Consider the following 134,733-nt stretch of genomic DNA (forward strand, 5'->3'; position numbering starts at 1 on the left):
CAAAAATATAAGGTAAATATTAACATTCTCCTCTTGCTATTTCTAGCAGCAGTATGTATGAGAAAGAATCATCAAGAAGACAGGATTCTAGAATAATATAGTCAAAAGGGACTCTAGAGATCAATACCAAATTCTAGTTTAGTTTGCCGGTGGGTGTGGTGGTTAATTTTATGTGTCAACGTGGCTGGGCTGTGATGCCCAGTAGTTTGGTCAAACACTAGTCTAGATGTTGCTGTGAAGGTATTTGTGGATAGGATTAGCACACACAATCCTTTGGCTTTGAGTCAAGCAGATTCCTTTCTTTAATGCAGGCGGGCCTCGTCCAATCAGTTGAAGGCCTTAGAGCAAAGCCTGAGGTTCCTGAAGAAGTTTGCTTCAAGACTGCAACATAGAAATCCTACCTATGGCACCAACCTGCTGGCCTGCCTTTCAGATTAGCCAGCTCTCACAATCTCACAAATCAATTCTGTAAAATCTCTCCTCACTCTCTCATATGTACATATCCCTTTGTATATAAAACTGGTTCTGTTTCTCTGAAAAACCCTGATCAATACAGTGGGTCCACTAAAGCCCAGAGAAATCACATGCTTTTCCTAATATCATTTAATAAGTAGTGGCAGCGCTGATAATAGAAAGATTGGGAAACTGGGCCGTAAAATTGTCTAAAATATTGATTATAAGGCCAGGAAAGAAACTCAAAACTATCAACTTTCAGCCCTTTATTTCCAGTGAATTGCATGCAGAGAAATGTAAGGTTTTACGCAAGATCCAATGCATTAAAAATTCTGACATTCAAAAAAGATGAAACAGGAGGAATTATTTGCTTCATGAAAAGATACAGTGTACGGTTCTTTACAGAGGCAACTTTCCTCAACAGTTAAGGTGGTTTCACTTTTGTAAAATGCTTTGTAACCTTTCAGAAACTCCTAAGTTCAACACACTCGAACAAGGCATGATTTTCAAGTGTCTCTTATTAAAAATATCCCCAAGACTCAATAATTATTTCATCCCCTTGAAAATGAATATTGTATAAAGATAGAAAAGGCAAAGAGAGGAAAAATACACACCCTGTTGTCTTAATAAACATAAGTCTCACATTTTGTATGACGCTTCGCCGATAACAAGCTCTTTCATATACTTTCTTTCCCGGGAGCTTCACTGTGAATCTCTGAGTTACTATTGTCATTTTCTGCTGGAGACAACTAGGACTGGCAGAGGCCAGAGGACCTGCCCAAGCTTCTCAGAGACAGAGCGCTGGATCCCAGGCCTGAGCTGCCCTCCCTGCCCTCCGCCCTGCCCGCAGAGCACCGGCATTAGCCAGAAGGGTGGTGTCCGTCGGCCTCTCGACCAAGAATCCCACGTGAACTAAATTCTCACTCTCATTGAAGGATATGTGGTTGCTAGCAAGAATATTTAATTTTATCTTGGGAAAAAAAAAATCCCAGTGCATCCCTCTTTCATTCTTAAAGATAATCCTACCATGTCTTCTCGAAGCTATAAGTCGATTCTATGGGACAATGGAAATTTTGATCACAAGGATAAGCCATTCTCTCTCCTCTCTCCATGTTTCCAAAGTGCTCCCCATCTGAAATATTCTTTGGGCTCTACATGCTTGTATTATAGGCGAGCTGTGTTGTTGATTTTCATGTTATATGGTTCACAGACATGAAATGATGGCCCCCATGTTTTACAGCAGCTCTCTCTCCTGCCGTGGTTTCCATTTCCCCATCTCGTTTTCTAAGACTTGATTTCTGTCCTTTCCTCGCCGGAGAGCAGGTGGACCAAGACAGTGCTTTGGAGGCTCAATGAGTGATTTCTCTTGAGAGAGGCATATCCCTCTGGTCTGCCAGGGAATGAAAATGTAGACAGTCACACAGATCGTTCTGAAGGTGCCAAATAAATTTCACCAAATGCTGCTGGCAATCATTCCAGCCTGTCGCTGGGAAGCGCGGTCATTTTCTTCCAGCATCAGGCTCTGGTCTTGTCCGGAGACAGGACACAGGCAGCTTTCCCCGTAGAAATAACACAGGTTTCTCATGACTGGAGAGATGAAGGGGCTGAAGGGCTTCTTTCTCTTGAAAAGTGTGAGACAGGATGCCAGGGATTAAGTGGGAACCACCTAGAACTGAACCTCCTGCCCTTTGCTGACAACACACGAGTCAACTCTCCAAAAATTGGGCAAAGTGGTGGTTACAGGCCACCCTTCTGTCATAAACAGGCCCGTGGGCTCCGTCTGGCTGGGAAAAGCATCACCTGTTGTAGCTACAAAGAGGAAAGCTCTCCGGCAAGAATGCGAAGCCCGAAAGCCAGCGTTTGTTAGTCTCCTCTTGGCCACACGATAGCCTCCCAGAGTCGACCAAGATTTTAGCTTCAGCCACAAGACTGTCTTCCATACAAACAGGGCCAGGGAGTCACATCAACGGGCCGAGCAAGACCGTGGGCAGAGCGGCCGGGTGAACCGAGTTTTAAAAAAATAATGATAATGGTAAATCAAGAAGAGCTGGGGGGGGGCCCCGAGAAAGGCCGGGGCGCAGAGGAGGGAGGGGAGGGCGGGCTGGAGGAGGGAGGGGGAGGGAGGGAGGGGGAGGGAGGGAGGGAGGCAGGGGGAGGAGGGGGAGGGGGGAGGGAGGGGGAGGGGGGAGGGGGGAGGGAGGGGGAGGGAGGGGGGAGGGGGGGGAGGGAGGGGGAGGGAGGGAGGGAGCCGGCGGACGTCAGGCACCCAGGCTCCCGGAGCCTGGCGGCCGCCCTGGGGAGCATGGGGCGCTCGGAATAATTACTGGAGCCCGCGTGCGTCTGCGCCATCCTGTGGGTGTGGCGCGCGGCGGAGTGGAAACTCCAGCGGGGCCGGAGCACACCCCGGGTTAGCGGCCGCAGCCCGCCTGCCTGCCCGGGAGCGACGCGGGGACCGGCCGCCGCCACCGCCAGCGCCACCGCCACCCGCACGGCGCGATGGCCGCGTCCCAGGGGAAGGAGGAGCTGAAATTCGCCGACTGGATGGCAACTCTACCCGAGAGCATCCACAGCGTGCCCCTCACCAATTTAGCCATCCCAGGTAGGGCGCAGGGCGCTCGCCGCCCGCCCCGCCCCGCTGGGTCTGCCACTAGGTGCCAACTTGCGCGGGTGCCCGCGGGAGGGAAACTCGTCCCCGGGGGTCCCCAGGCGCGGGGCTCGGGCCGGGCTGGCTGTGCCTGGGAGCCTCCGGCCTCCTGGCCTTTGGCAAACCTCTGGGGACCGCGGCGCGCGGGGTCAAGGTGACTGCTTTTCCGCCGGGCGTTTGAAGCAGCTGTCAGAGGGCTGGGCACGGGAAAGGTTTGGCTCCAGGTTGGCAACTGGTGCCCCCTCCATCCCCCCCCCCGCAGACTGGGTGGGGGGCGGCCGCCGGGGTCTGCGGGGTGCCGTGCGCCGCGCGCGAGCGGGTGTCCGCAGGGCTGGGCTCCAGCGCCCGGACCTCCGACTCCATCCCTGGCGCAGCTTCAGGGCACCTGGCAGATTTCGCGGTTAGCACCCACCTGCGCCGTCTCCCTCCGCGCCCAGTCCCCTGCAGAGAGACAAAGCGCTTCCCCGAGAGTGATGAAAGTTGAGGGCCCGGCGGCGGGATCCGACCGCTGCCCGCCGGGCGCGGGGCAGGGGCGGGGGCGCCGGGCGGGGTCTGCGTGGACCCGAGGGCCGGGCCGGGCCGGGCCGGGCCGGGCGGCCGCCGTCTGCGCTGTGATCCCAGCGCGGCCGGCGACCCACGAACGGACGGACGGAGCCCCGGCCGGGCCGCGAGCCCGTGCGCACCGCGCGTCGGCGCCGGGAGGGAGCCGGGCAGGGGCGCGGGCGCGAGCGGCGGGAGGGCTGGGGGGCGGGGGTGAGCGGGCAAACCGGGAGGGGCGACCCGCCGGCTGCCCGCACCGGGGGCAGGACGCCTGCAGAGCGGGGGAGAGGCGGGAGGCGCCCGGTTTCGGGGCGAGCGTCCCGGACCCCAGGCCCGGCGGGTTTCGGGGCGGGCGCGCGGCGGGAGGGCGTCGCAGGACCGTGCGCGCGGCCACCGCCGGGGACGCGGCCGCCCTTCCCTGCCGCCTGACTTTTCACTCGGGCTGCGGGCGTGGACGCCGCATCCTTCCAGGACCGGCCGCGGGACGCGTGCGGACAGGGAGCGCGCCCCGGCTCCGGCTGCGCCCCACGGTCGGGTTCAGCCTCCCCTCCGCCTCCTCTGCGGCGCCCCGCACAGCGCCCCCTCTCAGCCGCGGGAGGGAAACTTAATTTAAAACAAACAAACAAACAAACAAACAATCAAACGTAAGGAAGGTTCCCTTGAAAACTCCGGGGGCTGCAGCCAGCGGGGCCGGGCCGGTCAGCACCGCGCATCGGGGCCGTCGGGGAAGCGCGCGGCGGCGGCTCCGAGCGCCTCCGGGGAGGGAAGCTTTGCCTCCTGGCTCTCCTCTAAGGGGCAGCTTCCCAGGAGGCCCGGTGTCTCCCAGGAAAAGAGCCACCCAGCCCCGCTCTGCAGCTGCCCGGCCCGGGGTTCTCCTCGGAAGGAGATGGTGGGAAGCGCACGACTTGGTTGGCGAAATTCCATGGTCCCCTCCGCAGGCCTTCCTCTCCTCTTGTTTTCCCTTCCCCTTTCCTTTGGTTTTACAGGTACTTTCCCCTGGTCCCACCTGAGCGTTTCTTACCCATAGAGGAGAGGAAGGGCGAGGACTCTGAGGCTTGTCCTGGGATATGTGACTCCCCAAAGGCCTAAAGGCACATTGCTAGTTCTGAGGGACGCTAGGGCACCCTGCCCGAGCCTCTTCCATGTCTGTAGTACTTCACTTTTCAGAGCCCTGCCAAGGCACCAGGTCACAGCCCCCCCCCCCCCCCCCTGGAAGCAGGCCCTGCTGCAGCTGACCACTCCACTCCACAGCCCTGGACGCTGCAGCCCAGGGAAGGCAGAGGACCTGATACCAGTTCGGGGGTGTGACCCCTAAAGAGCTTCTAGGAGTTTTGGAGCAAAATGCTTTGGCATCCGTACCTGGGGAATTCAGCAGCAACAAGTACTGCCCAGGATGAAGGGACAAGGAAATATGCATGAACAGGAACAGGGCTGTTTCCCTTTCCTCCCCGTGGGACAAGTTGAAAGCAAAGTCTCCGACCTGGATACTGGGGTACACTCAGAGCCACCAGGTTGCTGGCATTGGGTGCAGGGGCAACTTCCACCATTTCCCAGAGCCTGTTAGTATTATACTCCAAGTCCTTTTTTCACCCCCAATCCTCCGAGAAGTAAAACCTATTTATCCCAATCTACATCCCCCGGTTCCCCCGTGAGCCTGTGATGTAGATTTGGTAGCTCCATACGTATAAATCCAGGCCCAAAAATGGGTTACGGCACTTTTCCGCATTACTCAACGGTGAGAATTTTTGGAGGAAAAAAAGATATTCAAACTTTGATAGTCAGAAAAGACTAATTGGAGACTATTAAACACTAATGGAATAATTGCCTTAAAATCATGCTAATAGCTTCCTGGCTGCTGCATGTTTACTTGGCCGGTCGCTAGAACTTGAATTAAGTAATCATCGCCACCATTTAAAGCCACTCCACCTGCACACACAAGTGTTCCCTTGGAAGGAACTGCTGCTCCACATCCTCAGAGCTTTAAGTTTTCATAGGTGACAGAACTGGAGAGAGAAGAGCTGCCTAATTAGGAGGCCACCCACGTGGGGCAGCTAAACCAGATGACCTGGGCTCAGCTAAAACCAATCTTCAGGTGTGAGATCCTCCCCAGCAGGAGCACCCTTCTGGCATCTCCCAACGTTTCTCAGCATCTGCATCTGGGAGATTTTCAGAACCAAATCTCTCAGTGTCTGCTTTGTATCTAAATGGCCTCATGATTTGGTATTGACTGACCTAAGGAATCAAGTTAATAATTGGTGGTAGTAGTTTTACTTTCATTTATCTTTTGAAGGAATGAGACTGTCAGGAGCCACTGACGGGTCCTCAGATTTCAGTCTCATTTATCACTTCTTCTTTTCTCTGGTGACGCTGCATGTGTTTTGAACAATCCCCGGCAGTCTGGGTTATGAGTGATGCTTCCTCCCACCACAGCAGGTGAGAGGGGGTAAACGGGATGGAAGCAAGAAGACAGTGTGCGCAATGCAGGCAAAGAGGAGACTGATGCATTTCTGGGGAGTCTGATGGATTTCTGGCACCTCCTTGGTGGAGTTTTTAATTCCATAATCATGGTGGCTCCAGAACCATTATAAGGAGACCCATGATGGGGGCAAGCAAGCTGTTGCTTACTCTGGGTAAGGCGCTGGTGATCTGGGTCTGTAACAGGGAGTCATTCTGTCCAAAACCTAGTGATCAGGAAGGGAAGGGTTTCTGTTCCATGGGAGGGATCTGCTGTGACTTCTCTGATGTGTGAGGCAAGTCTTCTTCACGTAGTATACAGTAAGGTGACCATGTGATAATAAAAGATTGGCCAGAATCGTGTGGGACTGAAACCTCAGTGAGTGTGTGTTTTCTTGATGTTGGAGGAGCTCACATAGAGGATGTGACTGCCAGTTGACCCAGGAGCAGGACTCAGGCAATTGGAAACGCCTCACACCCTCCCCTGTCCTTGGAATGTTCGTTCTGCCCACCTTCTCCCAGCCAGAGCCAAATTCAAGGTCATAGCCTTGCGGGAGCAATGTGTTGTTGAGGCCTTCTAGACGGTATAAGTGGCTGAACCCAGTTACAAACTTTTAAGAGTTTGTAGCAGGCTAGTGTGGAGACCTCACCTTGTGGCTGCCCAAGACCAGCCTTGTCTTTAAGTTCCCTTGCTCGTTAAAGCTGCCACCTACCCACCCGGAGTGTCCTGCCTCTTTCTTTCATCTCTCCTTGCCCTCTGGGTCCCCCGGCCACTTTGTGAACCAACATCTGAACAGGAATCGTCAATTATACGTCACATAGGAACACAGAAATGCTTTGGAAGTAAAATAATTGTACCTGTCAACTTTGTGCATTTCTTACAAAAAATGCCAACACCGATGAAAAGAATAGTTTTCCTTAGGGAAGGAAATGAGACGTTCCTACAGCTCTGATTTCGGTGTTCTTGTGTTTGCTTTTATTAGTTTTTAATTTCTTCCCTCACAGCAATCTTTTCTTGTTGCCGGTGCTCCTGGAGCCAGCTGTCTTCTCCCTTTTCCTTGCAATTCACTACGTCTGCTTTGAAGGGGGTGAGACAATCGGCAGACAAATCTGGGACTGGGTCTGATTGTACAAATTTCTTTTAAAAAGCCGTTCTTTTAAAAAATTTTCATCTTTTTAGTTAAGGTGGTTGTGTGGAAGTTAATCTTTCAAAGCAGTCAATACACAAGAACGTTATTTCAGATGAATATCTTCCCTGTGTGGTCTATCCAATTCCCAGTTTTGTTTTTGATTTTGCTAAAGAGGAAAAATTGAAGGGTATCTGGAACATAATTTATTCTACTAGGACTTTTTCTTGAACAGTTGAACTGAATCTCCAACTATTCTTAATGTGAGGTGATGCTTATGTCATTTTGCAGTTCATGAAGAGTTTTCTTGTGTACATATGTGCTTTGACCATGTTCCGTCAGTAATCCAAGGCCTTGCTACTTAGAACTGGTAGAAATGCAGCCCCTCAAGCCCCCTGTCCTCAGGGTGATTTAATCATAATCTGCATTTTAACAAGACCGACAGCTGATTCATATGCACATTTAACATTTGAGAAATATTGCTTTAGGGTATCTCTCAGGGGATCCTTTTTGTAAGTAGCAGAACCAAACTTAAACGTACATCTTTGATGAAGCTCTTTCTCTCGGGCCTTGCAGTCTACCTCTGAGTGTCCAAACTCTTTGTCAGGCTTAGAGCCAGAACCCCTGTTTGCTCAAGGCTAATGGTCCCGATTGGGAACATTTCTGATTCCTGACAGTACAGTTCATCTTGCACCTTGGACAACAGACATGATTTAGTTGCACTTAAGTGTTCAAATTTGCTAAAGTCATCCCTAATAGCTCCATTGTTTTAAAGCACATTAGTAGAGCAATTGCTCTGACCCTTCAAGAAAAGGTTACATTTTACACACACATTTTAATTATTACTGGTTAAAGGTGGCAGCTCTGTTAATCTGGAAATTTTACCAGTTACCACCAATGAGGCTGGCCTCTTACCCACAGCATTAGTTTTGGAAACCAGAGAACATGTCACCTTGATGGGCACTCAAGGAACTCCTAGAACTGGAATCATGGCATTGGCATCCTCAAGAGTCCGTGTATTCTCTTATCTCTCCTTGTCTGAGTAAGAGGAGGATCAGCCTCAGAAGACTGGAGACCAGAAAAGTACCTAAACCATATATTCCAGAAGGCAGGGGAGAGTGAGAGAGAAATTTGCCATGGTTCAGATGGAATTCTGCCACCAGGAGCTTTCCATTGCACCGTATGCCTTTATCATGCTCCAGTAAGAGAGGAAGCTGGGTCGGGAAGGGGGCAGGAGACCACGGTTAAACGTTCTTGAGAAGCAGGCAGGATTAGTCACCCCCGGATCAGGTGCTGAAACAGATGGGCAGTGACTTGTTAGCTGCGTAGTTGTGCTCCTGTGTTCCACTGCAGGTCCTGGGAGTGGACAGCCTTACACCACTCTGTCCCAAGCTCCAGCTAATAATTAGGTTTCACACAGAAGAATTCTTCCTATGAATTAGTTTTTAGGAAGCAGTCATGTTTGTCCTTAGTCAACATTATAAAGGACAAGCATGGCTGCTTCAAATATATGTTAATATTACCACTCTTTCCTAAAGCCCCCTTTGACTGCACACCTGCCTCTCCATCCATTGTGCTATTTCTCTGATTTTTTTAGGTCCGTCTCCTCTGTCTTCAGGGTATTTCCCTTTCTATCCCTAGACTATGCTAACTACATTATTTCCTCACTACTGCACTAAAATTGTTTTGATCGGGATTACCAGCAATCTATATTTTTCCAAAGCTAATGGCTAATTCTCTATTATTTTATTTGACTTTTCAGCATCATTTGATGTGGCTGACCACACTTCTCTTCTTTTGCCTCCTTAATGCACTTATTATTTATTGTGGTAAAAAATACTTAACATGAGATTAACCCTCCTAACAATTTTTGGAGTGTATAGTATTGTCAGCTGCAAGCACAATGGTGTCAGCAGATCTCTAGAACTTTTCACCTTGGATGATTTAAACTTCATACCCATTAAATAGCAACTCATCATTTTTCCTTCCCACCAGTTCCTGGCAGCCACCCTTCTACTTTCTGGTTTGATAAGTTGACTACTTTGGATGCCTCATAGAAGTGAAATAATGCAAAATTTGTCCTTCTGTGACTGGCTCAATGTCCTCAAGCTTCATCCATGTTATAGCATAGGGCAATTTCCTTCTTTTTTCGTGGATGAATAATATTCCATAAAAGCTTAAAACGATAAAATAGGAATAAGTTTATCCTAAAAGATGAAAGATCTGTACATTAAAAACTATAAGGCTGTGATGAAAGACATTGAAGAAGACACAAATAAATGGGAATATATCTAATGTTTATATATCAGAAGAATTAGTATTATTAAAATATTCATACTACCCAAAGCCATTTATAGATTTAGTGTAATCCCTATCAAAATTTTAATGACATTTTACACAGAAATAGAAAAACAACAATCCTAAATTTTGTATGAAACCACAAAAGACACTGAACAGCCAAAGCAATTTTGAGAAAGAAGTATGAAGCTGAGGCATCACAACTCCTGATTTCAAACTACATTACAAATCTACAGTAATCAACACAGTGTGGTGCTAGCATAAAAACAGGCACATTCACCAGTGGAACAGGACCAAGAACCCAGAAATGAACCCATGCGTACATGGTCAAGTAGTATTTGAGAAGGGAGCTAAGAATACTCAGTGGGGGTGAGATAGTCTTTTCAATAAATGGAGTTGGGAAAACTGGACATTCACATACAAAAGAGTGAAATTGGATCCCTAGCTTATACCATACACAAAAATCAGCTCAAAACGGATTTACTTAAATAAAGACCCGAAACTATAAAACTCCTGAGAGAAAACATAGGGAAGAAACTTCTTGATATTGGTTTTGGCAATGGCTTTTTGGATATGATACCAAAAGCACAAGCAACAAAGCATAAATAAGTGGGACTACACTGGACTAAAATATTTCTGCACAGCAAAAGAAACAGTCAACAAAATGAGGAAGCAACTTAAAGAATGGTAGAAAATATCTGCTATCCATATATCTGATAAGGGGTCAATTTCCAAAATACAGGAAGAACTCCTACAACCGAATAACAAAAAATAAATAATAAACTGATTTTAAAACTGGCAGAGAGGACCTGAAAAGGCATTTTCCGAAGAATACATACAAATGACCAATAAGTACATGAGACAATGCACAAAATCACTAATCAGGGAAGTGCAAATTAAGACCACAGTGAGATATCTCCTCACACGTATTAGAATGGTTATTACAGAAAGGACATGGTCAGCCTGGCTACAGATTCAGGGGGCCTCTCAACCCCCTGCTGGACTTGTGCTCATGGACTCGGAGAGGGAGTTGCCAGGCCTCTCTTCAGGATCTCATGGCCTCTCTCTCCCTCTGGTGTCATTTACATTTTGTTCTCAGCAGCTTCCAGGCATCTGATGCCAGGTCTCATCAGGCCCCAAGACAGCAAGACGGCAGCCAGTTCCTCGGGCAGCCCCTGAAAAGCCAGAATGTTAGACACACGCGGACGGACAGGCTGCCGAGCCCTTTCGGCCTCTGCCTGGGGCATTGCAGGTCCTCTGGAGGAGCTACAAGCCCCCGCTGGCTCCCGGTGGCCCCAGCCGTCTAGGGGATGCTGCTTCGTGTGTGCTCTGAGCCAGCTCCGCAGGCAGTGCGCCCCGGCCCGAGGCACAGCATTGGGAATATGGTCCAGTCTTTCCTTTTCACCCCAAAAGAAGCTGGGAGCTGGGAGGCCCCTCTCAGCCGTGTGGTGCTGCGAGGGGGAGGAACTCTGGTGAGATGGCGCCGGGGTTTCCCTCCCAGCTGCAGGGGGGCTGGTTGCCCACGAGTGTGCCTTTCTGGAGTCCTCATAAAGGGCGTGGTCCAGGTAGTGATGAGCCAGTGTCCCCATGGGAGGAAGAAGGGTTTTCTATTCTGGCTTCTCGCTCACGTCACTCCTTACTGAACTCTTGTTTTCCCCACGTCACTGGTGGTTTCCTTTAGGTCGCCTTTGCTAGAAATGTCTCCTTTTATTTACATCTAAAGGAATGTTGGGGTACCCAGGGCTCAGGCCTCAGTCCCTTTTTTCCTATAAACTATACTTTTCCCTGAAGCGACAACACCTAAACCAGTGGCTTGACATAAAATCTCTATGCCAGTGACTCCCAAGTTCATATTGTTGGTCGGACCTCTCTGCTGAGCTCTACTCAGATCCCACCGCCTCCCCATCATTTGCTTTTGAATGCCCTAGAGAAATATCAGATTTAAAAGGACCCAAAAAGAACTACTGAGCTCACCGTCCATTGCCAAGCTTGTCCCTCGCCACCTTTCCTCACCTAAGTATCTCGCATCACCATGCCTCAGTTTCCCAGTCCCAAGTCCTTGGAGCAATTCTTCATTTCTTCGATCCCCCTCAACCCTAAAACCACCCTATCAGTAAGTCCTGTTGGACCCTTTCCCAAACTGTGTCCCAGACCCTCTCATTTCTCAGCACTTCTCCATGACGACCCTAATCTAGGTGCCGCCATCCCCGCATGAATTACTCCCGAGGCCTCCTCGCCAGTTTCCCGCCCTCGTTTTGCCCCTCTGTCCAGCGCACCTTTCTAAAGCATCCATCAGGTGCATCGCTCACCTTCTGCATTTACTTACCAAGACTGCCGGTCCCTGATAGCTCTCTGACCACAACCCCTTTCCCCCTTTCCTTACTCGCTGGTCCCAGCCCTGCCTTCTGGCTCTCATACCCTCCAGATTCCTCATCTTACAGATTTGCTTGGACTCTTGCTCCAGAGCATCGCCAACCTGCCCCCTCCTCTGGCCTCCAGTCGGGTGCCTTCTCCTTGGGAGACATCCCCTGACTCTGCTGACCTCGCGGTTTACCTCCAACCCCATCACTCCTGCTAACAATCGCTTTGTTTCTCTTCCTCAGAGTGCTTGAGTAGTAGCCACAACCGGCTGCTTTAGTTACTTATATATTTATTGTCTGTCAACTAAGAAGAATATAAGCTCTTTGAGCACAGGACCTTGTCTGAGTCTTTTCTAGGGCCAGAATATGTCTCCTACAGTCACTGTGTGAAATGTATTTGTTGGCTAACAGATGACAAGGCCAACATAGAGGACCCTGGTCTTGCTCAAAGGCCTTCCTTCTGTTGACTTGAAAACAAGGCAACCCAAAGAAAGTATCCTAGTCAGCTCCATTATTGGAGTTTTTAAAACAAGCCCTGACCAAAACCAGATTAATTTCAGCACAGGGATGATCTCAAGGAACTTTGATAAAGAGTAAACTGGGCCCAGTGTTTTTTGAGCGAGACGCATGACAATTGAACAAAGTGAAGCAGGAGTTTGTTTCACATAGCGATTTCCAGTCAGTAGGGCCCCATGTGTTCAACCAGTTTTCTTATAATTTCCTTGTTTATATGCTTAATGATTATTGATCATAGTAAAAACTTTGAAGAACTATCAGATTGAACCATGTCTTCAGGAACAAATAATGATGCTATGTTTAACATGCTTTGGTTTTTAGTTGTGCATTCTGGTTATTTGTAAGCTGGTAGTTCAAGTGTGATCTGTAGAGTGACTTATTTAACCAAAATATAGTAATAATACTCAACCCAACGATTATATTGAATAACATTTTATGATTTTGTTAACCTCTGTAAAGGGATATGGGAAATTCTATTAAAATACAACAAAACTGTACATGATAGCCAAAGGGAAAAAAAGGGTTTGTATAAGAAACCAATATAATAGATTTAAAATGCCATTTACAAAAGATGTGAGAACTGGCATTTAACTTCAGAAATGTGTCGGCATGGCTGAAGTCATGAAAGGGCTGAGGCTACGACAGGAAGAGGGCAAATACCAAGGTCTCTCTTCGCTCTGCTGGGAGCCAGTGCAAGGAAGGGCTGGAGCATCACCTGGGGCAGACAGTGTGATAATAGAGGAGGAAAGAAATAAGCCCTAATTCAGGCAGAGGAGACACAGTTTAAATGCGGGCTTTGGCCTGGCCAGTGTGGCTCAGTTGTTTGTCATCCAGAGCACCAAAGGGTTGCTGCTGGTTCCATTCCTGGCTGAGGCACCTGCCCAGGTTGTGAGTTCAGGCCCCGATTGGGTTGGGCACAGGAGGCGCTGGATGGGTTCCTGTCTCACATCGATGTTGCTTTTTCTCTCTCTCCCTCTCCCTTCCTCTCTCTCTAAAATCAATAGAAATATATATTTTTAAATGCAGGCTCTGGTTTCAGATGCCTGGACTTGAAGCCCGTCTTTGCCGTTTGTTAGCTCTGAGACTCGGGAGAATTACCGAAACCTCTGCCCTCCAGTTTCCCAGCTGAAACGTGGGAATAATAATAGCTCTTCCTGGGCTGTTGTGAGGATTCGATGGGGTACACGTGGTGTGCCGAGCAGTGCCTGGTGGCACGACACTCCCCAGTCCTATTTTATTTGAGATTTTCCATCAGGATGAATAATCTTCAGTAGAAAAGTGAGACTAAATTAAGCAAAAATGTTTTCAAAGTGTTGAAGCTTTTGTGCCAAGGCAATATATACCTCCAGGTACTAAGGGGAGAAAACTGATAAAATGTCACAGAACCAAACAGCCATTTCTAGAGATTGTGAAAACTGAGACGTAAAGATACGTAAATATCACAAGGTCCGAAACAGGACAAGTGGATGCCAGCGACTTTATAAGGGGACCCGTGAGTGGTTGTAATTATAAAAGGAAGGGAAGGTAATCTACATCTGCTAAGGGATCACCTGATATTGTGCAAAGGACAGAGGATATTCTTGGAAGATACAAGACCCCAGATGCAGTCCTGGATCTGCAGCGAAGTCTTGGGCAAGTTACTTAGCTCCACTCAGCCCAGACTATACCCACACCCCAGGGTGAGGAGAGCTCTGTGTGGTTCCTCCTGCCCAGTCCCAGAATGCGCTGCACCTGACTGAATTCTCTCTCACTGTGACCCTTTTTGTTACATTACTGACTGATTGTGCTAACTACTGAAAACTTTATACTTGCTACCCAGGTTCTGTTTTAGTGGCCAGTATCTGAGATTCCAGTTTGCTGTTTTCCTTGATGGGATCATATCAGGCTCCCTTTAACTGAGATCCTTTATACTTTGAATGACATATGTAGAAATCGATCTTAAAAGGAACTTGTCTAGTGGAGGAACCTTGAGAACATTATGCTAAGTGAAATAAACCAGTCACAGACGGACAAATACTGCAGTAATCAAACTCATAGAATCAGAGTTTGGAAATGATGATTGCCTGGGGCTGGTTGGAGGGAGGGGAAACTGGGGAGTTGTTGACTGTGAATATAGTTTCAGTTTTGCAAGATGAAAAAGTTCTGGAGATCTGTTGCACAGCAGAACATGTGAGTATAGTTAACACATTGAACTGGACACTTAAACGTGGTTAAGGTGGAACTTTTTTGTTATGTGTTTGGTTGTGTGTGTGTTTTTCACCACAAATGGAAAAAAAAACTTGCCCAGTTGTATCAAGATCTACGGGTTTAGGGTTGTTGTTTATCTTTTACAAACTATTTATTTATTTTTATTTATTTATTTATTTATTTATTTATTTATTTTAGAGAGTGAGAGAGAAAGGAGGGGAGAGAGCGAGAGACATTGAATTGTCGCTCCACTCATTCATGCAGCATTGGTGGATTCTTGTATGTGTCCTGGCCTTGGGATCGAGCCCTGCAACCTTGGCATTTTGGGACAACACTCTAACCAACTGAGCTACCCAGCCAGGGCCTTTTTGCAGTTTTTGACACAAGCACGTGGACGCTTGCTCACAGTTTTCTGTAGTGTTTGTAATTCCTTGAGGCTCTAACACTAAGAAAGGGCTGCTTCTTTAGCTTTGCTCCCGACTATGAGGCTAGTAGCCTTGCTTTTCCCTCTTTTTGTTTCATTCATGACCTTCTTCACTGAAGATGGTGAAATCACGTTACCTTCGTAGGCCTCTTTCTTTAGTGTGATGTCACTAATGTACTTTGTCCCCTTAAGTATCCTGCTGGTAAGGGTTAATGAAATAACATGTGGGAAGGTTTCAATTGCCTTATATTGTAAACATCATCTGGGTTTATACACATTTAAGATTCACATTGCCCACAGTTTCCTCCCGAGAACAATTTCTTTTCTTGGGTGGAGTTGGTGGCACCATATTGCAACTTGGACAAGATCAGAATTCACTCATTCAGAAATTACATCCTAAACACTAAAAATATTTGAGGCTGTCCTCAAGGTTGGAATGGGGATTAAAAAAAAAAGCTAGATTAGGAAATTTCAAGCAGTAGTAGGAAGGAAGCTATAAACAACTACAAAAAAGAAAAAAAAATCGTTGGAAGAACTCACCTAGATCAGAGGATCGTGTGGATTTTTATTGAAATATCTGAGCTTCAAAACAAGTCCTTTTGCATGACTTCATTTTTCATTTCACATTCACATTTAAGATATGGGCCCAGAGGTTGGGCCTTGTCACGTGTTCCCATAAGCATTCTTAAGTCATTATCCATGTGGCTTAGGACCTGAAGAGACAATGAAATAGTGAAAATTGTGGTCTTTATTTTATTTTATTTTTAAAATTTATCTTTATTGTTGAAAGTATTACAGGTGTCCCATTTCCCCCCCCCCAATTGACCCCCTCCACCTTGCTTCTACCCGCTCCCCAGGCCTTCACCTCATTATTGACTGTGTCCATGGGTTATGCTTATATGCATATAACTTCTTTGGTTAATCTCTTCCCACCCTCTACTCTCCTTCCTCTGAAATATGATCGTCTGTTGCATGCACCAATGTCTCTGGATCTATTTAGTTCGTTAGATTCTTTCGTTCATTAGCTTCTTCTTAAAGAAGACCCTTCAACTTTTCCTGTAGTGCTGGTCTGGTGGTGATGAACTCCTTTAGTTTTTCTTATCTGTGAAGCTCTTTATCTGACCTTCAATTCTAAATGATAACTTTGCTGGGTAGAGCAATCTTGGTTGTAGTTCCATGTTTCTTATCACTGAATATTTCTTGCCACTCCCTTCTGGCCTGCAAGGTTTCTGTTGAGAAATCAGCTGACAGTCGTATGGGGGCTCCCTTGTAGGTAACTAACTGCTTTTCTCTTGCTGCTTTTAAGATTCTCTCTGTGTTTTTAACCTTTGGCATTTTAATTATGATGTGTCTTGCTGTGGGGCTCTTTGGGTTCCTCTTGTTTGGGACTCTCTGTGCTTCCTGGACTTATAAGTCTATTTCTTTCCCCAGGTAGGGGAAGTTTCCTGTCATTTTTTCAAATAGGTTTTCAATTTCTTGGTCTCTTTCTTCCCCTTCTGGCACCCCAATAATATGAATGTTGGGCCTCTAGAAGTTATCCCAGAGGCTCCTTACACCATCTTCATATTTCTGGATTCTTTTTTCTTTTTGCTCTTCTGGTTGGGTGTTTTTGTTTCTTCATGTTCCAAATTGCTGATTTGATTCTCAGCATCCTCTACTCTACTGTTGATTCCCTGTCAATTATTCTTCATTTCAGTTCATGTAGCCTTCATTTCAAATTGGTACTTTATTATGTCATCGATGCTCTCACTTGTTTTCATAATAGTCTTACTAATATCCTTGAGCATCCTTATAGCCCAAATCCTGAACTCTGTATCTGTTAGCTTGCTTGGATCTATTTCATTTAGTTCCTTTTCTGGAGATTTCTTCTGTTCTTTCCTATGTGACATGTTTCTTTGCCTCCGCATTTTGGCTGCTTCCAGGTGTTTGTTTCTGTGTATTAGGTAGAGCTGCTATGTCTCCTGGAATTGGTAGAGTGGCTTTGTGTAGTAGGTGTCCTGTAGGGTCCAGTGGCTCAGCCTCCCCAGTCCCCTGAGCTGGGCCTTCTAGGTGCTCCCTGTGTGGACTGTGTGCACTGTCCTGTTGTAGCTCAGCCTTGGTTGCTGTTGGCGTCACTGGGAGGAATTGACCCCCAGGCCAGTCTGCTGTGAGGATCAGCTGCCACTACAGCCAGAGAGCTGCTGTGCTGGAGACACCCCTATGGAGCAGGATTTACTTCAGTGGGGCTTTGGTGTTCACCAAGTGAGCCCCTTGAGTGTGTCACTCGTGGATGTGGTAGGGTTGTAATCCAGCGTGGTCAAGTCTGACCACTGGGTGCACTGTCTCTGGGGCCTCCTGGGAGGTGCAAAGTCAGCCTGTGCCAGTGCCTTGCCCAGGGCCACCCAGCATGAGCTACTCAGCAAACCGTAGTTGGCTGCTCCTTGTGCTGGGCTTGGAGGTGCCCAGGAGAGGCCCAGCTATGAGCCAGTGCAGCTGCCGCTAGTGCCAGGCCTGGGGCTGCTTATCAAGCCGTATGGGGCAGCTGCTGCTTGTTTGACAGATTTTAGGAAAGTCCTAAGCATGAGGCTGGAGAGGCCACTTGCACAGAAAAGCCCCTGGAAATGGCCCGGATGAGCTGCAGGTGGGGAGGGGCGGGGCCTCCAGGAATCACGGGGCGGGGCCAATGGTGCCAGTCAGGTGCTGGCGACTCAAACATGGCGCCTGCCTGCCGGCTGTGCGGGGAGGACTCGCCACAGGAGCCACGGCCTCCGCCAGCCCTTCTGCCTGGAGGAAGCCGCCCTCCGCCTCTCGCCCGGATCTCAGGCAGGTTAGTTCCTCCCCGAGTGTCCCGGGTCCTTTCAGGCTGCTCCCGGCGCTGGGCTCCGAGGGAGCGTCCGAGTGAGTCCGCGCCGGGCCCTTTAGAGGAGCTGCTGGGGCTCCCGCAGCCTCCGTGACCCTCAGGGACAGTCCCCGCTGGTTTCACAGCCCGAAGCTGTGGGGACGTCTCTTCCCGGCCTGGAGCCCTGGGCTGGGGGCCTCTGTGGGGCTGGGCCCCTCCCTCCTCCGGGAACCCTCCGCTGCTGAGATGGCCTCCCGGGTTATCCCGCGGCACCGGGTGTGGGCCCGCGGCCGTGTCTCTGCTTCAGCCCCGATCCCCCCGCGTCCCCGCCCCTCCTGCCGGTCTGGGGGCTGCTTCAGCTCCCTGGCTGTGGGGCTTCTGTGCAGCCAGGTTTCAGGAGGCCCTGAGTGCTGGTGGTTCCGCGTTGCAGTTGTGATTGTGATGTGGCTGCGGGAGGCGCGGTGCAGCCTCTGCCTCGGCCGCCGTCTTGCTGGCTCTCCTGGTCTTTGTTTCAGACTGTCCCCGGCATCGAGATGGAGGCCCTGCTTTCCTTTTTCCCAGGGCCGTCTCCGTGGCCTCGCTTCCTGTTCTCCTGCAGGAAGCTGGGAGAAGGGAGCGGGGCTGTGGCTGAGGTGCCCACCCCAGAGGCCTCCCGACCTTCCTCTGACCTTGTCCCACAGGCGTCCTCGCCTCGCTTTTTTTACGGTCTCCTCCTGGCTGGTGACAGCTGCATGCAGTCAGAGTGTGCTGGTCACTGACCTGAGTCGTCCACGGCAGACCTGAGCCAGGGCAGTAAGGAAAGCGAGTGTCTCTTCTTTGCCCTTTTTGGAAGCTGTCGCTCTAGCTGGAGAGCACTGGCTGAGCTTTAGGGTCACCCTGCACTCTGAAATTTGAAGAGAGTTGTTGCAGAGGTGTCAAGAAGGTAATTTTGCTCCACATGAGTGATCCCCCCCAAAAAATCTGACTCATTTTCATTAAGCTGGAAGCTCACACCAGGCAAATGCCTTTTCAGGATTTAGCTAAAACTACCACAGTCCTGTGTTCATAGGAAGAGATCGGAGCAGTATCAGCTCTAACACCATGATCAAGGGACTGCTTCTGAGAGCCACTTACATATATTCACTCTAATCCGTATAACAACCCTGTGCAGTTGATATGATTTCCATTTTACAGATGTGCATTTTACAGATTAAATGCTTGGGCTTACAGAAGGATTAAGAGATGGAGACAGATAGCTGTTAATTCGTAGTCCAAGGCTTTTTTATTTTTAATTAGCTATTATATCCTGAAAAAAATCCTAGGTCTTGAGTAGCAGTTTCATGATTTTTCTAGGATTCTCATCATTGACCATTATAAATTTATTTTTCTCTGTTTGGATTTAAGTAAAGTGCATATTTATTTGAGCTCCTTCAGAAGTAACCAGCATTCATGTATTTTAACATTCTAACTTACTTTCCCATGATGCTGTCACTTTAAAAATGGACCTACGTATTCTCATAAATTCTTAAACAAGTAAAGCATCAAACCTAATGGTACTTAAATTTAGCAAGAGTGAGATTAAAAGTTTGCTTTATGCCTTAGACCTCAAATTGTGTTTTTTCCTTTGCACCACACCCCTGACTGCAAAATGCCTTTTTCCACCAGACTGGAAAAAGCAAATGTTATAAATGAGACAAATGTTCCTCGTAGCTCCACCCGCCTCCCAGGTGCCTACGTAGAACTTTAGATCCCAGTGTTATGTTCAAAAGGGTGTGGCTGCGTGGCGAAGCTCAGAGGGCCTGTCAATAGGTGACAAGTGGGTCCTTGACCTGGGAGGTGGCATTTTGATTTCCATTGCGTTTTATTAAGAGTTTAAAATCTTTCCCAGAATATTGCTTTCAGGGAATTTTTCCCGGCTAATGTTTGGGCAAAAATCATTTTTATTCCTGCTGAAATTAACCCTTTTCACCAGAATTCAGAATATGATACAATGAAACTTTAGCTTCTATCTCTCTAGATGGTTTCATTTCATTGTGATATTTGCTGACAATCATAACAAATGCATTTCCTCAAACTTTAAGACAATACTTTCATAGAAAGGAATAAATTTTGCTAGAATTTTTTCTCCATTTAAAGAAAGTACCACATGGGACCAGCATTCAAGATTGCTTTCTATATTCTAGGTGGTATGTTAGATGCTGTGGCAAATATTGGCTAACATTTATATGTAATGAACTGGGGGGGGGGGTGTCATTTTTTTACATTATAGAATTTGCTCCTTTATAACCAGGATTAATTTCAACTATTTTGAACAAAAAACAGTTTTTAAGGACTTCCGTCTCTCTGTCTCTCAGTAGAATATTGAGGACCAATATAATTCAATGATTTTGTGATGCAGTATTGTTGTCATTAGCATCAGTTATTGAACTTTATGTCATACAGAGGTATTTGGAAGAAGCTATTGGTATGCACACAGTTATTTGTGCATAGATTCACTGGACCAGACATCTGTGTTTCTAAGTTTTTGTATTTGATTGTTACAGGTTTTTTGCAATTAAATATTTTAAATTTAAGTGTTGTTGGCATACAATACCTACAAGTTGATTACAATTGTGCTTAGAAGTAAATGCACTCTGAGGGACATTTAATTAAGTGAAGTTCATCAGCTTTAATATATGTTTCATCACATTTGTTTCAAAACTGAATGGGCTTTTTATTTTGTATACTTTTAATATATAATTGAAAGTGTTATTGGTGGTGTTTTAGATAATTAAGATCATAGGAGTGGTATTTCTAGATAAGTAGGATATTATAGTTATTTGAATTAAGATTCTTAAGCTAGATATTAACTGTGTTGGTTATATGTTCTGGTAATGGACCAAACATTGGATGATATCCATGGCAGAGATTTTTTTGAAAATTCGTGAGTTATTATGAGTTATAGTTGCTTATTATGTATCTGTGTCAGTCCCTCAGCATGGTTTTAGGTTAGCATGTGGAAGTACTGAGTCTAGATGTTGGGTATAAACTGCAAATGTAAGGCGTTGTGCACCTGTCAAAAAACAGAACAAAGCATGATTTACTGGCGGTACAAATGGCTTAATAGCAGCCAACAATTTCACTCAAAATAAATAAACAATGGTCACATGGAAAGGGGATATAATAACCAGTTTGATATGATGATTACATACTAGATCTTTAGCCATGAGATATGCACTTCATCCTCAGTGGCCCTGGTCCTTACCCTCAGACTCCTGAGGGATTGCATCACTACTGCCGCGTTTTAGCAGATTGTCTTCCCTGACTCCTTGCCTTTTCCGGGCACGCCAAACTCTCCAGCCAACACTGGGCACCTCACACTCTAACCCTGATCCGGACATTTGTCTCGGACCCTGCTTCTTTCTCTCCACTCCCACTTGGGCTGTGGGTCCGTGTTTCCATCCAGTATCTATTTGGATTCTGACCCATCTGGCTTTGTCGCTCGTGTCCACTTGCCTCTCACATCTGATGGCAGACAGAAAAGTAGACCTCTGCCAAAGAGAACAGGAAGACTAATCTAAATTAGAAACTTCGTAAAAACCGAAACTGAGATGCAAAAGACTTCCTTCTCTGAAGTGGAGACGCTGCTTTATTGGGGGTTAGTAGGAGGAAATCAGTATACCCTCCCCCTCATTCATTCAATCAGCATTTACCTTATGGGACTTCTTAGACACTGGTAGGTTCTATGCCAACAAAAAATGAATGAGAGAGCCTCTACCCTTAAGTAGTTCATAGTTTTCTGGAATAAGCACAGATGTTAAAAAATAATGATGATACAGTATGGACAAAACCAAAGTAGAGATCTGCCTAGCTCCTCTGCCATACCCAGGCAGCAGGGGGAGTGGATGGGCAAGATTTACCGCAAGAGGTAATCCTAAGGTTGCATCTCAAGGAACTCATTTCCTTGGCAGAAGAGAAGGCCCAGGGTGATTCCAGGCAGAAGGGGCCAAGATGTTCAAAAAGCACCAAGGTGTCAAGTGATATGGCACATTCAAGGAATCATGAGTTGCCTGCCATAGGGCGGCACATCTGGAGGTGAACAGAACCGTGGATAAGGGCTCGAGGAGAGAGAGAGACCGTCTGGGCTGCAGCTGGGAAAGAAGCGGCCTGCACCTGCTCCAAGGGAGCAGTTCTAAGGGGGGGGGGGGTGTCAACCATCACGCGGTGAGAAGACCTGCCAAGTAAGACTGCACCCTAGAGCAGCAATAGGCCTGGAGAACCCCGTGTCGCTGCATCCCTTAATTTTTGGCACGGTGACTACTCAGACTTCACTGCATAGGTTTTCTAGCTCCAGTTTTGGATGAGGTGCCTGGGTGGCGAGAACCTCTCTCCCAATGGCCTAGTTACTTGACATTAATTTAGCTTCATTTCTATGTGCATTGATTTTTCGACGTGAAAGAGGTTTGGGATTCGCTTCGCAATCCAACTGGTGATCTCACTCTAATATTTTATACAAGGCGCAGCATTTGCCCTGAGCCTAGGCTCCAAGCTCTATGCTGTAATTTTATTATTTTTTAAATTAAAAAAATTTTTTTAAACATATCTTTATTGATTTCAGAGAGAGGAAAGGAGGGGGAGAGAGAGAGATAGAAACATCAATGATGAGAGAGTCATTGATCGGCTGCCTAGCCTGCAACCCAGGCATGTGCCCTGACTGGGAATCAAACCCGGATTGCCTGGATCCCAGGTCGACGCTCAACTGCTGAGCCACGCCCAGCCGGGCTATGCTGTAATTTTAAAAAGAGGAGGAGAGCTAAAAATAGCACTCTATTTCTATATAATTTGTGTTACTTTTGGAAAAAGTGGTCTATATTCATAAGCAAATGGGCTTCTTAATATAGGATCCAGAGTTCAACTGTCTTACCCTTAGGGACTCTAATTGTCACACCTGCTTGAGAGGAAAGCAAACATAACACATTCCCTGGTAGGGCAGGATGTCTGTGAAGAGAGGGGTGTGATAGATGCAGTGAAGTCATTCCTGCCCCCTTAGTGGGAAGAGCTGAGGAAGCAGGCAGGGAGAGGCTGGGGACAGGAGCAGTGAGGAAGAACTGTTCTCCCCTCAGACACTCTCTGCTCAAGTTTCTTGAGGACTTGAGCTTTGTCTTTCCCCATAATTCTCTAGAGGACTTAAGTTTTGCCTTGAGTCATAGTTCCCATGATTGACCCTGCAATCCAGTTGGGCACAAGGATACTGCCTCGACCTCTGCTTTCTTTTCTTGCCTCCTACTTCAACTTTCCCTAATTGCCTTCTGGGTTTGTCTCAGCCCCATAACCTGCCAACCACACCTCACAGTCAGGTATTGTTCATGATGGGTGATGTCACTCAATATTTCTACGCTCCCATTCATTTACAGGGCCCATCATAGTATACGTAGCTCATCATGGTGCGAAAAATGGTTTTCTCTAGCTAGTTGTCATTTAGCTTTTCTGGTATCAGAGTTCTTTTCTTTAAAATTGAGAGGTTAGACTAGAGGATCCCTAGGTTCCTACCTTAGCCTATGACTGTGTAGTAAATTGAAATATTGGCCTCAATTCTTTACTTCTTCATATATCCACTTGGCATCCACTTGGCTGGTATAGGTGCCCACATATACTAGCCTCATGATCACCAGAGGACACTTCTCTGCCCCTGGACTTTGGAATTGGCTATGTGACTTGCTGAGAATGGGACCGAAGGTACAGAGTGCCAGTCCTGAGCCTAAGCCTTAAAGAGGCCCCCCTCTTACACTTCTGCCATTACTACTTGAGCAGTATTCCCTGGATAGCCTGCCAGTCTCAAGAGGTGGATGAGAGATACGTGGAGCAGAGCCGTGCAAGTCACCGCTGCTTGCAGTCGGCCCTTCTCAGTCTCTTCAGATCCATAAATGCTTCTGGTTGTGTGCCACTGAGATTGTGAGGTGGTTTGTTCTACAGCATCATTATGGGAACACCTAACTGATACAGCCTCCATGGCTGGGGTGTTCTGCGCATTGTAACACTTGATAAATGTTGATTGAATGGTTTTATTATTGAGAATTATTCAATTGTACTGTTTGTGCATGAAGCTCAATGGTCAAAATAAAATAACCCCCTGAATTTCTTTTATTATTAACCTAAAGTGCAGTGACTTAAAAAAGCATATTTCAGGGAAAGGGGAGTCGCAACTACCCAGTGCTGACTTTGCAGACCTTTCTTAGAGTGCTTTCACCCCTGCAGCTGCACCTAAGCCCACTCCTAGCCAGGAAAGCCTACCACCAACCCTATAGACTCTGCTCCCTGTGAGCTCCCTTCAGGAGGTTCCAGAGTGACTTTGTCATTTTTCCAGCTGGTTGTTTGGGGCCATTCTGACCTAGATCATTTGAGGGGGAAAAGAGAAGCTGCTAAAGGGATGAAGGCTTTTAATGAGACTCTTTTCACTGGATTCTTTACAAATTAGGTCAGTTATAATCTGGGAAAAGCAGCAGACAGCTGCAGTCGGTAAGTAGAAAATTGCGCTGAGATATAGAACAGCCTTTTCAAAACAACTTCTAATACCTAGATGAGTTTTTCTGGAGTATGCTGCAGTGCTGAGGAATCCAGACTTTGGAAGTGAATTATGGTCCGAGGGGGTTGGATCTTAGGGGTCATGGAAGAGGCATCTTGAGCCTGAGGAGTGTTTTAGACCAGGGGTCTGAGAAAAGATGGGCCTGAGCCTTTGACGTGCTTTGCAAAGAGAAGCAGGCAGTGCCACGGGCCTATTAGCAACAAAGATGCTGAAGCTCACAGAAGGTAAGAAATTAGCCCAAATTCCCTAAACCACCCAGTGACATCCTGGTTAGTTTCTGTAATACCATGCCAATAAAATTTGTTGTTTTTTATTGATCATGTGCCGTAAGCATGTCACTGTGCTAAGAGATTAAAAACAGGGTTATCAGATATTCTAGGAACAACAACTACTAGTAGTACAAGTACCATTTCCTGAGTTCTTACCTTGAACAAAGTGATTTTTATCTACATAATTTAATTTAATTTTCATAATTATACTATAAAGATAATATTATTTTCATTTTTCAGATGAGGCAACTGAGGCCCAGAGAAAAGAGGTGATTATTTTCCTCTAAGTAGGCAGAATCAGATATATAAGCATGGGCTCTGGCTTTCGGGAGATTGAGGGAGTTTGCTCAGGATGACAGGGATAGAAGAATGATGTGTCGGAGGTGAGAACAGTACAAGGGACATGAGACTGGCTAGGAGAGAAAGGCCTTGGACATGAAGGATCTAGAGAAGGGGTCTCCAGCTTCTCTGTAGAGGGCTTTGAGGTCCGTACGGTCTTCCCACCTATTCAACTCTGCCATGTTCCACGAAAGCAGCCGTGGAAATTGGTAACTGATGAACATGGACGTGTTCCAATAAGGCATCATATAAGGACACTCAAATTTGAATTTCTCAAACTTTTAAAGTCACAGAATATCAATCCCCTTTTGCCTCTTATTCGGCTATCTAAGAATATAAAATCATTCTTAGCATGTAGGCTGCACAAAGACTGGGGTAGACTCAACTTGGATCTGTAGTTACTGACCCCTGGTCTAGTGTCCAGCAGGACATTTTTGTAGCAGATGGAAAGAACATTGCCACCAGATACTGGTGCAACAGGGAAATCTATGGACACTATTGTATAAGCATCTCAAAAACAGTGGCGGACGGAGAGTTAAGTATGGTTATGTCCCCTAGAATGATGTGTTACCCTCTCTAAAAGCCTGGATGAAAACGTTGGCATCTTTCTGCTCTTTGGTTTCCTCCTTGGTAAAATATGGGTAATAAACACTTCCTCTCTTTGTCAGGTCTCCCAAGTTCACAATTCACTAGGAGGGGGCACAGGATCCAGTGTGTGGTCAGACTCACAGCTATGACTTCCTACAGTGGAGGGATACAAACCTAAATCAGCAAAGGGAAAGGCACAAGGGCACAGTGTAGGAAAACCAGGCACAAGCTTCCAGGGTCCTCTCCCAGTGGGGTCACACAGAACGTGCTTAATTCCCTCAGCAATGAGTGGTGACAGCGCATTAGAGATGTTGCAACTAGGGACGCGCATCACAGATTCAACACCTAGGCTTTGTATTGGGGGCAGATCACACGAGCATCCTCTGCCTGGCACATATCAAATTCCAGACACCCAGGAGAGCAGGCATTCAACGTAAACCACGTTTGTACAAATAGTTGAGGCACAGGGAGCCACTCATCAGCTGAATTCTAGAAATGGCACAAACCCTCCTGAGACCCAAGTTCCTAGACTCCAGCCACGAGTGAGACTTGTAAGAAGGCCTTTCCAAGGGTAGCAGCTAACTCCTTCCTGCACACTCTCCCAAAGTGGTGGGTATTAAATGAGATAATGTATTGTGTTTAAATAATGCCAGATAGAGAACAAACCCACAACACTGTGCATTTCACTGTCAGCAGACTGACCGAGAGGCAAGGAGACATCAAGAGAAAAATCTCACAGGGCTGCAGATACGGCACTTTATTTGGTGGGTATGTTTGTGTGTTATGAGTCATCACACATCCATAACCTCATGGTAAAATGTGATAACTTCACCTGGCAAGCTTGGCGATTCAGAATACGGTCTCTCCAGTAAATCTCCCGAGTGTTCTGCCTTATTGGCCAAACCCATACTTAGAAAGGGCCACACACACAAGACACTGTCATCCTGATGGTCAGGATGGACGCGATAGCAGAAGGATGCTTGTGGTTATGGACTCCTGAAGATTCTCAGATTTCTTTGAGATTAACAAAGAAGGGGCCGTTTGCTCTAAGTTTCCACTGAAGGACTGGAGGGGACATCCAAGTCACTGTATAGTAGTAACTGACAAGGTCACCTCTGTGGGCATCTTTCTACTGAGGAAGCCTGAACATGGGGTGGTTCTCCCAGTGCAGTCATCGTAGTGCTCCCCACTGGCGCCAAGGCAGGAGAGTGACCGCACCATCATTTTATGTGAGGGAGCAAGTCATCTCTGTGCTCTGTGCTGTAGAAATCCCAGGGATCGTAAATTGATTCATTAAAGGCCGGAGATGTCAGAGCTCCTCTTTTATTCTGTTGAGATATTGATAATCCTCAATTACCCATTAATGCATTTTCTGCTTCATGGCTAATTTAGATGCTAATTTTTAATGCCAGGCAGAGTTTCCCCTGCCCTCTAGAATATTTTTCTCCATGTGCGGATGTTTTTAGACAATGAAAATGCCTTAAAAAGTACAGTATTTCAAAAAGAAATATTCTGCATAAAGTATCATGTGAAATATTAAGGAGATAGGAGAAGCTTATAGTTGTATTTATTATTTTGGATTATCCACAGTCTTGATGCTGACTTTTGAGTCAACCATTAGTTTTTTTGTAAAACCCTGTGTTCTTAAAAGGAAGCCAAAAATATTTTATTCTTTATGCATAAAACAACGTTTTATAATGGAGATGTATTTTAAGGTTTATATTAGTATCTACAATGAGCATTTTTTCCTTTTTTTTGGTCAGCTAACGAATCTCCTGAGTATTAAGAAATTAATACCAAGCTAAAGATCATCCATTCTCTAATAATTCTGTGCTTTTTCGACAAAACTATGACCTTCAAACCATCATCACTTGTCTAGCCCTTAGGCCATTACAGTGTCATCTCTGAAATAGAGCGTGTCCTGACTAGTCAGAGTTTCATATTATTTTATTATATAGAAATTATGGTCTAGAATATTTAGTTATTTTCTTTTAATTTATTGGGGTGACATTGGTTAAGAAAAGTATACAGGTTTCAGGGGTACAATTCTATAATACACTATATATTGTATTGTGTGTTCATCACCCCAAATCAAGTCTCCTTCTATCACCATTTATCCCACCTTGACCCTTTAATTATTTTCTTTTAAGAGCCTGCTTTAATTACTCAAGGATTTTAACAGAAACCCACTTGGTTGAAAAATAAATTTACAGCCATCTTCAATTCTATCATGTATAACTTTATATAGTTTATACGCTTCTTCATCACCTTAAATCTCTTACTGAGTTTTGTACCAGGAAATCTTAAGTCATAAGAAAAATGGTATTGAGTTAAACAATGGAGAGAAAGAGTGGTTTACCAATTCTTGGTCCACAGTCTACTTACCAAATGGTCCAGAAATCAGTGGGGTAGATTGGATGCAACTACTGAAGTTTACAGAATAAATTGCCTGTCCTGACAGGCATGGAATGGGAGAAGCATTGCAGTTTGAAAAATTAAGAAAGAAACGGCCTCAACAAAAAGTATTCTGTAACCAGATAAGGTTACAGTAGTAAAACATTGAAAACAGCCTAACTATCTATCAGTAGGGGCCTGTTTAAATAATTTATGGTGCAATGTAATACTTCGTCAATTTGAAACTTTAAATTGTGAACTCATTACATTTAGCAACTTCCATTTTAGGTAGGAAATAGATCTAGATTTTAATTCTGTGGCATTGTTCTGGGCCTGAAGCAGGGGCTTGGAGTCTTCATTGTGCGAAGGAAATATGATCATTAAAACCCAGCTACCTAGGGAGGGCAACAGGGAGTAAAGCGGTGTGCAAAGGGAGGTGTCCTTGGGTGTAAGCAAATAAACTACAGTCACTCCACATCATGTTTTTCTAAGTGATGCCTTGGCTAGTGAAAGCATTGGGCAGAGCTGCTGGTCTGGACCACACCCACGAGGGCTTTGTTGAGTTCTTGCTGAACTGGCTCTTGTCAGCCCATTATCACCTCTGGTCCCTCCATTCTCATTCTCATTCTTACCAAGAGATGCTTAAGAAGATAGGCACTGTGGATAAGCTCTGTTGGTACCTAAAACCTTTTGTTAGGGTGAAAAAATACAGCAGATGGATTTATGACTCATACCACTAAGAAAAGTAGTGAAAACAGCATATGTTATGATACAGAAAGAACATTTTCCTACCAAAATGACACGTAAGTGTGACACAGATGAAAATACATCCTAACTTTTTTCTCACTCATCATTTCATTGATGATAAGTTTTTTAAAAAAACAAAAACAAAACTGCTGTCTTACCCTGGCTGGGTGGCTCGGTTGGTTGGAGCATCATCCTGTACACCTAAAGGTTGCGGGTTCGATTTCTGGTCAGGGCACATACCTGGGCTGCAGGTTAGATCCCCAGTCAGGGCACAAAAGTGGGAGGCAACCGATTGATCTTTCTCTCTCACATCTATGTTTCTCTCTTCCTCTCTCTCTCAAATCAATAAAAACATATCATCAAGTGAGGATTAAAAATAATACAATAAATAAATAAGTTACTGCTGTCTTATAAAAATGTTACTATGATACAATTTTTATAGTACCTGTGATTTCTCTCCCCGCGTCCCTAGATTCAGTTGTTGCCTTGGTAAGCATTTTTAGATGTGCTTTTTCTGTCCAGTGCTCAAATTTCTTACACATTTGAAAATACTTTTCAATGAAATCTTAAAACAATTTTTTGACCTTTTAAATGTTTGCTTTTTTCTTAAACACTTACATAGTGTTTTAAGGTCAAATTCTTATAGGAATTCTATTCGGGGACTACAAAACTTTTAGAGATTAGACAATGAGGTGATGAAATAGAGCAATACTGTTTTTTTAAGTGTTGGTTGATGAGATCTAAGGAGAAAGATGGAAGAAATGGGTTTCCTTTTGTGCCTGCATAAGAATTTGGGGGAACAGGAAGAAAAGACTTAATTGGGTGATTTTTATTTTCTTATTCGAGATCTTGTTTTTGTGGGTTAGGAAAATTTGGGACTTAAAAACTCTCAGCCAACTTCATAGCAGAAGTTTATTTTCCAATTGAATTGAGGGGAATTCAACTGGAAAATAAATTTTTTGAGGTTAGTAAGAAGCGGGAGCTGAGACAGCAGCTTTTTCCTCAGGCTATTTGAAAAGTCAAGAGCAGAGCCAAGAATAGATGTTCGGGTGGCCAGTCCAGTTTTCAGGCCTCAGACACATGTTCTTTGGTCCTCAGGCTTGCTCAGAGCATCGTTTTGGAAAATGCAGTGATTGGCTATCTCTACAGAGACTCTGAGTCACTTCCCTACTCAACCTCATTTAAAGAAAAAATTCTCTTGGCTGATTGTTGGGTTGAAAGCAAAGCAAGGACAAGGCTCCTGATTCAAGAGAATTTATTGAGATTGAGCACATGCTGAACCTTCTCCCATCTGCTTCAAACTCATTAAAAAAATACTGGGTAAATACTTACACACATTAAGAAAACACAAATATTTTAAAAGCTAGGAGAGGGAAGTCTCTGGAGACCACAAAAAATGCTTTAAAAAACAGAAAACAAGAACCCCTGGGGATAAGTAGGAACTGAAGATTAGGAATTTCTTAAGCTGAGTTTCCTTAACAGGGTTTAAGTTCTGGGTAGGACACTGTCAGTGCTGGGGGGGCCTCCATGAAACTACTGTAGGTTTACATGGAAGATGATCTCCCTGAGTATATGAGAAAGTCAGCACCATGAGAAACATGCAATAAATTCAGCGAGCTTAGGAATCTACATCTCCCAAAATAGGAGTCATTAGACAACCTGAAAATAATTAAAAATAAATACCTTTAATATTCTTTAAAATATAAAGAACAAAATGGAAACACCAATAAAGTATAGGGGGTAATAAAATAAGAACAAGTGACAATGAAAGAAGAAGTCACTGACATAAGCAGAAAACACAGTTTCACGCACTGACTAGGAGACGGGAAAGCGCTCAGGAGAGGAAAGCAGACAGAAGAGCACAGCACAGACAGAGAAATGGAAAATACGAAGGAGGAAGTAGGAGACAGGGAAGACGTAGAAAGGCCAACACACGTGTGCCAGGGACTCAGAAAGAAGAATTAGGATGGGAGAGAAACAATGTTTAAAGACAGTGGTTGAGAATTCCCCAGAACATAAAACATAAGTCTTCCGGTTAGAAACACCTTTTAGGTCCTGAAACAGATAGACAACGACTGGGGGGATCTAAAGGAGCAACTTTTGAAAGTAGAGACTGGAAGTACATATAATTTTTACCCATATTTATTTTATCTCATTTCTCTTTGTAGCACATGCATTATACTGTTCACAGTGTAGAGAACAGGAGTACACATAAGTAAATATCTTCCTGCTTCTATACTTAGAGTGGTACATGTCAAAAAAGTTTGGAACTGACTGACATTTATTTCCCGGGACTATAATCTTAGAAGTGCTTTAATAAGCAGGTAACTGAGCTCCACCCAAACTGTGGGAAATAGATAAATGGAACCCCATGTGCCCTGCAACAGTAGACCACAGAGCTCTTCAGATCCAAGCCAACGGACCTGTCAACACAGTCAGTGCAGAGGGAGGGGATGTGTGAGACTAAAACAATAGAACAATGGCCATTGCACAGCCGGTACTGGGTGTGATGTTCAGCTGGCCCGTGACTGGCAACTGGACAGCACAGTGATGGTAGCTAAGGTGGTCAGCAAGAACCCGACGGGAAGTGTCTAGAGCAACTCCTGTAGTATAACTGCAAAGAAAACATTACATTAAAAATTGTCACCGATTCTGTCACGTTCCCAAGGATTAGAAGGCGTAATTCTCTTTGAGAGGACACGTATTCAAAGAAGAAGGGTAGCCCTGAAAGGGAACGCTGTGTCTGGTAGAAAAAGAGGGACGCTCAAGGAAAACCAAGCTTAAGAGTGGCGAATGCCAATGCTCAATGCAGAGAGGGCTTAGGGGCATAGTGAGCCACCTGCTGATGAAGAATACAAGGCTTGTGTTATGAAATTTAACTCTGGGGAGACCTGGAGCCTTTGCATCCAGAGGGCAAGGCCTGAGAAGACCCCAGGACATCACAAATATGGCTTAGAGATGACAGCAAGCGCTCAGACTTAGCCCAGAAGTGTGGATCTACCAGGAGAAGAAAATGCACATGACACATGTTTTGAGGTGTGATCCATTTCCAGATGGGACCACAGTTGGTTAATACAGTCGGGTATAAAATGCACAGCATGTAAACTTTCCTCAAGGACGAGTTTGCTCGGAGTTCTACACAAGCCCTTCCCAGGTTTTGACTCCATTCGTGTTCCTGCTCGCATCCGCCTGGCTGCTCACCGTTCTACAAAAAAATGCTCGTTCTGATTCACCAATAACTCTAGGCCGGCGAAGCCAACGGACGCTTTTTGATCAGCGTCTCGGCGTCATTTCTCAGAGTTGAGCACACCTCTTTGAGAAAGTACCTCATTCCACAGGCTTCTGCCACGTGCCACTCTCTTGGGCTTTTCTCCTACCTCTTGGGCAGCGCCCCCTCAGCCCTGCTCTACTACGGATTTCTAAATATTTGGCCTAGGCTTTGTCCTGGACCCCCCCCCCCCCTCAGTCGATGTTCTCACTCTACATGAGATCACTGAACGCCACCTATATGCAGGTAACCCCCACATTTATATTTCCGGTCAAGGCCTCCTCTGAGTTGCAGGACCTCCCGACTGCCCACATGCCGTCCCCATGGGACTGTCTCACAGGGATCGCAAACATGTTCAGAACTGCACTTCTGCCGGTACCCCATTTCCCTGGGTATCAGAATCTGACCTTTGGTTAACCCTGCCAGCTCTTACCCTGGTGACCAGATCAGAGTAAAACATCAATCCTATTTTTAGACACAATTGGTGCTGATGAAATGACCTGCATTTCTAAGCTGAATTGTGTAAGCTGAATTGTGACCAGGAGCAAGTCCATGTACCTGGGTGGACAGCGTGGCTCTGGGCTTTCTTGAAGATGGTGGCTCTTGTAAACTGGACATGCCTCTTGCAGGGGTGTGACAGCTAGTGCCTGGACTGACTGGTCTGCTGAGGAACTAGCCTGAATGCTCATGTGACCCCGAGGTTCTCTTGGGCTACTGGGTGCAGTTTTTTACACTTAGTTTCTCAGGGCTGCAGATAGAACAGAGTTTTCATTGTGTCTTCAATGGATATGATACCTAAATGAAAATTGAGTTTGTTCATGGAAAACAGAAATATGGGATTATATTGTCACAACTGAATTTCTAAAGAGTTGTCCCTGTGGTCGGAGAGGGAGGCCCACGTGTTGGCGTGGAACCCAGTTGGGTTCTGGGCACTGCACCGAATGGCCTGCTGGGATTTGGGAGCAGAAGAAGCTGCTTTGTTTCCCACATCCCAGCAGCTGTGTGGGGTTGCCATCCCTTCCTCTTTCTCTATTGTCTTTTCACTTCATCATTTGAAAGATGGTCAGCCACCTCTTGAAATATTGTAAAAATAAGGCTAAAAGTAGAAAATCAGTGTAGGTTTTTTAGTGAGGCAGTGATGGGAAATTCTCCTGTAACCTGGTGTCTTAGAAAGAAACCACCTCGGTCTTGTAGCATGGTTTATGGAGGGGGGAAAATGAAATTCTCAAGTCCCCGTGAAGCAGGATGCAGGGGCTTAGTGGAGAGTTATTACTTGAAAAAATCACAGCATTCCTTCTCCTCTCTTGCAGAGTTTTAAGGTGGGAGGGATAATTTCCTGCTCTTTTGTAGGATGCCAGGAAAAAAAGGAAATTATTTCAGCCATGTGCTATCCACTGTCCCTGTAGGCTTCTCTAACTTTGAATTTTGTCCCCTCCATTCCTGATACATACATACACTAATGACCCCTTTGGCTTTGTCTGTTGAGTCAGCTCATGGATTATATAGGAGAGTCTGCTTCAATATCCACAAGGAATATTTTGCTTCAGTGTATTTACCAATAAACCAATACAATAACAAATGAATTGTGTAATTGAATTACCAAACTCAGTCTCTAGATGCGGTCTAGATAAACTTTGGCCCTTTCAGAAAATAACAAACTGATTGTTAGAGGACCAAGATCTGACACTATTAGAATATTCTGAATGTACTTGCTGATAAAATAGAAAGAATAACCTTGTACAAAATTTCGAAGCTAGAACTTATTATAATCCCTATGATCAAAGACAAAATATTTAGGCAAGAGCAATAACAATGGCAAGAAAAAACCCTTACAATTCCTAAACAATCAAAGAAGAGTTCCAATGACTTTACACACTCACAAGAATTTTAAATTATTTACAGAATGCAAACTGCAAGCCTCTAGTTAATGATAATATGTGAAATCTAGTTTTCAAAGATTTCAAATAAATTTCATCTTATAAATAGATAACATCTATCACAAATAGAGCAACAGGGCCTTTCAATTCCTGCAGGGCAGTGAGGATTCACTAAGTAAAATTATCTGTGTGGAAACACATTGGATTTCTTGCTTACCGGAGTGCAGTAGCATTAAAGTAAAAGTGTATGTAAACAGCTTGTTTTGTTTTTACAGAGTGCCAGGCACTCTCTTCTAAATATTGATGAGCTGCAACGAACCCTGGAATTTCTACACTGGGGTTTAACAGCTCTCACTTCAAAGTTTCTCAAACTTAAAAAAAAGTAAATTGAATGAATTACACGTCTTAGTCTATTTGGGCTGCTATAACAAAAGATCATAGACTGGGTGGCTTATAGACAACAGACATTTATTTCTTACAGTTCTGGAGGCTGAGAAATCCAAGATCAAGGTGATGGCAGATCGGAGGTCTGGTGAGAACCTGCTTCCCGTTTTTCAGTGTCCTCAATGGAAGGAAGGGAAGGGAGCTCTCTGGGGCCTCTGTTATAGGGACACTAATCCCATTCATGGAGGCTCTGCACCTCCCAAGGGTCTGCTTGCAAATGTCTCACACTGGGGATTAGTTTTCAACGTTGAATTTGGAGGGACACAAACATTGGTCTATAGCCGCACATACACCAACAGAAGATGAGGAACACCTGTGAATTACCTGTGCCCCTGAGAGCGTCTCTTTATCCACATTTTGAATGGTTTAAGCACAGTTGAGCAGGAGCAAAGGTGAGGTGTATTAAAATATAGCCCATAGTACTGAGAACTAACAGCATGGTCATCACGGCGGTAGACACTGGTGTGCTAAAAATAAAAACTCCCTGTCTCTAAAGGTTTACAACACAAATGGGAAGTGGAGCACCCATAAAAGCACCTTTTAGAGGAGACTGGGGACCATCACATTATGTTTTATACACATATATCTTTGTGGAAAATCTCGGTTAAGTCTTCTGAATTGTGAGCTCCCTTTCCCTCTGCACTGCTTAGTAAAGCTCTTTGTTACACAAGCCCTTGACCCAGGGTTGTTTCTTTAAGCTATACCTTGACCTTCAGCATGAGCTTCTTGCAAGGTTTGTGTGTATGTATCTAATTATTCTTCCTTCCCTTCTCCTCCATGATACCTTAGTCCCAAATAAACACAGAATATATGCCCAGTGAATACTTGTCACTCGCTTGATTGTATGCATGGTGGAGGTAAGCCTTAAGTTGGGCACAAAAGAAGTTGGTAAGAAGAGGTCAGAGTTTGGCAGGTAGATAGTGTTGACTAAAGATGTCGGTAGAGAAAGAACATAATGATAGGCTGAGAAATTGTAGGGGGGTGTCTCTGATGGAATGGAGTGGACTGATAGGAAGCAGTAAGGAGGGATAAAGCCGTCTAACCAGTTGGCAGTCTTGAAGCCAGGGGTATGAAGTTTTATTGACCTTACAAATGTGGTAGTTTAAGAATATTAATCTGACTAAGGGTGTTCTAAAGGGACTTGAGTAGTGTGAAGCTAGTTGGACCTGCCCCAGTTATTCAAATGAATTTGTCATTCTTTCAAAATCATAGAGATTAAGCTGGATTTATAATATTTAACAAAGTAATTATTCACTGTGGCATTATTATTTTTTTAAAATACCAACTATCATTTGTTGTCCGGTCCAAAGCCTATTACTTTTTAAAAAATTGATTTGAGAGAGAGAGAGAGACAAGCCTGTAAACACCCCAACCAGGGATCAAACCCACAACCTAAGTATGTGGCATGACTGGGAATCGAACCCACTACCTTTCGGTGTATGGGATGACCCTTCAACCAACTGAGCCACACTGGCCAGGGCCCATGGCATTATCCTTTGGTCCCAGGTTGTGATGATTGATTTCTCACCTTTGTTTATAGCAATGGGATCTAATTGAAGGTCTCTGAAACAGGCTACTCTGCCACATCGATGTGGGCAATTCTTATAGCATTTCTGAATCTTGGAGACAGAGTTTTTTCCTTTTGTCTAGTCTTGTGCCATGGACACTGGGAGGAGTCAGGACACGAAGCCCTCCTCACATACTCAGACACCCAACTGGCTGAAAACATATTTTTGTCGTTTGTCTTCTTAAGCCATAGTTGTGTCTACAGCCTTGAATCTGAGGTGACTCAAAAAGAGAAGAAAATGTTTAATCAATGACTTTACTATTCTTCTATTTAGTCATTTAAAAAAGTACTTGGTATTTAAGGAAAATATTTTCCTTAGAAAAAATAGGTAAGAAAGAAAAAAAAAATCAAGCAGTGCTCAATGGAAACGTCTAAATAAAAGATGCTTTTTTAATAAGAAAATAAGTTGTAGTAGGAACAGACACTCTGAAAACAATATGAATATGTCTTTTTCGTTTGAAAATGTGCAGCTAAGATGTAGCACGTGTTGCGTATGTTTGCATAGCACCACCCAGTGTTTCTGCGTAAGTCGTTTTACAGGCTCTGACAGGGAACTTGCCCCCTTACATGTGACTGTAGCTCCTGAAGTAAATGCAGTTTCTGTGGATGTCTCTGCCGACTTCCCTGGGAACCCTTGTTTCTCACTTCACCCTGTTCCTGCTTTAGCTTCCTCTGGCCCTGCAGCGCACGGGAAAGCATTCGGGTTTGCAGGGAAATTTCGCAGGACTGTGAGATGACCCAACCCCTGCCCTGGCCATTGGCTTTAAACCTACTGTTCTGTCTATCACTTGTTCCCAGGCTTTAGCCCAGGGCCTGGCACAGACTGGCATCCAGTTAATGTTTATCGAGTGAAATGATTAAACTCCCTTTTATTTGCCCCAGCTTTCCTTGTATTTCCTTGATGTACTTTTGCTCTTCGAGGTAAATGACGGTTTATCCGTTCATCTTGCCCTCCTTCCGACCCCCCAGAATTGTATGCATAGTTTAACTTCTGGGTTCATGGTGAGCCTTTCAGCGGGAGGCGCCCAGGCTGCTGTGCAGTGCGCTCTCTGTCCCTCCTGCGTTCACTTCTGTCAACAGCAAGTCCCTGGAGCTCCATCCGCTTGGCCCGGCGCGTGTCTGAGTCTGTTTGCTAAGCATTGCACTGGCCACCCTTCGCCCTCTCACCTCTGACCTGTTGCCTGTACCACCAAGGACACTACCTAGGGTGGGGAGAGGGCAGAGGAGAAACGTGTGTGTGCAGCTTACACGCCTTTCCGGTGACGGCGCAGGTTTCTTCTCTCCCTTTTCAAATCCTTGCATTTCAAACATTCTGCACAATGGGGGCTGATCATCCCCGTTAAACCTGCTGCTTCTGGTGGCTCTTTCCACTCATATCTGCACACTTTTCTCTGCATCCATCCACAGACAGCCTTACGTTTATGTGGTTTATGAGCTATTTTCTTTCTTGGAATTAAAGGACATCATTTGTGGTGGGTGGCGGAGAGTGCGCTGCAATGCAGTGGTCTGCAGGGGATGGGGGACCAGCCTTCACCCATCTCCTCTGTTCTCCCCACTGCCCTGCCGCCCCGGGTGACTTGTTCTCTGCTGAGTGTTCATGCAGCTCCTAAGAGGCCTAGCCCCACGGGAGTATCCCGAAATAAACAGGCAAAGGGAGTTTATGTGGAAGGCTCATTTTGAATATCGCCATACTTCTCTGGGAGCAAAGATCACCTGAGCACAGCCAGCCTGGGTACAAATGTCTTTCCGGCGTCATTCCTGAGGCAGTGGTCACAAGGACAGGTTCCTCAGGAGTAGGTGACGCTGGGGAAGGGGGTGCTCCTGGAGTCCAGCCACCTGAGAGGACAACAGGCCCTCCCTGGACCAAGTCTAAGCCCCGGGGCCTGTTTCTCTTTGTGATCTGCCCTCTCCAAGCTATGAGCTTCGTGTAGATAGCTGACTGCATCCACCACAGTCCCTTTAATGTGTAAATAGCATCCCCTGTTATTAGCAGGCTCTCCTCATAGTTGTGCTTAATTTTCTTATCATTTGAAAAACAAAGCACAGTGTTTTGAGACAAAGGTTTGTGCCATTGACTTCCCAGTGGCTATCAGATGGGGATACAAGGACCTATGTCAGGAGCTGGTGATTCAATGACATGGAATTCATATTTCAAACAGTCGTGTTAGCTTGACTTTCTTCGTGTTTCTGCTATAACAAAAGCATTCCCAGAATATGTTTCTGCAGCAAGCTCTCCCATCCCGTGGACGCGTAGAGCCGGCCCTGCATTTTCACACCAGAGTTGGAGAACTTGTATTCTTCTTTTCAGTGTGAGAACCATTTTGGTTTTTGTTCATTCTTACAAAAATCATTCCACCCTGAACTTATCTGCCTCTGGGAAAAAATCAGCCAATGCATATACATACTTTATACTTAGAAACACATATAATATTTTGCAACGAGAGGTTTTAATAAAGTACGGTGGGTATCTGTGTATTTGTATGTGAGGTGGTTCTAAAAGGCCATATGCAGGATTCAGGTAGCTTCCACAGAACTGGATGAATTTAGGACTCCAGGAGAACCCCAGAATCATCGAGGGTGATGCACAATTGCTGAGTATCTACCTACATGGACAAATCCTGCACTTCCTTCAGATCTCTGCTCAGATGTCACTTGCATTAGGAGGCCTCCCTGGCCATCCCTCATGAAACTGAGCCACTCTCAGCACTTACCAATTCTTTTTTAGCAAGTGCACTGTGGGATTTGAACCTCGCTTTCCCTGACTCCAGCCTCCATGGACCATGTAACCATTTGCCATGCTGCCTGGTTACCTGGCAAGAAGAGACGGGGCAGTAGCAGTTATAGAAACTTATAGTTTAAATCTTTTTATAGTTGGCAACACATTTTCACATCTCAAGAAGGAATGCAATCCCTGTGAGAGGAAAGCAAGGCTTGGCTGACAGCGGGGCAGTCAAAGCATCACTGTTTCTCAGCAGAGCCACACGATTGTCCTTATCTGAGGGTTGGGTAAATATTATTGTCCAAGCATCAGACAGGCCTTGGGAAGCCTCCAAACCAACAACAAAATGATATTTCATCTTACTGTTCAGTGAGTCGGTTGATTATATTGTTTACAGAAAATTGCTATCTGAAAGCTCTAGAATAAAGTGACAAATGTGAAAAAAGGAAGAGCCCCACAGAAGCAGGTTCTGAGGGCATAGTCTCTCTCCGTTGTCTTTCCTTAGGTGAGTTCATCTGGTCCTTTGCTGATAACAAGGATTAGGGGCTTGACGCCCAAAGGAAAATAAACAGAGCTCAACTCTACTCTACAAAATAACCACTGTCCCTCTCTGAGGTGTTTCTCTCCAATGTTCTTGGCAGAGCAGTGCTTTCTCTCCCTGCTTAAGCTTTCGGGGTTCATGACTTTTTAAAAAATCATTGTGGTCTTTACACATCTTTTCTGCTAGACTGTGACCTTGTTGACATCAGTGACAGTCTTGTGTTCACAAATGTCTATTGAATTGAATTGTAAACTCAATTGTGCCATTCCCCTCCTCAAGCAGGGATATTTTATAACAGTCCCCAAAGATCATCACATGGCAAATATTCTATACATTTCTTCTATCAAGGAACTTACTGGCTTATAAAATATTCCACATGTGTATCTCAGGAACCAGAAATAATAATAAAACACATTTAGATGTACATTTCTGCTTTTACCTGAGATGTCTCAGGGTTCCTAGAAGTGGTTGGAACCCTGGAACCTTTAGTCTCTTATGAAGTCTCCTCTAGAGTCAAACTCTTTGATCAACGTGTCCCCAAAGAACAGGGTTTTCCCAGATCCACTACATTCCATCTGAACCTGCTCCCGACCTGGAGGCCAGAGCTGAGGTCCCAGAGTTGCACTCTGGGGTCTTATCAATTTGTCGCAGAGACATCCAGCTTTGCTCACCAGCCTGCTGTTTGTCTTCCTCCATTTTTCCTCTCTGTCCCTCTCACCATCTAGGCTGCAACCCATCTCCTCCTTTCCCCCTTCCTGCCACCCCTCTTCCTTCTGCTCTCCGCTGTCTGGGAAACCCCTTGAAAGGAGAGGAAAGAATGAGTTGGCGCCGCTCCTCACATTCCTCGAGGAGCAGGAGGACCAGTGTGTAGGCATCAGAGGCTCCCCAAGGATTCAGGAGACCCACACTTAGAAAGTGCGCCTCTGATAAGGAACATCCATAGAAAGTCTTAACAAGTAAAGCATTCTTCTGAAGATGAGAGGTAAATGGGAAAACAGAAAATTACCGTCGCTCTTTGCTGCTGAAGAGACCTGAAGTCAGGTGTGTCTTTGCAAAAAACTGTCAACCTACTTGCGTCAGCATTGACAGTCTTGTAAATCATGTGTAAACAGCTCTCTCAGGGCCACTTTTCCCAGGAGGTGCCCAGGGAACTTCCTCTTTTTATTCCCCCATTTTTAAAAAAATTAATTAGTTAATTAATTAATCTTTATTGTTGAAAGTAATACAGATGCCCCCTTTTTTCCCCATTGACCCCCTCCACCCTGCACCCACTCCCTACCTCAGGCCTTCACCACACTATTATCTGTGTCCCTGGGTTATGCATATATTCATATAAATTCTTTGGTTAATCTCTCTCCGCCCACTCACCCACCCTCACCTTCTGAGATTTGTTAGTCTGTTCCATGCTTCTATGTCACTGAATGTATTTTGTTCATCAGATTATTGTGTTTAGATTCCACATATGAGTGAGATCATGTGGTACTTGTCTTTCTCTGGCTTATTTCACTTAGCATAATGCTCTCCAGGTCCCTCCATGCTGTCCCATGGGGTAAGGGATCCTTCCTCTTTACAGCAGCATAGTATTCCATGGTGTAAAGGTGCCACAGCTTTTTATCCACTCATCTACTGATTTACAGATCTTAGCTATTGTAAATCACGCTGCTATGAGCATAGGGGTGCATAAGTTCTTTCTGATTAGTGGTTTGGCTTTCTTATGATATATTCCTAGAAGTGGGATCACTGGGCCAAAATGCAACTCCATTTTTAATTCTTTGAGGAACGTCCATACTGTTTTCCATAGTGGCTGCCCCAGTCTGCATTCCCACCAGCAGTGTGCTAGGGTTCCCTTTCTCCGCACCCTCTCTAGCACATGTCGTTTGTTGATTTGTTGATGGAGCCATCCTGACAGGTGTAAATTGCTGATGAATCGGAAGTTAACTTTTAATTCTCTGTCAATTGAAACTAGCTAATTAAAATTCCATGTTCTTAGAGACCTTTGAAAATGGAGTATAGAAGCTTGTCTAGAGATGACACAACTGCCAGCTGGCTTGAAGCTTTGGTCCTAAGATGCTATGAAAGTTAACTTCCTCTCCATGGCAGTTTGCAAGAAGATCAGCAGTTTTTCTGCTCCCCTTGCACCGGTCTTCCAGACAGCGTCTTCCCAGGCCTACCCTTCGCCCCCAGCGTCACCGAGCTCCTCAGCATCTCGAGGCTAGAGAAATCAAGCTAAATCCCAGGACAGCTTGGAAGATTGAGTAAAGGATGGAGTTCCAGAGGAGAGCGCACCTTCCTTTTCTCCAGCTTGTTTTCAGGGTGCCATTTTTGTATGTAGACGTATTTTCTGTATTGTTGCTCTCTTGTGTACTCCTCCAAAGAATGCCATTGATATCTCCTTTAGAATTACAGTTATAAAAGTATTTGGCATCCATACCATTCTCTGGTAAGGGTTATACTTTGCTATAAGATCCACGATCTAGCAGACACTCTTGGCATCCCCATTCCTGTTCCCACCAATGGCTTCCACATGCAAGGCTTCTGTTTTTTTATCTTTTTTTGCGGGGCTTCTTAATGCAAGGTTGATTGGGGGTGGGGTGCAGGCAGAGCTTTACCCACTGACAAAAGGGAGTTGGTAGATAAATGTCTCAGCCTCCTGAGCCCCCCAGTGAGACATCTCTGAAGCATGTCTATGTTATGTCCTAGACATCCCCCAGTTGTATTAAAATCCTAGGCTTAGCATCTGCTCTTGTACAACTCAAGCTAAGCTGTGAACCTATAATATGTTTTACTCTCCAAACATGAAAATCTATGGTGTCACAAATATAGTAGAAAAATCTGTATTAGATTAGAAAATTAATGTTATCTTGAAATTAGACCTGGGCCTAGGCTCTGAGAATTCTGCTTTACCATCTCAACACAACCTTCAGTTATTCATCTAAAAATCATTTTTCTGAGCTCTGCTATAAAAGGCGTTAATGCAAATTGTTATGATATATCAATAATATCTTTTCTTGTTTATAAGAACATTAGATAGCACATTTGAGGAGAATGGGGGAAAACATGTTAAAAGAGAACAGGTAAAATAATAGGCAGAATGCGAAGGTTGAGTTCTGAGAAGACAAGCGTGTGCGAGGTGTGAGTGTCTGGGAAAGGTCACGGGAGAGAACCCCCGAGGGGCTAGAGGGAGGTCTGCAGGCAGGGGCAGCGCCCTCAGGGGTTCTGGGTCTGGCTGAAATGGAAGACCCTTTTAGGGAAGCGCGACGGTAAAATGCGTGGGCACATCATCTCGAAGCTAAGGAGAGCCAGCACATGGGCCTCAGGAGTTTGGGAGGGGAACACAAGTTTTGTTTTTCTTTTTCTTTCTCATGTTGCTTTTTGGTGTTCTTAAATTTTTTTGGAACCCAGCTGGTCATTAAACAAGCCCAAGCTGCTGCTGCCTGAAGGCCTGCGCTGGGTTTTGTCGCCTGGAGGGAAGGGGAGGGGAAGGGGAAAGGGCGCCCTGAGCTGGGGCAGCTGGGGACTTAGGCCAAGTAATGGAGACTTGAGTTTGGTTTAGACACATTTTGCGTTTATTTAGTTAGTCATGATCTTTTCCAGATAGATTACGGACAGGCCACCTGAACCCATGTACCAGTACCGTGTGTTTTTGCTTATTTATCTTAGTCTCTTGTCCTATCCATTTTGTTAGCTACTTTTGGAAAACCTAACTGGCTCCAGTTCTCAGGGCGCTTTTCAAAGGATTTGAATATTGACTAGCGGCCAGTTTGGGATGTGGGAAGTAGGAAGACTCCAGCCAAAGTAAATCTGCCCTAAGCTTGGCCCCACACCTCTCCTGTTCAAGGGCAGGTGGCCTTTTCATCTTTCTCAGCTTGTTGAGGTCAACAGGGGCCCTGGCTTGGATCAGGTCTGCAAGCTCCAGGAGTGATGGGGAAATGGGCTCCAGTCAACAGCACCTTGTCAGATGCATTGATTTCGCAAAGACCGTGATGTCCGTTTTGTTCTCGGAGACCTGGAGAAATATGATCTATGGCATTTTAAGAGCTGTTATGAGGTTGTCAGCTACAGCTGCCCCAGTGTCTGAGGGTAGGCTTCTCTCTGCCTCTTTATCCCCCATAATTTTGGGGTGTCAGTGCCTGGTGGTGTTTGTACTGTTACATTGCATGTGAACCAACAACAACAGCTAGAACGCTTCTGAATCTGCACTTAATTCATTCGCAGCACAGTGTGCAGCCAGATGATGGCAAGTTAATGGGCTTTGCCTTAATGAGATAAATGTTAGCCTCCCGGGTTTGGAGATTTATGCAGCTTTTATTTGTCAGCATTACCTAGGTGGATACAAGAAGAGGCTGTAGCTTTATGCTGACATATTATCTGGTCCATTTGCAGAGAGAGACAGATGTTATGACCTCTTCCTGCTGGTCTGTTCTTTGGGCCATTTCAAATCCTCCCCTATTCTAAGCAATTAAATGGGGCTCACCCATGTGGCTTAGATGGAACGGCTATTCAAGTTCCATATTCCATGGAGTTCCATCTTAATTCCAATATGCTGTTACCACAAAGGGTGCAAAAATGTACTCTTTCTCTCTCTCTTCCTCTTTGCTCCCTTCGTCCCTCTCTCTTTTAATCCAGCAGGATTTAGGATCCTGGAAATAATATTACATGAAGACCTAACACCTCCCAAGGAAAGAGAAATTGATGGGATTCTTGGCCTTAGCTTTTTAAATAATATTTTGGCTTTGTCCATTCCTCTCAAATTCATTTTTCTCCATTCACCGCAATTACCACTGAGTCTTTAACCCTGGCTGATGACCATATCTTGCCCAGTCTGCCTTTCTGGCAGTGAGAAGGTAACTTATTAAATGTTTAGCAATGAGAAGAAAAGGGCAACAGCTCTATTAACACAGCCAAATTGATTCATGATCGAACATGAACGAAGGCCTGGGTAGGAGTTTTACAAGCACTAAAGGTTAATGGAACAGGTCTCCAGCCCATTTTCCAAACCAGCCTTCCTGAGGTCTTCTGACCTCCACCCGCTGTGATACAGCCATTGGGTAAGGGCTTTTGGCATGGGTGGCACGTAGGTGGAAGCTACTTACGAACATTAATAGCTTTTTCAACTATCGAGCGATCATTAGAGCCCCTACATGTGGCCTCAGCTAGGTTTAGAACAAAGCAATTATGTAGTTAACTTAGCATTTATCTGGAAGAGTGGTTCCCAAATGAAAAAGCTTGTTCATTTGAAACCAGCACTCACTCGTTCCGTGGGGAATTTTACACAGGCTCTGTTTGCCACTGTGAAACACCCAAGTGAAACTTTCCAAATTGACTAGTTGAGCCAGGTCACAGCCCAGTCTGTTTCCGAGTGCACGGCCAGCTGGAGAGAAGCCATACTTTCCATTACTGGTTAACTGCTTCCGTATGAATGTGATCGGCCAAGCCACCCTCCAAAGCCAAGGGGACTTTAAATTAGTTTGCACGTGGTAATTCCCTGGCAGGAAGCAACCAACCAATGCCACTCCTCCTCAACATCCCCCATACGCTTTTCTCCTGTTCTGGGCTCGTTCTCAGGAATGGTTCCACCTTCCTCCCTCTCCCCTTTGTCTTGCATTTTGGTTTTGGGAGACATTATTTCATAGATCTTTTCCCCAGTGAGGACTCTGCTACAGTTTCAGAGAGGGTCTCAAGGATGTCTTTCCTCACTATAACCCTCGCGTCCTCATGAGAATCGGTGGTGCCATGGCCATGTCCCCATCAAAGGAGTCTTGAAGACTTTCAGAATTCCTTACCTGCTGAGTGACACACGTGTTGAAACTCTGTCATGCGTTTGAGATGTGCCGTTAGTTTTCCTTTGACTCACTGGGTAAAAGGTGGCATAACAGGAACACCCTGATCATCATAATTCCTGTGCTGGGAGCCCGGATGATCTGATTTATGTGCGCTTCCTTAATAAGAGACCCTGAACACTGGATATAAATAAATTGGTACTTGAAAATAGTCTGTCATCAGGAATTACTCCGCACAATGCAATAAACCAGCCTCGTTATTAATTTTGTTGGCAGGATCCTCAAGTCACAAATCAAAATTGACCTTACCCCGCCGACTGTGCTCAGCATATCATTATAAAGAAACAGGTTGCTCTTCAGGGCCATGGACTTAGATTCTCATGAGTGGAGAATTTTTTCTCGAGCCGGGTGCAGGGAGAGCATGTCACATATTTACACGTTGTTGCTGTCTATGTGACAAAAGCTTATTGGATCAGCTCTTTTTCTTCTTTTACTTCAAGGATATGAACCAGTTATTACTCCCATCTCTCCCTTTTCTTTTTTAAAAATAGAATACCCAAAGTTACTCTAATAATTCTATTGCCAATATTAATAGCCACACTGATAGAAACTCTTATGCAGAGCTTACTCTCTGCCACCCCAACCAAAAAGCATCCCAGGTGCTAGTAAAATAACTGGCGTGGCTTTGCTAGGAGTATTTTGTCTGTGTTGTCTGCTCTGATGCACAGTTAATGGGCTGCAGCTTATTGTACATTATTTAAAATTGAAATGACCATTTTATTATTCATTTTTATTAATTTCATTACCTGCGGCGATGAAACCACTGCTTATAACATGTCCTCTTTTATTAAGTCATGTATTATTAACCATCCAACATGTGTTGCAGCTTAACTGGTATTACAGGACCTGAGTCATTTGATTAAGTAATATAAGGACAAAATTTTTAAAAAATGGGCTTACGTTTCAGCAGGAAGAATTTAGTTCAATTATAGAAAAACTGTTTGCTCTTGGCCAAGTTGACATGACTGCCCAGGTGGAAGCTGTTGGCTAATGCTCCCTGAGAAGCGCTGAATGGGCCCCTCTAACCTCAACCCCAAACACTGACTCCATCCGTTCCTGCTGGCACCAGAGTGCTGTCATGAGCATTTCTTCCCTAATTCTAACTTTGCCATCCTCAGACAGAATGGCTACGGCACTGGTACTCCTTACGGAGCTCGAGGAGCCTTGGGGACAGGCACGAAGAAACCTTGACCTTACTCATGGGTAGACGAGGGGACATTATATTTAAAATACCAGGCAAATAAACAAATGACTGGTATGTGAGAAATATGGTTGTCACTACTGTTTACCTCTACTTAAGGCCACCAGTTACAGGATGGTACCTAATTAAAGGTACTGGCTTAGAGATGAGTAGCAAAGCCTGAGAAGAAAATATATCCACAGATTGATTTGCTCCTCACTAGTTTTCCAATTTAACAGAATGACTATGATAATTTAACTAGGAAAAAAAAGCAGGTTCCAGTCTCTATCAATAAAATAGCTCAGGAAAAGTGTTAAGACAGAACAGGGTTAAAAAAAACCAAACTTTAAAGGTGCAGAACAGTATACACGGATTCTCAGACAAATCTCTTATTTTTTAGTACAATCACAGGCTGTCCTAGTGCTTATACCTACGTCTGGTCTGTCTGTACTTTACCCAGCCTGCCCTGAAATGCTTGTCAAAACAGGTAATAATTTTGTTTCATCAACACATCCCAAGTTTCCTAAAGGGAAGACTTAGTTCAGATTTCTTCCCTCAAACTACTAATCATCTCAGCGTTCTTGGAGAAGGTCTGCCCAGTCTTTCCACGCCCTACACTGTGCTTCTCCTAATCATCATCATCATCATCCAGTCTTTCCACGCCCTACACTGTGCTTCTCCTAATCATCATCATCATCATCATCATCATCAACAGCAGCAACAACAACATATGGAATGCTTACTAAGTCCCAGTAAGAGATGACTGCTCCTATCTATCATCTATCTATCTATCTATCTATCTATCTATCTATCTATCTATCTATCTATCTATCTATCTGTCTGTCTGTCTGTCTGTCTGTCTGTCTGTCTGTCTGTCTGTCTATCTATATCTATCATCTATCTGTCACCTATTTCTCTATCATCTACATTACCTGATAATCATGTGCGAGGACACCTTGGGCCCTCCCTTTCCCTCTGCCTCACAATAAAGAGAATTCTGTCTTTGCTTGTCTTCACTGTGTGACTTGTGCGACTTGGAGTAAAGGGCGAAAGGGTCTAAAACATACCATGACAGGTTGATTGAGTCACCTTGGAAGATAGAGAAGGTGAGAGCAGGAGGGTCAAGAAAGACAAGAGTCGTACGCTCAGGTTGGACTTGAGGTGTTTGGGTGAGGAAGGGGGACTTAGGGGCAGCTGATGAGACTGGGAAAGAAGATGATTCAGTTTTGTCCTGTGCGGTGAGTAGATCTTCCCTTGGGCATGGCTTTGTCACTGCAACACAATTTTAAAAGCTTGCTTACTTTAATTATTTTGGATGTTGGAAAAAGTGTCACTTCTCAATGTGACTCTGTGCTCAGGCTAGCCCTAGAACACCTCAATAATATACATGGTTTTCACATTCATTATCTTATTGAATCCTCGAAATGTGGACTTATCTTTCTTCCACTTCACAGATGAGGAAACTGTGGCTTAGAACGATGCTGACTTGGGCAGGCTGGCAATAGCTTAGTCCTCATGTATATTTATCATTATTTTAATGTGTGTTATGATATGGAAAGGGTTGGGATGCACTGACATACTAGAACATGTTAAAGAACTTTTATGGCACTTGAAACCATCCAGTAGACTTGGAAGATTGTCAAACATTTCAGCTAAATCAAAGAATGGCCCTTTGTGCATTCACTTCTCTGCCAGTTAACACTGTCTGAGTTATTGCTTATTACCTAGAAGGTAAATTCACTATTATCCTTGCATATGGAAGGTTTGCTTCTTTTAGTAATAATTATTTTCTTTCCAGAAAAGAAAAATCATCATGGGATGATTAAAATTTCAATATCAGCATCTAAATAAGACTCTGGAATCCTTTGCTGATTCACACAATGTTCTTTAATGGGTGTCAACAACTGAGTTGACTTAGGGGAGTATCTTAAATGGTTTGTTACTCAAAATATAATTTTTACTTTTACAAACAGTACGAGGTGTTTTTTTGTTTTGTTCTGTTTTTGCTTTTAATAGTTTAAATTCAGGCACCGAGACCTCCACAATATTTATTTCTCTAGATTAAAACATTTTTTTTCCTGATTGTTTAGAGGTGACCAAAGCAAGCATCTGTGACCTATGTGTAGAGACACTCTGGATATTTGCATTTGTAGCATGGACCATGTTATTATTTTTATTTATAGGCAAGGAACTTAAAATATAAGGAGGGGAGATGATCCCTTCATGTTCATTAGGTAGAACTGAGATTATCTCCAAGATTTGGCCAGGACTTCTATAGGTGATTGAGAAGATATGCAGAAAGACAAAAGAATTAAGAAACTACCTCAGGTCTCTTGGATCCACCTAGTGCTCCTCCTTGGAGAGAGGTTCTCCCAGGAGAATGCTAGATAAGCTATCTCAGGTGGGCAATTTCTTTTGGCCATAGAAAGAGAAACTGGCCTCCTATGAGAATGAGGCAAAGGGTGAACATTGGAGCAGAACTGACAGGTTCTGATGCACTTGTACTTTTCCCTTTGAGAAATAATGATCTTGCAAATGGTGGCAGAGAGGATGCCTTGTCTTGGCTAAAGTTGCATTTCATTTAGTGAGTGATGACATTGACTCTGTATGAGTGAATTTTCTAAACCGGTTCTCTGCTGTGTCTTCATAGCGCTGTTCCTAGGTATCCACTCTCCTTTCACTGTCTCTTCAAAACTGTATTTTTCAGGACTGTCATCTTTTCAGGTACCAAAAGCCCAGCTTGAACTATCTTAAGCAAAAACCAAATGAATGAATGAATGTATAGGCAAGTGAATAGCAAATGGACAGAACTTAGTGGCAAAGTATGAAACCAGGGCCTGGGCATGGGCCTTGGGATGACCATATAGGCACAAATCCTGGGTTCTTCAGAGCATCTGGTCAACCCTGCTCTCAGGGCTAGTGAGCCTGAGAGCAAAGCACATGGGTCCTCATCCAGGCTCAGAGCCCACCTGGAGACACTGTCAGACCCAGCTGGTCCCAGACACCAGAGAGGACTTAAACATGTCAAGGAAGGCACTCCAAAGTGTAGGGTCCCCGGAGGCACATGGCCTGGGGCAGTGGTCCTGCTTGATCAGGACTATTGGCTTTTTTTCCTTAAACCAATTTCTTTAGCAAGTTTAGGTCCATAGTCTCTAGTCCCATCTCCTCCCAGTCTCCCTGAAAGGGGAGAACCTCTCCTTCTTAGCCTCATTTCTAAAAATTCTAGGGAACATTCTTCTTGCCTTAGGTTAGGTCACATGTCTCCTTGAAATAATCAAAGTGGCCAAGGCATGAAGTATTTTTTGTCTGAGTTTGGGTCCTTTTATTTACCTGGGAGATGGTGGGGAGAAGAGTACCATGATTACCATGAAGTATGAGCAAGTTCCAGAATGAAGAGAGTGATGCTACCAGAAAAAGGGTCCAAATCAGAATCAGAATCATAACAGCTAGTACCTATAAAACACTTATAGGCAACAGAGTCTTCTATGTACTTATATATATTGACTAAAGCAATCATTACAACACCTCTATAAGGTAGATATTATTTCCTCTATTTAATGGATTAGAAAACAGAGGAATGCAAGATTACATAATTTGCTCAAGGCCACAGAGCTAATAAGTGATGGAGCTAGGATCTGAACTCAGGTGGTCTGGCTCCTGAACCATAGACTTAGTCATTGCCCTCAACTATTCTTTATAACTGGCCATCACACAAGCCAAGCCCATGCCCCACCTGTCTGTGAATCTTTCTTTTACTCCTTCCCACTGTCTTCTCCTTTTCCATTTTTAAAAGCCATAGTCACTTCTATCTGACTTAACACTAGTTAGTTACTCTTACTTTTCACTCTCTAAGTTCTGCCTGCCTGACTAGCCTGGGTGAATTTATGAAAAGAGACAATGTTATATGCTTCTTTTGTGTCCACGGAGAATCTAATACTTGATAAAGGACCAATATCCAAGTCAATGGAAACTTGAGATACTGAAGGTTTTAGAAATTAGGTTTAAATATATGGGAGACTGTCAATTTAGGAGTAAGTTTCATCATGTATAACAGAAAAACGATCCAAATAATAGTCACTTGAGCAAGGTGATTTTTGTTCCTCTCACCTGAGGAAAGTTTGGAGGAAGTTGGCCCAGGGCTGAAAGGTATTATGATTTCTTCAGGGACCCAGACTCCTGTCTTTGTGCTCTGCCATCCTTGGTACTTGGTGCCCATCCTCAAGGCCACCTATGTTACACATGGCCCAATATTACACATGTATTACTGATAGCAGAGAAGAGGAAGGGCACTCCTCAATGGGAAAGCTGCTTTTAAGGGGACTTCCGGAAGGTCTCAAGTAACATTTTAGCTTACATCTCATTGGCTGAAACTCTTCATGTGGCTACTACTAGCTGCAGGGGTGGCTGAGAAAGGCAGTCTTTTATTTAGCCCATCAATGTACCCACCTACAAATCAAGGTTTTAGTACCAAGTTGGAAGGGGAGAATGGATGTTAGATAGGTAACTAGTAAGTTTTGTCACAAGAAGAATGGAAGTAATCTATCAGTTTCTTTTTACCTACCTTTTTTTTTTATGGAAAAATTTTCTACTCATGACCCATAAGAAATTAAAATGTACTCCGGGTGGCTCCCCAAAGCAGCTTGGTGTCCTTTTTATGGAAATAGTAGGCCAGGAAGCTAAACACCAATGTTGCTCACCGATGCTGCTGTTTTTGTTTGATTAAATTGTTAAAGACGGGGACTCTCCTGCATTAAAACAGACAAAAAGCCTTGAAATTTACTTTGATAAATGTACTTTTATAGTTTTAGGAATAAACACAAGTAATGCTTTGTTTTCGTTGGCTCTGTTCCAAGGAGAAAAACATTTGGTTGATCACTTAGATATTTTATGCTCTGATTCCATTTGATAAAAATAGCTCGTCAAGTTGCTTTTCTAATCACAGGTTCAATACTCAATAGAAATTTCCAAAGCATGCGGCCCAGGTTAACAGCCTTGACTATTTCTAACGGAGAGACTTTCCCATGTGTCAGTGGCCGTTCTCCTTGCCTGTGCTTTAATTAAGGTAAAATTATTAAGCTGCTGAAATAAAAAGCCCAACGATGCCCCAAATTAAAAATGAGGAATTTAATTTCCCTCTCACATGACAGTTGAATGTGAGGATTCTAAGTTGGCAGCAGCTTGGCTCCACACAGTCATTCAAGGACTCAGCAATGATTTGTCTGGTGGTCACATTTGCAGCCAACTTCAGGCAGAACAAACCGTAGCCTAGGGCTAATGGCTTCTTCCCAAACAAGTTATTTTCCTTACATTCCCATAGTAAGCTTTACCCACGGCTCCAGAGAAGCTGGGGAACCTCCCACAGCCTGTGTCCAGAAAGAAGGAAGGGCAGGCCCCGGGCGCATGGCTAGGGGGGTTCATCAAGCCTCCCTGGGCAGCAGTCCTTCCTCTCAGCCTCATAATCCAGTTTCCCCCATACCAAAGCGAGCTTTGCAAAAGTCACTTCTACCATACTATCCGTCTGATCCAATCTGTCCAGCGGCTGCCCCTAACACTTGAAGAAGGTCCAATCTCTTTACCAGTATCTACCAGACATGACGTCACAGGGTCAACGACTCTGATGGACCCCACCCCTTGCATGCTTCCATCAGCCGGGTCACGACTTGGCCACATTGGCTCCTTTCTATTGTTGGACCTTACCAAGCTCTTCCCACTGTAAAGCCTGGGAATGTGCTGGGTCGTGGGTCTGGGATGGAGCACCTGAGATGCTCACATTGCTGCTTCCTTCCATGATTCCAGCTTCTCCTCAGATGTCACCTCTGCAAGAAGGCCACCCCCCACCACACCCACTGCCACCAGCCAGCATCCCAAAACTTTGTCATTATGGTCTTCTTTAAGAAATATTTTCTGAAATTGCCTTAGTTTATGCATTTACTGATTTTAGTATTTATTTGCGAAGCGTTCGCCACCACTTAATAGAATGGAAATTAACTGTGGCCAGGGCCTCTGTAAGACTGGCTCATAGCCCTTTGTGGTGGCCTGATGTCTCCGTTTCTCATATTTCTATTAGTTTCATGTATGTTGCGTTGTCATTGTATTTAGACTATAAGGTCCAGAGACAGGGGTAATGTCTTCTAATTTAATTGTACCTTTAAATTCCCACTAGAGTAAGTTTATTAACTGACAGATAAAAGGGGGGAAAAACAGAAGGTTTTTAAAAAGAAAATGAGTTGGGGGCCTAACATTTCAATCAGAAGGAAAGATTTAACATCCCCCCCTTGCTAACCTCATGAAATCCTGTGACAAGGCTGGCCCATATGACTCTTAAGTAAAATAGCTTTCAGAAAGAATTAACGCGGCACTTTCTCTTAAGTTTATACTTCTTCCTCGACTATTCTGAACATACAAAAGCACAGAATCCATGGAATGAAATAACTGAACTTGAGTTGAATTCTATAGATAAGTTATTTTAGTTTTCAATGCTTTAAGTCCGGTTTTGAAAAATCTGTTTGAGGTAGGTTTTTATCTTTTGTCCAGTGCAGCCCACAGAAATGTGAAGTAGTTTGTTTTCTGCAAGCTCTGGATTTGGCCTCTGTCCCCGCTTGCTGTGCACCTGCTAAGTAAGTGCTTAGGAAGTGGTGGTGGCATTGAGCTGAAAGGTTTCCTGGCTGCTTGTCATAGGATTCAAGGGTCACAGCTTTCTACGCTTGGAATTTCTGAGCAGAGTGCCTGCTGTTGTGATGACAAAGAGATGCCTCATAGGAGCCTTTCATATAATTCAGCAATAGTAATAGCTAACATTTATTGAACATATGGAGTAGCGAACTCTGAACTTGTGAGTATAATCTAACTCTTTAACCAAGTCTCTGCTTAGAGATGAGTCAACCAAGGTTTAGAGACATTAAGTGACTTGCAAACGATCACACAGCTGGTAAGAGATGAAGCCAGGATTTGAATCCAACTCTGTCTAATAACAGATCCATTCTTTTAAACAAAACTAAATCACCTTGCATTTCTAAGGACAGTGTTTAGTGATGCATTTCTTAGGAAATGCTTTACTAGATTAGATCATCGCTAAGGTAGCCTTCAAGGCTGTCATTTATGAGTCTCACCAGTTGTGATATTTAAAATATGTATCAGGTGTCCAGTCAGAATGGATCCTTGACTAATCTGAACGGATGCTGGCACATCTTACCTGGAGTGTGCTTCCTGAATGTCATTGCTGTTCAACTGCTCTTTCAATATCTGCACCCTCCTTAGTGGAAACACCAACAACCTCTCATCCATGTGAACCTCCAACCAATGTTGGGACTGAGTGGTACCCACAGCCCGGCTGCTGGGTACAGAGGTGCCATTCAGCAGGTGGCATAGAGTGACTTTGAGGACCATGAGGCCACAAAGGGTTCTGAGCTGCATGATGCTGAATGGCAGTTCCTGTTTCTTCATGGGGGAAAGAGAGTCTCTTTTCTCTGCTAAATTCTAACTAAGAACCTCTGCTCCTTTAACAGTCTTCATAAATTTTATTTTCCAAACTTTATCCAGTGTTTTGAAACTTATTTTACAACGGAACCATGATGTTTACCAAAGGACACTTATTGACTTTGCTCATGATTAGTATTTTGAGAAGTGCAATGTAACCTAAAGTATCTTCCCCTGCTACAATGCCCACCCACTCCCACCCACCCCCTGCCTTATTTACATATGAAAAACTCAGATTCAGAGAGGCCTGGAGACTTTTCTAAGGTTTCTCCAGCAAGAGCTGAGACTTGAGTTACCAAAATCTTTATCATCTAGCCCAGGTCACTTTTCACTATCTCTCTGCCACAGAGCACAGCTGACCAGTGTCCATGTGAGTGATACCCAATGAAACTCATCTATCACATAATAAAACTAGACACTAACCTTGGGTTTCAAAGGCAAATTTATTTATTTTTATTTTTTTTTACACTTTGGCTTCTCTACAGATACTTATCAGAAGGTTGTTTACAATAGTCAAAGCTTGGAAAGTAATGTCCATCAACATGAGACTAGTTATGTAAATCGCAGTACAATCCTATAGTTGCCATCTACCGTCTTCATAAAAATGATGACAGATTTGTATATTTGCTGAATTAGAGAAATGCCTGGGGCATATTAAAAAGTGATAAAGGCAGACTCTTGGGGCCTTTGAAATCATCCCATCAATTGTGTTCCTATTCTGCTTTGACAAGGTTTTGTGTCCCGGGATTGGATGCAGGGCCTGCGTGTTCATGGTACCCCGCAGAAACGCACATGACTGAGGGGGTGAGTGGAGAAGAAAGCCCAGGCTATAGTCGTGTCACCAAGCTGGGCTCCCTGACTTCTTTACTGGGTCAGATCCTCTGCCATTAGCCTTGTCCCCCCTGCAGTTATGCATTATCACTACCCATCTCTTCCTGACTCAGTGAGAAGAGGCTCACTGTGTCAAGTGACTTGTCCAAAATCACACACACAATCAAACGTGGGGTGCTTTGTAATACAGTAATTTAGGTAGCAGGCACCAGGGCAAATGGGGGTAAGCAAAGATATGTAGACGATCCACCCAGGATCACCTGCAGGGCCTGTGTGAGCGCCCCCTGCTGTTCCTCCTTTCCCTGTGCAGTGGGAGAGGAGTCTGGTGCGGCTGCTGCTGCTGAGTGTGTGTAATGCACCCTCCCCACCCCATCCCCTCTCAAAGCTCCATCCCAATGGCTCCAGTCAGATCACATCACATCACACCACAGCTACACCAGTAACCCATCCTTTCTCCCTCCCACCTCCAGGCTTTTGATGGAAGGAGATTAGAGGACTTGGAAAAATTATCTCCCCTCAAGGGAGAGGAGTCATTTATGTTTTTGTTTCTGTGCATGAAAGAACTGATCCCTGAGGTCTGAACGTATTGCCTGGTATCGCAGCAATGTTCCCCCTACTGTGAGCTCACCGATTAGATCATCCGAGATAGCAAGGCTGTGTTCACACCCCTTCAATCATTCTCCCGAGGAGCGTTTTATGTCCTGATTCCCACTGTCATCCTGTGAGTCAGTAATCGAACCAACACTTCGGCACTGAGAGCTCAGGTCTCGTCTCTCCTGTGCTTGAGCAAACATGGAAAAATCTATACACTTGTCCTCAGAGGTTACTGAGAAATTAATCTGGCTGCCTCCGTCTGGGAGATGAGGAAAGGGGTGTCTGGGTGATGGAGTGGGGTGCTTTGCAATAGAGCGGTTTTGAGAGCCAACATCAGTCCACTTTTCTGACTTTCTCTTGAGCACTACGTAGGCACAGAATAGGGGGTTTAAAGGGAGCAAAAGGAAAAGAGATAAAAACTTCATGAACACTGGGGGTGTCTCGGGTTATGAGCATTAAGGATAGACTATCATGTAATCCTCAGGCAGGGTGATGAGGTTGGTTGGATTATTTTCACTTAGGGAGTGGATTCTGAGGCTCAGAGAGGCAAAGATTTGCCCAAGGTTACCTGGTTGGGAAGTAGCAGCATCCAAATTTGCATCCTGGTCTGACTCCAGCTGAGGAGTGGCCAGGGGCAAAGACGGCAGGTTGGCGCCGGGCGCTGGGCCTCGCAGCTCTGCCGTCAGTGATGGGGAGAGCGCTGCTATGGGCACCGAGCAGAGCAGAGCGCCCTCAGCACCAGCTCAGTGCGCCGGACCTTGAAAACAAGGTCAAGTTCCTCTGACATTAAAAAAAAGTTCTGGGCTAAAAGAAAACTACAGGCACGACTGTGTGCGCTGTGGACAGAGGAGGCAGCCCCTCCCTCCTTCCGCTGGAGAGAAAAGAAGCTTCCATTCAGCCTGCAAGAGGTCAGTTCTGCAAACATCAGAAGAGCCCCTGGAGCAGGGACGGCTGTTTATTTGAGGCAAAACAACTGGTCAGCGCATTTTCCCTCCTTCTCTCTGTTAGTTGCATTTCTATTAAAATACACAGGATCTCCTTGCTCCCATTTATTTACTCAGCAAACGTCTATTATGCAGTGACCATGGGGGTTCTGCTGGGTGCCCAGGTATCACAAGTGTGGTCCCTTCTCCGTGAACTAGGTGGGGGTTCTGCTGGGTGCTCAGGTATCACAGGTGTGGTCCCTTCCCCGTGAACTGGGCTCCTTACTTGCTTTTCTCGGGCAGGCTGTGCTCGGGAAAGGACTCTTAAAGTATTTTCTGGAGGAGCAGACATTCAAAAACTGGCCTGCAGTTTCCCTCTGAAATGTTTAAGACTTTATCAGGTAAATAAGGCATAAGCAACCTCAATTCAGTAGGTCTCCCTCCCCCTCTCTTCCTCTCCCTCCTTACTTTCCTTCATCTTTTTATAAATTTTTAAAAAATATATCTTTATTGATTTCAGAGAGAGTAAGGGAGAGGGAGAGAGACAGACAGAAACATCAATGATGAGAGTCATTGATCGGCTGCCTCCAGTACGTGAGCCCGCAGCCTGGACATGTGCCCTGACCGGGAATTGAACCCCGATCCCCCAGATCCCAGGTCAGTGCTCAGCTGCTGAGCCACACTCAGCCAGGCTCCTTCATCTTTTGAATAAACTCTTTCTGGCCACCAGGAAAGCAGTGGGGACAAAGACGAGAGTTTTCAGCTTTGATTAACTTAATCAAATGTCACAATTGGAACATTTAGAAAGAACTACTCTACTTTCAGCACCACTATGAAAATTGCAATTTGTACATTAAAATTGTCTTTGTTTTGAGTTACATAGTAATGGGGAGGGGGCTTGTAATATTATTCAGGCTGGGGGGGGAGGGTCTCTAAAAGTCATAACCTGCTCTGGAGTATAAAGTCGATACAAACAATTTCAAAGCATCCAAAGACAGGAACCAGGGAACACTGGGTCCTTGGTGGGTGGACGCTGGCTTGTTTGGGGAAGTCCTTTTTGTCTCCCAGGCAGGAATCTGTCACCTGTCTTTCTGTCCCCTCCATTGTCCTCTTCACTGGCCAGCTTGTCCCTCTTGCTCAACATTCCATGTGGCTGCCTTGGGCTCTTCACTTACAACAGACCTCATTGGCCCAGTGCCCAGCACCCACCACCGGCCACTTAGAAGCAAATTGCTTGAAATTGGAGGTAATCACACTACCATTCCCCTCCTAAATTTCTAAAGATGCATCATCTGAATTCTGAAATTATCGTCTTCTAACCATCAAAAACCTTGTTTCCCTGAGATTTGTAAGCCGTGGTAGCTCAGCAAGAGGCCAGGTCAGTGAGACCTCCCTCTGTGGGTAAATGCTTCACACTCTGTCTGAAAACAATCCAGCGAAAAGGATGATTGGACTTTGCTCGGCTCATCTTCCTGCGTGAAATAAATAACAGGAGGGTGAAACATCAAGGCGGGCAGCCCGCCGTTCAATGCAATACCCAGGGACTATTTCCCTGCAAATTCATGTAGTGTAGTTTCTAGAACCTCTCTATGGAATTATCTACCTTGACAAGGAAATTTAGGGTGCATTTATTGTGAAAGTGATTGTGTGATATGAGCAAATCTGAAACTTAATACAAGGTCACCATCGAGTAATGTATGAGAATCTGTAAGTCTAAATATAAAAAATGTTACAGGTATGCTTATGGCACAGATTGTGGTAATGGTTTCATGGATGTATCCTGATCTCCAAACTCATCAAGTTGTATGCATTAAATATGTACGGTATTTTGTATGTCAAATTATACCTCAACAAAATAATATAAAAAAGAAATATCAAGAATTTTATATACCTTTACAAACTCCTAGCAGACTATCTCGTATGCTCAGAGGAATATACATAAATGACTATGTTTCTTATTCCTGTTTACACCAGAGAGTAGGCCAGCAATTCTTCTATGTATTGCTATTTTTTGAATTAAATAAAATTTGGGGTAATAACCCCAAATCTAGTGCTTGGAATTCAATACATCGCCAGTGAGAAATTAAATTTCTACGCGGAAGTAGATCGATGATTTCCAGCCGGGAGCTGTCACTAGTCTTCTCTCACTGTCATTTCTGTGCACCTGCCTGCTGAGTCTTGCCCATGGTCTAATAAGCTCCTCAGCAGAGAAGGCCTTTTCTGCTTATTTCTGAGTGGAGACAATTTGGTCAAATACCAATTAGAGGACAACCAACTGGTCAGCCAAAGCTGGGGGAAAAGTAGTTGTCCCTAGAGCCAGCTTGGATAAACACCAGATGGGAGCTGTGTGCTTGGCTGGGGACAGAGCTCTGAGGTACCAACATTTCCTCCATCTTTCATGATAACTCTTCTATTTTCTTTACACTTGACAATACTAGTCTAAAGATGACTTTATTTAAGTATTGTATTTCCCCTCCCAAAGCTTTTGTGTAATTTACAGCTTCAAATTATGTAAGTCCTGAGGAGAAACAAGGGGGTCACCCAGCAATGCAGGAGTCTTTTCCTCAGCGCACAGCACACGCCAGGCCCGAGGCTTCCCTCGCAGGCTCGCCAAGGTAATTTTGGACAAGTGAGGGCCCCAGCAGAGAGGCCAGAAAAAACCAACCATCTTTGTGAAGTGTTCTGTGTCTTTCCTAAATATCCCTGTCTCACGAAACCCCATTATCGGAGGATGTGGAAATTTTTGCTGCTTCAAGCTGCAGCTATTTTCAATAAATTGAATTACTGCTGTTTCCGTATTTAACCTTGGAAAACTACAGACAGGCCAATTCTGTATGAGTTTGCTATTTTGGTTTTATAATCTAATCCCACAAGAGTTCCAGGCAGCTGTTTGGTGCACTTGAATTCAGCAAACCTGTATTGGGTTTATTGCTCTCTTATAGAAAAAACAAACTAATTAAATATGTGTCCTTACTTTATTAACAAACATATATACAGCATTTGCTTTATGCTAGGAACTGTTAAAAGGGCTTTATAAATATTAACTCATTTAATTCATAACTGCTCTAAAGGTAATGCTATTATCATTTCCTATAATATAAGGGAGGCAACTAAGGCGCAGACAGGTTAAGTAACCTGCTCAAGGCTGCACAGCTAGCAAGTGGCAACTCTAGGATTCAAACTCACACAGTCTTGCTCTAGAGTTTGCTCTCTTGCTTTAAGGCACTGCAAGGTGCCTTGCCAACTTGGCATTAGGCCCCGTCTTTGACATTTGCTCTCCTCTGATAAATAAAAGTGTTTCCAGAGTCATCAAGATTGCTGAGAAGCTAAGTATTTTTCTAATATTATGATACTTGTAATTAATTGGTGCTGAATAAGAGCATTAAGCATAAGTTAAACTTTAACTTATCTGATTCCTTCCTCAAATGAATTTTATAGATTTTTGGATCAACTTGAATATGGATAGATGTTATCAATTACAGGAAAGCCTCAAAACTTTTTCCTTCCTCAAACTCTTTTTTTCCAGTCTCCTTCCTTATCATATTTCCTGTTTCTCTTTTTCAAGGACAGTTATTTCCCAAAGCGCCCACATATTCAGAGCACCCACTCATGATAAGCCCAACTGTGTCTCCTTTTATTATTTGAAATCATATGAACACATTCATGTTCCAGATGATTGGGAGCCCAAATTCAGTGACACAGAAGTCCCAGTCCTGTAAGATGCAAATCCACAAGATTTTTCTTCCATCATTTGGCATATACTCCTGTTAAATCGATCTTTCAATTCAGTTTGACCAGGCAGTTTCTAAGGTAGCACGAGATAACATCATTAATGTCCTCTCTCTCGATCTCCCTTCCTTACTCCCTTCCCCCTTTATGTTCCCTAGTAGATTATTTCCAAACATTAAATGCGTCCATTCCTTCCCCCTACCATACACCCAGTAGGAGTTCTCCTTTGTCCTATTCCACTGAGAGTTTAGTCTCTTCGTTCCTCACTTCACTGGAGGATCACTTGGTCTTTCCTAAGCAAGCCCCAGTAGAAAGCAGATTGTAAGTCTAGCGGCTTCCCTGAATGGTGAAAGTTTTCACTAGATAACCTTGCATTTTTGTTTCAGTAACTGACAGTATTCCTAATGTGACAGGACGAGTTATTTCTCTATTGAGGAAAATCCCAGAGTTTGGGCTGCTTGAGTGGTATAGCGTGACTTTCTAAGAAGCTGGAATAATTCAGCACTTCTCCAAGGTAGAAAGTGTCCAGCCATCTCAAGTCAGTACATAGTCTGACTATCTCAGTCTCTAGAAATAGTCTGAACTCAGGGAGAGTTTGAAATACTGTGTGGATGAAACTGGCAGTTGGTTTACCCCATCTTGTCTATCTTACCGTGACACCAATTTTTTAAAACTGTATTGCCTGGCTGGGCGTGGCTCAGCAATTGAGCATCAGCCTAGGATCCAGGAGATCGAGGTTCGATTCCCAGACAGGGCACATGCCCGGGTTGCGGGCTCGGTCGCTGGTTGGGGGCGTGCAGGAGGCAGCCGATCAATGACTCTCTCATCATTGATGTTTCTCTCTCTCACTCCCTCTCCCTTCCTCTCTCTGAAATCAATAAAGATATATTAAAAAAACACACACACACAAAAATACTGTCTTTCCTCACCAACTGTTTGTTTTCTAATAGCAAAGGAAACTTCTACAAAGCATTTTACTTGTGTAGAAAAATGCACTAAGGGTAATGGGTGGAAGTAGGGAGGATGAGGGTATTGGTTTTTAAAATTAGGCAATTTCTTGAAAAAAAAAGAAGAGTAGACTAAGACAGAGACTCTTGTCCTAGAACACTATGTTAGTTTGCTAGGGCTGTCATGACGAAATACCACAGACTGAGTAGCTTAAAATAGAATTTATTTCCTCACAGCCTGAACATGAGAAGTCCAAGATCAAGGTCTCAGCAGATGTGATTGCTCCTGAGGCCTCTCTCCGTGGCTTACAGGTGGCCTTCTTCTTGCTGTGTGCTCACATGATCTTTTCTCTGTGCTTTTACACCCCTAGTGGCTCTTAACAGCCTACTGTTGACTTAATTATTTCTTTAAAGGCCTTGCCTCCAAATACATTCATGGTCTGAGGCGATAGTTTAGGGATTGGGGCTTCAACAATTGAAATTTGTGGGGCTATAACGAACCAACCCAAAGCAAACATCTAGGGATGCTTGTTGAGATACAATTTTCAAAATATATGACCAAGCTTAGAAGACAGATATAAAAATACCTGTGAGCCAGAGACAGAGAGGGAGCTAAAAGCTGAAGGAATTGTCTTCCATTTAAGATGGCAGATTGAGGTAAGGTGTGGGGGAGGAACAAAGCTTAGGTTTAAGTGTCTTCCTAGGGAGAGATGACAAGAGACCTGACCCAAAGAGATCCCAGCACAGGAGGGAAATGGGTACTGAAACTCCCAATGAGAGATGGAACCTTGAAGAACTGCCCCCCCAAGAACAGGTAGACTCAAAGGACTCACCACTTGGTTTGGGAAAATTGCAAGACATTTGGTTCTTTTCCAGTTTTGAGTAGATTCAAAAAAATGTTTCCCATGTGCCTTTCATGGGATTGGAGCCCAAGTCTGTCCTGCCGAAGCAGTATGACAAACCCTAGGTTGAGAAATTAACATAAAAGTTGGCCCCATGTGAATGATACTCATGGGGTGAATGGAGGAAGATGATGCTAAACTGTTGGAAGCAACACTTCACCAACCCAGACTCCCTGCCAGTGCTGTGTTGGACGACCAGCTAGTATATTAAGAAAAAATAAATAAAAACACACATATTGCAAAGAAATAAAATTGCTACTTTTCGTAGCAAACCAAGCTATAATACCTGAAAGTCTAACCAAAGGGGCATAGAAACTTCATGAACAAATTATAAAGTCTTATTGAAGAACATGAAAGACCTGAGCGAATGAAGGGAAGTATGATGTTGGAAGGTGGGAAGGTTCAACATAATAAAGATGACAGATTTCCCCAAATTGTTCTGTTCATTAATCAACCCCAACCAAAATCTCAGTACACTTTTCCAGTGGGTCTGACTAATTCATTGAAAGAATGAAACTCCAGGGTTAGCCAAAGCAATTTTAACCAAGAAAGGGAAGTGGAAGAGTGAGGCCCATCCTACCCAGGTTTGCAAGGAAAGTGGTCAATAAATTTCGCAAGACCCTAGAGTTTAGTAAAAGTCGGTGCTGGGATTAAACGTGGTTTATAGTGCTGCCAAGTTCACACTCTTACCTTCCCGCGGTGCCCCTGAGGGGCATTTAAGTAATAATTTAAGTAATAATTTATCCATCTGGGATTGATAAAATGGAAAGTGGGCCAATAAAGAACAGTCAGGGACAAGAAAGTTGTTTATAAGAGAGAGCAAGCTGATAAATTTGGCTATTGACCAGATTGAACCTACATTATGAACAATTATTCTGAGTTGCAGAGTTCTAAGCGTTAAAGTAACAACATATACTTTCTGTTATCTATAAAGACATGGGATAAAGATGAAAATACTATAGGCAGGTTACAAAGAATACAGAGGTAACTCAAAGCAAGCTTGATAGCCTTTATATGCATTAGAAAAATGTATTAGAAAATAACATATAAAATACGTATTTGGAAGAACCTGGGTTGTTTATCCCTTAATGAGTGATACTGAGAATTATAGTAAGTATGTGAAGAAAAGTATGTCATTTCATCAAACTTGTTTTCTTAACGGGTGACTAGGACATGAGGTTTCTGTGCTTGGGACACCTGAGTGGACTTGAGTCTGAATTTTTGTTAAAATCAAGTGAAATTAGTATGTGCATATATTTAAGCTTTCTTTTCATTGGTTTCTGCCAATTAATTGTTGTTTTTCAAATATCTGCTAAGCATCTATAGAGTATTAAAAGAACTATAATATAATTCATGGACCCTACCAACCCTCAAATTCCTTACATTTTAGAACTAAGGTCCAGGACACCATTAGAAGGGAATTAACTACTGGGCATGTGGATCTGACAAATTTTATGAAAGAGATGCACAAACAGAAATGTAAGCAGTGAAGAATTTAATACAGTGCTTGGAGTCCTGATAGCAGGCATGCTTCCCCATTTTTATTTTACTGGAAAATAACTTCTCTAGGACTTTGGAGATCAGATATTGTTACTGGAAAGGTCTTTGCTTCACCTTGGGAGAGCAGAAGGAGCTCAGGGGTCTACTTGGTGGGTAGGATTCAACTGAGAAAACACAGAGAATGCAGGGGAAAAGTGTCTCAACCTGTGCACTTGATGGCTAGTAGGATGCTATTACCTGTAGCCTCTCATAATGGAGTTAACTGGCCGCGTGATTGCAGAGAGAGGCTGCCTGAGTTAATATCGTGAAAACTACCAATAACTTGCAGTCAGTGTAGAGGTGATGCGACAAAATTAAGGGGAAAGACTAACAATGCAGAAATACTGTCATTTTGTACCTGGGTTCCCCTGCCTAGCCCGTTGTCTGTCATTATCCTGCTGTGTAAGGATAGGTTCTCTCCTGAGAACTGGAGGTGCCGCTCGCCACGGAGGAGCAGGGGGAACTGGGTTGCTAAGCAAGGCAGGTCTGGCAGAAGACCAGCCCGAGGGGCCTAACCTGTTGGCTGACTAGCAAGGGAAGGAGTTTGGGAGGGAGGCCGGGCAGTTCGACCCCTTGGCATCTTTTCTTGCTCCCGTTCACATTCCTAAAACAAAATGTGATTATCATAATCAGGTTTCATGCTGCATCTAAAGTTGACTCTTTTAGAAGATAAGGAACGCTGAATTTGTGCCAATAGATCTGTAGGTTGTTACATAGATTGGGCTGGGATTTCCATAGTAGCCATGTGACTGTAATCAAAGAGGTGTATATCAGGACCAAGGAAGAGTTGAAGAGACACAGTAGGTCAAGTAAGTCACGTTTAGCGACACACGTGTTTCTATTACCTTGTGTTATAATCCTCTAATTAATATACATCCTGAGGGTTCTTCTTGTTCTGTGGATAGGAATTAGATATAAAGAGAAGTCCGTTTACTTTTTTAAAAATATATATATTTTTATTGATTTCAGAGAGAGGAAGGGAGAGGGAGATAGAAACATCAATGATGAGAAAGTCATTGATCGGCTGCCTCCTGCACACCCCCTGCTGGGGATCGAACTGGGACCTCCTGGATCCTAGGTCCATGCTCAACCGCTGAGCCACGCCAGCTGGGCAAAGAGAAGTCCATTTAAAAACTCATAAATGAAATACTTAATATAGGCATAATCATGATCTTTGATGCCTCATGTTTTATCTTAAAATCAAAAGGAAAGCTTGTCCTCTTGTCCTTTGCGCGTGTGATATGAAAATAACCCCTTCCTCCTTCACACATCAGTAAAATCAGTGTCCTAGAAGGACATATCATGCTTACAAACTGGCTGTTAGAACACTACCCTGCCATATACTTGGTTTGAAAAGACTATCCCAAGCCATTCTGGACAATTACTTTTCATAATAAAGAGGCAATTACATTTGTTGTCTAATTGTTTGATAGAGCTTAGGTTCAGACACCTTAATCTGTTATTTGAATTCTAAAAACAAATACAGAGATAATAGCAAACTGTAGTAACCAGTGAGCTGAAACAACACCTAAGGATATTTTCTTTCCTCAATCCCATATATCATAACCTCCAAAAACCTACTCAGCCCGTTCAGCCAGTCCGACATGTGCACAAGATGAGGCTGCACTGTGGGCAAGTTTCCCTTTCCAAGTATCCACGGTTACCTTACCCAGATGCCCACGGCCTCCTCAGAGAAGGCCAGTCATCGCAGGGTTGTGCAGTACAGATCGGTGCCATGGCCTGACAGCTCTCCTAATTGTTAGGGAAAAGGTCGGTAAACTCATTTGCAACAATTAGCTGCTGATCAGAGAGTAGTTAATATTAATGTGTTACTCTGCTCCAAGATTTGTTTTTCTTCCCTTGGGTTGTCTCCAAGGACTTCTCAGAGGCCGAATCGTTCCTCTCCTGTTGATTCTTAAGCCACCCACTCTGTCTTCTTGCCTTGCTAGAAAGAACAAAAGGCAAGGGGGTACTTTTTCACAGTCTGATCAAACAGCACCCTGAGCCCCTCGCTTGGTGTGCAGCCAAGTGTCATCATCTGCTTCTAGTTACTCTTTCCTGGGGTGGGAAGGAGGAAACTGACCCAGGAATTTAGCTGGGGCTCTTGAGAAGACATGCTTTATGACCCTACCCACTCATCCCCATTGGAAAACTCTCTTTGTAATGCAGACATTAGCAGTGAAACCATCTCCGCGGATGGTGGCCACCCTAAGCGGTAGAAAAGGGTATTCCATCCTGTGACCCTGAGGAAGCCTGGTAGGTAATAACAATTGTCATATATAGAGAGCCCTCATTTACAAAGTACTATTTCATGGTTTCACTTGGTTATCATAATTGCCAAGCAAGATATGTCCACAAAGGAATAGTGGGCACCATTAGTGTTAACTACAGAGTTGAGAAGGAGAGAGAGAGGTCTAGTAGACATCTCCTATTCATCCTGAAGTGTACCCACCTTTGTTCTTGTCAAGTGCATGCATGCCAGTGTTCTCAGTCTGATGACTGGTCCTAGGAAGTGGCTGTTGTTCATGTTGGATTACATGGTATCTCTGGGACTTTGCTGTAGTGGAGGTTTAGGAGAGCTGCCTTCAAGCCCACAAAGAAGTGTGCATTTGCTCTTTCCTTCTGGAGTTCAGTTCTGCCTCTCACTGGGGCATGGGTCTTAGGTGTGGACCAAAGACACCAATGGTTCTTGAACTCCTTCAATTGCCAGATCTCTCCTGACGTGGAGAGACACTTCTCAGAGCTAACCCCAAAATTCTGAAGCCTAGCATGTCTCTTTGAAATGAGACCAGATCTGTCTTTGGCTATTACACTTCACAGAGTATCTGGTCTGCCATATGCTTGGTCATGTCACTGTTTAGCAAAAGAGGATGCTGAATGGATCTTGTTGTTTGGAACAGTCTCCTCACTTGGCCCTGGGCACTACTCTGGCTTACCATCTGCTTCTGAGTACAGCTCTTGGATCCGATTCTAATTCTGAAAGGTCTGAGAACCACCCTCACTGGGTCCTGACTCAATATTAGGTGCCCAGAGCTTCCTTCTTGCTGAGGAGTTTTCATTTAATTCAGTTGAACTCAATTCATTAGGCATTTTGAGCAATATGAGAAGAGTTATGTTTTGGTTGATACTGGACTTAGAAATAAAACTCTACTCCAGCCATAGATATTATTTCTTTTCTCTCCAGATATCTCTACCCTCCTTTACCTTGCCCTTGGCTCCATATGGCTATTATAGAATTCATTAATGGGCTTCTGTGTTCTCAAACTTACAAATGGGTTTGACCAATGGAGGTACCTTGAATGGATATAGGAAAGTGATGTTGGAGTTTATTGCCCTGGATCTCTCCCTGAGCTTGCTTTGGGGTGGGTGAGTCCCTTCACTGAAGCTCCCTGTTCCCCTCAAGGCAGCCTTCATTACCACCCCTCCCCCTTCCTACCAGTCCTTATCCTTTGCTGCTTATGTAGGATGACAGTTCTTCAACTGTCACTAGGCTTGAGACACTGTAGTATAATCTGTGGTCTCTCTATACCCCATCCACATGGTCTCATTATAAAGAAACTCTCCTTGAATTACCCAGTTGGACTGTGCCATCAGGTTTCTGTTGCTACTCTGACAGATGCACTGTGCGATGTAGGACAAGTCACTTCATAGGACTAGTTTCCTTAAATGTAATATGACAGGTTTAAAGAAAATAATATCCTTTCCAGTTGTAAATTTGCTTGGCAATGTAGGGACTGCAAAATAAATCTCGTCTTCGGGAGCTTTGGGTCTCATTGAAGAGATATCCTATACACCTATCAAATGAGGAATAGAACTAAGTGTGTGATTAGGATGTATACATACTCTAAGAATTTAGAAACGGGCAAGGTCAGTGTGAACTAAATGGTCACAGGAAACAGGATCTACCAATAAATTCTACCCCAACACCCAAGAACCACTCGTTGATGGATTTTCTAATCTAGATCCAAGATGGATGTAGTCTTCAAGGCTGTACCAAGTGGAAAGCCTGTCCTGGAGCTATTCCAAAGAGCCTCACAATATTGCTTAGTCTTAGACAAAGCCTCCTGGGAATGATTTACTCTTGAGACTGAGCTCAGCCACCTGCCGTGATGAAATGCATAGGTTCCAGGATTTCTTGAATTGAAATATTCTGTTTTTTAAGTGTAGAAAACAGAGGGTTGGAGTTCAGTATGAGAGGCTGGAGTTCTAATGTTTATTGGCATTAATTAGCCATACTTAAAGGTGTTTTTTTTAAATCTGAAAATAATTCTTTTATTTGTTATAGGCTACTTCTGTTTTTGCCCTTTGACTCAGATTATAATAATCACCCTCATAACCACTCTACAGATTTAAAAATCCCACAGGCAATTGAGTCCACAGTATACTTTTCCCCAGTTGGATATGTTTCCCCCCCCACCAAAGGTAATTCCTACTCCCTCTTTCCACCTACCAGTCCCAATCTAGAGCCAAGGCCAAGACAGACAAATTGCTTTGCCAAGTCCCTTGGTGTAGAGAAGCTTCCCTTTCATTGAGAGTACAGGGCTATACAGGGATAGACTGTGGCAGCTTTATGTGAACACTTGTTCAGGCCCAGGCCTTTCTCCTGTAGATCTGTAAAAATCCAAAGCCCTAGGTTTTTATATTGGTAAATATCCTAATGACAACCAAGGCTTCAGGGCTGGCTTAGCCTACTGAATTCTATCTGCTCTTTGATTAGGTTTTGACTTATATTCTTACTAGTTCAGCTGTGCATTTTTAAAATATATTTTCATGTATTTCCTTTGTAGTAGGGGACTTAAAAAAAATCTAGTTTACCATATTGTGAGTATAGAAACAAGGCGCTCTACTTAGACTCAAAGACTATATAATGACGTTTGAAAAACCTTTCTTCCACCCCAAAGGCAAGGTAACTGTCACCTGAACTAATTATAAAAATAGGAAAACTTTTGTAGTCAAGAAGCTAATTTGATTAAACCAAATCTGCTGCAGATTAAGCACATTGATAGAAATGAACAATGGAAAGTAAAATAATAGTCTCTTCAACAGTTCTCTAGCACCTTTCACTTAAATTTTCTTTGAGTCAGGGACCATTCTTTTAAAAACATTCATTTGAATTTATTGGAGCAGAGATTGCCTTATTTATTTTTACCTCTCTCATGGTGTTTAGCATGTTTCCCTTCCCATTGCAGGCGTCCAATATATATTTGCTGATTTGCTTTGAGTGGACTCTTCCAAGTCCAATGCCAAAACAAAACGGCGCTGATATTTCCTCAGTTCGCGTGTCCTGACCCTGAAATTGAGCCCGCTCACAGCAATCTCTTCTTTATGTTGCACAGAACTTGTTGCTTTTATGATCTAATCTTGAATTTATTCCCTTGCAGAACATTTGCTTGGCTTATATAAAATAAATAACTGTTAACTAGCCAGTTTTTTAGTTATGTGCAATCTTGTGTGGTCAAGTGTTAACTCCCAAATTAAACATAAACTGTAACAGTGCAACACAGTAAGTGACAGGCTTTATGATGATTGCTTTTGTTCTGTTTTCATCGCAACCTGGGGTCACTGGAAAATACCTGGTCATCATGGGAGAGTCTTCCTTCCACCTCTCATTAGTTCCTTTTTCCTGGAGAGACTGAAGTGAGTAAGACCGTGGAGTGCATATTTGACCACAATTTAAACCCAATCTGAACAGTTCCTGGCAGAGGACAATACAAATAGTCTGGTACAATAAAAAAGCTTTTGAAAAATAAAAATTTTCTTAAAAAGTGAAACAACAAAAGGGGCCAGGGGACCTGCTATGTTGCTGGCCGAGCACAGGAGCCAGTCCAGCTGCGGCCATAGCTCTTCCAGCCCTGGCAGTGTCGTCTCATTTAATAGAGCAGCTGCACCCCTGTAAGGAAGGGGTCCAGCCTTGACCCCACCAGCCGGCCTCACCATGAACAGCAGCAATGGCAAATGATCATGGCAGTGAGAAAGGAGGGGGGGACCGGGACACAACCCTTCCTCATCCTCTAACCACGTGGAGACATGGAGAAGATTCTTTCGGATGCATCAGGACAGAGAAGTTCAAGAGGCTGATTATGTCTGATGTGGCAACGCACAGCAGCGGGGCCCACAGCTCTGTCAGAAGTTATAGAAGGAGTGACAAGCGATGCTCTGAAGAAAAGTGTAGACTGGGTGTCCAACCAGTCCAGGGGGCCTGGAGACGTTCTCCTAAGGAGTTCACCTCAGGCCCCTAAATGTTCTGTTTCTTTCAGCATGAGCGAAGTGGAGCCGTGAAGACGGGGTTTTCTCTGCAGAGTTCCTGAAGGTGTCCATGTGCCTCTCTCCCTTTCTCCTGCTTTGACTCTGGGAGTCGGCATCTACACTGGGAAACGATGGTGCACACTTCTGCCCGCGCCCACAGAAGGAACGAAGCCCCGGGAAAAGCTGTGACCCTGGAAGTGGTGTGTTGTCGTGGTAGTTGATTTGAACTTGGGACCACTGGAAGCATGACCCTACCTACAACCTTACTGTTACACACCCCAGCTTCAGCAACTCTCAAATCCAGTATTTTCTTCACACTCTGTTGAGGCATTTTACTAATCTCATTCCCTTTTTGGCCTGAAAGACACTGTAGAATTTCCTAACTGAGTTTACTGTTGTTTAGACATTGGCAAGGGCTCCTTCTCTGCAGATGCCACCAGCAGATAATAATTTTGTCCACAGTGCTATTTTCCCCTTTCACTACCACTGGACTTAGACCCGCGCCATTCGTGGCATGAATATTACTCTTGCAAGATAGCTGCCATCTCTCTCTTAAATCAAGGTCAAACGACATGAACACTTTCCTATCTTGTTTTGTTTTTCAAGACAAAAGCAAGCTTCCCTAAGCTGAAATTTATAGTTATTAAAAAATAAAACGAGAAAAATAACACAAGATACAACAAAGGAATTGTTGAAGTTTTTATTAGCATATGCAACATAATGCAATCATTTAAACAGTGTTTGAAGACTGTAATACGGTGGGAAAACATTGATGACATAATTTAATGTGTTTGGTATACACTGATCTAACTATGTAAAATATGAATGCACATGGGCCCATATTAAAAGGATATGTGGGTAAAAGAATAGTTTTCCCTAGTGTAGCTCTCTGAGGGTATGAAAATTGCATATCTCTGTATTTTTAAACTATCCCTTAATATTATCACATTTGCTTTGCAGCCAATAAAAACAACATATGTATGCTGCGGTGTGGAAGAGGGGGTGGGGTAAATTGGTGGAGAGCAAGACCGCCAGCCAGCCCCTGAATGAGACTGTGGGTATCACTGCTCCCAAAGTTTCCTTTGCTGTCTTGTTTTTACCATGAGAGACTAAAAAATATCTTAAATGTCAAAAAACCACTATCTTCTCTAATATCCAGTACTAGCCTAGTGCAGGACACAAAAGATTAAATACTTACTAAATTAGTATTCAATTAATACATTTCGAGTGTCACTGCATAACTTTTTCATTTTGCAAACAACACCCATTACCCCTTTTAGATACAATGTAGATTCATGGGTTTTCCTTTGAAAGTAAGAGAAATATCAGATAGATAGATAGGTGATAGATAGATGATAGATAACCTCAATAACTGATGTTCTGTATCACCAACACTATTGTAAGAAACAATGCTTTAAATAAATATGTACTTTGAGGTGAGGGGCTTGGGAACGTTTGTTTGGAATGTAATACGTGTGTGTTCTTGGGTTTATGGGACAAAAATTTCTGTAGCATTAAGGTGATGCAATTCAGAATCTCCTTAGGTCCCATAGTTCCAGTTTTTAGAAATCAGTCTGTATGTGTGCCCCAGATCTACAGATACTGCTTATTAACCCAGCTTTGTCATGAAGTCAAAAGCAAGAAGAGGTAAGCTGTTCTCGACATATCTACAGCTCAGGTTCCAAGGCTGGAGGAAGGGAAGGGAAGGGAGATTGGAAGAAAGACCAAGGGAAGAAATAATCCCCATGCCACAAACACTTGTTTGATAAGAAAAGATCATATGTGGAATGTAATAAACAAAATAAACTGATGAACAAAATAGATGCAGAGACATAGAAGCATGGAACAGACGGAGGGATCTCAGAGGGAAGGCGGGGGTGGGGGAGTGGGTTTGGGTGGGGAGAGATTAATCAAAGGACTTATATGTTTATAAGCATAACCCATGGACACAGACATTGGTCTGGGGAAGGCCTGGGGTTGGGGTGTATGTGGGGTGGAGGGGATCCATGGGCAGAAAAGGGGGACATCTGTAATACTTTCAACAATAAAGATAAATTAAAAAAAAAAAGATCCAGCTGCTGGCAAGAAGTGGTGTTTTGCAAGAGCATCACAGAATCAAAGGCTTATATTTCAAGGAGATGTTCTTTCTGGAGCACAAACATGATTAAGGGTAATGTTGTGTGATTTCAGATTTTCATTATTTATAAAAAGGAAACCAATAGTGCCAGACATGCAAGAACAAAGCTAAATGGGCTTCAGAGGCCTTCTGGCTCTCGAATCTAAGAGGATACAACAATTGGACTGTTTATTTGCCATGTTCCATATTTGTTTTCTTCTTAGAGGAAAAACACAATAGAGATTTTTTCCCCTTTCAGAATAGTTGGTTTTATTGATACAGATTTGGTTTTATCTAATCTGCCCCTTGCCTTCCCCAGGCCATTCATTCTGTGTGCCCAGGCAATCAGAGCTGCTCCTGTTCTTCCAGATATCCAAGGCTGCACCCCAACTCTGTGGGAAGCCCCTGAAGGGAGCCTCTAGTGGAGAAAACGGGGGAAGGAGGTGACATTTTAAAAAAAGACATCGGCATTTTAAACACCATATAATTTCACTTACATGTGAAATCTAAAGAACAAAATAAACGAACAAACAAAATAGAAACAGACTCATAGATACAGAGAGCAGACTGATGGATGCCAGAGAGGAGAGGGCTTGGGGGGCTGGGGGAAAAAGGGAAGGGACTAACAAGTACAAATTGGCAGTTGCAGAATAGTCGGGGGGTGTGAAGTCCAGCACAGGGAATGTAGTCAATAGTATTGTGATAACCACGTGCGGTACCAGGTGGGCACTGGAAATATCAAAGGGAACGCTCTGTAACCTATATGAGTGTCTATCCACTGTGCTGTACACCTGAAGCTAATACAAAATAGTGTTGAATGCAAACTGTAATAATAATAAAAAAGACATCAGTGTCTTAAACAACTAGCTTCTAAAGAAAAGCAGGGAAGACTGGGCCGTGTGGCAACCACATCTCTCCCACCAACTTCTTTTCCTCTCCCTATGAGGCATGTTACCTGGACATGAATGGAGTTTCCTTTGCTTCTCCACACCAGCTGCCATTGATGCTCAGTTTTAGGTACCCATCCCAGGGATAAAACTGGGGGGTGGGATGGTCATGGAGTAGCTGTCCTACACTTGCATCCCCTTCAGGTGGCCTGTGTTGAGGGAAAGCTGTGGGTCTGTCCCTGGATATCAGGACAGCCTACACCTGGGCTAAGAATCTGGCCTGACATGTGCATGAGGAGCAGAGCCTTCCAGAGATGGGGGGCCTTGGTGTTGCTCCATCTGGTACAGGAGCGGTAACTCATGGTCTATGGAATGAAAAAGCAAGAGGACTTGAAAACATTTTATCTGTCTAAACTCTTCTGGGTGCTGTGGCCATGTTTTCATTGAGAAAGTCTCAGAACTTAGGGGAGCTATAGTGTTTATAACTTTTTTGGTGCAATTCCCATTTATTCATTCATTCATTCAGCCAATATTTGGTGAGAACCTACTTTGTGCCAGGCAATTAGTGCACAGAGTTAATAATGCAGGAATAATAATTAATAGTGATGATAAAAGCTAATATTTATCAAGTATCCTCTGTGATTCTTGTTTAGTTCTTATGATTGATTTTATTTTATAATCTTTGTATGGAGATAACATTGTCAGACCCATTTACAGATGAGGATATTGAGGTTTTGAGATGGAAAGATATTCTTTCATACAGCAAATGTTTGTTGAGCACCCTTTATGTGCCAACCACTGTGCCTTTTGTTGGGGGCACAGTAGTGAGCAAGGATTTGGTTTTTACTCTCACGGAATTTAAACTCTAGTGAGGGGACACAAACAGTAAGCGAATAAGTGATTAAACAAAAGGCAACTTGAAGCTAGAGATACATACCATGAAGGACATGAAACTTGACCATGGGATGGGGACCGATAGGCAGCCAGGGATGGTGGGATGAATTAGCTGCTTCAGATACAGGAAGATTTACTTCAGAAGGTTACATTCAGGCTGACGCTTGAACAGAAAGGTGACAGCCATGCAAACCACCTGGGGCAGAGCCGAGCCGGCGGGGGGATAGCAAGCATGAGGCAGCCTGGGAATGAGCCTGGGGTATTTGATAAGCAGAAAGAAGCCTGGCATAGCTGGAGTCCAGCAAGGGAAGGGAGAGTGATCCACCTTGAGCAGCCGTAGGACCCTGAGCCACACGCCACTGAAGTCTCCTGTGAGTCCAAATTCCTTCCAGCTCATTAAGCATCTTTGGGGGCAGCGAATGGGGCAGAAGCAGACAGCCCACTACGCAAACCAGATTGTTATGTTTCCTCCTAGATAAAGCACAATTCTCTCTTAGGTCCAGGCTTGTCCTTTCCTTCTTGGGCTGCCCAGGCCCTTTGGAAGCTGAGGCAGAGCCGAGGGCCGGGAGGAGGCTGGCCGCCTCCTCTCCAGGCTCCACTGACAGGGCCAGGCCAGCATTGCTCCTGCCATTGGCTCCCTGACCTTCGCCACATGGCTTCCATGGGCACCCCTTCATTTTCTTCCTTGGTGGCCTTTGATTCACCTCGGAGCCACTGCTTCTGGTAGAGTGGCCGTTATGAACCTGGACGAGCAGGCCCCTGAAAGGTCCTCAAGGGATCCACGTGCACATGAACATGGAGGAAGTATACACGTGAGGCTTGCACGTGTTTGGGGCTTCATCCCCGCTCTTTAGCTTTGATTACCAATGGTCCCTAGAAGGCCTTATTCAGCTCAGGACCCAACTACTGTTTTATCGAAAGGGATCACGTGCAGGTTATCGCAGCCTTCATCCCACTCTGTGACAGTGGTGGTCTCTCCTGCCCATTTCTCTCCACTATGATATGAATTCCACAGGACAGAGCCTAGGTGAGTCTTGTATACTCATTTGTTTCCATATCCCTGACCCAGTGCATGGCATATAATAGACACTCAATAAATATCTGCCAAAGGCTGAATAGTACAGAGGAGGAGGTAAGGCATCAGAAATGTTGATAGAAGGAACCCACCTTCCCTTCCCTTACTTGATAAGTGCTGTTATCTCAATCTCCCCAACCCCCACTCCCCCTTACCACATACACAACTTCCATCACAGTGTCTTGCACACAGTAGGAAGTGCTCAATTTATTTAATAAATTAAATGACAGCTCGATAAATCTTGTCCCCATAAAACTTGTGCCACGTAGGCTTCTGCAGTAGAGATGCAGATCAATGAATAAAAGGCACCTATCTGGATGGTTTAATTTTAGCCTGAAAGATTTATACTGAGAACTTGTCAGGACAAATGAAAGACATTTTGAAGTAAAAACCAAGAGATTAGTAAAAACAAGTGCCAAAGTCACATATTCTGCTGGGTCTCAAGCAAATTCAGCAGCAGGGCTGCGCGTGGGGGAGTTTTCAGCTGCTGTGAGTGTTTAGAACAGCTTCGGAGGACGATGGCACCATGAGAGGGGTGTGAGAGGTGATTCTAGGCGTGAGACGTGTGTGCTGCGGGGAGAGGGGGCAATTCAGAGTGCGTGCTTCTGCCTCTGGAAACCACCCTGTCTGCCCGTGTGGTTCCCACTAGAACAGGCTCTCTCAGCCTTGTTCCCACGGACATTTAGGGCCAGTGGACTCTGCTGTGGAAGCTGCCCAGTGTGTTGTAGGATGTCCAGCAGCATCCCTGGCCTCTACACACTGGATGCCAGCAGCCGCCCACTTCAGTGATAACAACATAAACTGTGTCCACGTGATGTCAAATATCCCCTGGGTCAGACTAACCACCGGTTCAATACTACTGCTCCAGGGAAGCAGCTGGGTCTCCTGCTTGTTCTAACTGCCCAACAAATATTGCTGATGGACTGATTTTCCTCTTAAAATCTTCACACTTCAGATATAGATTCTTCCCAGGCCCAGAACGTTTTGTTTTTGGAAGCTGCCCTCTCCAGTGCTGTGTCGCCAGGCTTAGAAGGCTGCGATGCTGTGGTCGTGGGCTTAGCAGCACAGTGTGTACAACCTCGGTGCCATGTGACTGTGCTGAGCAGGGTCCAGCGGGTGGGATGCCCAGAGGGGAGGGAGAATGCACAGCGAGCTGGTTTAGACAGTAATTTAGGACTGCTCTATTTCTTGGGGTCTCTTAATCATATTTCTGGCATCCATATTGATAGTCCTTGAAAAGAAATGCATATGGGAAGAAGGCTTAATAGTTTCACCAAGGGTGGCCATTGGAGCGGGCTCTCTTTTCTGTCCCTTGGCTGGACCACCACTGCTCTTAAACTGTTTACTGTCAGCTTGTCCATTGGTCTAAGGAATCCACCCAGGAAATTTAAAGAAATTGTGATGAATATTGAGCTTTTCTACTCCTGGGAGGCATTGATGTGATAGGGTTTCTAAAATTTAGCCTCTGGGATCCCTGCTCAAAGGACTTTAGTAAGGAAACCAACCTGCTTTCCCCCAGCTCACTGCCTCTGAGATGTGCTGAGGGGGAAGGCTTTCCAAGTCATGAAAGATACAGATTCACCCAAAGAGAAATCACAGCGTGACTATTTTGATTTTATTCTTTACAAAAGGATTAATGCCAGTACTCTGTGAGATATATTGGGTTTAATTTGATATTTGAAAATGTATTTTCTATATGTTTGTTATGTCAAATGAAGTGTACATATTAAATTACAAGTGTGTAGTTTTTAATGATCCTAGGAGTGTTTTGGCTTGTGATATGCATCGTGTATTATCTCTGATGACACAAAATTTCTTGTGTTGCCCACAAAGACCTGGTCATGCGTCACAGACTTAGGCAAGATTATGGAATAGGAATAAGGTTTGGTCTTTGTTTCTGAAAAATCCTAATGTTCACCATTACATTTCTAGAGTTTTAATATTTCTAACTATCAAAGATAAATAAATAGGTTGTACTTGTTCTTTCTAGGAAGAAATTCTTTTAAATTTGGAAGCCAGCTCCCCAAAGAGCTTTTGCTGGTGAGGGGAATATCTGTGAAGAAAATGGCCTATTAGTTAGTTTTTGAATGTGCTCAGTTGTGTTAACTTGCCACTTATCGAAGTTGACCATTGTCCCAGTGCAGGGTCCAAAATGATGTTAAACATGTCCTCTTGCCTATTTCTCCTTTCTTCTACCCTGTGACCTCTTGTGTTTTCCAAAGTGTATGAGGGAACAGTTCTTACACTGACCACCTGCCTGTGGAAAGGGCTTATTTATTCATTGAAACAAGCCTTCTAGGCTTCAAATCAGCCCAAAATGAAGAAAAGGGGCAACATTATGAACAAAGTATTTGGGACATGGTGGGTCCCCATAAGTCCTGTTTTTGAATGGTCACTCTGGAAAACCAATCCTAATGAATACATTAAATACTTCGTTTACAGAAGTAGATGATCATTTGAACTTTAAAACATTGATCAGAAGGAATTTTTTTTTATCACTTTACAACCAATTTTCTCTGTGCACTGTACTAGGCTATAAAAAGAACCTTCCTAAGACATGAGAATGAACTTGGTAAATATTGCTTAGCACTTCCTTTGGCTCATTTGAGGGAGAGGTGTAGACATTACAAGAGGGAAAGAAGTTGGGACAAAGGACTGAAGTGTAACCACATTATGCCTTGTTGTTCTTCTAGGATCTCATGATTCCTTCAGTTTCTACATTGATGAAGCCTCTCCAGTAGGACCTGAACAGCCAGAAACTGTCCAGAATTTTGTGTCTGTCTTTGGAACTGTGGCCAAAAAGCTGATGCGGAAATGGTTAGCCACTCAGACGATGAACTTTACTGGTCAGCTAGGAGCTGGGATCCGTTATTTTGATCTCCGAATCTCCACCAAGCCCAGAGACCCTGACAATGAACTCTACTTTGCTCACGGCTTGTTCAGTGCCAAAGTCAACGAGGGCCTGGAGGAGATCAGTGCATTCCTCACAGATCACCCTAAGGAGGTGGTGTTCTTGGACTTCAACCATTTTTATGGGATGCAGAAATACCACCATGAAAAATTGGTCCAAATGCTGAAAGACATCTATGGAAATAAGATGTGCCCAGCGATCTTTGCACAGGAAGTTAGCCTAAAGTACCTGTGGGAGAGGGACTACCAGGTGCTGGTCTTCTACCACAGTCCCGTGGCTCTGGAGGTGCCTTTCCTCTGGCCTGGGCAGATGATGCCAGCACCCTGGGCCAATACCACAGACCCGGAAAAACTCATTCAGTTTCTTCAGGCGTCCATCACTGAGAGAAGAAAGAAGGGCTCGTTTTTTATATCTCAGGTGGTGCTGACCCCTAAAGCTAGCACTGTGGTCAAAGGGGTGGCCAGTGGCCTCAGAGAAACAATCACAGAAAGGTAAGCGTCTTTAAAATATCAGTAAAACGAGTTGAAATAATTTAACCTGAATCCATAGATCTGGTAAGGATAGAGCTAAAATTAATACCTATGTGTATTAGTTTCCTAGGGCTGCCATATCAAAGTTCCATAAACTGAGTGGCTTAAAATGAAAGATATTTATTGTCTATGCATTCGAGAGGCTAGAATTCTGAAATCAAGGCATCATAAAGGTTTGATTCTTACTGGGGTCTTTGAGAGACAGTGTTTTCCATGCCTCTCCCCTGCCTTCTAAGGACAGTTGGCAACCCCCGGTGTTCTTTGGCTTGTAGATGCATCACTTCAATCTCTGCCTCCTTTTTCACATGGCCTTCTCCTCATGTGTCTCTGTCTTCTCTTCTTAGAAGGACACCAGTCATATTAGATTAGGGTCTACTCTAATGCTCTCATCTTAACTTGATGTCATCTGCAAACACCCTATTTCCAGGAAGGTCACACTTACAAGTATGTGGAATTAGGACTTCAACATATATTTATAGGACCCAGATCAACCCACAGTACCATGGATTTTGACTCCATGTCCAGTTCTCTTTTCATAGCACACCCTTCACATTTGTGTAGCACTTTGTGGATTACAAAGCCCTTTCTCTACTGATTGCAGAGTCTTATTAAGTACTTAATTACATTGGATCTCCCTAACAACCCTGGGAAGTAGGTACTGTCTTATTGATAAAACTGAGATTCAGAGAAGTAATAGGTTTTGCCTAAGCTCACTGGGATAATGAATGAAACAAAATGTCACGCCTTGTTTTTCTCAAACCATATTCTCTGCCTTTATGCCCTAAGCAAGGATCAGCCTCCAGAGTGGGTATTCCATTGGTCAAGTCCAGCCATGCGTGTAGAGTGTAATTCCACCTGCAACGTGTGACCTGACCAATCTCCAGAGATCTCTGTGGCTCTTTCCCATGTGGGTGATCAAACATGTAGAACTGTATAAATTATTTATTCTTTTGACTTAAAGTATTAAACAATACAAACAATGTCTGAAGATAAAATACAAGTTCTGTTCAAACTTTTACCTTTAACTTTGGTAGTTTGAATCATGATAAAGGGACAAAGCATAAATGTTTCCTTGGACTCAAGGTCATTGCAGGAAAACACAAGAAGGTGACGAGAAAAGATGTGGAGGTGAAAATAGTCCATGTGACCTTATAGCATAGCATGTAGTGTGGGGAATCGTAGGAGATAAGGCTTGTAGTGGGGCAGAAACACACTTTCAAGAAAGCTTTTAGCCAGGCTACAGGGAACTTGATCCTGTGAGCAATGGGAGGGTGGTGGTAGAGTGACTTAACCAGGTCTGCTTTCAGATAGATAACTGGCACAGCACAGGGATGGATGGAATGGAGAGAATGAGAGTTAAGAGGTGCTTAGCTCTGTTTTAGCAAGGTAATGCCAACTACACTGAGGAAATGAGCAAACAGACGTGAAGTATATGCAAATAGCAAATATTTGAATGATTCGGTAATTATTATGTGGTGTGAATGGGTGGAAAGATTTCAGGACAAAGTTTCTTCTTGAGAAGTAGCCTGGGTAATAGAGACATTCACAGAGGGAGGAAACAAAGACATGGGCACTTGGGGAAGAAGTTGGGAAGATATAATCAAGGTCATACTAAATTTAAAGTGCTCATAAGGCATCCAAGTCTATGTGGCCAATTGATCATAGGAACACAGGCCAGCTCATTTGGTGGTTATTGGTATATTTTTGGCAGTCACTGTCGCAAGGCATTGGAGTGGTTCCTCCATACAAAATCCTAACTTACTTCTGTTATTCAGATATTAACTGTGATCTCCCTGTTTCCTAAGATTTAAATAAGATCCCCAGCTCTTTACTGTACACCCTATGCGAATACAAGTCCTTCCCTAAAACTCCTTACAGCCTTATGAAGTGAGCTCTTGCTGCTTCTGGAGTCCATACATCATATTATGGATTGACTGTCCCATGTGGCCCGTCCAGATTCCATTCTGTGTAACTCAGGACGGGCAACTGGCTTCTCACTCAATTTCCACCCAGGTTTTGAGATTTTACTAAGGATCTCAGAAAACGGGGAGGCTTTATGATCATAACAACGCAGATAATTTAAAATTGAATCCTAATTAAAAATCTTCCGGCCTAGGCTGTCTCCCCCTGACCACATCTGTATACTCTTACCCCAGCTTCCATCCCTCCACCTCCTCCTACTCATCTGTTTTCTTCCCTTGCCCCCCAGTTGCCTGGAGACTCTGCCCTCTTCTGTAGGTTGTGACACCAAACTCTTCACCTCTCTCCTGGCCCCAAGCCTTCCCTCAGCTGGTCTCAGCAAAGTATTCAGCAGAATGGAAGGCTTTTAGCACTCCTTCTACAAAAGTGAATTGTTCTGGCAAATAAATAACTTACCATCTCATATACTTAAAAATAAGGGAGTTATATACACATAAGGATGGATTGTTTTCAGCTTTACCCCATAGGGCCCCCAGATTTTGAGGAATCCCTGAGGGTCCGCCAGTGGTGGGGAAGAGACAGGTGGCGCCTGGGGTCAGCAGCTCCAATTTTCTCTACACCTGGGTTGAAAGCAGCTTCCTTTCTAACTTGTATATATTAGGCATGAAAGGAGCCTCTCCACTGCCCCTCCAGCTTCGCCTTCTCTTGTGCTTGGAAAAACACACCATTTCATACAACACACCTGCTTGGCATTTGGCCAAGAGCCATACCCTGATTTCACCTGTGTAGGCAATGGCCCCTGGCAAGTCAAGAGGAAAAATCTACTCAAGGAATAAATGACTTTCACTTTCTCTCCTATGGCATTTCATGCAGGTTAGGACTTTGCAAGTTAGAAGTTGAACTGCTTTTTGGTTACTTATGCTCTAGGACAGTGTTACCAAAGTAGGACTTGGGGTAAAAAAGGTCAAATAAGTTTGGAAAATGTTTTTATATATTATATCCACACAGCTCTCCCAAGAGATTTGCAATGCACATTAGCATATAAAAGTCCCTAGCAAGTACTTTAGTGGCGGATCTTGTTTAAAGTTAACGAATTCAATGTTTTTTTAAGCGCTTCATTTTTTTTCAGACCACACTTGTTAACAGCCCATGAAATTAATTTTTAAAAACTGTCCTCAGCCATCTGCCCTTATTCAAAACTTCTCACTAGCCTGTGGCTTTTATATCTGGAACAGTAGAGCAGTATCCTTGAAAAGGGAAAGAGAAGTGGGTAAGGAGAGAATTAAGAAAGCACACACAAAAACACTCTATGTGGAATCAACTTTTTTTCTTTAGGATTATGCAAAATACTTGCAAATGTATCTAAACATGGCCGTGATACTTGTTCTGTAAGCATTCTTGAACGGAGTTTAGTCTCAGAAGAACCAGAAAGACCTCTTTTTGAACCAGCTGCAGAGCCTATATCTGAGCAAGGGGTCAATGTGAAGCTCAGAGGTCTTGTTTTGTCTTGTTTGCATGCATTTCAGCTTCCTGGGTGAGGTCTAGAGGAAAAGTCACTGTCAACCGTTGCCTAGTGTCTTGCAAAAGTAATTGACTTACCTCTGAAACAGTCACTGAAAGAACTTGACTCCTCAAGAACACGTTACCTCTCTCCTCCTTGAGTGAAGAGACCCAAGAAGACTCTGCCATTTACCCCTGAGGTTGTACCACAGCTGCTCCTTCAGAAATCCTACATCAACACCAAAAATGTCATGCGCCTCTCCTTGGCCACTGAAGGAAACCACTAGGCAATATGAAGACCTTTCTGGGCCTTAAGTATTTTCATCTGCAGAATTGGGAGTTTGAACTAGATTATTTCCAAGGTCCTTTTTAGTTCCTAATTCCTACAATTCTAAGATCCTGCTTTTGACTGGTTTCTCTATAATTGTTTTGTGATGTCTCATATTTGGGTTTAGAAAATTCTGAACACATGGGTTTAGAAAACAAGTGTTTTCAGGTGTGGGTGGCTCTCAGGGAAACTAGATTTAGGTTTCATAGCTTTCAGTCTGGCCACCGGTTCCAAATACTGCAGATGTGTTTCTTACATCTTTAGCAATGCCAAAGACACACGTTTTCATTTCCTAAAGACCTTTTTTAAATTTATTTTTCATACACCAGCTTTTGCACCTCACCCCCACGGAATTCACACGTTTTTAAAAAGAAGGTGTGCGGCTTGAGTCAAGTCCTTCCCTAATTTATGGAAGTTTATTAAGTTATAGGGGTTTTTTAGTTTAAAACATTTGTCAGACCAGCTGTCAGGATTTTTAAGGAGCGGTGCATCTTTGCAAATAAATTGATGTTAAATTAATTTAGGCAGTGTTTATATAGGCCCACAATTTAGGGGGCGATGATGATAACAACAATAAGCTATTTAAAGTGTTGTCTGTCCAATTCTATGCTAACTGCTTTATATGCATTGACTGATTTAATATTCACAAAACTTCCCCCAAATAGGACTTCCCTCCCATCATAGATCAAAGAATGGAGTCTTAGAGTGTTAAGCAGCTTACCCAGGTAACACAGTTAGGAGAAGGTGAATTCAAGATTTAAATCCAGGTGGCTCTATTTTTGTGTTTAATTATAAAACAAACATGTTTGGCTGCCTCTTTTTAGGACTCTGTACTCAATTGTGCTTCAAGGTGTGACCTCAGATACGGAGTCTTAAAACCCTCGCCCCATTCTAGCTCCCTGCTGTCTGTGAGCACCCAAGTGGTGACCGCCAATTTGCTGTCCTCTCGTCACGCAGCATCTCGGTGGAGCTGGGAGTATATTCAAATGGAGGGTGCGGCTCAGTACCCCCGGGGAGCGGCCCTGTGAGTGGGGCTCGGCATTAAAGCTGTGAACCTATTAAACTTAGTAAGATGCCAGTGTTCTCATGAGGCATCAGGGAGGTTGGAAAAGACACGGTCGTGCTTGACCTAAAAACAAACTGAAAAAATAGAATGAAAGCCCAAGGTCTGTGGTGATCTAAAGGAGAGAGACACCTGGAAAGGCTTGGTTGGCTTTGAAGGAAGGACAGGATGTGACGGGCAGAAATGGGCGGGTGGCTTCCCAGACTGAGGGAACGGCCAGAGGAAAGCCCGGGAGCAGGACGTCGGGGCTGGCGGAGCGGAGGGAGGCGCGGAGGAGCGTGAGCCGTGGGCCTGGGAGAGGCAGCGGGGACATTCCGCAGGACCCTAAATGCAGGCTGGGGACTCTGAGCTTAATCACACACGTATTAGGAAGTTACTGAAGGGGATCGGCCAGAACGGGATCTCAGGGGATGAAACTGAGCCGATTACACAGGACAGACGATACCGAAAACGCACCAGGCCAAGGTTGGGAACAAAGTGAGGTGTCAGCCAGCGGTTGGGAGGCTTGCCGTGAGCTTACTGCCCATTTAACTGTTTTCCACTGTAAGAAAACTGGGCCAGAGGAATGTTTAATGGTTGCCCAAGTCACAGAGCTAACTGGCAGCAAAGATGGGATTAAAAGCCAGGCCTCCTGGCTTGAGGCAGAATTCTGTTCTCCACCCCCGGGGAGCAGTGAGGACAGAGGACAGTGGGATGGAGGGAAGACCAGGAGGGTCAGAGAGCGTCAGGGGCAGGGGCCAGGTGCAAGGTGAGCTGGCCTCAGTCTGCTCCGAGCACAACATGACGCGGTACCTGGGGCCTGGACTGAGGGGTCAGAGGTCGGGCCTGGGGTGGGCCATGGATTTTGTGCAGGGCCAACCTTTCCCGGGCCTCGCTCTCCTTCTGCCGCACAAACACAATGGACTCTGTTCTTTCCGTCTAATCGGGACACACCCCAGCTCATACCAGCACCCCACACAACACTTCTGCTGCCCAGTTTACCTGCCATTGCCTGGACCCGGCAGGTACGGGGCTGGCCTCTGGAAAGTTGTTTAACGGCAGCATCAGTCATCTCAGCAGCTGTGGGAGCCAAGGAAAGCCTCACCATGAGATGGGTTGAAAGGCAGCTACAGGGAGACGTGAGAGAGCACTGGTCTCCATGAAGAGCAGCTCTCTGCCTCCGTCCCCCCAGGCCCTGTCCCCAAAAAACTCAGCACACTAGAGCAGCTGATTAGGGACCAGTCTGTTCAGTAAAATGGGAAGCTGTCCCCTTGGTCTCAGATATCTAGAGAGTACCAAGGAGACCAGGAAAACCAGCGTTAGAATAACCATTGTTTACCAGATGCTTTCATCATAAGATTTTCTCTTCGATCTGTATTTATTGGAGGCCTCATTTCTTCAACAGGTGTTATTTCCAATTTGCAGTTTAAGAAACTGACGATCAAAAAGCTAAACAATGTGTTTCAGTGGTGCGATGAGCCAGTGCTGGGATCAATTCAGAATCTAGGCTTTTGAACCTCTAGAAAGAGGGGTCTGGCTTAGAAATCAAAGGGAAACTGCAGAAAGCAGCCCTTTTCCTAGCCCAAGGCCTGGCCAGCTGCTAAGTGCATATGGAGAGTTTGTTAAAATGTAAACCCCTGAGCACCCCTCCCCAGGGAATCTGGTTCAGGAGGCTGTGGCTCAGAGTTTTTAATTTCTAACAGACACCAGGTGATCTCACCTTGAATATGCACCATTGCTCCTGTCTGCAGACAAGCTGCATCTCCACCATCCCCACTAACAGATAAACTTGGCTTTGAGAAATCTAGAGAGAGTCAACCCCAAAATTTATCCATCCCCTTCCCACCTTTAAATCTGTTTCCTTAAATTTTTCCTTAATCTGAGCTATGACTCCTCTACCCACAGGCCCTACCAGGTTTAAGTTCAAATTTGCTTGTTTTATCACCGAGGTGGATCCGCTCATCATTGATTTCCAGAAACTGGCCCTCTGCCCTTCTCCCCTTGCATCTTCTCTCCCTGTCTCGGAGCTGGATCCTAGGACTGTTGTGCTGCAGAAGCCTGGGCAAGGCTATGGGGAGGGGTGGTTTGTTTCCCTGGGCTCTAAGCTCATGCCCTTGGAAGAAGCCTTGGTCACTTCCAGGCTCAGTGTCCTCCACCAACACCAGTTAACCTCACAGCACTTTGCAACCCAGCTGCCTTCCCAGGCCTGATTTCCAACTGCAAAAAAGAAGGCTCTACAGCAACTTCCAACCATGAGGCTGTGTGACAGAGAAGTGATTTCTGCCTGGTCCTGCCAGGCTGTGGCAGGAGGGAGGGCTCTCTGCTTTAACAACTTTTGACCCAAGAATTTTTGAAGCAGGAGTGCACACAAAAACACTCTCTTTTATTCTGCTGATATTGGAAGATTAAAGTATAGGCCGGTCCAGGCTGGCACCTGTTAACGTGTCTGGAGAGTTGAAGACTGGAAAGAGTTCCGAGCTGTTGAGAAGTCAGATACCCATTCAGTGCCTGGTGAGAGTGTGTGTGTGTGTGTGTGTGTGTGTGTGTGTGTGTGTGGTGCGTGTGTGTGGAGCGTGTGTGTGGAGGAGGGTGCAGAGGGAGAGAGGTAGAAATACATATTTCTCTAAAAAGCATGGCATAGGATAGAGTTCACCCATTTTAGTGACTCTCTCTGGGTGTCAGTTTTCTTATGTGGAATTACTGGGCAGATCGAGTTTGACGTCTGAAAAGGAAGCAGCCTAGTGTGTAGCTGGCACTCACAGAGAGCTGAGAGCAGGTGGTTGATGGGGATGGGGGTGGCGTCTGAGGGAGTAAGGACCTCTGGAGTGTCCACGCAGCAGGGATGTTTCGTCAGTCAGGTCCTGGCACAATAGTCTGGGGACATCAGCCAGCAAGGGAGGGGGGAAGGAGGCTTGTTTGGGATTGGAAATGAACCAAAACATGAACCATCAGTAGATGAGCAAGTAAGAGGTATCCAAGTCCAGAAGTAAAATGGACCAGATCTGGATGGCTCCGGCCACTCGCTCGTCTGCCATCTCTCTCGGAGTGGGGAGCAAGGCCATTCATCCCTGGAGAAATAGCTCCACTCTGCAGAGACCTTCTGGCTTTAAACTGGGGGGGAGAGGGCAGAAATGTTCTGTGGTTGCCAAGTCACGGGACATAAACCTATAATTGAACACACTGAGTTGATTACCCACCATGGGAACCATGAGGCTCCCGGCGAGCCGGTGATGGGAGGGACCTTGTGTAGAACTGGGGCTTGGGTGGGTGACTTGGGGAGGCTTAAGGACTCAGAGGCTCTCTCTAGATTGGATGCTCAGAAAGCAAGGGCAATTCTATAATTGGGCGTCGCACTATGACTTAGCTGTAGGCTAGAGGGAGAATGAACTATAATTGGTAATGAAGTTGCAGTCATTCATTTTAGCCTAGACAGGTAAATGCTTGGCTATTTTGTGGGTGATCTTGTTTTTGTGCCCAGACAAAATTGCAAAGTATCCTTTCTTATTTCGCCTTCCCCATGATCTTGAGTAACCTTGTAGGGAGGTTGGTGAGTAATCTCGCAGGGAGGTTGGTGTTCTGGGCGATTGTTGATTTCCGACAGGACAACCCCGTGGCCCATCTGTGAATGTCAGGCTGGCTTCCAGATGCTTTTTATTTCTTTTTCCCCTTTCAGTGCGATGTGAAGGAAGAAGTATCACCTATTTCCATGTGGTTTGAAAGCCCCTGGTGTGACTCAAGCTTCCCACATGCTTTCTCTTCGCAGTTCTTTTTCTCATTGAAACATTTGAGGCTGCATCTATGAAAGCCCAGACTGTCCTGACAATGAGGCAAATCGGAGTTGGCGATAGGCTCACCTGGGGCTTGTCCACGGGAAATGTGAACTTCAAGTTGAGTCAGAGTGATGAGTAACTTCACAGGTTTTCCTCTGTGATCTTAGGTTTCTTCCCGTCTCATTGGGCGAGGGTTGGACGTGATTAACAAGTATAAGGGATCCCTGGGGGTGGAGGCTGAAGGGGATGTAGGTGGGAAGGAAATGCGAGAACAGCGCACTTTGTAAAGGGAATTGCTTATCCTTTGATATCTGTGAGCATCCCAATGTCCTTCCCAGGGTTTCACAACCCATTCGGCACGGAGGAGCAGAAGGTGAGATGGCCAGAGGTCCTGCTTTCAACTGAATTGTTGTTCTCTTGTCCCCTGTGTCCAAGGGAGGCACACTTTTCTTGGCCTTGTTTGAACGGGCACCCTGAATGCCCATTTGTGTTGGATGTACTTGGTAGACACAGCTTCGGGTGACTGACCTATTGATTACCAAGGATGACTCTGACCAGTATAAATGCTTATTTAAGTGAGGGGAGATAAACCAATCCTCTCTATCAGACAACAACGACAATAAAGAGAGCTGTAAGTATGAAATTGTCTCAGAATATCTGGCCTTGGAGGATTTCAGCAGAAAATACTCCAGGCGTCACCTGCAGACACTGACATCTGTCTTTGCTTGTGAGAACTCAGGTCTCCTGGCTCTCACTCTATTGTCTGGGAGTGTAGCCTTTTTCTAACTTATTTGAAAGTACTAAAAGTAATTAAACAGGAATAGCTATAGGCTGGCCTGTCATAATTGATTTTTATTTGCAGAAATCACAAGAATAATATAGCTTGAATTTTGGCTTTGTAATAGTCCTTCCTCTCACCCTCTCATCACTTATTTTCCTGTGGCCTCAGCTGTTAAGAGAGAAGAACCTTGCGAGTTGTTTCTGGAGCTGTGACATCCTCTCTTGACAGAGCAGCATGTGGCAGGGAGACCAGAATGTGTGACTTCATTAGTGAATGTTAAAAGCACAGACTGCCCTTTGGAATATACGCAAGATTTGACCAGGAAAAAGCTGAGCGAACGCACCACACAGCTGCTGCTTCTCTGAGTACTAAACAGAGAAGCTGTTACCAATGTGGGTTAGCTCAGGTTCAAAAGTAAACCAGCCATGAGCATAAAGAACACATAATGCTATAAAGGCCTACCCATGAAAATACAACTTTTTGATTTGGGGGGGTTCATTTTTGAAGGGTTTAATTTATATTGCCCATTTCTCCAAATCAACTACTTATAACGAGTAGCTTGTCATGAATAGATGTAGAGAGATTGGTTGAGGGCATAGTTCAGTCTAAGTGTGTCTGTTAATAGACCAGATGTGGATCCTGTGAAGACGTGCTGAATCTATTGCTAAAAAGAGTTAGGAAACTGATTTTCGTTCTGGTCTCAGTTTTACTTTTGCTGGTCAGCCGTTCAGGGTTATGCACCGAATTTATGGTCATTCACAAGCAGAGCCGGCTGCCACGAGCATTTCTACATGTTTTTTTAAGAAGAGAAGGAGAATTTCACCTTTGCACTAACACATAGCTCATGGCAGCTGTGTGCTTACATGTCACCCTGTATTCCAGCAGCCCCCAAACAGGACGTGGCCAAGGACCCTGTATCTGAGAGGTTCCTGGATGCCTGGAACCATGGGCAGGGACATTTCGATGTCTCCATGACATGGGCTGTGCGCATAAAGGCTATTTCAGTGGCGCAGCATTTTCTGCTCCATGAGGTAGCAGCTTTAAACTGAAAATGTGTGTGTGTTGAGAGGGGTGGGAGAAGTAACAGAAATAAGTAGAAACCTCGTCTTCTCTCAGCACCTGGGAGAGGACATTGCCTGAGTCCCGCTCGGGAGGGAAAGACGTTTCCCGAGCAGTGTGTCCCCATGTTCCTCCTGAGAGTACAGGGCAAAGGGCTCGTCTCCCGTGTGGGGCCTTCCCACCCAGTTTATGCCTTTACACCCTTTTTGCATTCTCTAGGCCTCATGTTTTCTTAAGTGTTTTCCTCGAGGCTCTTTTCTTTTGCCATTGTAGTTGTGAAATGTGTTTTGTTTTTTTTCTTTCCCAGCATTGCATGACTTGTGTCTGACATTTGGGGGCTTTTGTCCCTCTATAACTCTGATAAAGATTCAGTATGGTGGGGTGGAGAGGGGAAGAAAGGGTGTCTTGGTGTCTAGGATGTTATTTATGTTGTGACTTCAGAGAATTTTAATTTCTCTTCATCAAAGTGGACCAAATCGTTTTCCCTAGGGTCCCAGCCTAAGAATCCACCCATGCATTGAGTCAACCATCCCTCAACAAGGAGACTGAATGAACACCACACTGTGGACTCCGAGTGGGGACAGGAGAGGCATGGTGTAGTGTCTTACAAGAGCTGGCTCCATGACCCTTGTCCCGGGGTTACAGGGGTGTCTCCTTGGAATGTGAGATTTATATAAGAGGCGATCTGGAATGGTATAGGACAGAATTTGCTACTGAGCGGTAACATTTTGACTTGTAGACTTAATACACCATAGTGGCTCAAAGGATGGAAAAATGACAAAGGTGACTTTTGCAGTGTCTCAGGACAACAGCACACTCACCTTGGCTGCCTTTTCTTTGCTCCCTACATGGTAATGTTAGGCTCAAATACCAAGCACATCTATTTTCTCTACTCAAATGAGATCTATTTTTGTGGTTGTCCAACCTTTGACCACTGAAAATGATAAACAGCCTCCTTTCTAAGGTAGAAAATTATGCTTGGTTTGGGGAACATTTCCAGGCAATAGGGTTCAGACTAGGCCAACAAGTGAGGGTTCCGTGGAGGTTTGAAAGAACAGCCACAGACACTCAACGCTCTGTGCTTATTGGCATTATTGACAGCTATATATGGGGTGCGGGGCAAAACCATTGCGTGAAAAGGCTCTCTTTTGACCACAAAATTCAGCAAGTCCCCTGAGAAAATTTAATAACTACATGGTACAAATTTTATTTAAAATTTATGGTGGAAAAGAAATGCTTTTAGGCTTCGACATTCTCTCCTGAACAGTGCACATGCCAAGATCAACTCCTCTTTCATCAAAAGTTCATATCGAATGAAGTGCATGCCTTCCTTTATTGAATTAACTTCACGACAAGGGAGCCACCTTGGGGACTTCCGAAAGACACAGAGCAGCAACCTTTAGACAAGTGTAGTTGGCCTTGGTGCTGGTTTCTCCTCTCGTCTCGTCTCTCTCAGCTTTGTAGTGAGAAGGGACACGTTTACAGCAACACGCTAGTGCGGGGAGTCCCAGCTGTTCTCGCCCCAGCGGCCTCTGAGATGTAATAACATAGGGTGGGGACTGTCATCGCCCCGAACAGCACACACGTGTTAAGTGGCTTTCATCTTCCTGCCAATTAGGCTTTTAAGGTGCCAAATGCATCTCCAGGCAACCTCTGTGACAATTTAGTATCCTTTTGAAAAGGAGCCTGAGGCAAAGGGAGATATTCGAGTGGCAAAATAGCATAGATAAAATTTACTATTTTATCCCCAAAGGAAAATGCATGTGGATACTTTAATTTTGGAAACATGAGGACACAGGGATAGTCAACTGACATGAATGAGGGCTACTAAAGAGACTGGGAGTCAGAATTCTCAGCCTAAAACAGTTTCTTGACCTCAGGGTAACCGGCATTCTGGACAAATTATTTCCTTGTTGTGTGGGGGGGGGCAGGGGCTGTCCTGTGCATTGTAGGGTGTTCAGCAGCATCCCTGGTCCCTACCACACGATTCCAGTAGCATGTCCCTTGCTCCCTCACCTTGAGTCATGACAGTCAAAAGTGACTCCAGATATTGCCGAATGGTCACCCTTTGGGGGGGGGGGAGGAGAGAGAGAAAGAGAGAGAGAAATCCCCCCCTGGTTGAAAACCACAGCCTAGAGCAGCCACTGCACAAAAGATCCCATGACAGTCACTTTTACTGGATTTTCATTTCTTTCCTTGTTAAACAGATGATACCAACTGCCTAGGGATCAGGGAAACATAAAATATTTAGTTATATGGCTTGCTTCTTTGTTTAAATTTACATATTCTAGTGTCTGCTGCCTTCAGATTCATCACCGTAAGGATTTCTATATCCATCCAAGTGACACAGAGGCAATTTGAATGGACAACCTCCACTTGTTCAGAGCCAAGTTTAGTAACTAAGGGGGGTGAGCCAAGCCGATGAATGCTGTTTGGAGTTAGAATCCCAATGGGACAGCGATGAGATGGCTTTTCCTTATGTGCTCTGTGAGCATGCTCTGAAGGCAATGTCACAGAGGAGTCATATGAGGATTCTGAGTCATCCTACTGTTGACGGGGTGAGGGGACGCTCGTCCCCACAGGTAGCAGGTCTGAGCGATAGCACATTTTCAGCTTGTAAGTCTTGGGGTGGTTGTTACAAAAATAAAATCCACTACTTTAGAGTCATAGAATAAGATTATCCATGAGAAAATAGTCTTGATTCTTAAAAAAAATTTTCTTTAAATATATTTATTAGTATTTGTGTTACTTAAATCAAACAGTAGATATTTATGGAATTTTACTGAGTCTTTGCTAACTGGCTGGACTTCAGAATGGTTAAGACACAGTTGGGGTCCTCCAGGTGATTGCTGTCTCGGGGAGGGGCGTGCTCGTGAGCAGTTTATTTCAGCATCCTGTGGTAAGGGCTAAGATAAATCAGAGGCAAGTATTGACCTGGTTTGTCAGCCTAGCACTGCCACTTATAATTGTGTGAGCTGGAGGAAGTCACTTCATTTTACCTGCCTTCAGTTTCCTGGGCTTGTGAAGTGAAGGTATTGACCAACCTTTGTCCCCTCTTCCAGCATCAATGCTCTGATTTATGGTCACAGTGGCAATTTCTAAGTGCATGTGTATTACAATGTTTTGTAATGAAAATCTACTCATGGTCTCTAAATACTAACCATGAATTCCATTAGAATCATTACAAAAACAGGAAGAAATGCCCAGCTAGATGTTCATGAACGCCAACTATTGAGAGACCTGTCCTGTTACTGGTAGTTCATTGTTAAAAAGTGATCACAAACCAAATGAATTATCCAGTTTTTCCCTGGACTGCAGGGTTATAATGAGCTAGATGTAGCCTCAGTTGGCCAGAAGTTGCTGTATCCTAGGAAAATGGCAAACGATGTAAAGTGAAGTAAATTGTCTATATTTAAAACTTAAGTCATAAATCCTTTATTATTTAAATTAATGCATTATTGGAAAAAATATGAGTGACATCCATAATCCTAAGTTCAAGTTTATATGACTTTCAGGATGTCTTTTTCTGACCTCAACATTCTCAACTATAAGATGAAGGGATTGGAATGAGAAAGAATAGATTTTGAACGACTATAATAGACACATGACTATGTTCTCATTTTAGACCTTCTAACAACTGAATTTTCACTTTCGTTTTATATGTGGGGGAAAAAATGAAGCTTAGCAAAGTAAACCCACTCACCAGACTTACACAGCTCCTACGGCTTCTAACAGCTGGTATTCAGACACATCTGATTTCAGAGTGTTTCTTTCTTACCCCCTACACATCCCTCCACCTTTTGAGTTGTCTATGATTAAGTTCTGAAATTATGTGATTCTTTTTACAATGAACCCAAAGCAGTAATATGAAAGTATCACATATTTACTAACACCTGCAAAATGAAAGAAAAGGAAATGTTTATATCTACTTCCAAATTCAGGGATTGCAAATGACAACTTCAAATTCTGTTGGAAGAGTAGCTTTCCCCAACCTGTGAAAATGGCTTTCAAGGAGTGTCCCTGAATCTTATCCAGAATATTTTCATTCTTAACGTTTCAGCAATAGAGGAAAAGGCAACCCAGTTTTCAGAGGATCTCCTTTGGCCAGGGCACTCGTTAACATGCTAACATAAAAATAAATGTGGCGCCTGGCTGGTTGGGGCTCAGTGGCTGAGGGTGGACCGTGAACCAGGAGGTCAGGGTTCAGTGTCTGGCTGGGGCACAGGCCCTGGTTGAGGGCTCGATCCCCAGTGGGGGGCGTGAAGAGGCAGCCGGTCCATGACGACTCTCCCATCATTGATGTTTCTCTCTCTCTCTCCCTCTCCCTTCCTCTCTCTGAAGTCAATAAAAACATTTAAAAATAAATAAATAAAATAAATGTGGTGTTTGGTGGCTTCACCAAAGAGCGCAGCCTCCTCCATCTAGCTTTTAACTTTCTGCTCTGAGAGCCTGGGTGAGCCAAGAGTTTGTATATTAAAACTGTGATAATTCGTTTAAGATTAAAACAGTCAATTAAGCGAAATATGCATTGTAACTGTATTACTTTTGTATCGTGCTGCTTTTTTAAGCAAAACTGAAGTGGTAGAGCTACAGTTAACGCCAGCCCTGCGGTGCGGCTTCCCGCTGAGTGGCAGAGCAGTCTGTCCGTCCGTCTCTGCGCTCCTTTATTTAGCCTGCATGGCGCCTTCACTCCATCAGCTTCTCACTCATGTTTCAGTATTGTTGAAGCAGCTCAAGCACTCACTTTGGGCACAGAGCTGGGCATGTCCTGACTCTGCTACTTGCCATAGTGTGATCTTAGGCAGGTTCCTTTCACTCCCTGAGCCTCAGTCCCCGCTCTGTAAAATGGGAATAAAAGTACACAAATAGAGCTATTGTGAAGCATAAATGTGATATCACTCAAGGCGTTTAGCTCAGTGTTTGGTCCATAGTGAGTGATGGATCAATGTTGACTTTCATTATTATTACTGACGACAACAGTTTTGTAAGGACAATCAATGGTACTCTGCTAAATTAAAGGAGTAAATACTCCTCTTTAAGAACTTAATTTCCTAGGAAGAGATTTCATTATTGAGACCAATTAAGTTTACTTTAAATAGAACCTTACTGTGCTAGAGCTTATTATGATTGGGATTTTTCAATAGACGTAGGCACACATAAAAATTCCATACACTAATTGCCAAAAGTTATATGGCCATCTTGCAACAGATATCTTGGGGTTTTGTTTTTCTTTAATACTAATATTATAGATTTCTATTGTGTTTATTATTTTTTTTATTTTGCTATAATCATTGTTAGAACTAAGCTTAAGTCAGTTACAATGATTCTGTTCATCAGAATTATCAGTGGGACTTTATAATCTACTCATGTTCAAGCCCCATCTCTGGATCCCAGTGTTATTTTGGCGTGGGGTCAAGTTGAGAAACCACTGATTGATTTATACCTTGAGCTCCTTGAAAACAAGGACCACCAGTTCTTCAGTTTTGTGTCCCCTAAAATGGCTTACAATAGCTATTAAGTATTTACTGAGCAGTTTCGCGAGTCAGATACCATAGAAGATAATAAAAGAAAAATGATTTTTATATTCCAAACAGAAATTGTCTTGCATGTTTTAAGAAACGAATTAATATCTGACAAATTCCTAATTGGCCAATGCCACCTTAAACTATGACAATAACAATTTTTTACTTGACAAGATTTTTTTCTAAAATTCAATCTCTAGTTTTTTTCTGACACCTGTTGGTTTATACCAAGGAACAAAGACTAGCCACAATTAACAAATAGTTTAAATACCTGTCCCTCGGGGATCTGTTGACAGGTTGGGCTACCTGCGCAAGGTTGACAAGGCACTGTTCTGAGACGGACATGTTGTTGTCATTAATCACATTTCCATTATTTAAATACATCAGTCAACCCAGCAGATTCTGTTGCAAATAAACATATGTCCATCTCAGGGTGAGGTCATGCGTGCCTGTGTACACATGGTTGTTACAGGAAAGCTGAAAATGGTTCATTAAGTTGCTTCTAGGATCTCTGTCACCGTAGTTGATAACTCGTTGTGACTGGGGTAATTGTGCAGCTAATGGTGGGCCCCTGGGATGCAAGTTTCCACAGCCCTGTGCGGCCCTCCCTGTTCGCCAGGCAGCTTGTGATAACACGGGGGCCTGCAGATGGGCACCGCCACCGAATCACCCCACTTTTGCCCCATCGGCAGAGAGACAGGACGGGAGAAAGGAAGGGTTCCTCGCATGTCTCAGGAAACATTAATAGCAGGAAGGCCCGGTCGGACGTGGCACTCTGCAAACTGGTTATATGTAAACTGAACGAAGATGACATAGTTCGGAAATTGCTGGTACTCCTAATAATAATAAGCCTGACGTTTGTGTTGCTGACGTTTGTGTTGCTGAGGGAGCAATGAGAAGGAGTCACCCAAAGTAGAGCTGATAACAGCAGCGTCTCTGATGCCTACGCTCTTACAGCCACACACCTGGAAGGACTTGCCCGAAGTCCCTTGCCAAGTCTCCCACAGGTCAGGATCTGCTGTGTCGTGGCCGGTGTCCTCTCCACTGAGGCCCTCTCTGCGCAGCAACGCTCACCATTGTGGTAATTTTCTCAGGAACGTCAAGATGCTCAGCACTTCTTGAAGGAGAAGTGGTTGGGGAGTAAAGATAAAGGGCCTGTTTGCAAACAGTCATTTCATATAAGTTACAAACTGAAGCCCAAGAAACCATTTGATGTCCAAAGGAAAAAGATACACCAGCGGGAAGAAAAATAATCCCGACGTGTGGCGAGCAGGAGTTAGTCTCTTCTGCTCTTGATACTATCCTCTCTCGTCCCAATCGAAACTTCAGCTTGACCGGCACTCCCCGCGCCCACCCCCGCGCCCAGCCTGCCCCTGTGACTGGGGCAGCGTGGATGGGAGAGAGACAGCACTTGGTGAATGAAAACACGTCAAGATGCTCATTCCTTTAAGCGCACGCAGCATGTCCCAAAGCGCTTACAGAAAACCCTTCGGGCAGCCTTTGGCTGGGACCACCACCCTCTCCGGCAGAGGCAGGGAGGGGCTGGAGGCAGTGTCAATGGACACTGGCAGTCCTGGCGCGGCTCAGGCAGTTCAGGGTCGGGTCGGGCCGCCGCAGGGCCAGGGCGGTCGGAGAGTGGCTTGTGATGGTGTCACTGCGGACAAGTGCCTCGCTGCTGGAGAGACAATCATGCAGCTGGAAAGTGTCCCTTCCCTGTTCTGGTTTGACAGGTGTTGCTGTAGGTGCTGTGTGGCTCTTGGTAGCTCTGTAAATTTTAAAATATGATCTCCAGAAACAGAATCATTTGCATCACATAAGTCAAGTGTTGGGTTAGAGTGTGATGCCTAGAACTCCAAGAGCATTTCCTAGGTCGCAGGGGCTGCCTGCTTGGACACTGTTAGTGGACTGGTGCCTGGTGCCAGGCCCGTGGCAGGGGAAGGAAGAGATGACAAACAAGAGGTTTGTCTTGGAGGAAACACAGATGCCATTGGAGTATCAGAAGCTTGGTGTGTGTCTGTCTCTGTTCTGTTGGGAGCTTTTTTTAAACACATTGATCTGCACATTTCTGGAGGTAAGAGGAAATACACGCTGCATTAGAGAAACTGCAAGGGGTTCTGTACGCTGTAATATAGCGTTTGGGAATAGAGCATATAAGTCTAGGGAAAGAAACAGTGCCCATTATGAAGGACCTTCTTTTATTTCATGCTAAGAAATTTGAGGGTTCTTTTGAAAATATGATCAGATAAGTAATATGATCAGAATTGGATTTAGGCAAATCTCTCTCTCTCTTCAGTAGAGGGAATGGATCGGAGTGGGCAGGGAGACCAGAGAGGAGTTACCAGACCAAAACCCCAGCGGAGCAGGGACTTTGTCAGTTTTTTCCCTCAGGATCTAGGTATGTAATACGTAGTCAATAAATGTTTGTTGTCGAATGAGGCTGTGGTAGGAAGAAGAATCCTGAACAATTGCTCGCCTGATGAGTGGTTTCATAACACAGTAGAGCTCTATATTTTACCTAATAATTTATTTATTATGTCTGCTTTCAATAAAATTGAAACTCCACAAAGGCATGGATTTTTGTTTCTTTTGCTCACTTCTGTGTCCCCAGCACCTAGTATAGTGTTTGGCATGTAGTAGGTGCTTAATATGTAGGTGCTTTATTTATTTGTTGAATAAATAAAATGCCAATCATACATCTGCACCAGATGTGTACTGACCTCAGACCATATCCAGGAAAGTCTGCTTATATTGAGCTCCCGGTATGAATTCATTTTCTTGTGTTTGGCTTTTTCTCTTAAAAGCAGAGTCTTCAAAATATTGGTCTGACTGAAGTTTCCGGTGTGCTGTGCCTTAGTTAACCAAGAAACCACTGTGTCATGAGGACTAATCAAACCTGCCAGTAAAATTTCTTAGCATCATGTGCAGCTGTCTGTGAGTCACATGAGAAAATGTTCATTATTTTCTTGCTCTTTACATTTTTTACTAAGAGGATTCTCTTACAGGTAGGTCCAACTCTGGGAAGTATTCTACAGCCGGTGATGACAGTTTGGGACTTTTTTCAAATTCACCCCACTTAGGCAGAACTCTGTGAGAAAAATTACCTGAAACTTAAGAAAATAATTCTCCTGACTCCAAAAGAATGACTTGCTAAAAAACCAGCTGTCTCATTTTAAGCTCTCTTAAAAAAAAGCATTTTTTAGCTGTCAAGAATTGTTCAAATGTATGTTTGTTTTTTGCTTGAATAACTTAAAGACAGCTACGTCTTAACAACGTCAGACTTCTGAGTGCAGACTTCTGAGTAGAGAAAGGTGGTTTGTAGAATAGATTGCTGCCTTTATTCCAACCAAGCTCACGAAGGAAAACAGGCAGAGATCTGAGACCAGGCTAATTATCATTCACTCATATCTCAAGCACCAGCATTTGTTCAATACTGTTCACGTAAAGTTGAATAAGACACTGCCTCTGCCCTCAGGAACCCAGAGGTTTCCAGGAAAACCTCACAGAGAAAGAGATTTTTGATCTTAGATTACAATGAGTAAGAATCTGCCAGATGAGTCTGGGGAGAAAGAACTTTTGAGGCAGAAGGAACACTAATCCAAATCGTGGGAGGTGTAAAATAGGCAAGAATGCTCATGCTCGCGATGGACAAGGTGTCTGATGGGTTTGAACCTTAGTGCATGTGGGAGGGGGCCTGAGAAAATAACCAGGGGGTCGGACAAGAGGGTGAGTCCCTTGTGTGCAGAGCCTTTTAATTGGAAAAGGAAGCAGGGTCCTTTATTTTATAGTTTTAAATACATATATGTATAGGGAGACTATCTATGGCCACAGTCCACACTGTGACCAGTTTTATCATCAGCCAAGTTCACTGGTTAAAATTCTCAGGATCTGGCCGTTCTTGGGAATAGATTATTTCTGGCCTCATTAACCCACATGACTTAACATTGTAGTAAATAAGTTAGGTAAAAATGACCGATTTCTGAAATGCAATAATCCCATGAAGTTTAATATTCACCAGGCCATAATACTGCATTTATTTAGTTTCCTTTTTCAAATTCCCTCAAAAAAAAAAAAAAAAAAGTGGTATATTTTCACATGTTTCAAAGCAACCAAGTGAAGCACGGAAGTTGAGGGATATCATTTAAATGAAAAATAATGAAGTCTTAGCATCTTGAGACCAAGACCTATTTAGTCCTGCAAATGTAATGGGCAGTAGAATATCAACGTTGCTCATTCATTGAATGAATGAAGAAACATTGAAAACTGGAAAGGATCTTTACTGCTCTCCTTATAGTAGCTGCATTTTAAATATATAAAAACTGAAGGCTACAAGTCAAAGAGAGTTGGTCTTTGACGCAGAGTTGGTCCTAAAATCCAGGCTCTGGGGTTTGGGGCCCAGTGGCTCCTTCCCACTATTTGTGTCTTCTCATCGCAAATGTTTGACCTGCTTCTGTGCTGCTAGGAGCCCAAGCAGGAAGCTGGGCAAGAGCGTCCCTTCCCTTGTATACTCTGAAGTCCACGGTATTCTTGGACCTCCTGCCAGGTTCTGGGGAAACCATGATGGGTAGAAGGAAACCGGGTTCCTACTAGCCTGTAGCTCATGCTTCAGAGAGAGTAAGTATTAGTGTTGTACCAGTCGAGCCACTCGGGTGTGAAACAAGCTGGAAGGAATGCTAAGCGGGCAGGCCCGTGGTCCAACATGAGCACCTATCAGAGGGACCTAGTAATGCGGCTGCTTCCTGATATTGTCTTAAAAACCCTATCAATCCAAGGTTAGAGCAAGCTTGCTCTGAGGATTTGGGATTTCCTTGGTAGTGTATGAAACACATCATCACCTAACTGACCGTTTTTCCAGTCCTTGCCACAAACAACATTGTGGGGTACGGTCTGGCGAGTTCTGCCCACTGCAAGGGCAGAAATTAATTCTTTGCAGAGCTTTTTGTTTCAAGGTGCTGGTAAAGGCATCACATTGTCAAAACTAGCTATCAGTCCCAAATCCCAAAACAAAACAACAAAGAAGCTCTAACAAGGAATTCAGGTTTTGATTTGTTTGTGCACTATATTTACAAGACTTGAAGAGGCAGTTTTCTGGGGAAAAGGGTATTGTCTATAGTTGCTCTACTTTATGAACATCCAGGACAATTTTCTTGACCTTGCCTTTGGACAAGAGTGTGCACCTGACTTTTCTCATTTATGTTCCATGTTGGATCACCCTTACTGTACTCCTTTAAGCATGGCTGAAGGAGGTGAAATTTGTGCTCAGTCACCCAGCTCTCTGTTGCCCTGACAGTCTTTCTAATGGCACGTACACGTGAGCCCCAAGGCGAGAGACGGAATCCCGTGGAAATTCACAGGATTCCCCTCCGCCTGATGGAACTAGCACCTAATATGCCAAGATTAATCCCCTTACTTAGGCTTCAGGTGGAGATAAAGGGGAAAATGGAGGGAAAGAGCAAGTGAAGAGAGAGTCTCAAAAAGACACGGGGCGTGCAGTGGACGTGGGGTCAGGTGGTGGGAAGTGTAGCAGACGGAGCTCTCCCAGTGCTTCCCTTATGAGATCTGCTGTCGATTTAGGCTGAAATCAAACGAACTTCCTTCACTTTCACTGACTAAACAGACAGAAGGAACTAAAACAATAAGAGAATTGGGCCCTTATGGGGAGGGGAAGAGCCTAAGCCAGGTGTAGGATGTTCCCAGCCCAGTCATTTCTAGGGTCCTCACTGTGGAAATGACCTTGAATCTTTTGAAGCAAGGGCACTCCACCGGCATGCTGCAGACTGCACACTGGGCTGTCCAATTGTGATCAATGTGCAGAATTTATTTAGACTTTGTTGTGAACACAAAGAGGCAGGCGTCCGTGATGTTTACCGTGTGATGAAAGGGCAACGGGTGGCTAGCTCAGAGGAGCATGATTTGGCTTCCCCAGCTTTTTGGCCCCTGGAAGTTGAAAGTGTTCTGTGTAGACCTATTTAAAAGCTTGAGGAAGTGGTAGCTTGTGACACGGGAACAGTGGAAGCTGCTGGCATTGGACACATGAGGGGGGTCTTCAGCCTCAACCACTGTGGAGCCTTTTCAGACAAATCTCAGCTCAACTGAACACGCTGGCAACACAGGGTGGAGCCGGACCGAGTTTTCTGCAAGAAAATGGTGCGGAGTTCTAAGAACAGCAAACCCCCGCATGTTTCCTGGGACACGCGGACCTTTGCCTGGATGCTGCAGATACAGGCAGGGCAGACGCAGAGCGAGCGCGGTCTGACGGACAACCGAGGGACCAGGGCTCCATGACCGCAGGGCGCTTGACGGACGCGTGCGATGGTGCTGGAATAACAACTCACTCGCTTCACGCTGCTTTGAGTCTTTTAATCTCCTCAACGTGCGGCAAACACCTCTGGCATTCTGAAATGTCATTTAAATCTCCATAGTACAAGAAGCACTGCGTAAAGCCCCCGACCATTTGATGCAGGGAAGGTGTGGGGTGCTTCTGACAGCCCCTCACTCCCCCACCGCCCCCTGCGTCCCTGGGATGCAGGGTGTGCTCCAGTTGCCACAGTTTAAAGGACTGTTGATTTTTCGGATACAATGTCCTTTTAACACACTCAGAGGCAGAACTTAGCGTAACAAGAGGTTCAAGACTTCGTACACTTTCCCCAACAAGAATACTTCATGTCTCTGAATTTGGGAGGAGTTATTTCCCTGACAATGACCGTCCTTCATAGAAGCTGTTCCATGGTCAAAATAGCATTTGTCATCCAGACATAGTACTTTGAGCTTCTGATTGCTCCTTTGTTCCTGAGGTCGCATTTAGTGTCCTAACAGCCTTCAATGAGCCCAGCCTTCCTTTAAATAAGTAAATCTTGCCCGGCCAGGCGTGGCTCAGCGGTTGAGCATCGGCCTAGGATCCAGAAGATCGCAGTTCGATTCCTGGTCAGGGCACATGCCCAGGTTGCAGGCTCCATCCCCAGTCGGGGATGTGCAGGAGGCAGCCGCTCAATGACTCTCATCATTGATGTTTCTCTTTCTCTCTCCCTCTCCCTTCCTCTCTCCGAAATCAATGAAGATATATATTTTTATTTTATTTTATTTTTTAAAGTATATCTTTATTGATTTCAGAGAGAGGACAGGAGGGGAGAAAGAGAGATAGAAACATCAATGATGAGTCATTGATCGAGCCCACAACCCGGGCATCTGCCCTGACCGGGAATCGAACCCTGATCGCCTGGATCTTAGGTTGACGCTCAACCTCTGAGCCATGCACGGCCTGGCGATATATATTTTTAAAAAGTAACTCTTGATTTGGAGACAACAGAACAAGCATGAGAACACTGTTCTGGGCACACTTAACTCCTGAATTGAAGTTGGTCTTCGTCTCGCAAATGCAGACCTGCTAATGTATCAGGGTGTAGAATCTTCCACGTAGTTTTGCACTAACAGCCATTATCTGTAGATAGATATTGTTAATAAATCACAGGAAAGAATTGCAAATCACATTACAGTCACCTAGGGATTTTGCATTATGTGTTTTAGATAAAGTTACTGGGCAATTAGAGCCGGTGCAGGGATGTGTGATTAGTACTTGACCTTGTTAAACCCCCCGCTGTTCGTTGCCCTTGGCGGACTTTCCGGAGCTCCGTATTTCTCTTTCTCTGGCAGTGCGGCTTGTTCTCTTTCTTGGGCCATTTAAAGTCACCTTTCTTCTCTGCCCAGCGCTGACGGATCCCGTGGGTCTCGATCTCTCCCGAAGCCTTTTCCCTTAGTGAGCCCGCATTTGCGAGCTGGCCAGGCGCTGAATGTATTTGACGTCACGTCTGCCTGGTGCTCTGCGGATCTAACACCAACCAAACCAAAGACCCCGGCAATTTGCTCTATTCGTAAGTTGTCCTTTTATATGATGGTGATGGCATTTCAGGGGGCGGAGGAGCAGGAGTCTGATTCACAGTTGGAAGAACTCTTGTCAGACTATTTGCAAAAGCCTTGTCTTGCTCAGTAACTCGTTAAACTAGAGTGACAGGTGCTGACATTGCAAAAGATGACCAGGAATGCCTGGGCCCCTCCGCCCTCCAGGTTCTCACACCGGCTCACTCTTGTGATATCAGATGTAAAGATATAAAAAGTTGAGTTCCTGACTGGATTTCTCACCTATACTGTGATTCCTTCTTTCCATACTCCTGCGTGTATTTAAGATGATGGGACTCTAAGGTCCATTTGGTACCTTCATTAAACCATAACATCACACACGCAGTCCTGCCTTTGTTTGGAAAATAGCACCACAATCGCTGCTCCCTTAAGTCATTTAGGAAATGAGGCTGATGCTATTCATTTACCTCGCAAAATGAGAAACACGTTACAACCGAGAATCCCACCAAGTGTTAAACAACCATTTGGGGAAAGTATTTGTTTCTCCAAGTACCCACCGGAGCTGCCAGAGAACAGTTCTAAATATCTCCAGGGTACCAGTTCCACTTAGTGCTTTCAGGGAGCCCTGAGTAATATTGGCAGGGTCCCCACCATCCCTGAAAGGGTGACATCGTGACAGCGGCTGCGTCCTCGCTACCAGGACAGGTGGGAAGCCAAGAGTGATAAAGCCAGCTACCTCCGTGCTGCATGGACTAGTTACTCGTGTGGGGACTATTTGCTTTTCTCTCTCAGCCTTCCTTTCTTGCCTCCACTTGGTGATTCTTTGAGTAATAATGCCTCCAGTGGACCTGATGCCAGAACAGGGAAAGCCGGGGACAGCTGCAGCTCGGGTTAGAGAGGAGACCGTGTGGCCGAAGGCCAGGATGAGTTTGAGTTGGTCTCGCATGCCCTTCGCTAGTATCTGTCATAATCAGGGACGACTCTCGGCTGCTCACCTGGTCACATGGACTCTGTGCTCAGCCCGGGGATGCAGGGCCAGGTGCGTGGAGCTCCTGCCTCTGGGACCTCAAAGTCCAGGGAGAAAGGCCGGTGGAGCTGTACATTGTTACAGTGCAGTGTGATGCGTAACGTAAGTATGAACGAGGTGCTGTAAGCATCCAGAGATCAGTAACGTGGCCTGTGAGTGCAAAGTTCAACCATCCAGAGCAGACCGGCTGTATGGGGGACCAGTTTTGCTAACAATGGACTAGAGATCACTTTAATAGGTGAAGCCTGCCCTTCCTTCCTTCCTTCCTTCCTTCCTTCCTTCCTTCCTTCCTTCCTTCCTTCCTTCCTTCCTTCCTTCCTTCCTCCCTCCCTCCCTCCCTCCCTTCCTTCCTTCCTTCCTTCCTTTTCCCTATGCTGAGGCATCTCTTCAATATTTTAATTTGGAAAGTTCTAGAATATCCATTCAATAACACAATGAGATGCCACTACTCACCTATTGGAATGACTAAAATCCAGAACAATGACACCACCAAATGTCCCACCAAATATGGAGCAGCAGGAACTCTGCTTCTTTCCTGGCGGGAATGCAAAATGGACCAGCTATCTTGGGAGACAGTTGGCAGTTTCTTACAAAGCTAGACCTGGTCTTAAAGTAGGATCCATCATTCTCACCCCTAGATATTTACCTAAAGCAGTGGGATACTTATGTTCACGCCAAAACCTACACACGGACACTTACAGCAGCTTTATTCATCGTTGGCAAAACTTGGCAACAACCAGAATGTCCTTCAATAGGTGAATGGAAAAACAAACTATGGTACATCCACACAAGGGAATAGTATCCAGAGATAAAAAGAAATGAGCCCTGAAAAGGCGTGGACGAAATGTAAATGCATATTTATAACTGAAAGAAGCCAGTCTGAAAAGGTTACATGTTGTATAATTTCAACAACATGACATTCTGGGAAAGGCAAAGCTCTAGACAGCTGGACAGTAGTGATGGTTTCACACAGTGTGAATGTATTAATGTCCACTGAGCTGTACACTTAAAATAATTACAGCTGTCAATGTTACATTATGCATATTTACTGCCCCCCCAACTATAGGGACAGTAACAGACCAGTGTCTGTGAAGGGCTTAGGGGAAAGAAAGGTAGGTTGAATGTAGAGCACAGAGCATTTTGGGGCCAGTGAAATTATGACATTGTAATGGTGGATATTATAGCACAAAGAATGAACCTTAATGTAAACTATGGACTTTGGTTATAATAATGAATGAATATTTGTTCACTGGTTCTAACAAATGTAACATGCTCATTTAAGATGCTAATAAGAGGAGAAACTGGGTGTGGGGAGGTGGGAAAGACTGCATATACGGGGACTCAACTTTCTGAGTAATTTTTCTGCAAACGTAAAGCGTCTCTAAAAAGTAGAGTCATTAGAAAATATTCCATATAGATCAAGTCAAATAAGTATAGAGCAAAAATTTTTTAAAATGGAGTTGGCCATGAGTTAATTACAATTTTGATTTAAACAAGAGTCAAAGTCGATAAACGTTAGTGTCTTTAAAATGGAATATATATTCAGGACACACATACAATTTAGGGAAACTAATGAAACATGGTATTTGGTTTATGCATTGCTACATTTTCTTTCACTAGTGGCTGAGCCGAATGGCAGGTTGTGCTCAGAAAGCAATGGTTGCTTCACGAATGTTCCCATTCTCTAGTGCGTCAGAGTAGATACCTTTAGATAGAGCAGGCCCGGTGGTGCGGGTGAGAGGGACCCGCTCTGGCAGGATTTAGCACCCTGGGGTGACCATCTCATCTCAGCCACTGCGGGGGAGCAGCGCCAGGGCAGGCCACTCACCCTTCCTCATGCTCAGTCTCCACGTCTGTCCAGCAACAAGGTTAGGCCACAGGCTGTCTAAACTTCATTCCTGCTTGCAAGTTCTTTTGTCTGATTAACGAAGACATAATTTGGAAACTCTCAAAGTAAACCCATGTCTGAGGAGATAATTTCATTTTCAGACAAATCAAATGTTGACTTACTTTAACATTTACTATTTGAACTTGTAAAAAGAAATTTCCCACATCAGTATCCTGACTACCCTGACTGGGTCATTATATACTTTTATAGGACCATTGAACTTCCTTTCATATCTCTCACCAGTTTGTAATTACACTTATTTTTATGATTATCTTGTTAATTCCTGCACACACACACACATACATACTAAATTGTGAGCTATGTGAGATCAGGGGATGGATTGATTTTTATTGACCATTAACTCCCCAGTACCTAGAGCCCAGAGTAGGTGGGCAATACATACATCTTGAATAGATGGATGAATTAATGAATGAATATATTAGCTTAATGCAACACAACTATTATTTTTAATCATATGAAGTAAAAGAGAATTGTGATTTTTAAAATGTGGCTTACACTGCATGAATTAGGAGGCTTTTCCTAAATAATAGCCAACATAGGTTGAAGGTTTGAGCTGAATTTTTTCTAATAGGGGCTTAGGAAGTTTAAGTTTAGTAATCAAACTCATTTCTTTTACATAAATGACCTGCTATTAATTGATGTGACTCACAGGCATCAGTCGCATTTACATATTTCTCACCTAACGTAATTCCTAGGCAAACTACTGAATTAAAATAAAGTTATAAGAGAAAATTCATGGAAGCTATACTAAGCATAAAACTTGTAATAAAAATAGCTCTTTCCTTAAGTGGCAAAATGGAAATAGATTTTTCAGTTTAGATTCAAGTATTTATTCATCTGGTCCTTTGGAGTTCATATTTTCATTTTGCTGTGGAAAAAGAAACTGGAAAAAAAAAAAGTGAAAAGTCTTACCTAGTATTTGAATAAGAGCTGAAGAAATCTGAAGCCTTAATTACTGAGCCTACTCTTTCTAAAAATAAGTTGCATTTCTGGGTGGTTGGCGTGGCCTTTATCCTTTTGGGCAAATATGTCAATAAATTATTGGACACATTTGGTTTCTTCTATCCTGTGTTCATGGAGCTGATTCTAAAATGCCGGCTGGCTAAACGTTTGCCCTTTATGACTGATTTATTATTCATGTTTGAGAAGCCCATCCGAAGTCATTCCTTTTAAACACGCCCATTAATTCGGAACATCAATTCCGAGAGAGTGTTTCTTCAGTCCAAGATGTTTTATGGCAAATGGAGAATCATAGATGCCATTTAAGACTTAGAGCAAATACGCCATGGTAAAAAAGCAATAGTTTTTTGTGCCTCATCTGAAATTGAGATAGATGCCTGAGGTGCAAAGAAGAAATTTTCTTTAACAAACGAGCATCCAGTTCAGCTTAAGCAAGTAAATAACACAAGTCATGAAAATGTTTGCCTTGTGCAGAGCAAATATATGCTTGGGCTTTTGGGGAAAATGTTTTAATAGGGCTGTAACCTGACATTGAAAAACATTTTCATCAAAACCAGAAAAGTGTCAGAATTCACTATTAGCTGAATGTCATTCTTTATTTTCTCCAGGTTTAAGCATATTGGATTTTCACTGTGACTGAAAATGTTCTTAGTCTAGACCTGTGGTATGGTATTAAATTATTTAAATCCAATGCTCAGGATGTAGATACACACCGAGTTTAGTGATTACTGAGATTTTACAAGCATGAAACCATCTACTGGAATTAGAAATTTTGACTTCAGAGCTAAATTGACCATTTATTTCAGCCAAAAGGAAGGCGCTTCCTTTGCATGGAAACACAGTGAATTATCCTTTTGCCTAACAGCAATTCATTTTCAAAATATTCATTGGGTACTTGGAAATATTTTGTTTGGGCTTTGGTTTTTTTTCTATTTATGTAAAAGATTTTTGAGCCAAAAAAACCCACATTTCAAGTAAAAAAAATGTTCAGATTGTGTAATAAAGGATTATCCCTTAATCTGAAAGGAGAAACATGCTCTTAACATCTTTGGTTCAATTTCCCTATATCACTGTGGTGTATGAAGTGGCCTCCACATATCCATCCCCTTAGAAGCCAGTAAGCAGGTAAGGACCCATGACAGGAAAGGTAGAGCTCCCTGGGCCTGAGGATCCTACAGTTTGTGTGAAGCTAGAGTGGCCTGGACAGCACAGGCGTGTTGACTGTAATGAGTTCATTGTCATTAAACTTGTGCATGCTTCTGGAGAGAAAACCTATCCTCACTCTGTACTTACATTCAGTTAAGTACAGATTTTTGAAGCTGCTGATTTTTCAGGTTTCAGAACATGTAGACTTCTAGGACCCATCCAGCCACCCACTATTATTCTTACTCTCGTTCAGAAATCATCCTTCTTAGATAAAATGCAAAATAAAAGGAAGCACCTTTGCTTATGTTTTTCTATATCTGAAGCAAGCATTTTTAGCTTATTGAAATAACTAAATACATTATGAAATCTTGTATATTTGAATTTTAAAATCAATCATCTCCTGTTTTCTGTTGACTTACGTTTATTTTTGTGCCGCACTTGGGGGTTTTGTTTAAATTTTTCCTACAACAGCTGCTATTGATATATTAAGTCAATATAAAAAGTGAAATGCTAAAACTGATACTAGAACATCCGTGTTAAATTCACAAAGCATCCTGGACATCTTGTTTCGTATGTTCAGTAAGACATAGTTTGTGAACCTTTGTCTTAATCATCAAACTGTCTTTTGGCTCCAGCTCTTTGGGGCCCAAACTTTCCGTACCGTTGATAGTTTGGTGGACAGAGTCTATAACGTCTGCACACATGGTAAAACTAAGGTCATTTTCTGAGTACATGTTTAGGTTTTCTGGTTTAAACTGGAAACTTTAAGGTCTCATTTTCAAATTCTCTTCTGAGCTCTCTTCAGCACCTAAGGCAGTGCCTCCAGTGCCTAGCACAGTGCCTGACACACAGTAGTGTTTGGGTTAACAGGATTGAATGGAAGCTATGGCATCACTAACAGGATCGAATGAAAGCTATGGCATCACTAACCAGAAGGATCCCAGAGTAGGATACTCTGCTTGAACTGCTGTTACCATGGCTCGATTCATTAGAGAATATGTGGAATACCCTGGTGGACACAGTGCTCTCAAAATCACAGCCATGTGCTGCTGTGCTCTTTCCAAAAGGGGGAGACCCCTTTCTGGCTGCCCAGATTTATGATTGAGTAGGTAGACAAGAAGACGAGGGCTCACCAGACCTCAGCTCCATAGTCAAGTCTCATTTATTACAATGACTGGAACAAAGCCTTCTTGTGGATGGTGGAAACTCCAACTAGAGAGGGCTGTGAACTCGTTTTGGCCAAGAAGACATAGCTAAGACCAGCTCCTTTGCAACCCAGTTGAGCTGTTTTGATCCCAAAGCACTATGTTGGCATCTCAATGTATAGCCTATAGGTACATAGGAACTAGATGCCTTAAATTTATTTTAGATTCAAGTTATTTGAGATTAGGAACATGCAGAAGGTTCTAAGAAATGTAAAAAGAAAGAGTGATAGAAACTCTTTTCTACCTTGACCTTGACTGTTTCCCCAGCACCCTTGATGACCTCAGGATAAGGTAAGAGGAGCGAAGCATTAGCCAAGGCGGGCTGCGCGCACGAACAGGGAAAACCCAGCGGCAGCCCAGCCCACTTGCCAGTGATGAGTTCAGCTGAGGGCCAGGAGGAGGTCCAGTTCACAGAAGTCCAAATAATTTATTTAACGACTTAAATTGGTAGGGCACTTTGCAATTTTCAAGGGTGCTCCCAGCCATGATTATATCTGAGCTTCCTAATAACCCTGCCCGGGAGCAATGTATTTTCATCCTGCACTTTGCACAGAGTCAGTGACTTGCAGACATGGGTCAAGCGGGGCCAAGAGTGACTCTTTGTCATCACAAAGGAAGCTGCTCATTCTGGACATTAAGTAGCTGCGTGGAAATGCGGTACCGATGGTTTTGTACCCCACGGACAGCCTGTTGGTAGCAGAGCCAGGTTGAGAGTCAAGGATTCACAACTCTCAAGTCGATCTTAGGATTTTGCTATCCACTCAGTTCCACCAGATGTAATGGTATAATGCAGCTAAAAAGTAGATCAGCATTACGCGCTTTTCTCTATTTGTCAACAGAAATAGTCATGAGCAGCATTCAAACATGGTATTTTCCCAGCAACATCTTTTACATGTATTTAAAATGCCTTACTTCGGTGGGATATTAACAAGATTTTCGTCTGTTTGTTTAATGTCCACCCTTTTTACCCCCTAAAATGAAACCGAGTACCAGGAGTAAGACTCGTTATAAAATCCATTCTGTGGTTAGTAGCTGAGAGAGCCGCACATTTGAAGATGTTTTCTAACGGATTCTAGTTAATGACTTCCAGTGGGACACAGGTTCCTAATAGAATGAGCAACAGCATTGTTTAAATTCCTTCCGGCTGGCTTCAATTTTTAGTTGGAAAGTGCTTGAAAATAGCACTGTCCCTCTGACACCGATCCCTGTGGAAGACACTGGCGCCTGGGGAAGACCCCTCCCTGGCCGCGCCGCGCCTCGGGAGCAGCGGCCCCCACAGCCGGGCCGGGCGTCGCCAGGGCTCCCCGGTCACCACCCGCCTCCCTTCGCAGGGCCTGTCCGAGCCTGCGCTCGGCTGCGGTGGTGAGTACACTGCGTTTCTCTCCCTGAACCTCCCGCCTAGGCCAGAGAGCGGGCATTCGCGTCATTTCAGAACTTTTTCATTAATATATTGTGTCAATTATACATAAAATATATTTTGTCGCCTCTGGGATAGTTCTGATACTTTAGTGTATTAGTTATTTCCTTTCGTAGCACCATGTTATCTGTTTTTCAGGGGCACTGTGTGCAGCCCAGTTCAAAATTCAGTTGTAGGCAAATGCGCCGACGTGAGGCGGACCGCAGTGCGCGCTGGCCACCGCCCCGACCGAGACAGCTGCTTCGGTGTCGCACAGCCGAGCTCTGGAGGGAGGGCCCAGGGGACGGGCGTCTACACAAAATCGTGCAGTTAATGCAACTGCAGGTGTGACTGTGGCGCTTTGGAAGGTGACTGAGATTCCACAACACACACACACACTCACTCACACAGGAGAGTCTTTTCTGAATTTTCAACAACTCTTCATGTCATGTTCCCACCAGAAAGCTCCCCTTGCTTTCTCTATGCCAGTGTCTTTTTCTTATTCCAGCCTGAATAAATTTCATAACAACTTTCAAAGACAGCCCTGCAGACCTCCCCTGAGATACCCCAGGACTGGTCTGTCACAAGGAAGCATTTTATTTTACTTTTTTTGGTGGGGGGAGCATTTTTATAGCATTATAGATTAATGTAAAGGGGCTGGGTGAAAAAGGTGAGGGGATTAAGAAGAAAAAAAAACAGACACTGACAACAGTGTGTTGATTTCCAGAGGGAAAGGGAGTGGGGGGAAGTAGACAAGGGTAAAGGGGGGTAAATATTGATGGATGGAGGCGACTTTGGGTGGTGAACACACAATGCAATGTACAGATTATGTATTATAGAACTGTACACCTGAAACCTGTATAATTTCATTAACCAGGGTCACCCCAATACATTCAGGAATAAATAAATAGATGATAGATAGATAGATAGATAGATAGATAGATAGATAGATAGATAGATAGATAGATAGATAGATAGATGATAGATAGATGATGATAGATGATAGATAGATGATAGATATAGATAGATGATAGATGATAGATAGATGATAGATAGATGATAGGTAGATATAGATAGGCATAGATAGATGATGATAGATAGATGATAGATAGATGATAGATAGATAGATAGATAGATAGATAGATAGATAGATAGATAGATAGATAGATATAGATAGATAGTAAAAAGTGTAGCAAGGGTTCCTGTAGGACCGCATTTTTACACCCTTCCCTAAATTGCAACCAGACACAGTTGCTGACAGTGCCCCTCCTTCATATAACACATTCTATGTTCGGTGACCCTTAGACTCAATAGCTAGTTCATTAGTGACTTAATTACAGCTAGAGTGAGCACAGCCCCGAGGAAGGACAGCGCTAGTGTCATTATGTCACCTCGTCACACCCTGCTCGGCAACATGCCGAGTGCAAGCTCAACCAGGTGGGCAAGTAATTCACGTGGCCAGCTACTCACATGCGTATGTGATAACACATTTTTAAAAGAAATTATATTACTTAACCTATTTCTTTGTATCTGGACAAATTTTTTGATGCTGAGATCTTAACTGTAAAACAACCCAGAGGGGACTTACCCAGATGGCTGGCATCCCCTGACGACACCATTGCTACTGCCTCCTGCAGGATCAAAACTTCCATGTTCCCCATGTGCTCCCGCCCCCCAGTCTCCAGCTCTCTCCAGCTTCAGACCACTCTCGAGGCCGCGCTACAGCTCTGGGGATCTCGGCTCCCACGTGCTTTGTATCTTCTTGGGCAGCAGAGAGAAGATTCCCTGACTTCCTGAAGCGGAGCTGCTTTCCTGCAGGGTTACTGCCTCACACCTTCCTGCTTCCTTCAGAAGGAGCTGTGAAAGAACCCCAGGGGAAGGTGGTGATGGAATGACTTTGGGGGCGATAACACAGAAATAGTCAAAATGATCTTTGACCATAAGAAGAGAACAACAGTACCCAGAATGAGGGTGGAGATAGCCTGTCATACTCTACACCCCAGTTAGAAAATTCCATTATTTTTCAGGTACCTTTTTTGGAAGAAGTGTAGACAAAGTGGAGTGTTTAGAAGAAAGTGGCAAGGACACTAAGAAGGTTCCAAACGGAATTATCTAAGGAAAGGAAATGGATGTTTGAGATGGAGAAGGGGTGATACAGATGGTGGGGTAGGAGAGTCCCAATTATTTTCAAATATCATGTTGAATATCATGTTGAAGAGGAACAGACTAGTGGTGGTCAGAAGGAACCTTCTAATAGTGGGAGCAGTTCAAAGACTAGAGGGTCTGACTCAGGAGGCTGGGAGAACTTCAAGTCCCTGAAATATATGGCAGAGTTGATCCCTAGAAAAGGACACTGAATGGCAGTGATTCCAGAACAGGGCTGTGTAGGACATTAGGTCTGTCCACTAGATGCCCATTGGTGGTCTGTAGGAAAAAATAAAAAGTGTGTGTGTGTGTGTGTGTGTGTGTGTGTTGGTGGTTGTGAGACTGTTCTTGGGAACAGATAAGTTTGGGCAACACCAATTTAAAATCAGAGAAATCCGTTCTTATTTCAATAACACCTCAATGTCCTTAATATGATAATATGTTTAATATGCCATCATGAATATTGTAAACATCAAAGAGGCTTCAACTTTACCTAAACATATTTTATCAAAGGCATATTTATTGGTCTTAAGAATATCTTTCAATATCTTGTGAGGCGTTGTCCCACGGAACTCAGTTAGGGAACATTTTCATACAGAATGTGGTCACCGTTTATAAATGTCTTGAAGACATTTTCAAACCTGATTTCCTCTTACACTTTTGTAAAGGTGCAAGGAGAACACAGGCAAGGAAGAGGGAGGGCGTGTTAACAAATAAGACACATATGACACCTGTATGGGTTGGCAATATTTTTTGCATATTATTAAGTTCCTAGGAATTTTCTATGTTATCGAAGAATGCTGGAGTGAACAATAATATAAAAAAGTGTCAGGTAACATGATTTCCCAAATACATAAGCAACGGATAACACAATGAAAGCACTCTTCTCAGACCAATTGACTTAAAATTGTGTACTCTTGTTACTAATAAAAGACTCTGACTCTGTAAGCCCACTGTCTGGAGGAAATAATAGAATTACGAGCTTAATGAGTATTATTATCTTACAGAACAGATGACATATTCCTCTACCCTTTGCACCTGCAGTTGTCGCTGATTACACAGGCAAAGGCCAAAGAAGTCACCCCTGGTAACTCTGCACGATCACATTGGCCCACAGACACATGGACACATTAACTCCTGGGGTATTACAACCAAATTAAATTCTGTTTGTTCATCCTGCCTGTTAGCATTTCCCCTAAGGAATGTCAAGTTTCTGAATTTGGCTTTTTGGAAATTGAAAGTCTACTTTGGATGCTATAGTCACACTCATCTTTGAGAGCACGTGTCACAGACATGGAATTGCACAAAGTACTATATGCAAAAGGCTGTGATGATGAAATAAGTACCCGCAGCTTCTGCTGGGCAGCTGGGGCTGGAAAAGTGCCCCTTCAGAGTGACCATGTGTTCCTTAGAAGTAGGCTTAGGCTTCCTGAGCCTCTGATACAAGATTCAAAGTTTAATTGTGTACAGAGGAAAATCCTAACAGAAAGCCGAGCTAAGACTGTGTGATCACTGTTTTCTTTTTTTATTTAATTTATTGGGGTGACATTGGCTAAAAAATTTTATAGGTTTTAAGTGTACAATTCTACAATACATTATCTGTATATCTTATTATGTGTTTATTGCCCCAAGTCAAGTCTCCTTCCATCACCATTTATCCCCCTACCACTTCTAAGTAAGTATCTGGTTTGGTGGCCTCTCCGCTTTGCCAGAGGAAGGGGAGGTCCCCACATGAGTGTGCACAGTGCAGAGCACTAAACCTAAGTTTGTTTTTCTCAGGTAATTCCCTTCTTCACCCTAAAAACAACTACAACAAAAAACCACCTTCGAACCAGCCTATAACCTACCTTACATTTTTGAAATAGAAATGTAGTTATAGTCTTTTTATCTCATTAAGGTTGCCAAATGCCTCTTTGGATTTTCAGGGGCAAATGGGGGGCGGGCTTGGAGAGTGGGCCTTGGGGGGTGAAAGGGAACCTATTGATCACCATTTCCTGCCATCAATCCTGGGCTTGTAGGTTGGGTTTCACAAGAAACACACTCCGAGATGCTGAGGTTTGTGTGAAGGTTTATTCTGCGTTCCCTTGGGATCGGTGTCTGAGGAAGGGAGGGAAGCAGGGCTGGCTCGAGGGACGGGCCACAGTGCAGTCACAGCAAAGCTTCGCCCGGCCTACGGGAGCCTGGCCTGGGAGGGACTTTCAGGGTTTCTCCCCTTGGAACAAGTGACGTCATACACTCCTCCCCAGGACCTGTCTTGGATGCAGGTCATCCCCAGGGGGGGTGACCTTGAGTGAGGAGGTTCTCCTTGGCTGGAGGCAACTCTTGGACAGAAATCAGCTGAGAGCTGACAAGCCCAGTGCCCCTGGTGGCCGAGGAATGAGAGCAGCTTCCCCGGCAGCCGGGCTCCTCTGCACAGACTGGCTCTCCCGGCCACTTGCCTTGATGTAGCCTCAAACCTGGAAAAATGAAGACAACTAACGTTTATTTTCTGTCTACTGCGTGATAAGCACTTTAAGCGTTAACGCTAACGGAGTAGCCACTAAGATTTATTCTTTTGAGTCTTGCGTTAAATTTCATGTGCATATTATTCCATTTAATCTTATTAATTTACGATTTTCTTTCTCTTCCGCGAGTGAGGAAACTGAAGCTAGAAGTTAGGTGACTTCCTAAAGTACCGCAGGCCCATAGAGCTGAGAGCACCAGGGTCCGAATTCCAACAGCCCGCCCCGGAGTCCTCCTTGCTGACCCCTGTGCTGCACCGCCCGTCTCCACAGTGTTGTCTTGTCCTGTTTAATTCTTGCAAAAACACTCTGAAATATGTACCATTGTCATCGATGTTTACAGTGAGGAAGGGGGGCAACACCCCTCCTGGGACCCCATTATTATTAGTACCTGGGACCCCAGGGATTAGTAGTAACCCGAAGGAGGCCCTGCCTGACGCTCAGGCTCTTGTCCTTTTACTGCCCTGCATCGATTGTAGGCAGCCCATTAAAACCCGATAATTACTCACTTAACTTAGGAGTCCTTGGAGAGTAGATTTTATTTGGCCTCATGAATTTATAAGAGTCCATGGAATATTTCCATTGAATTGGGGGGTGCGCCAAGAGAGAGGCCAGCAGCTAGCTCAGGAGCCAAAAGAGGCTTCACGGGCATCATTTTTCAATGTTTCCAGGCAGAGCTATTCAGAGCAGTGAAGCAATTTCTATTTGTAGCAGCTCAGGTAATTCTGGAATTTGCCCCATCATTGAGGCAAGAACCGTGTCTGCTTCGTCCCCGTATCCACCCAGCAGCCGCCCCATGGTAGGTGTTTAATAAACAAGCATTGACGTTATGAGGGAACAGATGAGTGCGATGGGGACCATGGTTTCCAGGAGTTCACCTTTGGGACCATTCTTCTTACACCATTTCCCTTCACAGAGCCATTCTCCCCTTGATAAATGTGTCTAAGTAATAATTTATCTCCCCAGTGTTAAAATTTAAGGCATAGAGAATCCACGGAAACTTCCCATAAGCCATAGGTAGTCAAGACTAGAACAAATTGATGAAATGATCCTGCCAACGGTAAAGACAAGTGGACTTGGGTTAAGTGGTGTGACCACACTTCGTGGGTGACAGATTTCTGTCGAGGCTTTTGACATGGCTATCTCTAATATCTAGGTCCAGGACCCCCAAGTTGGGAACCATTGACAGCCAAGGGACAAATCTGGGTTGTCCTTGAGCAGAAACAGAAATGCAGACTTTCCTTTCAGTCCAGTTCAGCAGCGGCCCTTTCTTAGCAAATGAACATCTTTCCAGAGAGGAGGAAGGTGGGGCAGATGTCAGCAGACAGGATCTTTATGACCTGAATAAAGTAAATTGCTCCTGAACTTGGAAAACCCAAATCCCCCGACCGTCTGCGCCGAGGGAGGGCCTGTTTGGCACTGAGAGAGACTGGATGGGAGCACTTGATCCCTCACCGGGCGCTCATTGCACTGAGGCTCCTCTGCAGAGAAAGCCCAGTGCCTGCCTCCGGAAATCTAATCGGCAGGAACTGAGGGGTCTTTTTCAGGACTTGCAGCGCTTTCTCTCTTCCTTCCCTCGCTCCCGGAGAAATCGGCAGAGCTCGGTGCTGTCTCCTCACAGCGCCGGGGGCCCCCTGTGGAGTGCTGGCTGGGAGCAGATGGTGAGCCTCGGACACAGGCCATTTCAGGAACTCTGAACACCCGATTTCTTGGAGTTGGTATGATTTCATTTAAATTGAAAGTGGATTTTTAACGATTTTCTTCCGTGCCACTGGAAAAAGGGCTCTTGTTGCCTGCATCAAAGGTGTCTTTTGCTTCGATGTGACTGCATTGCTTTTAGTTAAGTAAACCTGAAATAAGACAAACTAACAACCTGCCGGACATGGGAAGGAAGAGAAACAGCTCCTGTGTGCTCCCAAGGACGTGAAAGGGTCCCTTGGACAACCTGGAGCAGCTGGTGTAGTTAGGGCGACAGCGAGGGCTGGTGGCTTCCCCACGCCCGGCCTTCCCGGTGCGGCAGCTCGCGGGACTCCCGGGACGCCTGCGCTCTGCGCCGTGGTCCAGCTTCGGCCGCGAGCCCTGGGCCTTACCTTTTAGCCATCCCTTCACGGGTGCCAGCGCCTCGGGTGGGCATGTCTGCCCCCGACTGCTGTTATTCCTCATTCGTCGGGGGAACTGGCACGCAGAGGGTTTGCATCACTTACGTAAGATGATACGGGGCGTCCCCAAAAACACGCTCTAACAGCTGAGAGCTCAGTTTTGAAGGGCTGCGTCGGTTCCTGAGCCCCACTGTGTCCCCAGCACACAGAAGAATGTGCCGCACATAAGAGGTGCTTTGTGAGTCCATGTTAAACTGATGCCTTCACCGAGCACAAACGGGGTTTGAACTTGATTTGAGCAGAGAACCTGGGAATGTCGAGCAGAGAGGGCTTTCTTCCTTTCACAGCTACTGGGCAAAAAATTCAGAATAGTTGCAGTCGTTTAGTTTTGAAAGCACATCGTGCAGGCCACAGGAAGTCTTGGAAATCTGAATAGCCTCTTATTCAGGAGAGCGCAGGTCTTCTAAAGTCAGTCAGAAGAAGCTAAGAGCGACATGTCACTCATAGGTGGGACATAAAAACTGAAAGCAACAAATGAACAGACAAGAAAGACAAACAAACACTGATGGACACAGAGAGCAGTACGGTGGTTACCAGCGGGAAGGGGGAGTAAAGAGTAAAGGGTAGAGGGGCCAAATATATGGTGATGGAAGAAGATTTGACTTTGGATGGTGAGCCCACGATGCAATACACAGATCACGTGTCATAGAAATGTACACTTGAAACTTATGTAATCTTATTAACTGTCACCTCAATAAATTTGATTAAAAAAATAAAATAAAGGGCTCCATGGGGGGCAATAATTTAAAACGCTAAAAAATGCTTCTCTAAATAATTATTGTTACTTGAGCGGCATTTGCTAGTTTTAATCCAGTACATTGAGTCCTTTTGTTTAGCATAATTCTACTCAAGGATGAGCATTTGAGACTCAGTTTTGCATTATTGCTTGCTGTGTCTCTGGTGTTGTATTGACTTTAGGAAAGCATATCTGAACAGAAAAATGGAAATATTCCCATTACTCAGAGAAATGGTATTTTAAATGTAAAACTTATATTTCATGTGAGGACTACAGGCTATTCCAAAAGGATGTATCATCAGTCCTCAAAGCAATCTACCTTATAGAGAAACACGGAAAAGCATCTCGTGGTCCCCTAACGTCTCTCCATGGGGGTAACAATTAGTTGCTCTAACTCAGGTCCAGGAATCCTAATCTTTGAGTAGCAGGCGACATCTGAGGAGGCGTTTCTGTGATGATCATGGTTCTAAGGTGAGAATTTGGTTGCTCAGGAAGCTTCCATGACCTGGTAGGTACCCCGGTACCTAAAGATCTGGTGAGCTAGACACTCAGTTAAGGTTAATACAGAATCAGCACTGGCCTTGGCATCCCTCTCATCCACTGCCCCTCTCACCTCTCCAGCTGAGAATATCTGTCGGACAACCATTCTTCCCGGGAAATGTGCTGGTCCTGATACTCGTTCGAAAGAGCATCCGCCTTTTCTAAAATGCCAAGGTGATGCTACATTGACAGCGGGAGTGTGTCTCCTGCTCTAGCAAGTTCAGGGAGAAAGTGATGGAATTCCGTCCTGAGTGGCTGCACACATCGCCACAGCACCTGTCTTCCTAATGACTTGAACACGCCTGTGTCTGTGCTCTGGGGATCCAGATTTTTCATTTTAAGATAGAATTCTCTTCTGAAACTATTGCTGCGAGAGACCAAATTTCTCCACCTGCCAGTCTATTTTCTGAAGGCATTGGGCACTTTAGATTTATTATATGCTGTTTTAGAAACAACTGGATCCACCTCCATCTGTGTCTAACAGAAAAATGAATACACTGAAAAATACGGATCAGAATTTTTACAGTATTACCCATAAGATTAATGTAGTTTAAGGCAGTTGACCCGGTTTTGCTTGAGTGGGTTGAGTTTGTTTAGACTCGATATACTCCCTGAGACGCAGGGAAATGCACGTGAATTACATTCCATGCTTTAACCTCATGAACTCAAAAGAGCATGTTTTCCCCCCCTCAATTTTTATGACATTATGTGCCCCTGATTTTCCTCCTATCCTGTGCCCACTTCTTTCTCTTTAATTGAATCAGCTTTTTAACTCATCCCTTAAATGCTGCTGATCTTCAGATTGTCTCTTCTCTTCCCCTCTACAAAACCTTCCCAGGTAACCCTGTTCGCTCTGATGGCTCTAGCTAGTCTCTCTCTGTTATAGCTCCCGACCAGCTCTGTGTCCTGAATACCAGGCCTGACTTAACTACCAATTGTGATCTCAACTCATGTTTCTCAAAGTTATCTCAAAATCAGTATGTCTCAGACTGAAGTTGGCACAACCACTGGAAAGCCTCCACTCCTGTCTCTCCAAGAGCAGTGAGTGAAGTTTAGCTGCCAGAACACTGCTAGAAATCTAGGCATCATTCATGGCCAGTCTCTCCATCTACATCCAACCCCACACCAATCAAATGTCATTTTCTCTCCTCGGTTCTTTTCAAAGAGATCTATTGCTGCCACTGAAATCGAAGGTCTTACTGTCTCTGGTCTAGATTCCTTCAGCAGCTCCCTGAGTGTAATTCCTGCTCCGTGTGTCCCCTTTCTCACTCGTTTGTTTATACCGAGTGTAACTAACCTCTCCTATCACAAATCTAAGCATATTATTTTCATGTTAACAGCTTTCAGTTGACCTAGATTTCTGATAGCCCTCTGTCATCTGGTTCTTTCTTATCTTCCCAACATCTTTAAGACTTCTTTAAGTTTTGTGATATAACTTTTTGAGATTCTTAACCATATCGATATTTCTCCCCCCCTTTGCTCTCTGCCTCCCCACCCCACCCCACCCCACCCCATCCCATCCCACCCCATCCCCGAATTTAACGTTCACGTGTGTTTCCTCACACTTTCTTTGTGATTGTACCTCTCGGCCCCAGTTTACTTACCCCTTTGTCAGGGACCTCCCTTCCTGCCCTGTCAGGTCAGAGCAGATTTCACTTTAATGAGCTGCCGTAGGATGTTGCCCGCCGTTATTAAATCACCTGTATCTGTAAGGACGGACACACATGCCTCTGTCAACAGGGAAATGGCGTTTCCTCCGCCTGAAAATTCATCACAGCCCCCGCCAGCCCACATTCCCGCCTTTACTCATCAAAGTCTTGTTGTGAAAAGTTGGCCCTGACTTCCCAGGCTGGGCTAGGTGACTGTCCTCCGTGCTGCTATGGTAATGAAGCATCTTCTGTAAAGAAAGTCAGATCACACACTCCGCTCAAGATCTTCCAAAGGCTCCCTGCTTCGCTCAGAATAAGCGTCGGAGCCCTCGCAATGCCCTGCCCTGTCCTCCTCATCGCTCTGGCTCCAGCCCTCGCTGCTCCCCTTTCCTTCCCCAAGCCCAGGCCTGCTGCCCCTTCAGGGCCGTGCAGTAGCTTTCCCGAGAAACCACACAACTAACTTCCTTGGCTCCTTCTATCTTTTGCAGAAATGTCCCCTTATCAACGAGGCCTACGAACTGCCCTATTTCGACTTGCAATTTGTACCACTCCTCTCCACCTGCACCCTCCAATCCTTATTTTGTTCCATTTTTATAGCACTTATTCCATCCGATTAAATGATATAATTTACTTATTATTTTCATAATGTCTGTCTCTCCTTATTAGAATGTAAGCTCCACAGGAGTGGATATTTTTCTCTGTTGTGTTCATTCAAGTTTTCTAAGTGCCTTCACTGGTGACTACAATATAATAGGTGCTCAGTAAATGTTTTGGAACCAATGAGCCCTGATTGTACTGTATTAATATTTTCTTCCTTGCCCACCTGCCCACCACCAAATTATGAGCCCTGCGAATGAAGGCAGTTTTGCTATTATGTCTGTTTACAATATCTAGCACATTTCCTGAAAATAGTGGGTTTTTGATAAATGCTTGCCAAGTGGGTGTATTCTTCTCTGGCCTCCCCAACACACAGCTTTGCAGAGTTTGCAATCACACCACGCCCAACCGAAACGCAAGTGCCAGAGTGTTTTCCTAGTGGAGAGGCTTTCCTCTCAACTCAAACAGCTTCTGTGGTCTCCAGAAACACAGAGACGGGTGTAGACCAAAGTGCTGATTGTTTCTCCTGCAGAGTCTCTGCTGAGGTTAAGAATTTACCTTTGTCCATTGGCCTTTTCTCTCCATTCTATAATGGGGCATTTACTTTAACAAGGTAGAAGAGAAAAGGAAGCCTGGGGATCGTGAGCTTGACACAGTGTCCTTCCCCCTGTGACTCTCTCTCTCCTTCCCAGGGCTCTCCCAGCCATGATGCAGTGGGTCAGCACGCAGAAGCCAGGAGAGAGCGGCATCAACATCGTCACTGCCGATTTTGTAGAACTTGGCGATTTCATCAGCACTGTCATAAAGCTCAACTATGTCTTCGATGAAGGAGAAGCCAACACTTGATGTACCACCTTGAGCATCCCTGAAAAGAGAGAGAAGACTCATCGTATTAGGCATATTATCTAGAAACACTCTGATCTTCCTATGCCACTGAGTCTCTGAGGGAATTAGGGCTGGGAGTGGGTGGGAAAAGGGGGAACCCATTTCTTGAGTGATGATTATCATAGTCTGCGTTAGTATAAATACTTCATTTCCCATTTGATGAGCAAAATCTACTTCTAGTGTTAGAGATTTAAAAAAAAAAAGACCAGTGAGTTTTGTTTTTCAGAATTAGTCTTTGTAACGTATAGCTCACGCGTGTTTACTTGATTGTGTTTCTGATTTCCACCTAGATCTCCTACGCTCTCTGTATCCTCAAATTGAACCTCTCTGCTCCCGCCGCTCGCTCCTCTTAATCAGAAGCTGTATGGGACTCAAAACGGTTGACTGTCCCAACGGAATGTGTATAACATTGTACTAAAATTTATTTGTTGTGTGGGACTTGCTGTAATATTCTGTTGTCACCTGCAATTGGTCGATCATTGCCAACATTTGGTCATAGAAAATATGCATTGAATCAGTTTCCCTGCATCAGTAATATTGGAGGCCATAATCAGTGATTTGTGTGTTATACGAAATTAATAGTGTTTCACAGTATTTCTATTTAAGGCAGCTATAAATAAGAGTAAACAATTCTTTGCAAGAACTATTTGTGCCAACTCTAAATAGGGGGACTGGGAAGAGATGGTTGCTACTTTAATTCAAGAATTTCTTAATGATATTGCCCTGCAAATGCCCAGTAAATGAAAAATTATGTATGAAGAGTGTGCTAAAAATCAAAGAACTCTGCAAGGACTCTTACAAACGCTCTCCTAACAACTCTTGATTTTTAAAAAAGGGGGGAAGAAAGGGAAGAAGAAAGGAATGGAAGATTGCGCAAGCTTTCCTATCAGATTGGGATTTCCAAATACGTGATTCTAAACCCCCAGTTTTGAGGAACAGATTGCAAGAAGCTTTAACTCGAGTTTTTTACTTGAAGTTAAAGAAGGAGGAAAGGTGGCAGGAGTCAGAGCAATGCTTTCGAAACTATGCCCATGAAATGCCAAGAGTCCATGAACCATCTTTAACAGGTTCTCAAATGCGTGTGACCTGAGCAGACCTGCTGGAAACAGGCGCTGACTTGCCCTCTCGGTCCCATCCTACCCGAGGGTCGAGGGTGAGGCAGAGGCGAAGGTTCCCGTGGCCCAGCCTCTGACTGCGCAGGTCCACAGGAGAGAAACACGGCAAGGCCACTGTGAGCACGGCTTCCCCCCCCCCCCCCCGCCGTCTCTGTGACCCTGACGACAGTAAACGACCTCAGGCAAGCACAGCGCCCTTTACCTGTGTGCCTCACAGGAATATTGTGAGGCATTCATAAAATTTATAAAATTTCCTGAAATTCTTACGATTATTAATTATTTTATCTTCATGTTTAGAAGTAATCACGCCTCAATAGCTTCCTGGGAAAACACAGTCCATGGAAAGTAGGGCCATAGAGAAATAAAAGCATGTCCTCAGCTTTCAATTAATCTAAGTGCAAGACATGTGGTTAAGTCCCTTAGACCTGGTAAGGGAGTTGATTCCAAGATTATGTGTGTCAGGATTACAAATAATTAAGAGTCGATGACAATATTATAAATACTCATCACCAGAAAATAGGATTTCTGAGCAATGGCAGGAAAGAAAAACTGCTTCTCCTGAAGACAATGTTCATGAGAAGTGTAGAAGTAGGCGTGGGGGACTAGCAGGCACAGCCCCACGACAGTGCGTTCCACAGGCCAGCTGTGTGCATGTGGCCCCCTGGTACCATCTCCATGCGCAGCCGCCCCTGTGCAGTCAGAGGCTCAAATGCACACACGCAGACTCCAACGGACACGGCCAGATTCTCCTTCGCAAGTGAAAACATTGATAATAGAATGATTTAATTTAAGACTGTGAAATCCTTAACAGTGGATGAAAAAGAGTGATAAGACCCTTGAGAGCAGAGTAGCCGGTCTAGTAAAGATAGTCCAGCTCGGGACTCAATTATTTGCAAACACAGTTTTCTTTCCGCTTTGCGGTTCTGTTGTCTTTCTGTGTCTTTCACCTGCTCTTTGTGGGACTGAGTGTGAATTCTTTGAAAGGACTATGGATTACGGACATCTATGTCCTGCAGGCTTGCTTGGGGGCAGGTTTTCTCGCTCACTATTTATTATTCACCCCTCAGGAGGGTCTCTGGCCAAGCGCACTTGAAATGACGTGAGGATTTAACTTATAAATATGACAGGAAACATCTTTCAATATATTCATGAAAAATGAATAAAATGTAGAGGTAACTATGTTGTAATTTCTTGAACCTAGTTGCTTTCTTATAAAGTTGGCCTACACTTAGCTTTGCTGTATTTGTCATTTCGGTGCTGGAAAAACATGCTGAAGGATTAGAGTAACCGCGCAATTTCTTAACTGGAGTAAGTTTTCTATTGCTACTGATGACACGCACGCAGAAACCTTGTTGGACAAAAGGTACCTTCGAGCCAATGTTCTTGCCTCCACGTGGACACACAGTACCCATGGCAGGCAGCAGGCACCGAGAGGAGGGGGACTTGCCTTAATTTCTAAAGGAGGGAGCAGGGGGAGGTGAACTGTGGGCCCTCGCTGGGGAGAGTTCACTAGGAGGGTCCCTTTGAAAGGGGCAGAGAGAGAAGGTGCCTCTGGCTGCCTCCTCTTTATTTTTCCTGCCCCGAGCACTTAGGGAGCAGGGGGGGGCTTCAGTTGGAAAGTGGGGAGAGGGCGTGATCTGCAGCCAGAGCTTCCCCTCAGCCTGTGCTTCGCCGTCCTAGCTGGGCCCTGCCTTCCAGATGGGCGCGGGGTAAAGGGCTGCAGATGGGCCCCAAGCCGGCAGGACACACATCCTGGTGCACCTTTTGTTCTGCTTGTCTCTTAAGACTTCATGTCACAAATTCTGCAAGGCCAAAAGCAGAAACAGATCCGGCTTTTACCCAGTCTGCAGCGGGAGTCGGGAGCGGCGGGCGAGGGAAAATATGCAGCGAGCGTCGGGCTGGGCTTGCCCCGCTGTGTAATTCCGAAGGGCCGGCCGGAACGCTCCCGCCATTGCCCCTGTGTCTCCCTCTCCCCACCCAGCCCTGTGAGCGCAGAGGGCGAGGGGCGTCTGCCAAGCCTTCGGACGTCCCGTATATGACCTCAGCCTTCACTTTCAGCCATATGGGGGAAGTCACTTTCCATGAAGTGCCACCTAACAGTGAATGTATTAGAGCATGAAGATTTGGCATGTGTACGCCTATGTGTCTGCACACACACACACACACACACACACACACACGCACACACACACACACACACACACACACACACTATTCCAGATGAAGCTGTACTCTAATCGCTCAACCTATTCTGTTGCCATTTTAACCCTTAAAGTCAATATCTCCTACATGAGTAGGCATAAACATAACTCAAATATTTAAATATTTAAGAGGAGAAGAATCACAAGGAAGCCAATGAAAACTGAGATGATCATACATAAGAAATGCCTGGCGGCCCCAGTCTAACTACGTTGTCACACTTCAAGCTGGAGAACTGAACATGGATTTGCACATAAATGACAAACCAACCAACCCTCATCTTCACTTAAAGTTGTTCTAAGATCTTTGAGGTTCAGACTTATTTTGGCCAGGGTTACCTGGTAGGATTTTAGACAGGAAAGTTGGAAGCCTCGGGAAAAGCATGATTTCACGAGTTTTTTAGTTTTGCGGGCCCAATGACACCGCCTTCTAACCTCTGGTCGCTCATCCCAACGAGAGCTCCGCCGGCAGAGCGCTTGCCCTTTGAACTGCCCACAGAAAATGATGCATAGTGCCTCTCAGGATATGCTAAACGAGGTTTGGAAAAGTGTTTTATTTTACAGCATTTTGGTCTTTCCAACTAGATTTCAGTGACACAATGGTGTAAATGCTATAATTGCCATAACTTATTGGTGGCTCCTGTGTTACAGTTTTAAATAATACTCTGAATTGTTTGTTTCCCCAATGACAACGATGAAATGTTCTGTAGAATTTGTAAAATGTGTTGATTGAGTCTGTTGATAATTGTGTCATGTTTATTTCGTTGGTGAGGCTATTTTTAGGTACTAGTTCTAAATATATATTTGTATGAGTCAGCAGTAGTTGCTTGTGTGTGGTGTGTGTGTAAGCATATTGTATCTTATAAAAAAGTCAAACTTATCCTAAAAAAAAGAGCACGTTATGACCAGCCTTAATTCATTGCCATTGTATTTCTTGTTGCAATTTGGGATTAAAATTTAAAGAGAAATTATGCCTTTGTTAAAAATGGCTTTTTAAAAAATCATGCAGGGAAAGTACTTTAGAACTTACCTGAGTTCCCACAGACCACAAACAGAAGTTCAGCTTGAGAAGCTCCCGTGCGTCTCAAGAGTTGCAGAAGGATAATAAAATAATAAATTAATGCCTTTGCCGATTAATGTATTAAATCCATAATCACACAATGAGACTAAATTCCCCTTTGTTTCTATCACCAACAGAACCAGTTCCCCTGTAAAGCTGTTCTTCCAAACACGGAGCCCATCTTGTTTATAAGGAGAAGTTTTCCATGAAAAATTGTTTCCCCAAAGCATTACTCTTTAAAAACAGGATCCTCTCAAGTAAGACAAACTGCCTTGGCTCTCTGAGAATCGCTGAAGACCCATCAGCATTCAGCGATCCCAACGTGGTTTCCTTTTGAAAAAACAAGCATGGGACACTTTTTCACACTTTTGCTATCTGCCCACTAGCGGCCGAGCAATAGGAAACTCATGGCTGGTTCGAGGACCTGCACAGGTTCTCATGCTCAAAGCAAACACTTTGTAATCTTCCTTGGGCCTGGGCTCTAGGTATGGAATATTAACCTTCTGATTTCCTCTCTTTCTCCATCCTCAATTACTTTTTTCTATATTTGGGGTTGCCAGATAAAATACAGAACACCCAGGAAAATTCAGATTTCAGATAAACAATAACTATTTTTCAGTATAAGAATTTCCCATATATTTCATGACACATACTACAAACTGATTCATTGTTTATCCGAAATTGAAATTTAACTGGGTATCCTGTAATTATTTTTCATTTCCTGGAAGGGCTGCCTAAAAGGGGTGCAATCCCACCCCTTCCCTACCCCCAGACTAAGATAAGATGCCTCAGAAAAAGCCATAGTCCTAATACCCTCCTTTAAGGAAAAGGTTGATTCAAGTCCCACAAATGCTTTTTGAAGGACCAACTTGCATATAGATGGAATTATCAAGAAAGTACCGTTATAAGATTAATGCCACCACATTTAAAATGCCCCTTCACTGGCCATTGTGAGGTGCGGAGTGTCCCCCATTGCTCCCTTATGTAACATTCCCCAGGAATTGTGATAACCAGAAAAAACCACCCACACAAGAAAAACGCCTCTAAAAGTGGTATCACCGTCTAACTCGGTACCAGGGCCTCTGAAAATTCAATCTCTCCCCCCCCCCCTTTAGAGAGAAAGGTAACACACTGATCCATTACTTGCCTCATTGTCACCTCACCTCGGATTATTTTTATCCGATTAGAACTGGCCCTGGGTGGAACTGTAGAGACGCTGGGTGGAAAGGACCTTCCCGGCTGCGGGAAGAGAGGGGCCTGCGGGTAGACGCGGCCCTGCTGGCGCCTCCGCAGGCCGGGGGCCAGGACAAGGACGTTAGCACGTGACAGAGACACTTGCCAAAGCGCGTGATAACAACTAGCACTTTTTCCGAGGACCTGGAAACCTAGGACACCCCAGAGTAAGAACAGGGAGGCCCGAGGCCCGTTTCCCGAGCAGTTTGCGGGGAAGCAAGCCTCGGCGGAACCCCGAAAGCGGAGCCTCCAGCTGCTGCCTCCAACAGCAAGCCCTTGCCTGGTCTGAAAGGGGGCGGAGTGCGGAGCGCTTTTGGTGCCCAGGCGTCTCTGGAAACCCCCAGAAGGGGTAAGGAAATGCCAACCCCGCAACCAGCGCTCCCCCACCCGCGTGGCCTGTGCTGCGGGCCCTCGCCTCTGACGGTGGGGACCCGCCGGGCCGGCCGCGTTCCCTTCCCCAGACACCAGGAGCTCACGGGGACAGGCCGGTGCCCCCTCTTTTTAGGATCTGGTCACTGATACTTTAATAAACGTGGTGTAAAGAGGATACATGCCGACAATTCTGTTTAGCAAATGTGAATTTTTAAAAATAAGATTGTGCTCTTCTTGTAAGAAAAAGTTTCTTTGCATCCAGTGAAATGCCTAATGAAGTCCTGGCACCAGTTATCTTTATATTTTTATTTCATATGTATCAGTGCCTCATTATAAGCACAAAAGTGAGCTCTTAAATAGGACATGACTCTGAACACCAGAAACTATAATTCTGTGTAGAAGATATGAGTCATTATATTAGGATTCCCGCCGTGAGAGGTCCATTTTCCACCCACAGAGGCAAGGCCCTGAGCGCTTTCATTACACCAAAGTCAGGTGTCTTAGATTCTGACGTTACCACGAGAAAGCCCATGTCGATGTAGCAATATGATATTAATATAGTATATTAATATTATAAAACACCATCCTGAGGTTAAAGGCTTAGGGTGAAGGAAGTCATCCTTTGCCAAACCTCCATCATGCCCGATGCGTGAAACATTTCAGGACTGAAGTTGCCTTTGTATCTCACCAAATAAGCCCTACGTGTTGGGGTTCAAACCACTCTTCAAACAAACTTAAGCATTGTGATGACATTATAAAGTAATCCAGCGAGGGAAGATGTGGTGCAAGGTTATCTTTGATGTTGAACTTGGATGTAAGTCCCCCAAAAGGCTCTGTTTGTCATATACACTAATAGGGTCATGACATTAGAGGATTTCTGTTTATAAAGCTGTAATGATCTACATTTCTGGAACAGTCCACATCTGCAAATAATACTCCACGTAATCATATCTTTGTCCTTCACAAAGCATTGCCATAGCTTCAGATGAGCCATTGTACATTCATTCAGTCATTCAGCAAACACTTGCCAGATGCCTGCTATAGGCTGGCTCCCTGCTAAGTCCTACAGACAGCTCTAAAATGTTTTGTAGGAGAATGGATGAAGCACGTCTTCACTAGTTTCTCACTAGAGCTCATAGGTGGCATGATTTTATCGTCAAACAAATAAACATAAATTCATTCTCAGTGACCTTTATCCCCAGATGGTAAAACTGGACAGTTATTCCTGAAAGCCTGAGAAGGAAAGAACAATTTCCACAGTAAGTCTAATTGGAAACAGGTTGGGCTTGGCCACGTGTAATGCACAGTGGATCCCTCCCCTCTTCACGCCGTGGTCCTTGCTACTGTGTGCAGGACACCGTGTGCAGGACACTGCACGAGCTCAGATGCCACCTCCAGGGCTTCTGATGAAACTGCTTTTTCTCGACGGGAGAGCTGACCTCAAGAGGTAAAGCAGGCCCCATAAAGTAACAAAGGGCCTCCGCACAGGGTGAAAACGGCGATGCCCCCCAGGTCAGGAGTGAACGCATCGCCTGGACCTGGAGGAACTAGCTCTTTAGAAGAGAAACGTGGCACGGCGGCCACTCCGGGGTGCTGGGGGGCTTCGACCTTGGCTCTCTCCACGTGGGGCAAGGTGTGACCTCAGTGAGGAGCCGCAGTGAGCTTAGCAATGAGCTGGAGCCAAGGGGCAGGGAATGAACCTAAATGTAACCAGGCACCTTCCACCACACCGATCCTTTAGTCCTTGGGTAGAAACATCCCTGGACCCACCTGGAGCCACTGGGCAAGGTGAACCGCAGTACATTCCAGAAGGTGGGATTTAGTGCCCCAGTGAAGGGAGAGGAGCGGGGAGAAGGCCAATGCTGGCAGCGCCTGAAGCACTTCTTGGAAGGAGGCTTATGCTCCACTCACACCTTTCCTCATGGGAACGTGCAAGCTTCACTCCTGGGCTTTTGCTGAGAAATAATTAAGGAAGAATCTTTCGCCTCAACACAACTGCTCAGCTATTATGAAATTGTGCTCTTGTATTTGTGTGTATGGGGCGGGGGGGGGCATGTACTTGCAGATTGGTTTCTGTTTGGCATGGGGAAAGGTAGACAATATTCATTTCGAGCCAATAATTATTTTTTTCATTGACTCTAAGATTATTCATCTTTTAAGCTTTGAAGGTAAGAAGCACATCTTAGCTATTTCTGTATTCCCCGGGCATGGTGGTTATAAAAACATTTTCGGAAACAATGAAAGGAAATTGTGACTGCTTGTGACCCAGTCCAGGGGTGGCCAAGTGCTTGGCAAGGGCCCTGAATGTGCTGAGCAGGGTTAGGTGGCTCTGCAGGTTCAGCCGGCGCCCTCCACCTCCCGTGCTCCTTGGAGAAGCTGACAACACAGAGAGCCAGGGGCAGGGCCTGCACGGGCCTCCAGGGAGCGGAAAGACTCTCCTCTTAGCTGGAAAGTCATGTCAACTGCAGCGTGTGTCCCCAGGGAACTTGGCTTCAAGGCATCTACTTAAAAGGAGCTGAGAAGGGGTGTGAGGGCATTGCATTTGGAACTTTAACACAATCTCTTGCTAATTTTTCATTTATCTGCTTGCAGATATTAGTGGGGCTGCGTGAACACATTAACTAGAACCCCACAGACTCCGGCTTGCACACAAGACTTCTGCTCACACACCCTTTCGAAAGATTGTCCCCTTCCTCACCTCCTGAGTCACCAGAAGATGTCCCCTGTGTGCTTAGCTTAAAAACCCCACGGCCTCTGCCTACTGGCGACTGCTATCTTCTTACGTCGATGCCCCCCGTGGTCTTCGGCCTGGGTGCCCTTTTCCATCCGACTCAGCCGTCAGCCCAGTTGGCACTGCTCGTCCCAGCTCAGCATCACTGCCAAGGTCAAGTCCTCAGGTGCGAAAAGGGTAAGTGGTGTGTGGGCAAGTGAAGGTAGTGAGGAGATGCTTGTCTTCCCTGTACGTTACATTTTAATAGAAAGGCTCTGCGTCGTGATAATTACCCAAGATCAGGGGCGAAAAGCTCATTCAACTTTTAGATACAGCCCCAACCCCTTCCTATCTCTGTCTCTCTCTTATCTATGGGCTCAGGACAGAGATTAATTCCAGTGAAAGCCACCCTGCTGTTTTCAAAGTCACTACCCCCCCCACCCCCACCCCCATTGAAGACCAAGCCTTTATTCCTGGTCAAATTTATCTTCCTGGCTTTTCCTTCTCTCAAGAAATCCTCCTAGGAAGTTTCTTGGTTCTTATACAAATAGGCCTCTGATGGACCCACCCTCCCAATTTTCTTACTTAGGCTCATTCTAGGACCCCAGATGCATGTGGCCTAAAAGAAAGAACACCTCATGCCAGCAGCCATCTCCATACATGGACAAGTGACAAAACTGGGGCGGGAACTTTATGTTCAAGTTCCCAGCTTCTCCTTAGTAGAAGTCTCCCTCCCCCTGTCCACCCCAAACAAAACCTGTTCTCTCACCAACCACTGGATGAGCTCATTCACAACGAAACATTAATAGAGCTTAAGATAGTGGTTTTCTAATGTTTCTTCCTTTAAAGAAGCATTGACAGAAAGGAAAAACCCACAGAACAATATATTACAGGACAACTTTCATAAGGGAAAGGCTAGGAGCTTTGTGTCTCCCTTCCCTACCTTCACATTTTTCCTGGGGAGCCCTATGGAAATGCCTAGGACTTCCTGGAGCTGCACTTTTCAAACTCATTGTACACACAATTCCCAGAATCTTCACAAAATGCAGATTCTGACTCAGCAAGTCAGGGGTGGGGCCCCGGATTCTGCTTTCCAAACAAGCTCCCGCTCCGAGTAGCCAGGCCATGCAGCCCAGCCTTAAAGCAACTGCTTCAACGTATTGACTTTTCCATGAGATATTTTGGGGGGAAGAATAAATGAGCAGATCTTTAACTATAAAGCCAATTTGAGTGGTGGGATTATTATAGGAAAGAAGGCTATAATAATGAAGACACTTTTGTTTCCCAAACGTAGTGGACCTAAAAACACCAGTAACTACTGTGGTCTGATGAAATCAGGTATATTGGGCATCACTAGAATGAGGTCACACAGAAGATGAAATATGGATCATCTCACCAAACATAGGAAAACACAGAGTCTTTGTTACAGAGTTCTGTGGAAGGGTGAAGTCTAGATGAAATTGAAGCACAATGCCACTTCGATAGGCTTGAAGGAAAGTAGGGCTGTGTCAAGGGTCTGGACTGCAAAGTGGACCCAAGGTCCTGTTTCCTTTGGCCCCACAAAGTTGAGAGAGCTGTGGAATATTGGGTGCAGAAACCCCTCATCTGAAGCTCTGCTCCCAGGCTGTGAACAGAAGCCGTTCTCCTGTGTCAAAGTGACTTAGATCCTGCATATAGAGTGGGGTGTTTCACTCTCACTGATCTCTTTTCAAATCGCCATAGTCACTCAAGATGGGGTTATTATAACACCTCAGAGCTGCAGTGCATCCTTGGGAGAAAGAGCATTTTCTGTTCACTGTGCAGAGCTAGATTTATTTGTACCTGTTTTTCCAGCCTGGTGCATGGCCAGGCAGATTTCACTTTCCTAGTCCAAGCTCATTTTTACCTTCTCAGTATATAAGTGATAGAAATCCAACTCAAATCCATTTAAGTCAAAAAACAACGGGCATACTTTTCAAGCTAATAAAATCTGAAAAAGAAGTCGCTTTGGGTATGACAGGATCTGGAATCTCACTTAGTATCATTGGGGCTTGATTTCTTCCATCTCTCAGTTTTACCTTCTTCTGTGTTGACTATATTTAAGTAGGATTTTCCCACTCTGAGTAAAGATGACCAAAGAGTATTTCTTTTCCCAATAGTTTCAACAAAGAAAAAAGACTGGAGTCTCCTTGGTCTGAGTTGGGCCTGAACTCAATTTCCCAAGCAAGTGCTGCATCCATGAAAATGGCCTGAGAATGGGGAAATGGTGATTCATTAGGAAAATCACGTGTGAAGGTCAGGCACAGATACAGTTGTCCTCCACAGAGGCTTTTCTCACACTCCTGAGATCATGCCCTTTAGTGCCATTGCCTTTATTTACTCATCAGGGTGGCCTTGGCTTCTTTGACTTCAGTTCTAAATCCCAGAGATGAGAAAGAATTCAGGGAGGGCCATCATGGTGAGCAGGACCTGGTGAGGTGAAACCCTTCGCCCAGTCAATTCCTCTATTTTCCATGTGCCACTTGGGAAGGGAGCTAAGAGTGGACTCTGCTTTATCATTTAAAATCTTTTTAGCAATAACTCATCCATCTTCATGTCCAGCCCGTGGTCCAGATCAGTTCTGTATGTGAGGAGTTGGGCAGAGCTTCTTATTTGCTTAGAATGCCTGCCCGAGAAAAAGTGGAACCAATTTGCTCCTGTAGGCATCCAGGGGAATCTGGATATTTCGGTGATGCAGGAGTCCAAAGTTTTCTCCCCCTCCCTCCAGGTTATCTACTAGGAAAGAATGAGAATTCCTATGCCCCAGGAAACTCTAAAACTTGAACACATATTGACCTCCCCCATTTCCCTCTGCTTCCATTGGCTAGCCTTCACCATATTCTTTCCCAGGCACACAGTCAGTCCCTCTTCTGCAGGATCCAAAGATGACCTTCTACTGGGAACCACACTCTGCCTTCTCTTATGAAAAAAACAAATTATAATATTTACAGTGCTTCCCCCATCAAAATAAACTTTACACATGCTTTGTCTCTTTTAATATTCACAAAACCCTACCAGAAATGTATCTCATTTTATAAAGGAACTGGGGTTCAGAAATTTTAAATGACCTATTCAAGTTTACATAGCTGCTGAACAAAGGGTGATTGTTACCCATGTTCTCTTACTATAGGTCTCATGATTTTCACTAGGCTACGTTATAATTGCCCATCTTTCTCTCTGTCACTTGCCCCCCTCCCTCCCCCAATTATACCACTACACCAACCCAGTAAGATTCTAGAGGAGCCCAGATAATGAGCTCACATCCTCTAACTAGAAACTGAGTAACTGTGGACAGAGCACCTACTGAAGAAAGATTCTAAACTCTTCAGTCAATATAAACATACATTTCATCAGAAACATAGAGAAGTAGAATTTTTCACTAGTTACTGATGTGCCTAAGGAAGGCTTAAATTTCCCTAACTCACAGGACTCTGGAGGCCAATATTCTAGCCAGCCAATATCCTGGAGATTAAAAAAAGTCACCAAGAGCCTCCCAGAGCAGGAAGACCAAGGCAAGGAGTTGAGGTAAGAAAAAAGAAAGATAAAATCAAGGGATTGTGTAGGAAGAAAAAACTTACTTCTATTACCTGCCGAGCATTTTATACGTGTTATTTATTTCAACCAAACCAGCTGTGAAGGACAGACAGGACCTCTCAAACAATAAGAATGTCAAAGCATTGCAAAAATCGGTAAGTGGGATTTCAACCCAGAATCAGCCTGACTCCAAAGCTCATACTCCTTGCACTAGAATAGAAGGGATAAAGGAAAAAAAGAGAAAAATCTAATCTCTTCCCAAGAGTGCTGAAATACCAATAACAACACGGTTTACAGTAATTGTATTTAAGCCAAAAACACATTCCAAGTGGCCTGAAACAAGCCAGACAATGCAAAGTCTAATGTGCCACCTCTTTCTGCAATTGCTCTTAACCACCATTATTGATTTGATTTAATTGCTCTGCATTTTTCCAGACAGCTGCTTAGAGGTGGCTCTCAGTGATTAGCTGCAACCTGTATCTGCCCCACAAGATATAAACACATATTTATTTACTGATGCACTTAAACTAAACGACAAGGTCTGACTCCTCAGTTAGGTGCCAACTTAGGCAATTAACCAACAGGTTCAAAAATCACAAAGCCTCTTCTTGTCTTGAGAAGTCCTAGGTAGAGCCTGCTGTCCTCCTGTCTCTGCTGTTTTTGAGTGTGAAGAGCCTCTTAGCAAGGCAGAGAAAAGGAAGGCAATTTTGCCAAAAAGAATAATGTGTGGTCCAATGTTTAACCTGTTTTCATCTGTTTAGCTATAGAGATGTATACCCAAGCCTAATGAAAAGTTCAGAATCTCAATAAATAGCTGAATTCTTGCAAAGAAGAGACATTCAACTGATTGGATTAATATTTTAATTGAAAACCCCTATTTTCCAAGTATTCTCCTTTTTTCCCGTAGATACAGAAGTGAACAAGATATACGCATACTTGTCCTTCTGGGAAAATTTTACATTGTAGCAGAGGAAGTTAAAGCCAATTATTATAAAAATATTTACATAATCACAGGTGTTATATGATATATGAACTGAAAGTCATGAGTTGTGAGTGGACATACAAAAGAATTACCTGACTTAATGTGGGGGTTATAGCAGGCTCCTAGAAGAAGTGATGCTTTAATTGAGATGGAAAGATAAGTAGGCACTGGCCAGTTGAAGAAGAAAGGCTGAGGGAGAGCATGGGAGCAGCAGTAAGAGGAAGCACGGATCGCTCAAGCATCAGAGAGAATTCCAGCGAGGATCATGAACACTGAGGGGGGAGGAGCTTGAGAAGGAGCTACAAAGGTTATGCAAGGTCTTGTGGACTGTGACAAGCATTCTGGACTGTATTTTAAAGACAATCTGATACCATTAAATGATTTTAAGCAAGAGAGGGAAGTAATCATATTTGTTAAAAATTTTCCCTGCGTACTATGTGGAAAATAAACTGGGAGAACCAAATAAAAATATTTCACAAGAATTCAGGAGATAATGATAGTTGGACTTGGATAAAGGCCATGGAGGTGGAAATAAGTGAGTGGGTTTGAAAGCACAGGATTTTGTGTTTGATTCAATATGGGGGCCAAGCAGAAAGAGGGTCCAACATTATTCCCATGTTTTTAACCTGAGAAAAATCAATAAATTGTTGTGCTAATTATGCAAATGGGAGAAACTCCAGGATGCACACATTTGGGAGATGGATCATTGGTTCACACTTTGGACATAATGAATTTTAGATACATGTGCAATGGGAGGAGCTCTTGAGTAGGATGTTGGGTGAACTGGCTGCAGATACATACTTAAGGACCAGGTGAACAGCTCCAGATCTATTTGGGAAAAGAACCTGGACTGAAACAGGGCTCCCTCTAATTATTAAGGTGGCATTGCATGATGACAGCAGGACACAGACATGACCGAAGGTGACACCAATAATGGATAGCCCTTGTGACAAGCATTCCCCATACGGGCCCTCAAGTTAACCTTAGCCCTTCACCATCTCAGTGGCTTTCTTGTTCCAGTTCTATTGGGATGAGAGTTGAGCCATGACAAGTGGAAATAAAGATGCAGAACAACATTGCCTAGAACTTTATTACCCTAAGAAATGGTAAAGGCTTAACATTTCAAGTATGAGAGGACATATTCATCC

General features: G+C 44.4%; 1 protein-coding gene across 1 annotated transcript; it reads left to right on the top strand.

The window, feature by feature from the left end:
• Positions 1-2,949: 2,949 nt before the first annotated feature.
• PLCXD3 (phosphatidylinositol specific phospholipase C X domain containing 3) lies at positions 2,950-121,535 on the top strand. The gene is made up of 3 exons (XM_087815046.1): positions 2,950-3,052; positions 76,988-77,696; positions 120,171-121,535. The coding sequence occupies exons 1-3, from the start codon at positions 2,950-2,952 to the stop codon at positions 120,322-120,324; spliced, it is 966 nt and encodes a 321-aa protein (XP_087671172.1). The 3' UTR covers positions 120,325-121,535.
• The last annotated feature ends 13,198 nt before the right edge of the window (positions 121,536-134,733 follow it).

The sequence above is a fragment of the Miniopterus natalensis genome, chromosome 3 (genome assembly GCF_054644295.1).
Source record: "Miniopterus natalensis isolate mMinNat1 chromosome 3, mMinNat1.hap1, whole genome shotgun sequence".
Taxonomy (NCBI): Eukaryota; Metazoa; Chordata; class Mammalia; order Chiroptera; family Miniopteridae; genus Miniopterus; species Miniopterus natalensis.

Excerpts from the sequence above, each read along its gene's own strand:
- PLCXD3 (XM_087815046.1), top strand. The coding sequence starts at position 2,950 with ATGGCCGCGTCCCAGGGGAAGGAGGAGCTGAAATTCGCCGACTGGATG. Across the intron at positions 3,053-76,987 it reads CACCAATTTAGCCATCCCAG|GATCTCATGATTCCTTCAGT; the intron begins GTAGGGCGCAGG and ends TTGTTCTTCTAG. Across the intron at positions 77,697-120,170 it reads AGAGAAACAATCACAGAAAG|GGCTCTCCCAGCCATGATGC; the intron begins GTAAGCGTCTTT and ends TCTCCTTCCCAG.